This window comes from Tiliqua scincoides, chromosome 2 (genome assembly GCF_035046505.1).
Source record: "Tiliqua scincoides isolate rTilSci1 chromosome 2, rTilSci1.hap2, whole genome shotgun sequence".
In the NCBI taxonomy this organism is placed as follows: domain Eukaryota; kingdom Metazoa; phylum Chordata; class Lepidosauria; order Squamata; family Scincidae; genus Tiliqua; species Tiliqua scincoides.
Window position 1 is genome coordinate 84425940 of NC_089822.1, and position 142216 is coordinate 84568155.

General features: G+C 43.5%; 2 protein-coding genes and 1 pseudogene across 2 annotated transcripts; 2 read left to right on the forward strand and 1 right to left on the reverse strand.

The window, feature by feature from the left end:
• Positions 1 to 13795: 13795 nt before the first annotated feature.
• On the reverse strand, positions 13796 to 69903 carry MOB3B (MOB kinase activator 3B). The gene is made up of 2 exons (XM_066612601.1): positions 69486 to 69903; positions 13796 to 14052 (listed from the first exon to the last, which is right to left on the reverse strand). The coding sequence occupies exons 1-2, from the start codon at positions 69901 to 69903 to the stop codon at positions 13796 to 13798; spliced, it is 675 nt and encodes a 224-aa protein (XP_066468698.1).
• A 43373-nt stretch (positions 69904 to 113276) lies between these two features.
• On the forward strand, positions 113277 to 113870 carry IFNK (interferon kappa). Its single transcript, XM_066612603.1, has one exon. The coding sequence runs from the start codon at positions 113277 to 113279 to the stop codon at positions 113868 to 113870; it is 594 nt and encodes a 197-aa protein (XP_066468700.1).
• Positions 113871 to 116674: 2804 nt separating this feature from the next.
• LOC136642706 (5S ribosomal RNA) lies at positions 116675 to 116796 on the forward strand (annotated as a pseudogene).
• Positions 116797 to 142216: the final 25420 nt, after the last annotated feature.

The window sequence follows — 142216 nt, forward strand, 5'->3', positions numbered from 1 at the left end:
TTCCAACTCAAATTTAGTGATCACACTGTTGAATATTCCTTCACAGTAAGAAGGAAAACTCAACAAATTAAAAACTAGTAAGGAAAAGGCTGGTTTAATATCCTTCGTCCTCATGTGTTAGCTAGTGTTTAGTTTTTCAAAAGGACAGGCATTCTAATACAGAAACCTCTCACCTAAAAACCTGGGGGCACAGTCCGTTCTACCGTCTTTCTCTGCCACATACAGACTTTCCCCACCAGCAACTCCCAGTATGAGGCAGCCAACCAGTTTTCATATGCTGTGTGTATAAAGACGGATTTCTTCGTTTGTAAGAGTCAGCCACACCAGAACCTAGTTGCCAAGGAACATGTCCCAGTTTTTTTCACCTGGGCTCCAGGGAGCATTACTACAGCCAATCTATGAAGGCACAACCCACCATCCAGGGATGCCCTGTCTCTGCCCCCTTAAGCGATGGTGGCAATGCTCCTGTTTGTGACTGAGAAACTGGAAGTGGGTCGTGATCACTATTTTTAACTTTTCTGAGGTGTGAGGAACCCTGCAGAGAGGTCTGCAGAGCTCTCCGCACCCCTTTTCCAGTGGGTGGTGCTGGTATAGGTTAGTGCACCCAACCCCCTTCTGTTCCCAACAGCAGCTCAATCATGTCACTTGCGTCACCGCCATCCCTCCACTGCCCGCAAAGACTTAGAGCAGTTCCCGAACTCCCAGAGAGTTTGAGAACTGCTGTATTAAGGTCTTCATCTTTACACAACTATAATGGAGGTAGGGAAGAACACACAGCAGGATGTGTAACCAATCACCTGCCTAAGCAGGCATGCCAGTTTTAAATGGAAAAGTGGCTTGCCTGTTCCTCTGGAGGATCAGTTTCTTCCCAGCCTGTGATGTGGTGGGATTGCAGTCTCAGACATTCATCTCAGTTTCTGGTTCCAAAATGTATAGTATGTTTGCCTGTTTGGTTTTTCTTTTTTTTTGTAAAGCAAAGGCAAGGCTGATTTTCTTTCTAAGCTGGTTTAGAGGTACAGAAAGGGCAATCATAAATTCTATGGAGGCTCTTAACACTGTACTGTATCTGCAAACAATGCATGTAATATCACAACTGAGCAACTTTTGTGTCAACAATAAGTGTAGTTTCAAAAGTACACCTAGAAATCCAAATTGCAGTAAAGCTTTAAGAGTAGGAAGATGGATGGAATGGATAATGTTCAGTCCGAGGAATGTCTCAATCATTCAGGGACCGCAGAAAAGGAGTCTCTTCTTCCTTTCTCTCCAAGTAATCCACATCATTTCAAGGAGGTACCTAGCAGCATTTTTAGGGTTAAGAGCATACGGAATGGTGGGAAGTGTCTGTGAAAGCAATCTTCTGTCCCTGACTTTCCTGCTTTTTATGGATTAACAGGCAGAGGCTGTTGCCCAAGAGGCTAGAGTGTCCTCTGGTTTTTCAGTTAGCAGGAAATTCCATTTTTCATTCATTTGATGGTGGCTCTTCAGTGACACATCCTGGTTGTCATCTCTTTCTGTAAAACAAAGGAAGGAATGAGAAGTCAAAGGTCACTTGCTAAATACGCCACAAGCCTGTGCATTTGTTTCCCTCTGACACCAGGATTCACAACACACTGACATGGTAATATTCTGTGCTTGCCTATTCCTGGTCACCATCAAGAGCAATGCCAGTCATTTTCCATTTAGCATATTGGTATCAAAATCAGATTTAATGGGTTATTCATTTCCTACCTCTTCAAGTAGGAGAAGTCACACTCTATCTAAAGGGTTGGGAGAGTGAAATTACCAACACCGCTATCAATCAGGCAAACGGCATTTCAGGCTGAAATAATGGGACTCCCAATATGCCATTTAGAGGGCACCAGAGGTCAGTTCGCATGGGAGGGAAGGAGGCAGTCTCTAATACCAATGAATTGCAGTTGAGTCTCCTTTTAAGCGACTAAAAGAAAATATATATGTGCAAAACTTTGGGTATTTGTAGTATCCACTTTAAAAATTTTATATAATGTTTATAGTGCTATTGATATGCATGACAATTTACACAGAATGAGAAAGTCATATCTCTGCCCCAAGGGGCTTGCAATGTAAAATCAACAAGAAGGGGACAACTCAGGAAGGGAAGTAGAGGCAGGGATAAAATGGGGGAAGATTTGTAATTATTTCATTACTGCATCTATACTTCCTGAGGCTTCATTTCAACACCACAAAGAGGACTAGGGAGTTCTTTGGACACTGAATTCAAATGCATTTTTTCAAAGTTAGTTTCAGTTCTATTTTAAACACAACCAAACCCCAACTATTGAGTTGGACTTATTCCCTGCCAGTGGTTGGAAGGGAAGAGGCATTTCAGGATTGGTATGCACTTGATTCTTAAAGATGATTGCAGGAGGCCTATGTAACAAGGGAAACACAGCCCACCAAGGGCTCAATTAAACCTGTAATTAATGCAAAACAAAGGGGTTGTGTCAAGCACATAGGAGGCTACAGTGTTCAGCTTGGTTAAGGAGGTCTAGTTTACACTGGTTGGGTTTAGATGCAATGCTAAACCACAATTAAAATATTGTTTAGCATTATTAGTGCAAGCAGAAAAGTTAATCATTTTGAAACAACAGTGATTTATTATTTTTTCTGAACCCAGCAAATCTCGACTGGTTCTAACATAGTTTGTGAACAAGCGAGGATAACAAACAAGGATCTGTTTAAAAGTACAAACAGAACTGCAAATGTCTGTCCTCGCACACAAAGGGAAAGGGGAAGCACAGAACCTCAAGATTCATGCTGGTAATGTTAAATCATGGTTTGGCATTATGCCTGAACCAGGTTATTAACACGGAATCACTACCAATGCAATTCTGTTACAGTGCAGCAGTTACAATACCATGGCAAGCACAAAAGTCGCACATACAGATAGTTTCGTACAGATAGAACATTATTTCCATATGTTTCCCAAGTCTTTCCATATGTTCTAGTTACAATGAGCTTAGTTAATTAAAGAGAAAACTAATAATGAAACACCAAGTTCCCCATTAAATCATTTGTATGATTTGTGTTTACATCAAGACATTTATAACTCCTAATATAAAGGTCTGTGCTCTATGGATCATTCCCCCTATGAACTATTTTAGTTAGCCCCTGCAGGTAGCTTGCCATTTCCAGGTTGGAAAGTGCATTATAGTCCACTGGCCAAGTTAGGGTGGACTACCTCTTGTCTGGTGGGATTCACAGAAAGAATGCTGGATGATGTAGACTTTGGTCTGGTCCAGCAAAGTATTTCTCATGTAAATAATCAACTCACACAAGTTAGCTGCATTCTTGCACTGTACTATTAAAACACCACTAATGAACCAATGGGAGTTCATGTAATAATATTATTATTAAGTCTCCCATGCACAACCAAAGACAGTAGCCTTGAGCATCATGCAACTATTTTGAGTAACACACTCTCTCTCTTCCCCCTCCTCTCTCCCTCTCTTTTCATTTGCTTTTCCCTTCTGCATTTCCTCACCTGAGATGCCCAACTGTCTCCTCCTCCAATTCTTTCTTTTAATTTTTTGGTCTTAATGTAGTTTTTATTAGCCTGCAGCCTGACACTTGTTTCTTTTAAATATTTGCACAGGACATTGTTTTTCACCTAGGTGTTTCATAAATAATAATTGCTGTTATTGTTGGTGTTATATTGTTGACTATAACACCATCAGTAATATAATAGTTAAGACAAATGGGAATTGACCAAATGTGGGATTTCTAACAGAACAGCAGGATACAGTGATCCACAGAATCTCACTTCCCTCCAGATGCTTCAAATACGTACCAAATGGCTCAAACATCAGCTCCTGGATCCACTTGCAATGTTCACTTATAGCCACTGAGAGCGCCAAACCCATTGCCATTATTTTCAAGGGCTCTATATTTCAAAGAGTGGAGAAAATTACAAGTGGCTTTTTACTATGTAACTAATGTTGGTTTGTGTTTGATTCAAAGGTTGCAGATGCAACCAGAGGAAGAACCTAGGATTGGCAGCCTAATCCTATGTTGGCTGCTGGTGCCACGGAACATTGGTTCCCATCATTGGTATTTGCATCTGATGATCCTGGGTCCAAAAGTTATTTTGGAACATGTTCCTCAGCTGCTGACCAAATACCTCACACTTGAAAAAGGAGGAGAATTTCATACAGGTCTGGATTTGGGTTAAATAAATACTGGTGCAAAAGTGTTTGTAAGAGTTTTGGAGAGTCTCTGTCACAAACTTGACTAGAGACCATGCCAGAGAGGGAGGGAATCACCCGGGCACTCCTGGTCACACCAGTAGAGAAGCACCCTCTCTACCTGCTTTATCCTTGAAGGGGGAAAGAATTTCACCTCACAAGCTGGGAGGTACAGTCATGCCTATTTCATGAGATGATCCCATCTCCACAGACTGTCTGGTTGAATATCCCTCTGCAAGGGACATCTGTGGCCACAGGGGGAGAGGGAAATGAGAGCAGAGTGCCTGAAAGCAGGCATTAAGGCACCCAGCAATATGGCAGGACTCTAAGCTTCCTGGAGGTAATAGATAGAAGCGAGGCTCCTTTTCTAGTTCAGGCATAGAAAAGCTAGAGGGGTACCTTCTGTGCCGGTGTGGCTGTGAGTAAGCTGCTGCCACCATCTCTCAGGAAATCCTGCCTGAAGCATAGTCTTCCACTCTACTGCGGTCATCTATTACAGTGTTTCAGTGACAGGAACATAAAGAAGAGCCCTGCTGGATCAGACCCTATCCACCTATCCGGCATTCTGATTCCAAATGCCTTTCGGTGTTCCCTGATTGACCAGTCCTGTCACCCATGTGTCTAATAGCCTAATTCTGACTAGCAGTTACAACAATGGAACAGAAGTTCTGCTGTCATAAATAGCCACATGGCAGAGTGTTGCTGGCAGGCATTTTGGAGCTGCCACCACAAATGGTGGCAGTATCGGTGCTTGCTGCTGCTATCACTACCTGCAAGAATGTTGGGGGGGGGGCGGGTGGTGAGAGGCAGGGGCGGGGAAGGCAGATTGGAAAAGGGAGGAGTTTGATCCCGGCAGCACCAACATGCACCAAGATCCTATAGCTCCTCCCTCTTCCTTACTCTCCTTTGTTCTGAACCAGTAAAACTAACTGCTGGCACAGATTCGAGAAGACCCATTTGCTCCAGTGTAAGAGAACAAATGTCCCCTTATCTTGAGTAGACCTTCACAGCTGCTCCCCTACCATAGGATGCAGAGCATGTTCCATTGGCACAGTTGCATCGGTGGAGGGGTTTAGTGAGGTTTAAGCCTATTAAAAAGACATCTAAGTCAGTATCCATCCCCACCTTTGAAAAGTAATCATGCACCTGCTGAATCTCTCAAACTGTAGCTATTAAGGGCAAGGATAATTATTCACTTCTAAGCGCTGGCAGTCCTGCATTTGAAATGCTTTTAAAATAATAAAAGTTATTTAGGAAGCATTTAGGAAATAGGAAGAAGCCAGTGGACACAAAAACAGATTGTTTTTCCCTGCTATACAAGAAATGGCAATTACAAGGGCCGGAAGGAGGATAATTGTGACAAAGACTGGAGTGCTCATTGAATCAGGCATTTATCAGACAGGGGAGGGAAATTATCCTGATTTATATTTTCCCTAGAACCTATAAATCCTCTCTGCAGCATTTCTCATTCTAAAGGATCCTAAGAAAAATATTTTGTTTTGTAAGAAAAATGTTTCTTTAGAGAAGTGGCAATGAAGGAACATTAGCAGCAAGGGAGGGGGATGAGCTTCTTTTACTTTTTAAAATGTAATCTTATTAAAAGAAAGAAGAAAATAACAGCAAAAACATTTGGAACCGAAGAGACAGTGACAAAAAATAAGAATCATTTGATTCTAGTTGAATTTCACCCCTCCCTCCCTTCCCCCCCCAGAGGAAATAAGTGGTGGATTATGTTAATGTGTGATGAAAGCTTTAGTTGATTAAGCTATGTATGGACTTCTGTATGGACTTCTTGGACAGTCCTCAAGCTGCCAAGAATGTAGAGTAGATTAAGCCCATCAGCAGCCTTTTGTCTTCCTGATCTTTTGTAATTTCTCCTGGGAAGACCAGCCCCCTTTCAATCAGCAAGGAGGGAGGGAGGAGCAGCCAGCTAGGAGTACAAAACTAGCGCCTGCCACTGCCTGAGCCTCTCTGCAGGTGGCCTCTGGGGTACCCAGTGCCTTGGGAACAAAAGGCACAGCGAGTTTAGCCTCTGTGCGAGTTCAGCAGCAGGGCGAGGAGACAAGTTAGAGAGGCCGTAAAGGGCAAGGAAGCTTCCTTCCGTAAATGGAAGTCTTGCCCTAATGAGGAGACTGAAAAGGAACATACTGTGGCAAAAGAAATGTAAGAAGGTGATATGGGAAGCCAAGAGAGACTGTGAGGAACACATGGCCAGCAACATTAAGGGGAATAATAAAAGCTTCTTCAAATATGTTACAAGCAGGAAACCCACCAGAGAAGCGGTTGGCCCTCTGGATGGTGAGGGAGGGAAAGGGGAGATAAAAGGAGACTTAGAGATGGCAGAGAAATTAAATGAGTTCTTTGCATCTTTCTTAATGTCAGAAGACCTCGGGCAGAAACCACTGCCTGAACGGCCCCTCCTGACCAAGCAATTAAGTCAGATAGAGGTTAAAAGAGAAGATGCTTCAGACCTCACTGACAAATTAAAGATCAATAAGTCATCTGGCCCTGATGGCATCCACCCAAGAGTTATTAAGGAATTGAAGAATGAAGTTGCAGATCTCTTGACTAAAATATGCAACTTGTCCCTCAAAACAGCCATAGTGTCAGAGGATTGGAGGATAGCAAATGTCACACAGATCTTTAAAAAGGGAAAGAGGGGGGACCTGGGAAACTATAGGCCGGTCAGCCTAACATCTATACCAGGTAAGATGGTGGAATCTCTTATCAAAGATAGAATCAAAACACATAGACAAACAAGCCTTGCTGAGGGAGAATCAGCATGGCTTCTGTAAGGGTAAGTCTTGCCTCACGAAACTTTTAGAATTCTTTGAAAAGGTCAACAGGCATGTGGATGCGGGAGAACCCATGGACATTATATATCTGGACTTTCAGAAGGCGTTCGACATGGTCCCTCACCAAAGGCTGCTGAAAAAACTCCATAGTCAGGGAATTAGAGGGCAGGTCCTCTCCTGGATTGAGAACTGGTTGGAGGCCAGGAAGCAGAGAGTGGGTGTCAATGGGCAATTTTCACAATGGAGAGAGGTGAAAAGCAGTGTGCCCCAAGGATCTGTCCTGGGACCGGTGCTTTTCAACCTCTTCATAAATGACCTGGAGACAGGGTTGAGCAGTGAGGTGGCTACGTTTGCAGACGACACCAAACTTTTCCCAAGTGGTGAAAACCAGAAGTGATTGTGAGGAGCTCCAGAAGGATCTCTCCAGACTGGCAGAATGGGCAGCAAAATTGCAGGTGCTTTTCAATGTAAGCAAGTGTAAAGTCATGCACATTGGGGCAAAAAATCAAAACTTCACGTATAGGCTGATGGGTTCTGAGCTGTCTGTGACAGATCAGGAGAGAGATCTTGGGGTGGTGGTGGACAGGTCGATGAAAGTGTAGACCCAATGTGCGGCGGCAGTGAAGAAGGCCAATTCTATGCTTGGGATCATTAGGAAGGGTATTGAGAACAAAACAGCTAATATTATAATGCCATTGTACAAATTGATGGTAAGGCCACATCTGGAGTATTGTGTCCAGTTCTGGTCGCCACATCTCAAAAAGGACATAGTGGAAATGGAAAAGGTGCAAAAGATGATTTACTAAGATGATTACTGGGCTGGGGCACCTTCCTTATGAGGAAGGGCTACGGCATTTGAGCCTCTTCAGTCTAGAAAAGAGACGCCTGAGGGGGGACATGATTGAGACATACAAAATTATGCATGGGAAGGATAAAGTGGATAGAGAGGTGCTCTTTACCCTCTCACACAACACCAGAACTAGGGGATATCCACTAAAATTGAGTGTTGGGAGAGTTAGGACAGACAAAAGAAATTATTTCTTTACTCAGCATGTGGTCGGTCTGTGGAACTCCATGCCACAGGATGTGGTGACGGCATCTGGCCTGGATACCTTTAAAAGGGGATTGGACAAGTTTCTGGAGGAAAAATCCATTACAGGTTACAAGTCATGATGTGTATGTGCAAACTCCTGGTTTTAGAAATGGGCTGTGTCAGAATGCCAGATGCAAGGGAGGGCCCCAGGATGCAGGTCTCTTGTTATCTGGTGTGCTCCCTGGGGAATTTGGTGGGCCGCTGTGAGATACAGGAAGCTGGACTAGATGGGCCTATGGCCTGATCCAGTGGGGCTGCTCTTATGTTCTTAATGGCCATTTTGAAACTGGGTCCCAAAAGCACCCTGGATGTAAGTCTAGCCTTGACTTATCTCTGGAGACCAGCCTCAACTTTGCAGCCTTAGCTTGGCTAAGCATGACATTTCCAAATTTCTCATTTTTGCCATCAGTGTACAAAACTTCAGGGGGGAGGGGGCATTTGCAGAGGAGGAGCTGTGATTGGCTATGCTTACTTCCCCTTTCTGCCACTTTTCCTTGGCATCCCTCCCACAAACTGCTCCCCCTCCCCCCAGCTGGCAAGCCTGGAATGTTGGCCACTCATGTGCAGAAAAGGCACTGGAGAAAAGCAAAGCAGTGGGCGTGGAAAGGAATATGGACACTCCTTCTCACAATTTATCCTTTGCAAATGTCTCCCTCGCTGCATGGCAAATTGATGGCATTAAGAATTTCCAGCTGAACAAACCATTAGTGTCTTGAGTATCTGAAGGGTAAATTGACAGTGTGCGCTCTCTCTCATCTGAGGCCTGCCCAACTCACCCTGGAACTGCAACAAATATATTCCATATGGATCTTCACTGAGGCATCAGCTCAGAACGACAGAACAAGACTGCATGATGGAAAACCCGTAGGTACAACAAGATGACTCAATGTTCTTCTCAGCAAAGCATGGGCCTACACAGACCCCAAATATAAGACTGGGTGGGCTGTGAATGTTTGCTGTTTCGAAACAGAAGTTAAGCAGATTTGTTTTCCTCCTCCGGTTGCAATTATTCAGTGCCCAGAAGGCCAAGCAACAAAGGCATTCAGGTTTTAGCCACAAACACAAAGCTGTTTATTCAGAGAGTGGGAGTTTGTGACCAACACAAGCAGCTCAACAGAACACAAGTACAACAGAAAAACTGAGAATTTCAAACTCAAGCACTGCAATCCCATTTTTGGACATCTAACCAACTATAAAGGCAATGTGGACACCCAGCAAATTTTGGAACAGGGAGCCAACCTGCGTACAGACTGTTGGCAGGCAGAGAAATAAGCCATTGTCGTAGTAAACATCCATGCAGAAAAGCTAAGCGTTCCACTTCCCTTTTAACACTTGCTGCAAATCTAAGCTGGCAGATCCTTTGAAGCTGTGAGTGTCACCACTGAGGTTAAGAACTGAAAAATGTATTTCCATGGTATGAATTCTCACACAAGTATCCCCTTTCACTAGAGGAAGTGTGAGGAAGGGTCAGCTCTGGTGCTGGAGGCCCTGGGGCAGAGTTCTGTGCTTGCCAGCAGCTGCTCCCGATTCCCACTGGCCAACGACTACACCACCTAGGGACCTGCATGGCCAGAGGCCCCTGAGGAAGGTTCTTTTGTGGATTGTTTTTTTTTTCTGCCAGACAGCAACAGCAACAGTGTCGCAGCCAAATGTCACTGGCACTGGCAGTTTTAAGGGGCCAGCTCAGCCAAGTGGGCACTCTGACGGGCATAGGTCCTTGGGCCAGGGCCTGATTTCACTGCTGGCCAATTGCCACCAAGCAAACTTCATTCATCTCAGAAAATGATCACTCATCACCTGAGCAGAGTATGACACCAGCACTCTCTGTAGCTTTGCAAAGGTAATCTGAATGTATATACAGTGCCGTTTCTAACTGCTCAAAGTGCTTCACTTACAGCAGGTGTCAATTAAGTTAGGATGGAATTCATGCTCTCATGTTCCAGAATGGGGAATTGCTCACAGTTTGCTAACACAAAATGAGTTTGTGGCAAAGCTGAGGTTCGGGTTGGAGACCTTCTAGCAGGAATTTCATGCTCTTTATCTGTGATAAAGATACTCTCCTACAGAGTTTGCTAATGTTCCTGACCAAGATGATGCTCTTCCTTCCTTTGGGCAGCCTTTGCCATTGTCACCACTGTTCACACTCTGTTTGCCCATTACAATAACAAAATAATTATGTGGAGTACACTGAATCTTTAATTAAGTGGACTAAGGTTATGTTTACTACTTACCAAAAGACTGCAACAGCAAAGTCAAGCACCCTCTGTCCTCCGTCATTGGCCAAAGGGCTACTGAATTGCACATGTGGATTTGTTTGCTTTAATTTTTATTACCGAACTCCATTATAACTTGCCTTAAGGATTACTGGTTCAAAAGCCAGGGTATAAATTCTCCAAGTATGTACGTAAGTGGCAGCATCTCTAAGGCTGTAATCCAAAACACTGTTACTAGGGTCTAAAACCCCATGGAATGCAGTGAGGCTCAATTTCTTCAAAAACACATGCTGGATTGTGCTACAAATCAATCAAAAGTTGTCTTATCCATGTAACTAGAACTGGAAGATAAGAATAAACTCATATTCACACATAAACACAAATATCATCGCTTTGGAACTGTGGAACACTTGGCACCCTGTCTGCATGCAGGGGTATGGTCCCATGCAGAATGATTTGTTTTTAGTAGTTGTCTGGCACTGAAAAGACTCAAAGCTTGAAGACTTTCTCACTTACTCAATTCTGAACACAGTATAAATGCTGCTAAAAGAGGCAATAGTTGCTGGTTTGTTGTGGGTTCCCTTTTTTGCACACCCCCCCCCCCGGGGTGGCCATATGCTTCAGCACCGAGAGTGGGAGCAGATGTTACAGCCACTCTGGGAGTGCTTCCAAAACATGGAATTCCTGTGGAGAGTTCTTCTTGTTCCTGGGAACACTCATCGCATGAAACAACATTGCCATGTTGCAAGTTTCCCTAGTCCATGTCATTGGCTGGTGCCTGAGGAGTAGAAGCTCCCCACATGATGATGGTGTCACATGCCTAGTATTCCCCAACGTTATAGGTTGGGAAGGATGCTAGTGATGGTTAGAACTTGCTATGGGGCTGCTGTTTTCTGTGGTTCTCCTCTGTAAAGTTGGTCCCTAATCCAAGAAACCAGCACATACAATCCAGAAGCAGGGACAACTCGTAGTCAGCCAGCACAGAAATTCAGTGATAGAACACCCTTATTGCTTTTCTCTCTCTCTCACCTCCCTCTTTTCCTAGAAAGAGTTAGGATAGCTTCCCCAACACTCATTTAGAAATGAGGGGGAAAAATCCAGGACTGATTTGTTACAAAAGGAACTCATGTGAGAGAGCAGGAGAGAATGAGTTAATTCAGAATTAATTATTGAGCTAGACTGAGCAGCACGTAATTAAGCCCTAGAAAAAGACATCTCTGGCTACTGCCATACTAATGTAGCAATTCATTTAAACTGTGCAGCTTTTAAATGCTTGGCTTGTAGGTATATGTTTCCAATATCTGGCAACTTCACAGCACTGCTCCTGTAACATAATATTTCTCCTGAAACTGCTTGTCTTAGCACTTAGTCAGAAATTCAGAGGATCCTGGACCTATGTAGATGCCTAATAGTTCTTGGACGGAATAATTCGTTCAGGTCAGCTGAACTTTCAGTTTCAAACTGAAGGTTTCAAAGTACACTCTGGGTACACAGATTCTGTTTACATTCTCAGGCTCCTTGGAACCACACTCGGATTTCCCCAGTTAGGAAATCCAATGGCTGGTTTGACTTTTAATCTTAGTCAAACAGAAGTTAACTGCTTGGTCATCAAACAGTTTGGCAACACAGAACTGCTTTCCCAATACACCTTTAATCTTTGTAATGGTGTCGTCCCCAACACCTGAAAATGTAACCTACATCACACTAACCAACCTTAGCTAAACAATTTAATATAATCTACTAATCCAGGCAATTTAGAAATCCAACATACTGCAGTGTACTCATAGGAAGAATGCAGTCATGCTGCACTGAACAATAGGATGGGTAGGTTTATCTACATGGATACAAAGAGGAGGGAAAAGACAATGTCTGGTTTAATACAAAATCAATCTCCACCTAATCACATGAGCCTACCTGGTTCCTTTGGTCAGCCTCTCCGACTGCTCTCTGGTCCAGCAATAATGCAAATTTGGTTGACTGTGACTACAGACAGGGTCTTGTTGGTCACCGCAGTTGTGGAAGGCTTTTGCTTGACAAGATTCATCAGGCCCCCACACTGCCTACCTTTAAGCATTCCCTAAGCATTCATCTGTTCTGCCTAACTATCTAACCCAGCCATTTTCAACTGGTGTGCTGCGAGTGGTCCACAGGTGTGCCACAGGAATTTGGTGGAAGGTCATTTATTAAGAGGGCCAATGGGAGATGTGAGCCCCCACTGGCAGCATGGTGTGCCTTGTCAATTGTTAAAAACCTGGTGCTGTGCCTTGAACATTTTCAGTGCCTTGTCAGTGTGCCGTGAGATGAAAAAGGTTGAAAATCACACCCTAACAAGCCCCTCCAAAGATCAGTTGACTATATGAAACTGTCTCATAGTGAGTCCTTTGACTGACTTTGCTTTGTAGGCTTTCCCAGTCCTACTATTGGAGGAATGCTGGGGATTGTATCTGGGATCCAATGCATGGCAAGCATGTGATCTGCCACTGAGTGAAGGGCCCTCAGGTGAATGGAAAGCTAAACCAAACTATTCCATATCCCACGATTTGACTGCTGGTTCTCAGGAGTCTCCTCTTTATTATTTGCTGTACCTCAAGAGATGAAAATAGTTCTTTAATAGAGAATAGTCTGGGTCCACCTTGGATTCAGAATAATCATTATTTCTACTTTGAGTACAAACTCCATTATACAATTATATGGCACTCTGATCATTTGCTGACATTCAACTTCGAGGAACAATTTGAGATAATTTTCTGTTGTGATGCTCATTGTACAAGTCACCATACTGGAGGCAACGTAGTGCATTTCAAAAATGTCAAGCAGCCCGATCCTATCTAACTCCCCCAATGTGATGCAGTGGTGCCAATGTGACTTCCTACAGGGGAGTTTTGGCTGCTGGAGGTCTTCTCGGGATTAGTCCCAGCAGCCGCTATGGGTCAACTCGGACCTTCACACCAAATCCTGGCCCCCTTACTGGGCCTGATCTGCCTTCACAATCAGTGCAGACTTGCGCCAGTGATTGAGCACCCTCCTGCCTCTCCCCAACCACCAGTGCTGGCTTACCTCTTCTGGCGGATGTCCAGCATCTATCAGAGCGCAGGCTGGCTGCTCGCTGCTTGTGGTGGTGGCTAGTCCACATGCACTGGCCTGATTGTGTTTACAATGTCCATAAAGGAGGTTATGCTGGCAGAACATGTGTTCCACCTGCATACTCCTTTGATAGGATTGGGCTGAGGGTGTTTCACGGACTTCAGGAGGAGAGAGCGAATATAAGTGTTATAAGCTAATAAAGTATAAAAGTTGTTTCTTTGGACTGCCAGTTATAAATTTGATTTTTCTTATTGACTATATTTAGCTTCCTGAAAATGCTGTCATTAAGGGGAACAGCACTAAGAAGAAGGAGCTCTTTTGTCTAAATCTCCTCTCCCAAGGCGCATGGACTGGCTTTTTGTGTTTTGGTTTATATTAGAAGTGAACAGATATGAAAGGGGAAGGAAATCAGTCAAAAGCACGGAGAAGAAACACCACATCTGGGCCTTTCTCAGCACTTACCAAAGGCTCTAGTTCCTTGCGGTCTATGAGGTTGAGCTCTGTCCCAAAATAATAAAAGTGCTTGTAGCAAGTGTTGACATGGGCTTCGGCCCCCATAATGATGATGCGGTCAAAGTGATGAATGTAAACGTGAACAAACACTCTGAAGAGTCTGCATAGGATCTTCTTGCAGATCTGGAGGAAGTTCTTTGGGAACGGTACACCTGTGAACAGAGAAGGGGGGTGGTTTCAAATCTTTGCTCCCAATCACCATTACACCACTTCCTAGAAAGGAGAAAAAAAAGAGTACTTGCCCCATCACCATGATCCTATGATTGCACATTGTTCATTTAACCATTTTGACACACACACACAAAATCAACCTCAAAAGCCCCGAGTGATCATTTCCTCTCTTATAATGACCAACCAGTAGAGGAGTGCTTCAGCCTTGCCCTTTTTTTCCCCAGAGCTTGAGTGGATTTCTACAACTCTTTTTGACTGTAACGTCAGGAATTATTATTAACATTATTAACAGTATTTATATACTGCTTTTCAACTAAAGTTCACAAAGCGGTTTACAGAGAAAAATCAAATAACTAAATGGCTCCCTGTCCCAAAAAGGGCTCACGATCTAAAAAGATGCAAAAGAATACCAGCAGACAGCCACCAGAACAGACACTGCTGGGGTGAGATGGGCCAGTTACTCTCCCCCTGCTAAAAAAAAATTGGTACATGATTTGATTGGGTTCTTCTTCACTTCTCATCTTTCTCTCCCCCTTCCCTTTTTCCTATCATGTGTATAGATTATTAGCCTGTGGGGCAGGTTCTACATTGTTTTTTAACCTTGTACTACACATAGAACATGTAGATGAATAATAATCATTTTCATCCCCAAGTAGCATGGGCACCTATTCACACAATTCCTTGCTTAGAAATAACTGAACATAAAACATAAGGGTACCACATCAGTTGTGAGAGGCATATGCACTGTTGCCTATTTAAAAACATGTTAATGGAGGAGGACAGAATTCTAATGGGCCAAGGAGCAAATAATGCATGGACAGGTCAATTGCAACTGACGGGAAAAGTGTGTGTGTGTGTGTTGTATTCTATGCATCTAAACACAAATGCTAAATGACACAGTGCTTAAGTTCACCTTAAGTGACAGGTTCAAGTGCAACCAGGTTGTCTGAGAGTACAGAATGAGTAGGGAAATCCATAATTATTTGTGGTGTTTCAGCAAGCTTGTTTGTTCATCTTATCCAATATGGGATTATAACAGAATCCATTGCTCCCCAGTAATTTTCTGGCAGGATAGCTCTGCTCTATTCCTGAATGACTGCAAAATTTCAGAGGTTTTGGGCAGGGTTGCTTCAATTCACCCCTACCTACCATGCAATCATAAGTGAACACTACAAAATTACATTTTCAGACACTGATATAACAGGGAGAACATATAAACCAGGGATGTCAAACTCGTTTCATACAGAGGGCCGAAGTTAGCATTTATGGTCCCTGCTGAGGGCCAGAAGTGACATCATTAAGCAGGAAGTGATCATTTGGAGCAGGGGTGTCCAAACATTTTGACAAGAGGGCCACATCATCTCTCTGACACTGTGTCAGGGGCCTGGAAAGAAATGATTAATTTACTATTTAAAATTTGAATAAATTTACCTAAATGAATATAGTAGAGATGGAACTTATATGAATGAATGATCTTGCAATAGCTCAAGGCCAATAGAAGACCTTACACAAAGCAAGGCCAGCCTTTTGTTCACTGCCACTGCAGCATCACAGACGTGAAACAGTAAGTAGTGGAGGGAGCCCTCGTCCCACAGCTCAGATGAGAGGTCGAACAGTTATCCTCATGCTGAGAGCAGCTGCATTGGGCCAGCACAGGCTCCAGCAAGTCTCCAGAGGGCCAGAGGCTCATTGGAGACTGGGGGCTCCCCGATGGCCTGATTGGGAGCCTCTGAGGGCCACAAGTGGCCCCCGGGCCACGGTTTGGGCACCCCTGATTTGGAGGATAATGGCCAGAAATAAGCACTTTGTTCCCACATAAAAACTCATCAGCTGTAAATGACACGAAAAAATGTGCAAATTTTGATCATATTTTCAAGTTATGAGACAGCTCAATTATCACTCTGGGAGAGCCCAATTATAATGGGAGCCAGATCAATTGCTTCCAGGGCTGCACTCGGCCCATGGGCCTTATGTTTGAAACCCCTGACCTAAACATTGTGAATTTTAAAAAAATTGTAACCAATCCCATAAGAGTCAGGGCATGCGACAAAAATACATAAAATGTACCTGTTAAAAAAAAATTTTTTTTAAACAAAAAACATACACTTAAAACTAACCAACTTCACTGTCACAGCTTCTTGGCCAGGAAGAACCAGAAGGTAATTGCAAATGCTCGTATTCCTGTACCACATAAATCAGCATTCACAGGTACAGAATACGCAGGTCTATCGAAACAGTAAAATATAATTGCTTCTGCAGTAGGTAGCAGTCACATCACAGCAAAAGACATTGCTTCACAGCTCCACTTTACCATCTGGAACTTGCTTATCAGATTATGTCAACGAAACAGCCTCGCCTCCAAGAATGTATAAAAGATTGCCAAGAGACCCTACAATTAAATGTTTTGTACCACTGTCACATTATGATACCCAGTCTGCAAAAAAGAGAAATGAGGGCAGGGGGAATGAAACACTACCATTCTCTTCTTACTCCATTTTTCTCTCTCCCCCCCCCCCATATACCCCTCACTGCAAATCAGAAAAGTGGGAAGTAAACTGCAAACAACAATAAAATTGTTTTTCTAAAAACCTCTACATGCGGCATTAGGGGTTTCAGCTGCAGATTTAAGATTTGTATTGACAAACTGCCCCCATAAATAAAAGAACCTGGAAAATTAAACTCTCAATGGATTCAGAAAGCCAATGGCCTTTGTGATCTGCTTTCCGTGTTTTCCAAGGCAAAGTACACTGCAGAACATACTGGGTCTATCAATTAGGCAGCTAGTAAAATGGTTTAGGTTTCAGTCCCTCACTGCTTGTTGGCAGCAATGATCATGCCAGGCAAAGACTGAAAATTAAAGAAAAGGATCATGAAAAAATAAGAAGCACAAGAAATATAATAATGGGTATCTGCCACTTGGCTGAAGTGAGCTCTGATGGCAACAACTGCTATGGGAGGATTCAGAACAACCCCCAGAGTTCCTGTTCTGTGGTCTAGAAAAAGGCATACCCCACAATTGAAAGTAATTAGTTCCTCCCTTCCTGGGTCTGAGTGATATGAAGAGTGTGGCAGCCTGCAGGGAGTAATGCAAGAAGCTCCCATCCATTATTAATCAGCTGACACAACTATGATAAAGCAAACAAGGGAAGAGAGCCTTTCCTTCTCAGCCTTGCAGCCAAGGGTGACCACCTACAACTACATGAGGCGAACAGCCTTCTCTATAGTGCAGGGGGAGAGCTCTGGTTGAAGGGCCAGTCAAGATTTTCTATGAGTGGCATGCCAGTCAGTCTCTCTCTCTCTCTCTCTCTGTCCAATGAGCCTCACAATGACATTGTGAGGCTAAAATGAGATATGCTCAGATACAATGCTCAGAGCTACTGGGAGGAAGGAAAGGACACAATGTCATAAATCAACAAAAAGGAGGGTTCAGCTGTAGGGCATTTGATCTGTGCTCTCTCATTTCTGCCACTGGCTGAATATGTCTCTGAATTATTAACCCACGTCCATCATGCCAGTAAACCTGCAGGGCTGTACACAAGAAACATTATCTATAGAAACATTTATCTGCCAGATCCTGGACATCCCAATTGGCTCACAAAAGTAGAAAAGAAAAGAAAAATCTAAATTCTGGCTTGCATGTTATTTTACACTAGGCACCCAAGTCACAAACATCCTAGTTACAAACGTCAAGTTATGGATGGCTGATTCACTGTGGTGCAGCCTGTCCATTGTGGTACTTTTGCACAGGTGCCAATCCAGACTGCACCCTCATGGCTGATATTTGTCGTGGGAGGAAGGCTCACATTGGCACGAATGGTAGCTTTCCTCTTGGGGTATATACAGCAGCTAGCTAGGGGGAGAATTTGGATCATGGCTAAAAACCTGCCTCCCCCCACATTCCATTCCCAATCTAAATCACACTCCCCCAACACGACTGCAATTTACTTAGTTAAATACAAGCTTACCAACCCTAATAATGCACTTAGCTTGCATTATGTGTAAAAACTACAACATCAAACCTCGAAAATAAATATTTCCTAGTTTTTACTAAACCCTGTGAGTTATTACTGAGATTCTTGGTCTTTGGAACCTGCCGTTTGAGTCACTCTAGTGTAAACAGGCAACGCACCAGGGGGCTCATGTTAAATTTTAACAAACATCAACGTGCAGTGCCACTGGTCTGATCTAAATCCTCATAGTCCAGCAGGAACCAACAATGCTTAACACTAGGCACATACTTTATTCTCAATTACACTGCCCTAACTGCAAATAATAATCAGATTAAACTCAGTGAATTACACTTTGGTTACATAGTAAATTTCAGCCTAATGTTTGGATCACACTCTATAGTTTTCATTGTTAAAAGTAAACCAACCAGTGAACAATGACTTTCAGGAAAAACTTGTATTGATTAGACTTTGATCTCCTTTGGAGTAAACTACTTTTTCTTATTTAGTTTTGTAAGAATGCAACCCCTTTTGTCCCCACCACCACCACCAGAGTCTTGCTGGCACACATACTTAATACTCTGTTTCATGATAGTTTATAGCACATGCATGCCATGATTTTTAAAAGCAGAAATCACATATAATAGATACCAAGAGAGAAAAATCACTATTTTAACAGAAGCATAGGCAGACGCTGTGGGCAGAAGAAGGAACACAAAAGCCTGAAGTTTGATCACTGTGCTACAGTTATTAGGAGAAATTTGAAAAGAAAGGTAGATGTCAGTGGAATTTCTGAGCTAGCAGCTACTTGCTAAAATAGAAGAAAAGAATTTGGATGACTGAACTGGCTTCGGTTCAAGCAGTGCAACCAACTCAGCCAGGAGTCTGCCTGTGTACAAAGGGGAAAGACAGAAAGATTGTGCAGAGCTGAGTTTACAGACGTAGTGGTCCAGATGGTGTCACCCAAATTGCCAAGTTATTACACAAGAGATTTGCAAGCATTCCAGCCACACAGTTCACACTCCCAAAATTCCACCTTTGCAGGGGTACAAATTACAAGCAATACCAGGCAGAGGTAATGATAGGCCTGGAAGGAACCCGAAGGTGATCTAATCCACCTTTTAGCCCTAAGGCTGAAGATCTTATGCAAGCCTCAATAACTACACACTGCACAGTAACCACTGCATACTTTCTTCACACCTAATCTAATGTGTGCTAGACATGTGATTTCAGGAATCTGTTAGATTGGACACAACAATCCAGGCTGCCTTGATGGTGGTGGGGCAATAATTTTAAATGGGTCTACAATCTGGTTCAAACACTATGGAGATTGCTGATCATCACTCCACGTTGTGAACAGTTTGTGTGCAAGAAGAACAGAAACTTGCAGCACCTTGAAGATTAAATGATTTGCTTCTGCATCAACTTTCATGGACACAAGTCTGCTGCTTGTGTGGCTCTGACTGGGATGGAAAATTTTTGAAAACCTGCTCTCCCCACACAATCATTGAGATTGGTCGTTCTTGACGGTTTGACAGCAGTGGTGTGAGGAAACTACTGCACACAAATGGTTCACCATGTCCTAACAGCCACCACATGGAATCATTTAAAGTGGTTTCCACATGGCTATATCATGTGCATGCTAAAAAATTTTGAGTGTTGGTAAGTAATAATTTGATCAACTGTGCTCATATTTGCTGGAAGTATGTCACAGGAGAAGCCCAAAATAGGAGACCATGCTGCCCTAGTTCACATTATATAATGTGACTGGTACAGAGAGGAGGTGCCAACTGTTATCCATCCATTCATCTCCACTCCTGATTCCCCTTCCCTGGACTGGAAAAGGAAGAAAGGGATGTAGTGAAAGAGGGAGTATGGAGGAAAGACAATTGTGTGCTAGAATGTCTCTGATGGTCTTCTAAGCCCATCACTATCCTCTCCCACTTCTTCGCCTCTTCTTTTTCCAATCCAGGGATTGTGGGAGGGGGAGCAGAGGCTGGCATATCACCAGATAAGGGGCAAGAACATTTGGCACATGGCCTCAGGCACCAGGAGGTTCACAGTATGCAACACTCCATGCCTTGGTGTGGTTTTACTTCTAGCTTACAGACCAAGAACAACCCACCAGAAGCCCTGGAGAAACAGGCAGGAGTGCAGGCTGTAGTCTATGCCGTGGCCAGGCTCACAACCCTTCCTGGCTCTACCAAGCAGTACTGCAAACTGTCACTGCTGGTGCACCTGTAGCAACTATGCTGCAAACTGGCCACCAATGATATAAGCATTCTCACACCTATCTCTCTATCTAAAGCAAGTTCTGCGATAAGCTGACATTAAACTTTAGCCGCTTCCGTAAAGACAGTCTTGCTTGCTTCCTCATTAGTGTTTAAATCACTCCACAGTTTTACCAGTACTTATACACATCTGTTTTTCCATAAATGGTTTTTTTTGCTTCCGTACTTGGTCTAGAAAAAAAAATACACGTAGGAAAATGAAATGAGCTCTCTTTAATCAAGGGAATGAGAATGTAAAATTGCAAAAGGAACTGGAGGAGCAATGATTAATACACTCATTGAAAGCAAATCCAAACAAAAGTTGTAAATGTCTAGAACTTTGGTTAACATGTTTCCCTCTCTTCTTCTAGCCTCAGAATAGAATTCTGCTTCTGGAACCTCAGCTGCAGAGACTTGCCAAGCCAGATGTTTTTTGTTATCTCAGGGCATTATTCAAGGAAGTGCCTCTGCTGAATGCCAAGGCAAACCGTTTCAGAGATGCAGGACTTTGTCATTTCCACCTCCAATAATCCACTAGCTGCAAATGGTTAAACTGGGCTGCTTACTAGATACTCGCATCTTTCCAAATGCCATCCTCCTGCAACAGCCAGACCAGACGAGACAGCAAATGGACTACTGCTTATTCGGCAGAAAGTATACTCAAATCAATTTGTTTTACAGTTTTGTTTCCATGCTCAGGAGAATCCTGCAACTTTAAACTGACCTCCACCATGGTCTGAGTGGATTAATTTGGCCTGTCTACATCTAGTTTGATTGTATAATGTTCAAATTCACACAGCAAAGGGGTGGGCCAGAACAAATTTCATGGGTTCACAAGGTGACACAAAGCAAGCTATTTACGCCTCATTCTCAATGCCTCAGCGATTGCATGGGAGGAAAAATCAGTTTACAACATCAGTGCTAGGAAAAATGGTGGGAGGGGAGGATGGTGAAGAAAAAGGAAGTCTGTTATTTGCACCTGATCCCTGCAGGGATCTACCTGCTAGTCAACATATGATGCTTTTTACATTTTCTGTTCATCAGTTGTCAGTGGAATCCAAGACACATCCAGGCCCCACTCCTGGGGCTGGTTCACATCACTTAAGAACTCCAACTATGAATAACTCTATTGAAAAGCAAAGAATTGTGTTAGAAGAAATGTGAGATGTTAGAAGTTATCTCTCTGCTGTTTGATGGTTAATTGCGAATTTCTGTTTAAAGGCAAAGGTTCCCCCCCCCCCGGTGTTAAGCCTAGTCATGTCCGACTCTAGGGGTGCTGCTCATCTAAGCCGAAGAGCTGGTGTTTGTCCATAGACAGTTTCTCATGACAGTGGTCATGAGGCCGGCATGAATAGATGCCTAAGTGCATGGAACGCTGTTACCTTCCCACCAAGGTGGAACCTATTTATCTACTCACATTTACATGCTTTCGAACTGCTAGGTTGGCAGGAGCTGGGACAAGCCATGGGAGCTCACCCTGTCACGTGAATTTGAACTGCCAACCTTGTAGTCAACAGGCTTGTCGGCTCAGTGGTTTAACCCACCGCACCACCGTGTCCCAATTTCTGTGTACAAGTAGTCAAACTTGATGCTCAGCTATCAGTGGCCTGGTTCGGATGGTACGCTTCCAACTGAACCGGCCCCATGGGTTTACGGATGTGCATGTTCACAGCATGCACCTGTTCTGACTCTATCCTTTATGCCTGGGTCAGTTTCTGATGAACTGCCCCCCTCCCCCTACTGAACAGTTAAGGAAACTCGCCTGGGTGCAAGAGGAGTGGCCAGAATGTGCCTGCCCATGAGCACGCCCATCCTTAAATGCACACAGAATCCATTCAAGACAGAAATGTATCACTCAAACTGGTCCAATGTGCTTACCAGTTCTTGTACTTGACACTGTCAAAAGGGCAGCAAACGTTTAACAGAAAAGAAAGAGATGAAATGAAGAAGGGTGAAAGCGGACCATGCAATCTTGGGGCAAGCTCCAGTAGATTATCAAGTCAAACTGAACAGTGTTGACTAAAAACTTAATTTTCATGGAAAACCAAAGAAGCTGGGTATAGACTTTGCTAACCTTTAGATGTGCTGGATTCCACTGATAGTCTTACAGAACAGAGAATGTAAGTAAGCATCATATATTGATTATCAGATAATTTCTGCAGGATCTGAAAGGAAGCAGCTTTGGCTTCTTTTCTGTGATAACATATAGAGGGGAAAATTAGTTTCAAAATGTTTATTTTATGTCTTTGCTCCTTTCTTTTCTCATAAAAAAATTATACAAAAATGCATCTTAAAACATATTTTAAAGGCAGTCATAAATATATATGACAGATGTTTATTATCTACCCATGGAATCACATTAGGCTCTGTCACAGTGCAGCTGTCACTTTCATTGGATGGCTTTGACCCAGGAACTGATGGAAGTTAAATGTGAGCAGTGGATCTCTCGGAGGAGGGAAGGGGAAAAAGATTATCTTGAGCTCTGGCAGTGACTTCATATTGTGCTAATAGCTCTGAGATGCCACTCTGAAGAAGCCCAGATGGAGAGCCAACAAATCTCACATTGCATCTTCCTTGGTTTTGGCTATGAGAATTCAGGAAGCTATTTTTTTATCCTTGTCAGAGAGAGCTTCTGAAGAATTTATTCTCATGACAAACACAGTCTAAGACAACTGGAGCATATGAAACTCTTACAACAGATGAAGCTCTCCAGTGTACAAAAAGCTGGTTTGTTTTTTTTAAAAGAGTGAACATGTAGCTTGGTGGTGTGAATCTGTAATTTGGATAGTACTGAATTATCTGTGGAATTTGATGTCATAAACCAAATCTGGATTCTTCTGAGTCTCAGCTTTTATTTAATTGTTTTAAGGACCACAGAACATTTTTAGCTTCTGCAGTTGTGGCAGTATGCATAAAGGGCTACAGTTTTCAGGAAGAGGAACTAATCCAATGATGAGAATCACAACAGCTATACAGTATTTAATTTGAACTTTTTCCCTGACACAGGAGCAGCATGAGTGGATCTGCCACCTGAACTGGGGCAAATATATGACCTAGCTAACTCTCTCTCTCTTTTAAAGAGGGACACCCATCTTGCATGCGCTAATGCACTCATGTGCCCCAGAACTGCTGTTGTTACCATTACCTCCTCCTTGACCTTCTGGCTGCCAGGTACATGAAGCATTCTGGAGCACCTACCTTCTTAAATGCAGCTCTGGTACCACCTCTCCCCTCTTACTCCTCCTACTGGTCTTGTTTGAAACAAACAGGATAAGCGGAGCATGCTGACAGAGCTTCCAGCATGCTCCACTGACTCTCTTTGTTTCCAACAGAGCTGGGCAGAGCAAGTGGAAAGGGGTGGTGCTGGAGGTGTATGCGGGGCTGTTCCTGGCCTTCCCGCTGGGGAGATGAGAAGAAGGAGGAGCCTCGCGATCTGTTCTGAAACCTCATGAAATTGAGTTATTAAAACAGGATCCTGCTGCTGCCACAAGCACTCACAGTGGCAGTGCTGGTGGAAGCTGTGGACTGCTGATGTCCCTGTTCTCATTCCACTCTCTCAGCAAGCAAGAATCAGAGGCTGTGAATGGTGGTGCCTCATCAGTTCAATGCTCTCTCCACCCAACTTGCCACCTGAAGCAATCAGCCTCATGGGTAGGCTGGCCCTGCCTTCACTGAAGGAGTCTGACTGTGTTCCTGCCCCTCCTCCTGTTATTCTCACAACAACCTTGTAAGAGAGGTTAGGCTGGAAAGTGACTGATCCAAGGTCACCCAGTAGGCTTCACTGTTGAGTGGGGATCTGAACCCATCTTCTGTCTTCAAGTTCAAAATTACACTACACCACTACATCACACACTGACAGCACTCTTTATACTGAAAGATGTCACCAGGAACCTCGTTATGATCATCTGCTTGCATATGCAGCTTCAGAAAAATACAGCCCACTTCCCCAGATGGTCACCTTGGGCCACATCACTAGACATTACACCATAAAATCCATGATTTCACTCAACCCCATGACATCATTAGATGCTAACTTTTGAGGTTTCACTCATCAAAGCACCACTATAAAGAAGCAAAGCCCACGCAATAGGAGAAAATGCCAGGCTGATTAAGGTGGCATAAATCTAGGCTCACTTCTGAAGGCATGCTAGAATTGTCTCTTTTTTGGTCAAATTAAAGCCCTGGAATATCCAAACATTTCCTTCCAACAAAGAAGAGGTTTCTTTTTTATTTCCCCCTTTTGCTTTGTGCAGTCACAGTGTGTTAATTAAATCACTGACTGCTTCCATCCCAACTGGAAGAATTTTATATAGTGAACTGTGATGAACACCAGCTTCCCAAAGGACAGCAAAATGCATCTGTGATAGGCTTAAGGTGCACAATCCTGACCAACTAATGTAGCAATCCTTCTTTACTGTCCACATTTCTCTCTCAAAACCCCCTTTTAAAGATTTTCTCAGGGCATTTTGAACAGAATCCCTGTTAACGCAGATATATGTTATCCTTTAGGGTCAACCTTGACATCTGGAACAGAGCTTCAGCACCAGATTGACAAATGGCTTATTTCATTTTTTCCCCCAGGAGCATGAATTAACGAAGAGAGACTAGAAGGAAGAGAAAAGCCAGACCAAAAAGAATGTATACATTAAAATAAACAAACAAACAACCCTCCCATATGATGTGATGTCATCCTGGTAGGGAGGCCCATTAAAGTCTCCAAGATAGCTTCAGTAGTATTTGGCAAGCTTGCCCAAGCACCAGAGACTGATGCTCATTCCTACAGATTCTGGGCCTGACAATCTTAAGGGAAGAAGTAATACAAATTCCACTGAAATAAATTGGCTGCCCCATTATAACTCCAAAGATAAAAAATGTAGGTACTGAACATATAGGAATGGACCCAAGACCGCCTAGTGACTGTGGCTAGTCAAATGCTACCCCTCTTTGCCTAAGGATATATCAGGTTCTGCTCTTCCCATTCCCTGGATTGGAAAAGGAAGAGGAAGCAGAAGAAGAAATGAGAGAACATTTCTAGTGGTATGATAGAGTGTCTCCAGTGCTCTAGCCCACCACTCTTCTCTCATCCACACTTCCTTTTTCCCTCCACCCCCTCTTCCTTCTCTAATCTAGGAAATGGGAGGAGAAGTTGTAGGAGAGGCAAACAGGCAGACAGAAATTGGTGCATTCCTACCAGTCTACTGTTTGAAGTGACTGACTCAACCAGTTTCACGGATAGCTAGCCCTGGATACGTATTTTGATCTAGTTGAGCTACTATGTTTGGATTGCAGGGAATTGAGAGACGATTCGTTCCTTTCTGAGACTTACTTAAAGACCGTCTAGAGATGAGCTAGAATTGGTCCAAAGAGTCTTATCCGAGGCAAGACCTGGCAGGTCAGTAGAGCGTTTGCCTAATCTAAAATTGTACTGATAGGCAAAGTAGAACTACTTGCCTAAGATGTTGGCTTCTTTGGAATCTACCCCGTAAAACAAGATTTCTATTTTAAAATCTTGGGTAAGTAACAACAAAATACTATGCTGTCTTGTGAAATGCCAAGCCCTTTTGTTGAGGGCCCATCCCTAAACAAAGCATTCAGCTGGAAGTTGTTCCCCCCACAGAATCTTCAAAGCCTGACATTTTAAACAACCACCTGCAAAAAGCTGCTAGTTTCACAGTGCAAGAGACATTCTTGCTCAACAATGGCACAAGAAAAGGTCTGTCTTTACAAAGTAACCAAACAATCACTCTGCTCTGCACAAAAGATACAAAGACCCTTACACTATACATAGTCGCTTGCCAAAGAGATGACAATAAAAACAAATGCACCTCTTGGCAAAGTTTCCATGCTTAAATTACTATTAAATATTTTTAGCGCTAATTATTCCCAGTGCGCACAATGCACCAGTGTTCCCAGTGACCCGCAGAAATGTCAACTTTTTTTTCCAGTCATCCAAGCACAAGTAGTTGGGAAAGATAATAAGAACAAATGAAACACGCAGGTTTTTATCCCTATCTCATTTGCAGAGGACGAATGCTGTAACTTTTCCAGTTTAAAATGGAAGAAGACCCCAAAGTGCTTCTGATTTGGACAACATGAAAGCTTTGCTCTCTGGTAAGAAAAGATGAGCTTAGGGGTCAGCTGTGCCCTACCTTGCAGGAACTTTGAGTCCTGGCCCCAGGCCCCCTCCCTGGTGCTGGAGTCAAGCAGGACAGGAGCAGTCCCTCCCAAGATGGACAGAGGCAGAAACAATAGAGAGTAGAGCCCTTTATTCCCAATCCCAATTCCAAAACCTTTATTGGCATAAGCAAAAGATTAAATAAAACATTAAAATACAGTACAGGCAAATAATCAAAACAATGGCTGTGCTACCGAAAAAAGATCACAACAAGACAGAGATACGTCAAGGTAAAAGTTTTAACTTAGAAACTGCAGATAGGAATTCTGCTACAGCACCAGTGGTGGCTACAACTGAGTCACTCAAAAGTGCAGATAAAGTCTCTGATAAGGAACCTAAAGGGAAAGAAAGTACAGAATATAAATGAATTTCTTGTAGTAATTGGAGGGACGGGCAACAGAGAAGAATGTGGGCCACTGTGTCCAGCTCCAAAGAGCAAAAGGGACACAATCTATGCTCCAAGGGGATATTGGAAAATCTGCCAGAATGAACAGCTGAAGGGAAGATGTTAAATCTCGCCAACATAAATGCCCTCCTCTTAACAGGATTAATCAACATAGTAAAATAGTTGTGTGAATGGCCAGATGAAGGAAGAAGGCCAAAAAACCGGGGAGAGTAGGTAGGATTGGGGTTGGAAGAGAGTTGAATAGATTCAAGTTCCCATAGTTTGGTCTTGATAACTGAATGGGCTCGATGAAGACTTATGTCCGCAAGAGATTCAAGGGACAATCCTAATGATAGAAGTTTAGAATCAATTGCTTGAAACCACCTAGAAAAATGGGAATCCTTTAAAAGATCGTTTAAAAGAGATTAGGGTGGATAGTTAAATGCAGACGAAGCCAGAACCTGAATGTAAGGAACCACGCCATAGTAGAGGGAAGGTGGATCCCTAATTCGAGAATGAGAGTAGGTAATCTGATTAAATTAGGAACCCCCAAGATCCGTCTGAGGAAAGAGGCTGCAACTCGGTCAAGATCATGATTTGCAGCCTCTATCCAAATGGGGGCACCACACAATAATTGAGAAATAATTTTGGTTTTAAAAATGTGAAGGGCAGCAGGGACATGCTGATTACCACAAGAAAAATAAAAACGTGCAATCGCATTTAAGTGAGGTGCAACTGAGGAAATGGCAGATTTCCGGTGAGGTGACCAACTGTGGTGAAAATGAAAAAGAGTCCCTAGATATTTAAAGGTTGGTACTTGTTGGAAGGAAAAGGGAACAATTGGAAGGGGTACTTGTTGGAAGGAAAGGGAAAGGGGACCAATCGTCCAGGGGAACAAAATCCAAGACTTAGCGAAAACCAAAATTTTGGTTTTCTTGGAGTTAATTGTTAAGTCATTGGATAAACAATAATCCAAAAAAGCAAGAAAAGAATGATGTAGGCCAAGTCTGGTAACAGACAAGAGGACTGTGTCATTTGCATAAAGGAGGATAGGGAGGGGGGCACCAATGAGGGAAGGAGGGGAATTCTGACAACTTAATAAATGCGAGGGTAAATCTGCCAAAAAAAGATTAAAGAGGAGGGGAGCGAGAATACAGCCTTGTCAAACTCCCTTACTAATAGAAATTTTCTCAGTTGTAGAACCCAGACTATTAAAACGTACCCTACAATAGTTAGTTGAATGAAGACGACAAATTAAGAAAAGGAGGCGGGGGTAAATCCCACAACTGGCCAACTTGTTCCACAGCATAGCCCTATTAATGGAGTCAAATGCTCTGCGGAGATCGATGAAAGCCGCGAAGAGTCTGGCACCATAATGGGCAGAGTATTTCTCAACTAAGGAGGAGAGTAAAAAGGCATGTTCAACAGTAGAGGCGCCTAAGCGAAAGCCAATTTGTTCTCTACCCGGTAGGGCTTTAGAGGAAGCCCATGATGAAAGTCTAATAGATGTTTGGAATAAAGCTTCCCTATAACAGAAAGCAGGCTAATGGGCCTATAATTTTCCGGGAGAGAAGGGTCGCCCCTCTTGAAAATAGGAACAAGAATTGACGAGAGCGAGGAATCTGGAAAAAGACCAGACTGATTAACTAGAGTGAAAAGATTAGATAATGGGACCGACCACCAGGTGGGATTGGTGGTTAATATGTCACTCAAAATATCATCTGGGCCAGGAGCTTTCCCAGGCTACAAAGTGTTAATCAACTCAACAACCTCGTCAGGAGTAACAGGTAGCCATTCGGGACAATCTGAGGGAACTGGGATAAAAGGTTCACAAAAATCAGAAGCGGAAAAAATTCCCCAAAAATGAGCAACCCTAGCAGACGGAGAAATGGGAGAAAGGACAGTGTTAAAAGGAGACGAGTTAGTACGGGTAACTAAGGACCAGAAGGATTTATAATTGTTAGTTGAAATTGCATCGTAGAGTTGAAGCCATTTTTGTTGGGCAAAAGAGTGTTTTTTCCTATCCAGAAAGTTCTGACAATGTTTCCTCAAAAGAAAATAAGATCTTAAAGATTTGGGGGAGGCATTGAGGCATACTAGATGGAAAGCCTGCCTAACACACCTCTTAGCTAGCCAACACTCCGAGTCAAACCACGAACAAACACAGCTGACTGAGTGAGAGGAAAGTGATGCTCTAAGGAACTGAATTAAAGACTCAAAGAGGGAATCATAAGATGAAATAGCTGTAGAAGGTGAATCAGTCCCTGCCAGCGTGTTGGTCCTCGAGGACCATTTTAGACGGGGGGGGGGGGGGGACTGTAGTAGAGGTTTCCATGACTGGATCTCAGAAGAAGGAAGAGTAAAACATAATTGAATAGGCAAATGATCACTATCAGAATGAGGATTAACAAAAAAATCCAGAAGAAATGGAAAAAGAGCCGGAGATGCAAGAGCATAGTCAATAACACTTGACCTCCTAGATGCAAAATGAGTGAATTCACCCGGGATATCCCTCCCGGAGGAGCCATTGAGAATGGTTAAGTTAAGCTCAAGACACATGTGAATAAGAAAGGGAGCATAACTGTTAATAACAAGGTCTTTGGAAGACCTAACGCCCTGGAACCGGGGGGGGGGGGGAGGAGTTGGTCATCCAAATCCCAGTTCATAAAGTGGGCCAGGGCAAGGTTACTAGGCCCCAATCTAACATTAAGGTCGCCCAAAATTAAAAGGAAAGCTGAAGGCATAGAGGCCAAGTGTTTTCCAGCAAAGGACCTCCTCCCAGAAAGACTGGGGAGACGGGTCAGAGGGAGGGATATATAAATTAAGCAAAATAATCCTAATATCCTTGAATTGAAATAAAAAAGCTTAAAAATAATGAGAGTGAGAAGGAAGAGGAGATAGAGAGAACCAGGAGGAAGGGAGAATCAGACAACATAGTCCAACTCCAGGGCGAACCATTTGTTTACATTTAAAGGCCGGGAGATGGTGAGAAATAAAACCTGGAATGAATAACGGGGACAAGGACCAGGTCTCTTGGAGAAAAATGATATTGAAAAAAGACAAATAATTAATAAAATCTTAATCCGATTTCTTTTTCTCCCAACTTGCGATGTTCCATGAAACCAGCTTGAGGGTGGGAGTTAGAGCTGAAAAAATCTGAGAGGAGTCTGATAGTCAACGAAAATGGTCAGTAGAAGTTACACAATTGGTAGATCCAGGAGAGATTCTTCCCAACGTACACGAGTGCACATTTGCAGGAGTTTCAGCTGAAAAGGGAAACGAAGGGCTAGCAGAGCTAGATGGCTAGGTGCAGGCAGGCAACATCGAAGAGGTCTCTACAGAAGTTGAAGGTCTTCTCTCTTTAGCTCTAGAGCCAGTAAAATCATAATTCAAGGGGGAATCAGGTTGGATTGAGGCATCAACAAGGGATCCTCTTGGGGACGCCTATCCACAATACAAATAGGGGATAGAGGAATGGTCCGACAAGAAGCTGCAAGAGATGAAGGTGAAGTACTCTTAATGAGAACAGGTGGATCAGCTGTGATGTCACGTCCAGGTGGTGTCTTCAAAGGGCATCTAGAAACCCCAAGTTCAGGAGAGCAGAGATTGAGGAGAGGTCCAACTGGACAGCCTGAAACAATTGTTTTAGAAGCACTCAAAATGCCTGGATAGAAGCAGCCATCGTGTTAGATGGAGATGGAAAATCTGTAATATGGCCACGTAGGATAGTTCTAGGTGGAAGAAGACTCACGATAGCATTATTCTTAAAATATCTATGAGGGAAAATGCCTACGCACTTCAGTCTACTAGCTTGGGAAAACAACAATCTTGGAATATAATCAGAATTAAAATACAACAAAAACCGATCTAAACATGATGGGGAAAACAATCTCTCAACCCTAGAGGTTGATAATAGATGGGGTAACTCAATAAAGTGGCCAAGTGTCCCTTGGCCAAGTAGACCCGCGACCAATCAGGAATTCTTCCTTTGAAAGAAGAAACTGTGATTACTGCACATTTGGGTTGAAATGTTAGCTGGAAGGAAGTTTTGGAAGAAACAGGAACATGAAGGTCCGCTGGTAGGTGGAAGGTAGCAGTCTGGGTAACACCGGTCTTCAGATCAGTAAGTGAATCAAGATGGGCAGAGTACATCATAAAAACAGTCTGGTGGAGCCCCTTTAACAAATCAATAACGTGACCTAGTTGGGAAAATATTTGGAGCACAGTTTTGGCCGTCAATGACGAATGTTTCCTTAACAAATCAGACGATTCAAGATTTGCAGAACTCCCCCCATCAGAGAGAGCATCACCCAATGGCTGTGAGTGTTGTTGACTCCCCTGAGAAAAGCTGAAGGGAGTATGAGGCTCCGAGCAAGCAGGTTCAATAGGTGAGGGGGATGAACGCTGAGGCAAAACAGAAGACAATGAAGATTGTGACGGAGGAAAAAAAACCTCGAGTCTGGATTGCTTGGAGTTAGGGAGAACATGCCATTATCAGGGTTTCCAGGGGAAAGAGTTCTTTTCTTCCCCATTAAAACAGGAATAATAAAATCAGAAAACAGGCAGGGAACACCCACTCACAGTTCACAATATGGTGACGGGGAGCACAGTCCTATTAGTAAAAGATAATAAACTCCCTTTTTAAATCTTATAGCAGCCAAGGTTGGTCGCGCCAGGTTCAGAAATCATTCCGGCGCTTGGCAAGGCGACGAGAAAGGAAAAAATAACTGCCAAAAGCTTAGAAAACAAGAAAAGGTCACGGGGCTCCGACTCCTACTAGCTGCTCGGCTGGGACTCCCCATGTGACCGCCAGCTCTTTATTCATTATTAGTAGGAGATGAGATGAATAGGAGATGCATTTTAAAAATTAAAATTTTTATTTTTAAAATTTGGCTCCTCAAATATGGTTTGTCAGTTATATTTTTGACTATTTCTGCACTAATTACCCATCTTCTCCTACAAGAAGGAGAAAATATGAGAAGAATATCTCATAGCTAGTTTCCCTTCCTCCCAATCACCTTGGGACTTGGTGATTATAGCACTGAAGAAGAATTAGGAAGACACAGGCTTGGACCTTGGGTCAATCTTGAAAGAGAGTGACCAAGAGAGCGTGACCTAGGCTCTCACCCTCAGCCTAAGCTAACTCAAAGGAGGATAAAATGGCAGTGGGAAAGGACCCTTGTACTAGAGAAAAGGTGGGATTAAAAAGTATAGCTACTCCTAATAACCACAATAATAGTTCTGTAGGAATGACTGGGCTTTTAATCCTGGATGTACTTTGTACTTGAGTATTCATCCTTGAGTCCCAGCTGTATGCCACTGTACAACTTGTAACTTAATCACAGCCACGAAGTTTCCAATACTCATCCAACTTCCAGGAATTCATTCATAAAAGGATAACTATGAGAAATTACGCCCTGGCATGACTTAGCCATGAGATGCTCAGCCTTGCTTAGCCAGGAGGTAAGTTACCATGGCTGCACCAAGAAAAAAAAATAATGAAAGGATAATTGCTCATGCAGAAGTAACTGCAAGGTATTTATAGCTAGTCTGTAACACCTGTAAGACACAAGCTGAAGCCACAAACATTTTTTAATCACTTGAACTGCTTTCAAGTTAAAAAGTCACTTTGCCAGAGCCTGCCTTTAGTCATTTCAACATGAATGCAAGCACAAACGAAGGGAAATTGAGATCAGGAGTTGAAACTGAGATCAGCATTTGCTCTTAAAAAAAGAAGAAGAATCAAGCACATTTTGACATGGTGGGGTTTGGACTGCCAGAAAATTTGGAACACCAAGAGAACTAAAGATCAGTTCAGACAATCTGATGTGCAGTGGAACACTGAAGTTGCGTGCTCCTCCTCTATGCATACCTCACAACATCTGACTTATGAGATATGCAAGTAAAGCCAGACAGAAAAGCACAAATCCTGGGATCCTTCTTTCTTGGGGGAAAAAAAAAGTGTGGAGGGGAAGAGAAAAAACAATCTCAGGAACCAGATGTACGCCATATGTTTCTAGAGGTCACACATGATGCCATACAAGTTAAGGAGTGCTACACATACTCTCATCATACTTCAGTGAGCACAGAGAATATCTGACTGCAAACCACATTTAAAGGCTAAAGGAAAAGCAAGTGGGGAAGAAAGGGAAACCTTTTCCAGATCATTCTGCTTCCTAAGGGCCCAATCCTATCCAACTTTCTAGCACCGGTGCAGCCTCAATGCAGCCCCGAGGTAAGGGAACAAATGTTCCCATATCTTGAGGAGGTCTGCCTTCCCATTACAGGAAGTAGTGCATACCCCATTGGTACAGCAGCTCCAGCACTGGAAAACTGGATAGGATTGGGCCCTGAGTCTTTAGCTACTGCGTGTGTGTGTGATACTATCTTGACTGAGCACTTTAATTAAATGTTATTGGTTATTCTGATTTAAAATAAAAATCTCTTGTTCGCTGTAAGCAGATCGAAGAATTCAAAGTGATCTTTTCAATTGTTTTTACAGCTTCACAGACATTTCCTGAGTTTTCCCTCCCTTTTGTTCTGTCTGTCTAATCAAGACTCAGAAAAGCTGTCTGATCTAACAGACCAAGAGTACTTCCAGAATCATCACACACTTTGGAAGCACCCTCAGTGAGGCTTCTAGGAGAATAGCTCAGGAGGTATTCCTAAAGTAAATGAGCCACAACCTGAACACACTTGATTAGTCATATTAGAACTGGAATTAATACACAGTTACTTGTTTCTATTTGCAAGAAAGCTGGAAGCAGAAACAGTGATGTACAGATCACACACACGACACAAGGTAGTTTATCAAAAGAGAAATGCAAGTCCTAAGAATTTTGGGGGAGAGACAGATATTGATTAATCACCTTTCTAAACTATTAGGCAGTCTGATCTCGGTATCTGCTGGGGTTCCACAACCACTACCCCTGTGGATACCAGGGTTGCCATTTAAATGCCTTTAAAATGGAAAAATCACCAAAATCACCTTTCTTACCTTCACACGGTCACACCACATGGTTTCCAAGACACTCAGGACTAAAAAGACTTGAAAAGACTCACTTCTGGGTTGCATAAAGGTTCCTTGCTCCTCCTAGCGTGACCCCAGAATGCATCGCAATCCACACTCAATTAGCACAGTTAACAAAGGATTTCCATAATAGGCAAATTGAACTGCTTAGATTGGGTGAATATAACAATCCTATCCTTTGCAGATTCTCTAAAGCTGCAATATTCAAACTGTGTTTCTGAAACTAGACCCTTCCCCCAAACTTTTCAGGAGCTTCTCAATGGAGATGAGAAGATGAGATGAGTTTGTATCTGCAAACAATTTGCCCAAAAGACAGTTTGTCTGCCATTACTATTCCTTTTGCGCCCTACACACCTAGGGTGTATATTTCAAGGAACATTCATGTGCAAGGACACAGTTGGCCCCCAATGTGTGTCCCATAATCCTCTGCAACACATAGGGATTCCAAGGCTGACACACAAGGATAGGTCTGACTATAACTTGAGTGCTGCCTGTGGTAGCTCTACTAACACTCCACGAGGACAAGTGCATTCCTAATTGCTACAGTTGCTGCTCTCTCCTTACCTCCTCTCCCAAATCCCCTTTCCCCATGCCACAACTCCAATTGTAATAAGGTCCCTCTGCAGCTGCTCTTAGACGAAGAAAACTATTTGCAGAGAAGCCATGAGATGTTCTGGACAATGGATTTTCATTTGCTCACTGCAAGCTGATTTCCATCAAACCACTCAGGATACATTCTGGAAGTATTTCAGCATCAGAGATCATGTTCTGCTATCTGGGCGGCAAGACTACCTTCAGATGTCCATATGCCCTCTTTATCTCTCCCTGGCACACTCTCCCAGAATGTGAACCTGCAGAAGCAGCAGAAACAGCAACCTATATTTTATATAGCATCATGACTTGGTAAAAATTCCAGGGCACCTTATGGACTATACAACAACTCCTTGGTAGCGCACCGAGAATCTTTCCATATGTCAAGTCCTTATGCAATAAATGCACAGCTGTCGCACACAAATCTACACATTTCTCCTTGAACTGATGCTTTTGTAAAAGAGATATCTGCAACATAACCACCTTCTGGAAAGCTAAGCAAAGAGTGATATCAACAATCAATCTCTGCCTTATATTAAAGGGACAACATCCCTCGAGGGAAGAAGAATATCCTCTGGGACATAGAATATCCTACCCTATCATTTTCAAATGTAATTGCTCATGTCTTTTATTGCTAGATAATTACAAACCAAGGGGTTTTTAATCCTTTGCTTTTCAAAATGTTTGCCTTTTTATCTCCAAAATGCCATTATATCTTCCTAACAAGAAAGAAACCAACCTGAAGCCTATTTTCTTCAGGCAAGTTTATATTTTCTGGAAAACCAAAGACAGAAATGGATGTGGGAGATCTATAACTGGATGCCCCAGCATATTTTTCTTCAAAAGCAGCTGCAGGGGGCCTTTTTAGGACTGGGGCTGTATCATGAGGGAGGGGGATTTCCCTCCATACCAATTTCCTGGTGTAAGTCATGCAAATATATATACCCAGAGTTATACTATGTTATGCTATTTCTATCTTTAGAAGAGGAAGCATACAGGCACTATAAAGATTATTTAGCGTAACAGGTATTTGGCCTTCAGGCTATAATGTTAAGCACAATTATTAAGCACTGAAATCTATGTAACTGTGTGCTTAGGACTGGGCTGTCAGCTCAGTTTATCTCTTCTTGATAAAAGTCAGATAGAAGTTTGCCTCATCGATTCCTGCTTGGAATTTTCAATGTTCAAAGAAATAACATCACAGTCACTGGGCTGTTCCAAACATCTAGATGTTGCAGCAAATGTGATGATTTGTTTTTAAAAAACAGCACTGCAACTGAGCCACATAAAGGCCTAGTATGAATAGCGAGATACTTATGTTGAACAGTTGAAAGCTCTTTTTATGTTCTGGGAGAAAGGAATGCAAATTGAATGTAGAAATACCACTTGACTCACAGTGCCTTTATTCTTATGAGATTGCCGAGGCATCCTCCAAAGCTTTGCTATGTCTCCTCTTGGATCCTATTTTGCCTTTCATGAATCTGCACCCAAAACACACAGCCCTCTTGAAGCCATAGAGATATGCACATGATCACTGCCAGCTACATAGCTTCACTCACACCTGGGGGAGCATTTGAAAAGAAAGGTTTTGCTCCCCAGATATAAGGGAAGGATGTGCCTGGTTTGCACCACTTTCACTTCCTTCCAAGCAGGAAGTTTAAGATTAGCATGAAACCTTGCCAATTTCCGAACTGTGAAAGGTTTGTGGCACTTTGTCCATCTCACTGACCTGCCTCATTCACAGATGTTTTTTCAGGGTGAGCTGCTTGTGACGTTCTCCCAGCCAGCAGCTCAGAGAGTGCATTAGCACAATCCTCTGATCTTGGCTCTGCAGTTCTACAACTATACATACAAAGTTGTTTCACACAGGTAGTCTGGACGCAGGCAAGTTTCACGCAGGCAGGTACTATATCCTGAATTTCTAGCAAAATCCTTGGGGGATGGGCAGAAGGATGCTAAAAGCATAAATTACATAGTCTGAGAATTATCAGTAAATCAACAATTCTTTAGCAAAAGGACTTGACAAGTTCAGAGAGTATGTCCATTAAAGTGTAACACCTGAATGTTCAGCCACAATAAACCTGTCAGCATCTGGGCACTTGGTGTAGACAACAGGGGTTATGGGCTCTTAATTTCCTGTCCTGCTTATGAGTTGACAGAAATATCTGGACACCATTACTGGAAAGAGAACCAATGTAGTGTGGAGGTTAGAGCATCTGAGTAGGAGCAGGGAGAATGGGCTTCCAAGCCCCCTGGGTGATCATGAACCAGTCACCTACTCTCAGTCTGACCTACCTCACTGGGTTGTTGCAAGGATAAAATTGTTTAGAAAGAAGAGCAAAAAGTAAAACACAATGCTGGACTATACGGATATTGTTTTTCTAGGAAGGCAATTTTTATTATAACAGTTATTATATACTGTTATTATATATAATAATAACAGTATTTATATACCGCGTTTCAATTTTTAGATTTTAAAACTGTGGATCCAATGGACAAAAAATGACTTCTCTGTACCCCAAAGTACTGCATGTGCTACTCAGATTTAGCATATCACTTATAACAGTATAATACCAGCCAGGATGTAAATGCCACTTTTTGAATGAAGAGGTTGCTTGTCTGACAAGTTTTGCATCGGAGATACTCTGTGAGTAGTTAGTACCTGTCGCTCTGAAGAGCCAGGAACTACAGCAGCCAAATTCCATCCATTTTTGCAGCAAGGGACGGTCTTTGATGCTTTCAATACCCTCTGCTGAAAAAGAAGCAAATCATTCCTAAATGAGGGTCACTTTGGGGCTTCCTTCCAGCCTTCCTGTTGTACAACAAAAGGCTGAAATCAGTCCCCAGGGCCAGCACTCTGACTAAAAAGGCTCTAAAATCTATATCATTAACAAAAATGCTCAGCACAGCATCTTTTTCTTTCCCTCGCTCACCCCTCACCCACCCACCAACTTCTTCACCAACCCCACAGGTAACTGAGCAAAAGTACAATGCCTGCCCTAACTCCACGAGCTGCAGAAAGTGCACATATCTAAAACTTATACTAGTTGGGCTGAAAAGAGTAACATGACTCAAGGGCAGTTTAAACAAATCAGCAGAATCAAGTGGCAAAGCTTTTCCAGACTGCTTCTAGGTGACTGAATATCCCATCAGACAATCCTACTGATCCACGTGAAATTTAGAGGAGTGACTGCACCAATCCAATTTGGGAAAGAGGGATTTAACTACAGGTATTTCCCCTACATCTCACTTTAGAAAAGGAGATGTCCTAATTTTAATCAAAACAGATATATTTATAAAAATATTCATAACCTTCTTGCCTTTAAAAAAAACTCCTAAGGCAATCAACAAATCTCCTTCCCTCCCATATCTATTTAGTTTAAAAAAATATGCAACCAAACAACAGAAATAGAAAATGCCAGCTGGGATACAATAGGTCACTATCCCACCGTGCCCTGTAAAGTATGCACTCCTGGGCACTCTACAAATTACAGAAGCCACAATCTCTAAAGGAAGTTCCTCAGCGCTGGAACTGCTGAGGTTAAAAAGGAGGCCTCCACTGTCCTTTTTAAAAAACCATTTTGGCAAAGCACCATCTAGTTCATGGTTTCCAGCAAAGTACAGATTCCCTCAAGGGAGTGTCACTATGAAAAGTCACATCTTCCTCTATTTAGCTGCCATGTCTCCCACAGGCTGTCAGAAGAGCTTCCAGATGATAATAAACCCCATCATTCCACCACTGCTTCCAGCTTGACCATATAAATGTTTGAAAGCTGCCTTAGTGATCAGTGTAGCTCAAACAAGCTTAGATACCATAACAAAATAGTCTCCTAATACGTAGGACAAAGTGTTTTCCTTTTTACTACTTCACTGAAGAAAGAGGTTTCTAATTCTAGAGCTGAATAAACAGAAATCTGTATGTGCACATGCAAGATCAAAGCACATTTAAAAATCCACAGTGTTTTGTTCAAAACTAGGTCTGTGCTTAAAATGTGAACTTTGATCTTTTGCATTTGTGATTATTTGTGTTAGAATAACCCTACTGGCGTGAGACAATCAACACACGTCAAACCAAGTAACCAGATGGGACAGTTTATAGGTCTCTTTAAGTACCCTTAAGATGATTCTACAACCAAGCATTTGTCCCTAGTAATAGGGGAGGGAAAGTAGCCCATTACAGAATAGGTGCTAAGGAAGTAAAACCATCTGCCGCAAGTGCAACCCAAATTGTTGACTGGATGTCAGCAGCTGGAGTTTACAGCTGATAGTCTTTGCCACCTGACATCTGTCTTTGGTCACTTGAAATTACAGCACAAAGTTTCAAAGAAAGCAGCACTAAACAGAGCATTCTGGAAACCCACAGGAGTACAGCAGGCTTGATGTATCCATTAAAAAGAGACAGACTTTCAGCCAGGATCCCAATGGAGTAAGAGCATAAGCAGAAGGCACTTCTGTTCTTGCAGGGGTTGGCCCACAGTTTACAACCAGTTTTCCTGCTGGAGCTTCCAGTGTCATGTGCCCTGCAATTCCAGAGGGTAGTGCTGGCACCGGGTCACTGGCTGTACAACATGAGAACATTATTAGTCACTTTGGATGCCAGAAGAATCCAGTCTCTCTCTGATCAAATTAGTATTGTAAGTACAGTAGAAGTGAATAAGCAGCAAACTTATTGAAAAGGTGAATGCTGAAGATAGCCATTAAGTTCAGAGTCTGAACTACCATTTAAACAACTTACTGAATGTAATTCAGGAAGTGATCCAATTGCAGTTATGTGGGAGGAACCAAGCCCCTGCCAAAATCACAAACAAACCTACACATAAAATTATTATGGACGAGAACAGCATGTAATCTGTGGTTGAGTGTTACTCCCTACATAACCATATTGTGCTCTCAGTTCTTGCACTCAAGGTGATCCTTAATAACAACTTAAAAACATGTGCCTGGTGACGTGACTGCTATTCATAATCCTGAGGGAGATGAAAGGCAATTAGGGCCAAAGGCAAATTGGTTTCTAGAGAGGGTCTCACAATTGCTGCCTTGGGGAATTCAGCAGCTCTTCCATTTGGAGGGGCTCTAAGAGCAGGACATTGTCTAGCTTTAAGACACTGAGAGTATTTGCCTTCCTAATTAATGCAATCAGTCCCTATGCTTCGGTTTCAGCTACTTTAGGGCACTGAACTTTCTCAACATTGTATTTCTACCTGCAAGGCAGCTTTTGGAGGCATGGAAATTTGAGTTCTTTTTCATACATAAAATCTGGTCTAAGTAAAGATAATCTCCTCTCCTATTTTGTTAAACTATGTTCATTTTCCAAGTGCTATCTGCCCTTAACATTGTAAGTTAGCTTTACCTTGACAATAATTTGCTTGCATGCAGTGGTAGGAAGGATGACTGCTTAGAGAAAATAAAGACATTAAAATGTAAGGGTTCAGTTTACTGCTATTACTACTACAGCTACATACCTTTTCCCCAAAATGTGTAGAGTGACATGAACATAAGAACATAAGAACAGCCCCACTGGATCAGGCCATAGGCCCATCTAGTCCAGCTTCCTGTATCTCACAGCGGCCCACCAAATGCCCCAGGGAGCACACCAGATAACAACAGACCTCATCCTGGTGCCCTCCCTTGCATCTGGCATTCTGACATAACCCATTTCTAAAATCAGGAGGTTGCGCATACACATCATGGCTTGTACCCCATAATGGATTTTTCCTCCAGAAACTTGTCCAATCCCCTTTTAAAGGCGTCTAGGCTAGACGCCAGCACCACATCCTGTGGCAAGGAGTTCCACAGACCGACCACTCACTGAGTAAAGAAATATTTTCTTTTGTCTGTCCTAACCCGCCCAACACTCAATTTTAGTGGATGTCCCCTGGTTGTGATGGTCTTCACACTTATGCCCTTGGAAGTGCAGCCAAACACCTTCTACACTACACTGGTTAAAAAGGGAAGTGGGGTGCAGTAGGGCAGTGCCAGCCCATCCATTAGCTCAATTTAAGTGATTGCCTCAAGCAACAGATTCGGGGGGGGGGCAGTGCCCTCCATTCACCCACTCATTTCTGTTGAATAGGAAGAGGAGGTGTAGAGGAGTGGAGAATAGAGGGCTAGAGTGTCCAACTCCCCACTCCTTCACACTTCCTGTTCTGCTCTGCTCCCTCTTCCTTTTCCTATCCAAGGAATGGGAGGAGCAAGGTAGGTGCATTGCCAGGTAAGGATGGGCAGCATGTGGCACCCTGCCTCAGGCACGGGAACGCATGGGCTGGCCCTAGGCAGAGGTAGACAAGTGTCTTTTTTACAAGACTTTGAAAAAGCACAACACCTCAGAAAATAAACCTAATGTTATCTAACATTAATTCCTTCTAAGTGTTTTCCTTTGGGATAGAAATATTTAGTAACTGCTGCAGCATTCTGAGAATGTTTTATAAAAAGAGGAGCTAAGGTGATTTTGGGGTTTCTCCCCACACCTCCAGACAGCAATTCTAAAAACTTGGCCAGTGAATTACATATGACAGAACTTTTTAAAACGATCTGATACTGTCTGGTTAGACAATACTGGCCTAACCTAGACTGGCCTGTCATGTGGAATGACACACCTCCCCCCCCAACCATCCTGATTTTTTTTTTAAATGTAAATCAGCTACAAAATCTTGGCCAACACACACAGGATTTTTCATGCATTGGCCATCATTCAGACAGGTTGTCCCTACATGGATGACCAAGGTATGAATCATCCACCAGATGAGTAGTGGTGGTAGTGCATGATTAATCCTTCAGCCCATGCAACATCTAGATTAGTACTGTCAAAACTGGACCTTCTGGTCTCCCAACCCAGAAGTAACTGGCAATGATGTCATTGCCAGTTACTTCTGGTGGTACTTCAAATAGTCAAACCACTGTTCTAGCTAGCTCAATACAGCTTATCCAGATTGCCAGCAGAACCCCAAGGTCTCACACAGGTATTTTCCAGTCCTGCCAACACAGATTCTTTGAAATGTGTAGGAACATAAGAACAGCCCCACTGGATCAGGCCATAGGCCCATCTAGTCCAGCTTCCTGTATCTCACAGTGGCCCACCAAATGCCCCAGGGAGCACACCAGATAACAAGAGACCTGCATCCTGGTGCCCTCCCTTGCATCTGACATTGCCATTTCTAAAATCAGGAGGTTGCACATACACATTATGGCTTGTAACCTGTAATGTATTTTTCCTCCAGAAACTTGTCCAATCCTCTTTTAAAGGCATCTAAGCCAGATGCCGTCACCACATCCTGCGGCAAGGAGTTCCACAGACCAACCACACGCTTAGTAAAGAAATATTTTCTTTTGTCTGCCCTACCCCTCCCAACACTCAAGTTTAGTGGATGTCCCCTGGTTCTGGTGTTATGTGAGAGTGTAAAGAGCATCTCTCTATCCACTCTATCCTTCCTGTGCATAATTTTGTATGTCTCAATCATGTCTCCCCTCAGGCGCCTCTTTTCTAGGCTGAAGAGGCCTAAACGCCATAGCCTTTCCTCATAAGGAAAGTGCCCTAGCCAGCAATCATCTTAGTCACTCTCTTTTGCACCTTTTCCATCTCCACTATATCCTTTTGTTTGCAGTTTCACTCTGCTGCACACCAGGGAGTGGTCAGTGTCGCAGGCAGCACCATGATAACTGCGTGTGATCTTGATGCTGGGAAGGCTGGAGCGTCTGGTGAGGATCAGGTCGAGCTGGTGCCAGTGCTTTGATCTTGGATGTCTCCAAGAGACTCTATGTTTGGATATCTCCAAGAGACTCTATGCCGACGCAAATGCATCCAACAGATGGGAACATTTCAAGAATACCGTTTACAACACCGCCTTGTCCATATTCGGCAAGAAGACCAACAAGGCGGCAGACTGGTTTGAAGCCCACTCTGAGGAGTTGACACCAGTCATTGAGGAAAAGAGGAGAGCTCAAGCAGCATACAAGGCCTGTCCCAGTGAGCGCAACCTGCAGGTCCTCCGAACTGCTCGCAGCAAAGTCCAGCAGACTGCCAGGAGATGTGCTAACGACTACTGGCTCCAGCTCTGTTCCGAGATACAGATAGCAGCTGACACAGGCAACATCAAGGGGATGTATGATGGTATCAAGCAGGCCCTAGGTCCAACACAGAAGAAAATTGCCCCTCTGAAGTCTGCAACAGGCGAGGTCATCCAGGATCGGGCGCAGCAGATGGAACGCTGGGTGCAGCACTACTCTGAGCTATATTCCAGAGAAAATGTAGTCACCGAAGAAGCACTGAACAACATTGAGTGCCTGCCTGTGCTGGAAGAGCTTGACAGTGAACCAACCCTAGAAGAACTTCACGTGGCCCTGGACTCCCTTGCCTTTGGCAAGGCACCTGGAAAAGACAGCATCCCTGCTGAAGTCCTAAAATGCTGCAAAGAGATCATCGTCACTGAGCTGCATGAAATCCTCTGTCTCTGCTGGAGAGAAGGTGGAGTACCTCAAGACATGAGGGATGCAAACATCATCACGCTGTACAAGAACAAAGGTGACAGGGGTGACTGCAACAACTACCGCGGCATCTCTCTCCTTAGCGTTGTAGGAAAGCTGTTTGCCCGAGTTGTACTAAAGAGGCTCCAGGTACTTGCAGAGAGCGTCTATCCAGAATCGCAGTGTGGATTCCGAGCCAACAGGTCCACCACTGATATGGTATTCTCCCTTAGACAACTGCAGGAGAAATGCAGGGAACAACAACAGCCACTCTTTATAGCCTTCATAGATCTCACAAAGGCTTTCGACCTGGTCAGCAGAGACGGCCTCTTCAAGATTCTCCCCAAGATTGGATGTCCACCCAGGCTCCTCAGCATCATCAGATCTTTCCACAAGGACATGAAGGGCACTGTTGTCTTCGATGGCTCCACATCAGACCCTTTTGACATCCGAAGCGGAGTGAAGCAGGGCTGTGTTCTTGCACCAACCTTGTTTGGGATTTTCTTCGCTGTCCTGCTGAAGCAGGCCTTTGGAACTGCAACAGAAGGCATCTATCTCCGGACCAGATCAGACGGAAAGCTCTTCAACCTCTCCAGACTGAGAGCAAAATCCAAAGTCCAGCTGAAATGTCTGCGTGACTTCCTCTTTGCCGACGATGCAGCTGTCACTACCCACTCTGCCAAAGATCTCCAGCAGCTCATGGATCGTTTTAGCAAGGCCTGCCAAGATTTTGGACTGACAATCAGCCTGAAGAAAACACAGGTCATGGTTCAGGATGTGGACTCACCTCCCTGCATTACAATCTCTGAGCATGAACTGGAGGTTGTCCATGACTTTGTGTACCTTGGCTCAACGATCTCCGACACTCTTTCTCTCGATACCGAGCTAAACAAGCGCATCGGTAAAGCAGCTACCACGTTTTCCAGACTCACAAAGAGAGTCTGGTCCAACAAGAAGCTGACGGAACATACCAAGATCCAGGTCTACAGAGCTTGCGTCCTGAGTACACTTCTGTACTGCAGCGAGTCATGGACTCTTCGCTCACAACAGGAGAGGAAACTGAGCGCTTTCCACATGCGCTGCCTCCGACGCATCCTCGGCATCACCTGGCAGGACAAAGTTCCAAACAACACAGTCCTGGAACGTGCTGGAATCCCTAGCATGTATTCACTGCTGAAACAGAGACGCCTGCGTTGGCTTGGTCATGTCGTGAGAATGGATGATGGCCAGATCCCAAAGGATCTCCTCTATGGAGAACTTGTGCAAGGAAAGCGCCCTACAGGTAGACCACAGCTGCGACACAAGGACATCTGCAAAAGGGATCTGAAGGCCTTAGAGATGGACCTCAACAAGTGGGAAACCCTGGCCTCTGAGCGGCCCGCTTGGAGGCAGGCTGTGCAGCATGGCCTTTCCCAGTTTGAAGAGACACTTTGCCAACAGTCTGAGGCTAAGAGGCAAAGAAGGAAGGCCCATAGCCAGGGAGACAGACCAGGGACAGACTGCACTTGCTCCCGGTGTGGAAGGGATTGTCACTCCCGGATTGGCCTTTTCAGCCACACTAGACTCTGTGCCAGAACCACCTTTCAGAGCGCGATACCATAGTCTTTCGAGACTGAAGGTTGCCAATACAATATATCCTTTTTGAGATGTGACCAGAACTGGACACAATACTCCAGGTGTGGCCTTACCATCGATTTGTACAACGGCATTATAATATTAGCCGTTTTGTTCTCAATACCTTTTCTAATGATCCCAAGCATAGAATTGGCCTTCTTCACTGCTGCTGCTCATCGGGTTGACACTTACATCGAGCTGTCCACCACCACCCCAAGATCTCTCTCCTGATCTGTCACAGACAACTCAGAACCCATTAGCCTATATGTGAAGTTTTGATTTTTTGCCCCAATGCGCATGACTTTACACTTGAGTGTAAAGGGACTCAATCTGCAGCTTTAGCAAACAAGGCATGCGCTTTAGCACTGAGCTAAGGGCTACTCCACAAACGGAATATTTAGCCTTCATAATGCCCTTAAAAGTACTGCCTAGCGCAGTGTTTCTCAACCAGTGGAACAGGTACCACCAGTGGTACTTGAGGTGGTGTCTAGTGGTACTCGCCTGCTGCCTGGCCCTGGCAGCAAGACCAAGATAATGGCACAACAAATTGTGGTAGGAGGCTCCAAAACATGCTTCCCCACACCGAAAAAGCCCTCCCACCCCACCCTAAGCCTCTTACTGGTATTTGTCATGTTGCATCTGGCCTCCCAACCCAGAAGTAACTGGCAATGATGTCATTGCCAGTTACTTCTGGTGGTACTTCAACTAGGTGGACCATGTGAAGTGGTACAGCAGAGGACAAATGTTGAGAAACACCGGTCTAGCAAGCTCTTTTTTGTGCCATCTGCCCCTGACAAGAACACAAGGAAGAGATGCATTCCATATGTCAGCTGATGAACAGTCACTAATTGCCTTTGACTAGCACTCTGTTTCTCAAGCCTTTTGTACTAAGCGTTAATATCTCATTACAGAGGTACACACAGGCCAGATATGTCCTCTGGATGCCAGTCTTCCTGGCTATCATCCCACTTTTCCCTTGTTAATTGCAGCCCTTTCCCAATTTTAATTTGTTCACATTCCACCCATCTCCTCAAAGACATTGGCACGTGGCATAATTACACACATTTACATATTCAATGGCAGAGTGTGCTTCCTACATGTCAGGGATTGAATCTGGGACCTTATACATGCAAAGAAGATGCTGTACCACTGAGCTACGAGTCCTGAGTTCAAAGTACTGGGCACAAGAAGCATAGATATGCAAGATGACAGACTCAACAAAATGCAATGGAGTGATGAACACTGACACAGACCCACCAAAATTGGGTGTCCAGCAGCAAGATGGACTGGGTAGACAAGAAGAACCAGGTCAGCAAATCAAAGGTCTTTAGATTGTCCTACTCCTACAAAGTACTAGGGTAATCATCAAATTGATGATTCTTGGCTCATCTACACATAATATACTCTTTATTTATTTATACATCCAATCCAAGTCTCTGAACATTTTTAAAGAATTCATTCAAATTATCATATATTTCCTTATAACAGTGGAAACTCTACCTGTTCCCAATGGAATTGCTCTGCCCCTGCAAAGGTTGTTTCTAGACCGGGTTTGCCACCGGATGCAAACTTCATAAGGAGCAACAGCTTAACCTGGCAAATGTATAAGGGCCCAATCCTACCCAACTTTCCAGAGCTGGTACAGCTGCAGTGCAGCCCTAAGGTAAGGGAACCAATGTTCCCTTACCCAGGGCTTTTTTTCTAATGGAATGCAGGGGGACGGAGTTCCGGCACCTTTTTGCAGGGGCCCCTCCCCTTTGGAGGCATTCCAGGGGGGGGAGCAAAATAGAGGCATTAGCTGGATGGGTGCTGGGGGGTGCAGGGTGGGCGGGCACCTGGCCCCTGCCTGACGGCACAGCGACCCCCTCCTGCCCCCATCTCCAAGCTCTCACCTGAGCCCAGCCCGCCTCCCCTTCCTCCGTGCTCTGCTTCCCAGCGCAGCTTCCAGTGGAGGGCGCGGGGTGGGGACGGGCTGCGGCACCCACGGAACGCCCAGGAACTGGCTTGGCGGAGGAGGAGGGGAAGGAAACTGGCTGGTGCAGCCCCGTGCCAATCTGCAGCACGAGCCTAGGCATGTCTACTCAGAAGTATGACTCATTGTGCTCAATGGGGCTTGCTCCTGGGAAAGGGTGCATAGCCTTGCAGCCTGAGAGCCCAAGCATGTCTACTCAGAAGTAAGTTCCACTGTGTTCAATGGGGCTTACTCCTGGGAAAGTGTCATAGCCTTGCAGCCTGAGTAGACAGGCAGAGGAAGGGCTCTGTGGCTGCAGTCCTCTCCACACTTTCCTGGGAGGAAGCCCCACTGCCTCTAGTGGGACTGACTTCTGAGTAGACAGGCACAGGATTGGGCTCTAAGGCTGCCATCCTATCCACAGTAAGCCCCATTCACTAAAGTGGACTTCTAAGTAGACATGCATAGGATTGGGCTCTTAGGCTGCAATCCTAGGCACTTTCCTGGGAGTAAGCTCCATTGACTAGAACAAGACTTACTTCAGAGTAGACATACCTAGGATTGGGCTCTTAATCCTGGCAGAGGTATATATTTGCACCCATTTTCACATGCTAAGGGCAGGTGAAAAGGGATTCTCCGTGTGTACAACGTGCTGCCCAGCCTTGCCAGAGATCCTCCTCATCCTTCCCCCACAAGCATGCCCTCCGCCAGCCAGCGTTTGCAGCTCCTCTCCAGCAATGCAAAGCAGCTGCTCAGGGCAGCAGAGAACATACAATTGCATGCCAAGCGCCTTCCCAAAGACACAGAATATTCTGATACCTGAATTAAACCACATTTAATGGCTTGTTTGCAAACGTAGCTGTTTCTATGTGCACCTCAGGACCCCTCTCCTGTAAGAATTCCATTTTTGTTCTTACTCCCACAGTTGCTTAGAGTAATTTTACTACATGGAACTCATGTAAGCCATTTTCCGGAATCCATTCACCGCTTCCTCTCCTCGAAGTAGTGCCACACTACATACTACACGCTACAAGTGCACCTGTACAGTATTTTTCCCCTTGTGTAGAAAAAATAGCTAGGGGGAAGGGGATGTGGAGATTGACAGCCCAATCCTATGCATGTCTACTCAGAAGTAAGTTCATCTTTAGGGGGGAAGCACATAAAAATATTTTATTTCTCTAATTAAAAATGGTTTAAAAATAAATAAATAAATAAATAAATAAATAAATAAATAAATAAAAGATTAACAAGTTGTGAGTTCCTGCACCTTTTTATTTACAAAAAAAGCACTGCCCTTACCTTATGAAGGCCTCCATAACTACCATCCCACCACAAGATGCAATGCACACCCCATTGGCAAGGCTACACCTGGGCTGGAAAGTTGGATAGGATTTGGCCCTAAGTGTTTCAAACACACATTTTCCACATTCACAGTTCACATTTTTAGTAAACTTTAAAAAAAAAAAATTAGGTATACAATTAAAAACTTATTCTGTGGCCAACACTTTAGTGTTAATGTAGATATAGATCTAGCTGTTGCAATAAAAATCAGGCAATACATCAGATCATACAAAGGGAATCAGGACAAGTGGGAATAAAGATATTTTGCATGCAAAACAACTGCCTCTGTGACTGCTGCCCTACCACAAGATGCAGTGCATGCCCCACTGGCACACCTGCACTGGCACTGGAAAACTGGATAGGATTGGGCCCAGAGTGCTGTTTTCGAAGTGCATTTTTCATAGTCACTTATTCAGTGAAAACCAGTAAAAACACACCATTTTTATAAAATCTTAAGAGTCAATTTTCAGAAACATCAAACCAAGTGGAAAATATGCAGAGAATTGGGTATATTGGACACCGTAGAAGGGAAGCAATAAGCTTTGAATTGACTCAAGCATTGCAGGGTGATGTGACTCAAGGCAGCTCAAAACACATCTGGTGTGCTTCACTGTATGAAAATGAAAATCCAAAATGTATTTAAATCAGAAGAAATATTCTATCCTGACTTGAGCGAAACTGACAGCCAGTGGAATTTGCATTTTCCCTTTTGGTACCTCCCCCCATCAATATTTATGCCAATTTGTAAAAGTTTTAGTGATGTAAGGTACCATAAAATGTAAAAGATCAGCTAGACACTCCTTTTAGATTTTATAAGACTAGATTTCTCTCTCTCCTTCTCCATATAATGAACGGACACAGTCTTTGCATGTGTGTCCACATGTGCATTCATTAACATGCAAGTTCATCTAATCACCACAGCAAGTTGGAACCACCTCTGGCAAACAGAAGAACAAACAAATCCTTCATGTCTGCTGAAGGCTACATTTACAGGAATATTTCTTTTTTAGCATTTGCATATATGCCACCACATTTATTTTATTATAAGGCTTTCCAGCTCACATACAGACAGCAGTAGCAGCTGCTGCTTCAAAGTGAGCAACCAGATTGCTATCTGAGCATGCTTATCACAACAAGACTATAACAAATTTGGAGTTTACCCAAATAAGTGATTGCTGGTTGTCAAACCTCCTTTGTCTGCCAGACGCAGAGAGAATAACAGTAATACATCACCACCCGTTTCTCCAGGTTCAAAAGATTTTAGACAAGTGGGAACTTGCAAAACACATGCTCAACACACAACTCAAAGCCTTGTGGCTCTCCAGTTATACACCATGGCGTCTCTGGACCTCAAATTGAGTCTTAGCATAAAAAAAACAAACTCTCTGAAATTGAACACCAGAATAATTTGCCAGGACAGGAGCGAACACACATGCAGAGCACTGGAGACCCCTGCAGCAAGTTTGAGATTTGAGATGTCCAGTAATCTTTTAACTGACTGGAAACAGAAAGAATAATTGGTTTTACAATTCTCAGCTGTAAATCCTCTGCATGGGTCCTTGCTAAGCACTTCATAGGGCCTTTGGGTTACTGATAAGCTTATGCGATGGTCTCAGAAGGCTAGACCCTTCCCCCAAGCTGGAGGATTTAATACAACCGCACTTGCAGTGAAGGAGCATGTAGTGTTCCATAGGTGGGAACAGCAGAAAAGTCACGCATTTGTTTGGTCAACATATCTTGAAGCTTGCAATGAAAATTTTGACAGGCCAGATGTTTTAAAGCCGATCCTTCTTGCCGCCTATTCCTTGGTTCACTATTTAGTTTGTGATGGTTGTTTTAGTTTTTGACTTATGTTTTTTGTTTTAATTTTGTTTCTGTTGATGGATTCATTGTAAGTCACTTGGGGTTTGTGAGGCCCCTTGCTGGTCTGTGCCACTGTGCAGTTTGTGTGGGGCTATTTCAGCCATCTGGTTGGCTGCGAGGCACCCAAAAGTGACATCATTGCCCATCATTGCCTAGGTGCTGTGAAGCCATTGGAGAATGCTGCTGCCTGGGGCAGCTGATTGTGGCAGAAGGGTGAGGCAGTGAGATAAGAGGAAGATGACAGGAAGAGACAGCAGAAGGAAAGGAGATAGGGAAAAAATGAGATACAGAAGGAGAGGAGTGACAGGCGAGTGTAGCAGAAGTGGGAGAACAGGGCCATGGCCACAGAAAAGGAATGGGAAGGAAAGAGAGAGGTACTGACAGCAAATGAGGGGAAGAGAAGAGGGAAGCCAACCAGGAGGTGACACAGGAGCATGGGAGTTGGAAGAAGAGGGGTGTCTTGGGGAGAAGAAAGGGCAGGAGGGCCAAGGAAAGGCAGCCAGAGAGGCAGGATAAGTGGAAAGCAGGAGGAAAGGCTTAGCTCTGCTGCCTACAAACCCTGATCCCAGAGCCCACCAGGGGTCACAGGACCCAGGATCCAACCACCAGCCATAAGAATTCCCAGGCTCCTCAGCAGTAGCCTACAAGGTGTGCCCCTCTGGGCCCACCCATTCCTTCCAGGTAATTCCTACCCCATGAGCCAAAGGAATTCCCTGTGACCAATCCCTTGGGGGAAGATCGTAGTAACGGATTAGGGGACCATGTGCCCAGGTTGGAGGTCAACTGTGGATGTTGTGTGAGTGAATCAACTGGTCATAAACAACCCAAGCAGGCTTAGTGCATTTTATTGGGCAAAGATGGAACCAAATTTGCTGTACTCCTCTCCCTTGGACATGGAACTCCCTCCTTGGGAGGAGGCTGAGGGAGCTGGGATATGTACAGGGTTGCAGACTGCAAAAAGGGGTGGTGGATTTTAAACAAGAAAACAAACAAGCAAATATAAGCAGGTTAGCCACCACCTGAATGTCTGAGTAGCCCAGGCCAGAGCCAAAAGCATTATTTGCTCAGGTGGAACCTGACCATCTCTTTGTATCACCAGATCCCTGTTGAACTAGAAGCTGCAGTACCATCTCCAGGGTGGCACTGCAGCTCAGAAGAGAGTGGCATATGAGAGTGGCACTAATAGGCTAAAAACCAAGAAGTTGCAAGCAATTACAGGCAAGTCTATAAAGCCCAGAGCTCTGACAATGCATTGTTATTAACAACTCAGCAGAACTGCCAAATCCCATGTCTTGATGAGGTCAAACCTCTCAAAACCTGCTAGCAACATACTTGGGCTTTAGAACAATGAAGCAGCCAGTTTCAAGACTTTTTATAAAACATAAATAAATTGTTTTCATACCAAGACTGATTTTGTAGGAACAAATGCAGCTTCTGTTGCTGCTTCTTGTAAAATTGTGGTAGCTTTTAAAAGTGTTTCACAGGAGAAAAACAGCACTATGTGGAACAGAACTCCATGTATGTATACTCAGAAATGAGCCCCACTTTATTCAATGGTGCTTATTCCAAGGTAAGTGCAGATAGGCTTGCACCCTTCATTTCATTTTAGTCAGGAAAGGTGACACATCAATTGAGACAAATCCCAATAACAATTCATGAATAAAGGGTTGATGGTGTGGATGTGGTATGAGTAAATCACTACCAAGTCTTCTTGCCAGTTATATGGGTTTAGATTCTTAACAGCAACCTGAAAATCTTGGGTGTTCTTTAAGTTACTATTTACCCCTCATGACTGGTGAAGATGGAAACTAAAACAACTGCACGTAAGGAAACCAAGGAACACAAGTAAAGCCATCTCAAAATATATGCTCTCAAATCTCATGTTCCCAATCTTGATCACAATCTTGATGAGCTCTTTTGTGTTTCTGAAATATCAGGGAAAAGCAACCAAAGGCCACTTGAGGGTGGATGGAAAAGTAAGCCTTTTAACACACATCAGGACATGCCTCCTTTCCCCAAACTGAAAAGCCACCCAGGTGCTTTCAGTCTTGGAACTTGCAGGACTCTGGGGTATTTCTGTAATTAGATGTCCAAGCCACTATTTCTCTTACTTGACTGGCAGTTGATTCATTGCTATCTGTAGGACAGGCTGCAGATTTTAAACAATGTACTATGAATTCACATGAAGACACCAACACTTGACAGGCACTCCTACTAGGTCCAATTTGTATAACCACTTCTGCAAATAGTAGCAAAAAAGGATGAAACTGTCAGAGAGGCTACACTTTCTCATGTGGCACTCATAGCCATGTTCTTCTGGTGTAATAAGGATTCTCACTTCCCATCTACCACAATGACCTGTCTGCGGAAAGGGTAATGGCAGCTATCAACCATGTTGTCCACAATGCACCATGAGATAATTTTGTCATAGGTACAAAGCTACATGGAGCATACTGTAGCCCACATGCACCAGGATGGTCGCTATAACAACTATTGGGGCACTCACTAAAGCCTCTAATAGCTAAAGCCTCTCTGGATTGGTTTCGGCATGCCATTTGACCAAGCCACATTTCAATGGGATGGCCAGTTACCAGGTCTGCTTTGTATGGCCCAATTAGGGCCAGCCCAGAACCTCCTGGTCCCTGAGGCAGCATGCCTCTGTACAGCCTCAATTCTCCCAGTGCCACTTCCCTACATGTGTGTATTCCCCCCCTGGAAGTTTACTTACCTTATCCGATATCTTTACTTACTAGGAACACAACCTGCAACTTGCCTTGTCCACACTGCTTCTGCTTGAAATGGTTCGGTCTGGGTTCCCGGCCAGATTGAGTTCCCAGCCTTGATTGCCTCTGTTCATATCAAACAGAAGAGGTATGGACCAGGCAAACTGCAGATCTCACCCTGGTAAATAAACTAAAGGGAAGTGAGACAGGCTCCAAATTGCCTGGTCATACCTACCTGGTGCTTTATAAAACAAGTAGGAGAGGTGATCTAGAGCACAGCAGTCTCCTTCCCCCTTCTTTCAGCAGTGCTGGAAGGAGAATGGAAAGAAGCTCTTTATCTTCTCACTGTTCTCTGTCCTCATCTGGAGTTTAATGTTAAAAGGGAACACTTTAAACTTTAAATGATGCAAGAGTATGGGGGGTAGCAAAGTGCTTATTCTTCACATGACATTAAAAGTTCAAAAGGGATGTGTTTCAACTTCAAACCCTATGTGACGGAGCATAAATTAAGAAAGGAGATGGTCTAATTTCTGTTCCCATTTACAGAGCAGTTCAATGTGGTTTGTATCTGTGGTGGGCTGGAGGGAAGTCGGCAGACTTGAGGTGAAGAGCACCCTGAATCTGCCGCTCCTTCCACCAGCCACCCTGATGCAAGTTGTATCATGTAGCTCCATGGTTGGGCTGGCCATGGGCCCAAATCTCACGTTGATCCATGAGACTTCCACAGACAGGTTTATACGGGAAACCCCCAGATATTGTTCTTTTCTACATTGGCACTGCTGATCTGCAGGGAGATATGCTACTTGGAAGGGAAAGAAGCACATAAGTCACCTAAACTGTGCAATCTCCCTCTACAGATGTTACTAGAACAATTTGGGAGCCAGACCACAGGAAAACAGCTCTTGTGCTGTTTGGGAAAAATATATGAATCAGGCATAATCCAGGCAGAATTCCAGTTTCTGTGTATTTCTGATTACTCGCTGTGACATGTGAAGTTGACCTTGGTTTGTGAGCTGGAAAAAGGGAAAGTCGCACATCACCTGTGAGGTGTACCTGACTCACTTCACCCATTAAAGTATGCAAAGTATTTCTTTTAAACCGACACTATTTTGCTCCTTTAAGTTTCTAGATCACTTACAATAGTCATCATAGAGTCACCTCAACCATTCATAGCCTCATGAATCCAGAGATTAATTTTACCAGGATGTTCCCTAAGCCTTATACCAGGGCAGGTTAAACTGTGGCCTGAGAGCCAGATCCAGGACATGTGCTTACCCTTCCGCTGTGTAACCAAGGTGAACCATTCTGCGGGGGAGCCACTAATCTTACATGCTAATCTCCCCCAAACTGCATGCCAGCTAGCTGCTTCTGTGTTGCATTGCCCCAGCCGGCTGTGTCAAGCCTTGTTATACACGGATTTTTCATACACAGATTTGACTCAACACGAATGGCCCCTGCAAAAGAGAAGGAATGTGCTGATCCCTGGTGAAGGGGAAAATGCATCCTTTAAAATTAGTTTAAAAAAATAGTCCTTTAACAATAGCCTCCTTAATGAGAGAGAGAGAGAGAGGGCAGCTGGCTGACAATCTATCAATCCTTCTCTCTCCAGCGGACCCCTCCCTTCCCCCTGAGCACTTGAAAGAAAGGTGCTCACTTTGCATTGGTGAAGGTGTGTAAGTTCTCAGCTCTTCGTAAGCTCTTGGAGGAAGAATAATTGATGGATTGTCTTCTTAAGGACTCTTATCTTACATCACAAAGGTCAGCAAGGCTGTTTTTAAATCACTGGAGCAAAGAAAACTTTGTTTTTTAAATGGATTTGCTATAGTGAGTTTTTTGCCATCCACATGAGTGCTTGGAAGGGAACCCATGAGAATAATGAGGCTCAACCTGTACTTTTATCCACACAGATGCATTTTCAGAAGTTCCAATTGTTGTTTCAGAGCCTGGAGAAGGAGACTTTTTGACTGAGGATAGCGCCTTCAGTATCAAAGACTTTCTTCGGGGTTTGCTGGTGTGACAGCTTACTTTAAACAGTTGCTTTTCTGTTTATATTTATGTAACACAACTGTAGAGCATGCAGGATGATGTGAATGAACATGTTGTTTTAAAACAGGACTGTTCTTGGGCAACTGGGCCCTAAAACTGACATAAGAAGATAAGAAACAGCCATACTAGATCAGACTAACGGTCCATCTAAGTCCGGCATTCTGTTTCTATAACAGCTGCAAGAAAGCTGCTCCTGGACAGCTCACAAGCAGGGCATAAGAGGATGTACCAGTTCTGATGCCATGGAGCTGTTATGCTAACAGAAAACCAGCACATCAGAGTGCTTCTAGATCACCCTCTTTCTGCTGTGTGTGTTTCTACTTACCAAGAGATTTTTACAATGGGAAACACTGAAAACAGGCGAGCTCCAGCCTGTCACCTCTGCCTGGTATATCTGATACAGTGCAAGCAACATGTGGAGCAGAAGTCAGCCAGACCAGGCACAGGCTGAGGGCTCATCTGGTCAGGCCAACCCTTCAACTCTCAAGTACTGGTGGCCATGATAGTGCCGAAGTGCCATCAGGAGGCAGCTCAAGGGCCTCAAGGAGGGTCTGGGCAGGATTTTACCCAAGGACCCCTGTGCAGGTAGCAAGTCTCAGGCAAAGGGAGCTCACCCACCAGTGTATATTAGTCAACAGTGAGGGGATAGAGATTTTAACTAACAGGATTTTCTACAAGTTCTACAGTTGTTCCAAATGTCCAGATGGTATTTACCTCTCACCTGCAAACTGCACTGTTGAGCTAAAGGAGGCTAAGCCCTTATGTAAGGAGTACAAGAATGAGTAAAGAGCTTAACCAGAGCTCAAATTACAGTACAGAGGGGCATTTTCGGCTAAACAATGAGAGGGAATCAAGGGGCGGGTTTGTGGATTTCATGAAGAATTCTCTCAGTTTTCTTCCCACAATCTGAGCACTAGTCTTTAGTTTTGACTCTCAACTGCAACTATGCCCAAGTATGTACAACTGAATTTGCACACAGACCTCTGCTGTTACCTTTCTTGTCTCTTCAGTCCCTTCCCCTCCCTTTGTAGCCTCCTCTGCTGAAACTCAGATTGTGAGCCACCTGGGGCAGGGTCCTGTATGGTTGCTTAAGGCCCAAATCCTGTCCCACTTTCCAGCACTGGCATAGCTGTGCCAATGGGAAATGTGCTGCATCCTGCAGCTGGGGGGCACTCACGGAGGCCACCGCAAAGTAAGGGAATGTTTGTTTCCTTTCTTTGGAGCTGCATTGCCCTTATGTTGGTGCTGGAAAGGGGGTTAGGATTGCACCCTAAGTTACTAAAATACCATATACATTAATTGTGTTGAACTAACAGTGGCCACACAAAATGGAACATTACATTAAAGCTGGTTTTCAAAAAGTCTCTTAGTCACCCACGGCAACTAAGAATCACCTCCAGGCAAACAGGCAGGGAAGTTTCATCTAAAAAAATGCTCTTTTTTCTTTTATGCCACAAATGGCCAATATAGGAATGTCTGGGAATGCAGGCTATTAAAACTGCTGTGGGCTAGTAATTTTTGTGGATTTCTTTGCATTTAAGCAGAGTTTAGTGTGTAAGAAAGTCTGGTGCTGAATCTAGGATATCCTAGAAAGTTTGTGCTCGCTGAAATAATATTGAAGAAAGACAAAGACAAAATAGTACGATAACTGGCTCCACACCAAGGAAAGCTCTTCTCAAAGAGTTTCATAGGCAGGGAAAATTTCACCAGGGGCAGGTTTCTCTTCTCCACACAGTAACATGATAGTGAAAGGGGCCCCTTGGTGAAATCTACCTTGCTACGTACATCTAATAGGTAAATTTCTAGTGCCTGGATCTAAGAAGTGTATAAAGCAGAGCCTTTTGTACCTAGGACTTTGTACAGCAGAAGAGAGCTGCACATCTTTTTCTTTCCCTTTCAGGCTGTCGATGTGGCAAACGTGACTAAGAGATAAGTGCTGGCAAGCAAACTTTTTTGTGGGCTTCAAACTTTTGTGATCCAATTTTACAAGGCTAGACTAGGTACAATTGCCATATCCCAAGTTCCTCATGTTCCTCAGCCTAAACTGTATATTAAGCAAATTGCCCATTAATTATGCAAATAATACATGTGACTTTGTGCACTTCCTGCCAATTGCTTTGTGTTGGCTCTTGGCAAAAGTTAATACCACAAGAGTCGGGAAAGAACTGGTGGAAAGATGCTCAGTTTTTTGCTCATATAGGAAAGAATGGACTCCCTTATAAATTCTGCCTGTCTTCTCTGAAACTCAAAGCAGAGCAAAACGTACTGGGGATGGATGTGGATCCTCCTGTTATTGCTTCTAGAGTCTGTAAAAGTGTTAAGTGTTCAGATCTTCCGTGGAATTGTAACTTTCATGTAACAAAATGCTGGGCATTGTGAAGAGAGAGACCCTGCTTTTTCATTTGTTATTACACATCTATCACATCAATAGTATCACCTTATGGACTAGAATACTGGAAGGCAGGAGCAGGTTAGCTTTTTACTGAATAATCAGACAGAATATTGCTTGCACATTTTTTCCAATATTTCAGTACTCAAGTGCGAGTGTGGTGCTCTGATGGTTCCTGACCCAGGACCCTGAGACACTAATGTCAAACCATGTAGTCATTCTTCCCACGCCATCAGTCCCTCTGATTGAGGGAGTAGGGATGCTTCCCATTTGGGTTCTCAAATTCTGAGTCTGACTCACCCTTCAGTAACCTGGTGCTCTGCCAAAACTTAAGGTAGGAATGAAAGCAGACTCAAAGGAGCTCTTTAAAAAAAAAAACTGGGTATATTTATAAGGAAATTCGGTAACAATATTCCTCTTGATCAGTTCAACAATATGCTCCAGCAGTGATACAGTTCAGTGATTTAGCTCTTAAACACAGAATGACTAAGAGCCGGCTCATATATAACATTTAGATCTAGTTTAACCACCCCCACCTTTCAGTTAATCTTTTTGGAGGGAATTTTAAACAAAGTTGGCATCCCCACCTTTTCAAACTTAAATGGTTTTAGACAAAAACTACATTTTGAATTCTGACTTCCCACAGAAGAAGGGGTAAAAAAAAAAAACAACACAATTTGTGCAGTCTTTGATCATGACAGTAAAATAAGCAGCTTGTTTTAAGCAAAAGCTAGAATTGCAATTCCACCAAAATCCTAGCTGGATTTTGACTCAGTATACCTTCCCTGCTTTTCCAGCTGTCTCCCATTAATGTGTGAAACATCTAAGCAGTATAATGGAATACAATTATACTGACTGTTTATTTTAAAAATTTATACCCTGCCTTTCCTATGGTGAAGCAAATGCCCAAGGCAGCTTACGAATACCACATTAAAATGTACAGTATGTAAAACAATAAATTAAGTCGTAATAAGAATAGTAAAACCATTGGGTGGAGGCAACTATTTTGAGGTGTCATTTGCTTCCCAAAGCAGAGATTTGCAAGAGCAAGCACACAGGTGTTCATAACATCATGCATTTTCTTCATCATCAGCTCTTTTCCCCCTTCCTAATTATAAAGCTAATACTTTACAGAGCTCTCAACAGATATGACATAAAGAATAATGCTTTCTGAGGTGTGACAGCAAACACACACACACACACACACACACACACACACACACACACACACACACACATACACACAGTGCACCAAGGTTAACAAATTGATTATTCTAGGCGTTTCAATTTGTCCTTGAAAAAGATCCTGCTCCATTACACCTTTCAATTTTTATCTTTGTTGAAACACAGAAAACAAATATATATACATATGCCTTTTATTCAGTATCTAAGTGTCTGCCACTTTAGGTGGAGAACTCTTTCACCAGTTTCCTTTGTTTGACAACCAGTATATGAATAAAAACTGCTGACTTGGTGGGACTTTACAGGCAATAAATATCAGACTTTGACCTTCTGCATCTACATGCTGCTCTGTTTCTTATTGGAATCTCAATGGTATCTTGGCTCCAAACACAAATCTGTTTCCCCTCCCACATTCAGAGATTATGTGCACACAAGGCTGGAATATCTGCGAATGCAAGAGACTAACACTCTAAACACGAAGGGGTTCTGCCTCCTTATTTTGGCATTTGCCAGATGTGGTATGTGGAACAAAAGCAGAATGAGGAAACTTAAAGGTTGCTGACATTAACTCGTCTGCTGCAATTCCCTCACTTGTGTTTTAACCTCTGCTGCCCATCCACCTGTGCTATCTTGTTCCCCTTCCAGCACGTTCTCTATTGTCAGTTGAGACAAGTGCCCATTAAATTTACATAGGTCCAGGTAAAACTGATCCCAAGACACCAGGGGACAGCAGGCAAATTGGTTCAGCAACATTGAACAGGTTTCTTTGAATCCCCCATTTCACATATGGCATTTCTGGTTCTCCCAAAGCCTTGTTTTTTTCCTTCTTTACAGAGTTAATTATTAGGGCACCCCCCCAATGCCAGGAGTTCAGTACCAGACCTTAAATAATTCTTTTTGCATTCAAGAAGCATGTGAAATTCTTGGCTCAAATGATTTGACAGCTTAAGTGCCTCCTTTTGTTAAAGCAGACGGGCTCCTGTTCCCCTAAGGCCATGTTTTGCCCTATTCCTCATCCAAGCTTCACCTAGAGAACCTAAGCCCACTTTAAGTTTCCCTTTTTCCCCCCAACCATGGCCCTAGTTCTGCACTGCAGCACTGCTGGATCCCACCACCAGAGTAGCTTGCCTGTTCAACCTGCAGAGATCCTCCTTCCTCCCCCTCCTGCCAGCAGCTTCCCCAGCCACCGCAGCAACACCTTGGTTCTCAGCAGGTCTTGGGTATGGCAGCCATACGCCATACAGCAGTCTCCAGCAGTCCCTGTCCCAGCAAGCCTCAGAAGTCCGTTCAGCCACTCATCCATCAACCAGTCAGCGAGATAGTCCGCTGGTCAGTCACCAGGTTCTGCTTTCTGTCAGCCAGTCCATTTAGTCCCTCAGTTCATTAATCAGTCTGCCAGACAGCAAGTCCATCCATCAGACCTCTCTCCTCCAAGTTCCCTCCTTCTGCTTTGTCTCTCCAACCCCCTTCCTTCTGCACCCACCCCCTTTTCCTTCCTCCAGGTGCTGTGGGGAGCCCTGCAGAGCACTCTATGTGGTTCCCCGCACTCCCCGGACCCCCGCAAAAGGTATGATGTGTGGAAAAAAGTCCCCTGCCTCCGCAGTAGCGTGATCCTGGAGACTGTGTCACTGCCTTCCCTTGCCCCTTAAGGTGGCAGAGGCCAGGGCTTGTGACACCCCAGTTTGAGAACCACTTCTCAAGAGAAAAAGATTTGGACAGGAAACCCAGTAAGCTAGAGAGCGAGATGAAATAAGGCACTTCCTTAGAGCATTCTGTGTGTGATGCGTTCCTTTGTTTTTCTTACTTGGTTTGTGTCTGCATGAAGCACAGTCGCTTATAATGAGTGTGCTACTCCAATTGATGTCAAAGTCCCCAGCCAATTCGTCTTCCTTCCCATGGTCCCATCTGCACATGATTCCATCCTTGCACTTCCTGTTGCAGTGAGCCTGTGGGCTGTTCCCAGTACAGGTCACATTTTATTGCCTCCACCTATAAATGTCATATACTTCCACAGCATGGCAGACAGAATGCATAAAGATTGTATTGCTGATGGCAAATATCCTTCACAGAGCAATCATTCAAGTGGAATTGGAGAACTGGGGTTGGGGACACAACATTCTGTAATAATTTAAAGTGTCTGGATATAGATCAATTTTTTAAATTCAAAACTTATGGAATCACATATTTTTATCATCAGAGGTGGTATGTGTTCATTTTTTTTTAATGCATGCTTGAGTTCAACTGTTAGGAAGCCTGTAACAGCACAAGGATTGCAAGGCAATCCAAAAATGGATTGAAAATGTGACCGTTTATGAACTGAGTAATTTTTTTCCTATTTCCAGACTCAATATAATTTGATAGAATTTCTCTTACAGCCAACAACCATTCACATTCTCAATAGCCATGATCTTGAACTTCATGTAATATGAGGCAACCTGGCACATCAGAGTTAAGGATGTGTGAATGATAATACCCTGCTCCATTCCAGAGTCCTATAAGACCTTGAGGTGCACATAGGCTACACTAGCCATTTAAATAGGAACAGCAATTCGTGCGTTCAAGGAAGTATGAGAATCAGCTTCTTCCGAAAACACTAGGTCTGCATTTTCAGAGAAACTTTATGGCTCTTGCACCCACAACAAACAGCTAGAATAGGGATCACATTTACCCCTTACATATACCAAGTGTGACAGACTGAAAAACAAAGGTTGTTGGAAGCTCAGAAGATAACGTGCACTGTTGCAAAATAATGTTCATGTTAAGTTGATCAGTATTTAGATGACAAGTAAATGATAATCATCAGGCAAAATTCACTCAGTGGTTCTCAAACTTTTCATACTAGGACCCACTTTTTAGGAGAATCCTTCAGGACCCACCAGAAGTGATGTCATGACCAGAAGCAACATCATCAAGGAGGAAAATTTTAACAATCCTAGTGGGCCCACAGTATGAGAAACACTGTATTAACTTATATTTAAAATCTTGTTTAAAAACTCTGTATTAACTTAAAAATCTTGTCCCATAAGTGCATTTTCTGACCTCATTTGTTAGTTGCAACCTGGATTCTTTGATAAAATGCCCAGGAAACACATGGAGAGGGAAAAGCATTTTCATTTTGACCTAACCTAAGTTGATCCTGCATTACTTATGTAAGATGTTAAAACTGTTTTCAGGAGTAACTAGTCCCTATTAAGTGAACTTGATTTCATATCCTAGAAGTCTATGAATATTTAAAGCCTCAAGACCACCCACCTTGTTGTTTTAATTAGACCAGTTCTGTATTCAGCACACATACATGCAAACCAGCATCTCAGCCAACAATAAAGTGTACTGTCCTTGGATTAAAACAGCATGACAAAGCATTAGATGGGAAATGGAGACCAAGTATGGGATCCCTACCAGTTTCCATGGTTGTTCACCAAGTAATTAATAGTAATTGACCTTCAAGCATGTCTAGACTACTTCTAAGGCTTTCCGGCTATTCACAGGGAGACATGGGACACGGGGGAGAGAGAGAATGGTGGAGCAGGGTTGCAATTAAAATCTAGTGTACACCCCCCCCTTTATAAATGCCACTGTGTGTAATCAGCTAAACAAGAAAAGCAACAGACCAAAAATTGTTCCTGGATTCTAACGGTTCTAATAAAGAACACTGTTCATTTTCAGACAGTTGGACAAATCTAAGATTATTTAATTATCCCTGCAAGAAAGAGGCTGCAATTGTGAGGCTGTTGCTGTTGATCTTGTGGGGTATCTCATCAAAGAGCCCACTTTACGCAGAGGCAAAGGTTAATGCTTGAACAAGAGGAGCAGAATATGAGGGTGGATAAAAACAGCATTGTTTCAACACGTGGGCTAGGTACAATAGCAGTACAGCACCTGCCAATCAAGTCAATACTTTCCTGCTGAACTGAAGAGATCTGGGGCTGTAACTTTGCCACATATCATCACTCTTCCCCACAGAGATACTATTTAAAACAAACTAAGATGCTCAGGTGGCCACCATGTAAGTCTGGGACAGTAAAAACAGTCCTGAGGTATTCAAAAGAACTTGTTTATTATGACATACGTTTTTGTGGACCAGAGCTAAAGCTGTTTGGGAACTGTGCTGGTTTGCCAGACAGAAGAGTGGACTTGCGCTTACATCCCTCATCAGAAAATTACTGACAATGGGTAACCATGCATCTATATCTGTAGATTATAGAAGGGGACAAGCTGGATTATGCAAGGTTAAAAAAAATCTAGCAGTTTTCTACAGCTAGGGTTTTATTTTACACACACAGAGAGAGAAAGAGAGAGAGAGAGAAGGAGGGAAAAGTGGGTATTTCTGGTTTCGTTTCAAAAACTGGATGTACCCCTTTCTCCCTTTTTTTTATTTTTAGCTTTGATGGAAGAGGGAGTCCTGCAGAGAGCTCTCTGTACCCCCTCCCCCGACTTCTCCAGACTGCAGTGCTGGCTGCAAGTAAGTAGAAACCCCCCCTACCATTCCTGGGGATCACCTACCTGCCTCCCCCCTCCAGCCCCTTAAAGGGGCATTGGCGAGTGCTTCCCAGGTTGGTTTCAGTTTCTCTGAAATTATGTTCCACCTGTTTACAACTAGTTCTTTAATGAAAGCCCAGCTAAACTGCATTTCTTGAAATCCTTCTCTAAATACTCCGCATGAATGCATATAAAATTAAAGAGAGTGGATTTAATAAGATTAACCTAGAAAACATCTACCGTTTCCACAGACAGTCAATGAAAAATTCCACCCAAGCTTTTCTTTCATTTCATTTTTCTTTCATTTCATTTGGAAACCGCAGCATAAATCACAAAATGCAAACAAAACGCAATTCAACAGCAGGAGATGCTGTACTAACAAGATACAGTCCAATAAATAGCAGGCACTGTTAATAACTAGACACCCCAGAAGGGCTAAAGGCCACCATTATGATCCAGCTGTGATGTACAGTCTGAGGGAAAGATGCAAGGATTGGGTTGGTCCTCAGTTGTTCACTTCCTTGCCTGATACATCACTGTCTGTGGTGAAAGCAAATGCACCTCTTCAAAGACAAGTCTGCCAGCACTATTCAAGGAGGAACAGAAACAGATGAAGCCAAGTCTGGTGCTGTCCCTGCCCACCATAAAGGTCTTTCACCAAAGGAGCCTGCCCAGAGTGGCCAGGCTTGGGCTTGCATCACTCTCTTTGCATATCCAATTTGTCAAATTCAACCAATTGGAGAAGTTGAATCCTTACCGCCTCCTGGGCCTTATTGTTTCCCTCTGGAGAGTCCTTGTACTTTTAAGAGTTTTGCTGAAGGGAGTTTCACCAGCTGCCACTTTTCCATAGTCCTTAGTGCTGCAGTGAACTCTTAAGGAATTAGCCTTCTCAAGCCCACATTTGGCTTACACTGAGTATTCTAGAAGTGGTTTGGGGAGATTCATGCAGAGGGGTTGAAAAACCCCTCTTTCCCACTCTTCAGAATATAATAATAATAATAATAATAATAATAATAATAATAATAATAATAATAATATACAGTATTTATATGCCGCCTTTCTTGGTCTTTATTCAAGACTTTATTCAAGGCGGTTTACATAGGCAGGCTTATTAAATCCACGCAGGGATTTTTACAAATTGAAAGAAGGTTCTCTCTTTCAAGAACCACCACATTCGAGCTGTTACACTCCGATCTGGTTTAACATTCTGGCCTCCATCCTCCCACGCTCCGAGCAGATGGAACAGCTCAGCTGCAGCTTGTCAGCTGCTTCAAGGTCGCACGGTGCCGGTGGCCTCGAACTGGCGACCTTGTGGATGTTAATCTTCAGGCAAATGGAGGCTCTACCCTCTAGACCAGACCTCCTGCCCACTCCCTTCTTTATCCAGCTATAAAATAGCCCACACCTAACTCTTCAAGATTATACAGCAGGGTATTTGCCCCTTCTCCAAAACACTCCCCCCCCCCCAGACAGCATAAATGCCACTAGAAGAATCCTGTTCCAGGCAGAACAACAAGAACAACAACAACAGGTATTTATATGCCGCCTTTCTTGGTCTTTATTCAAGACTTTATTCAAGGCGGTTTACATAGGCAGGCTTATTAAATCCACGCAGGGATTTTTACAAATTGAAAGAAGGTTCTCTCTTTCAAGAACCACCACATTCGAGCTGTTACACTCCGATCTGGTTTCACATTCTGGCCTCCATCCTCCCACGCTCAGAGCAGATGGAAATAGCTCGGCTTCAGCTTGTCAGCTGCTCCAAGGTCGCATGGTGCCGGTGGCCTCGAACTGGCGACCTTGTGGATGTTATCCTCAGGCAGACGGAGGCTCTACCCTCTAGACCAGACCTCCTGCCCCTTAGTGCTTCTAAGAACGGAACAGAAGCACTCCTCCTCAAGCCTGGAGATGCACTATTACATTTTGTTGCAGATCCCACTTGTTGAATCTCCAAAGTATTCTCACTCTGCACTCTCTTGCCAGCCAAGAGTTCTCAGTCAGACCTGTCCTTAGGTCGTAATGCTCTCATTTCTCTCTTTGTTCTCCTTCCTGTCACCAAAATACTTTTTCCCAATTTCAGGGTGAGTGTATTCAACATTTTCATTGGATCATCTTTTCCTCCTTAAGCTGATTTGGACAACATTTTCAGCCTCCAACTGACCCCACACAGGAAAGGACATGGGCATTCCCACATCTACATCCTAGCCCCTCCCCTCCCCTCCTCATCTGAGTTAATTCCTTTATCCTTAAAAGTAAGTTTAAGGGCGCAATCCTAACCCGCTTTCCAGCACTGGCATAAGGGCGATGCAACTCCGAGGTAAGGGAACAAACATTGCCTTACCTTGATGGGGCCTCCATGACCGCTCCCCAACTGCAGGATGCAGCACATGCCCTACTGGTACAGCTATGTCAGTGCTGGAAAGTTGGTTAGGATTGTGCCCTAAGAGTCCATGTAGAGGGTGGTTTTGACTAACTCTTCCCCAAACACACAAACAAAGGCACTCACACCAAAGCCATGGGAGGGGATAGGGGATGCAAGCACTGGGAGCGCATGGCCTTTACCACATGAGGCCAGTTTGGAGTTAAAAGGATTGTCCAAACCAGACCTCTGTTTCCTTTGCCCTTTTCCACAGACCTCTTAATTCCACCCAGTCTTCTTTCAGTTCCTGTTGCCCCAGGGGAAGCTAATCAATGAACTGGAAAAGAGTTAACTACACATTATGTGTGCAGCCTACAGATTACTCCCAGAACCACTGAGGATACATAATAACAAGCTGTGTTCTCCGAAAATTCACAAGATGGCAAAGAGCCATACCTTTATTTTCTAATGGTGCAAGGACGAGATTCTGCACCAGATGTTTTCAAGGGAGGTTCTGGACTGCCCAAAATAAAGTGAAGTGAAGGGCTAACTCCAGCATCCAAATTATGGTGGCCTGTCAGGTTTAGGTCAAATATTTCCTTGCCAAACCCACTCCTTCCGCATAGAGCACACCCTGTTGAAAGAGGACTACTTCCTGCCAGCACCTTCTCTGTCCTAACCATCACTGCCTTCAGCTCAGTGCCTTGCATGTGGCTGCAGTAGAAACACAGTTACATGTCTGAAAACCTCAGCAGCCTTTGGCTCTTTGATCTTGAAACAGCGGGCTGTGCTTGAGAAAGGAATACGCTAACCACCTGCAGTATTCCCATGTCGCCCACAAAATGAGTAGAATTTAGTTTACCCACGGAAAGATTAACAAATGACTTGATCACAGCCTGTAAATACAGAAAGGAAATTCCTGACTGCTGAGATCCCTTAATCTAGCACAGCGATTCTCAACAGCATGAGGCTGGATTCCCTAAGGACTGAGGTATTCAATCTGTGCTTCCCGCCTCCCTAGTGAGGCGTGGCTAGCCTCCAGGGGTGTTGCCAGGCATCTGGGGAGAAAAGCTGCTCTGCTCAGCTGCATGTGCTGCCTGCTGACTTGCTGCTTTTCTGCAGCTGTGGTGGGTGGGGCAGCGTGAGGCTGGGAAGGCATGTGAAACATGGTGGAGGAGGTGGGAGAGAAGGCTGGCAGGGCAGGCAGGCAGGGGTGCTGCATCTCATCATGGAGCTCTCTCCATGTGCAACCTCGCCCCAAGGACTACATATCCCAGTGTGCCCCTCACCCTGGGCATCCTGGGATTGCTCAAGGCTGGAGCAGAGAAGAGTGCAGAGGTGCTGCATCTCATCAGCACAGGGAGCGCTCCTGGCAGGCTTCAAAGTAAGTACAGGCAGTGCAGCTCTTTCCTCTGCTTGGGAAGGAAGGAGCCAGCCTGCTCCTAGTGGGGGGAGGGTGTGCAAATGCCCCAGCCTGCATCCCTCTGTCTTGCCTGGGGGGAACAGGGGTGGCATCTGCATGTTGGGTGTATGTGTGTGAGCATACCCCATCTACTTTGGGGTGAGTTGTAATCTTGCTGGGTGTGGTTGCAATCCTTTCCACACTTTCCTGGGAGCAAACCCCACTGACTCAAATGGGGCTTACTTCTGAGTAGACCTACATAGGCTTGGGGTCTGTGTCAGCTTAACCAAGGATCCTCACCTTTCTCTTTTTCCTCCCCCTTCAAAAAAGAAGAAAAGCCACTCTTGATGGCTTTGTCTCCAAAAATTGATTAAAAATAAAAAATCCCCATTCCTTTTCAGCCATTCCCCTTTTTCCTCCTGCCTCCTTTTTTTTTTTTTTGGGGGGGGGGGTGGTACTCTGTTGGCTACTATTGTAAGACAAAAGGCACAATCCTAGCTAGGTCTACTCAGAAATAAGTCCTATTGTGTTCAATGGAACTTACTCCCAGGAAAGTGGGGTTAGGATTCCAGCCAAACTGTCTCTAGGTCTCAGTTTGCATCCATTTGCAATTAGCAGATACACACAAAACAAAGTCTTCCCCTCCTGCAAATTCATCACTTCCTCCCTCCCTTTCCAAAACCCTCCAGGTGTGCTGTTAACAAACTCAGGGCACAAGCCTAACCAGGTCTACTCAGAAGTAAGTCCTATTCTGTTCAATGGGGCTTACTCTCAGGTAAGTGTGGTTAGGATTGCAGTCTCAGAGTGCTGGCAGCCTTGTTTCTAGTGTATAATTATAACAACTTCTTCCCCATTTTGGGGGTAACTGAGGTGAGGTGTTGTAATGGGGGGCCGTGGCCAATGGCTACAAGGATCAGGGGAGGCGCGAGCCCGAAAAGTTCGAGAACCACTGCCTAAGGACATGCAGTTTGCACAAGTGTGGCTCTGAGGCCTGTTCAGGGTTCCCCAGTGCATGCACACGGATGCATAAGGATGCATCACATCAGTCACACTTTATGTGTTTTTTTGCCAGTGTTACACTGGTGTTCTGAAGGGGAACACAACAGTTGTACAATTCACAAAGCGGCTCTCAAACCCTTTGCAAGCCCAGAGTTTTTGTACGCATGCATGATTGTGCTCTGTCTAACTATGAGTGGAGTGATCCTCACCACTGCTTCCAAACACATTTAGTGTCTGTTTCCCTTATCCTCTTTGTTTGCATTACCTGGTGCTGCAGGGATACAGTAGGACATACTCGTATCTTTCAAAAACAATTTGTTTTTCTGAGGCCTCTTCCTGGGGTTTTGTGCAGGCACAAACCCTTCACTTTTTCTTTCAAGTAAGAATGGGTGCTACCAGGCAGGCAGGCTTTAGCAGGATCAGGAACTGTAGGCGGGAGAGGTCACCTTTAACAAGCAGGCCTGAAAAAATAGGCATGTCTTTTAGATGGAGACCCTCTTGTCTAATCAGTTACAATCATGCTTCTGTCCCAAGCAGATACCAGTCCACATGCCCCAAACTATTAATGCTGTCTAGCAAGATGAAATAGCCTCCAGAGAAGAAGAAGCTGGCAGAGTATCATGTATTGATGCTTTGTTCTTAGGCTTCATTTTTGTCCTGGAACAGGCACAGAACATGCCCTTTTAAAGCTACTGGAAGAGGAAAGATTGCTATCTCATGAAGACACTATGGGGATTTAACAGGGCAAACCAGGCAGCTGCTTATTATTCATACTACAAATAATTTATAACGTACAATCTTTCAGCACATAAATAGTTCCTCTGGAACCTCTTGCAAAACATGAACCAACTTAGAGTGAACAACTCAAACATTATAAATGACTAGCAAAATTATCCACCAAACATTTGGAATGCATATAGAGTGACTTTGTTGGTTGTTGCTTCCCTTTATATGCCCATATTCAGAGCGCATGGAGTTTTATGTATGCCCACGAAGCAGGCTTTGAACCTTTCAGTAGTGGAAAGTTTCTTGGTCTCTATATATGCAAATAGATTTGAGAAGATTTGTGTTTAAAACTGTGGAACAGAGTCATGCCCCCTTCTGCAGGATGCAGCAGTAGCCTTTCTGGTGTGGCTACATCGCGGAAGGGAGGTGAGAAAAGGATTGGGTTCAAACACACTTACAGTTCTCTAAAACAGGGCAAGCGATAACGATACCCAGAGAGAAAGAGACATTTGAGATACTCTCTTCCATTTGAAAAGTTACAGATTCCCCAAACTCATTGTTACCTTTCCCTCTCTCTTACATTTCTAGGAGTACCACTGAAAGTAGCAAAATGGTTTAAGAAGAGGTGACAAACAGACCGGATCACAATATAGGAAGATTTCATTAAAAATTGTTGATGTTTCATTCTGGTTCAGACTGGTCAAGTCTAGAGACCAAATGATAAAGCCAAGTCAAATATCAGTGTCAGTAAAAAGCTTACACAAAAAAGAACTTGAAAAGCAGACTGGATTTTTCCATCACGGCACAAGATAAAAACAGGCCTCTCTTTAAATCAGTGCAGATGGACACTGAAGGCATGGAGATGGTTATCATACTAATCAATACAAAACAAGAAGAAAGAGGCATCAACAACTTCCTTCCAGTTACTAACTCCACAACTACAGCCACGGATATACTAACAGTACTTATTTTACTTATACTATAATTGCCAGAAATAGTCTCCTAACAAATCCATCCATGAATAAACCAAAAAAGCATAAACATTTCATATACCAGTTGTTCTGGACATCAGTCTTTCTCCTGCTCATACCACGATTCATGATGACTAAAAAGATATATGGCTTCTTGAGACCCTATTCAACTGAGTTGGTGTTGTTTAGTGAATTTAGCTACTTTCTGTGAACCCAGAAAAATTGTTGGATCTTAAAGTGTCGAAACACAATAGCTGCCATGTTGTAGCATAGAAACACCACAGGCCACTTAAATACACCACAGCTACACGCATTCCTTATTTCTGTAGTTGCGGTCCAACTCTTGAAGACATAGGCCAATGTGATTATAACAGTAAACTCTGACACAACTCCACACAGGTTAAAAAAGACAGTAATCAAAATTTTAGAACTTTTGCAGATGCAACATTCAGCAAGTTCTAAGAGGAACCTGTGCCTAGTATGGGATTCTTAGACACAAGTGTAAACTTACCTACACTGGTAGGGAATATGTCCTCATTGTTGATTTGCACCTCAATCCAGTCCATCAAAAGATTCATATACTGGGGTGCTGGCAGTGCCGTAGGTTTCTTGTACTTCAGATCATCCTGCCACCTGTACTCATATTTTGGACCACCTGACATCACGGGGCAGGTTCTCTCTGTGCAGAACTCACAGATAGTTCCATAGATCAGATTGATCCTATTGAAAAAGTCAACCACGTGAACAGCTACCCAGTCATTTAGATCTTCTCCACTGGGCAACTGCACAGCTGCTTTTAGATCCACCCCAGAGTTGAGAGAGGCTTGTGCTCGTTTGTGGAGCTCAAACCTCTGAGTTCCAGGTTCAAATTTCCTCTTGGGGCGGAATGTCTTGTCTTTATTAAAAACTTGCTTTAGTGCAATGGACATTTCTTGTAGCTTGCACTTTTCCAACAACAAAGAGGCACTAGAATGATAGGATATATCCAAGGTAAGATTTCCAAAGCTGAAGTCCTTTGTCCACTAGCTCTTCATGCTGAAAGCTCTTCTAGGAAAGTTTATGTTCCTGAAGGTTCAAAGAAGAAAAAATGTATGTTAGTGCTAAACACCTGCTAATCTGCAGAGTTTGTTTTACATTTAACATCAGCTCTAAAAGCAGCTCATGTGCTGTTACTTAATAGGTGGTGCTGGAGACATACCAGCCAAAGAGCTTCTACAATTATCCTACCAAATTTTGACCTCTTTCCCTTTCCTCTTCCCCCTCAGCGGCCATCAGGGCTACTAGCACCTCATGCTACCTTTCCACAATTAAAGGGAAAGGGCACACATGTAAAAAAAGAAGGAAACCCATTTTAAAACATTATACCTACAATATCTTTAAAAGACTAAGAGCCCAATCCTATCCAATTTTCCAGTGCTGGTGCAGTTGTGCCAGTAGGGTGTGCTCTGCATCCTGTGGTGGAGGGGCAGTCACTGGGGCTTTCTTAAGGTTTAGGTATATGTGTTCCCTTACCACAGGGCTGCATTGTGGCTATACCGGAGCTGGAAAGTTGGATAAGATTGGGCCCTAAAACGTCAGCAGGAGAGTTAAAGAAACAGAGCAGAAACAGAAAAATAGGACAGAAATGGTGCCAATTCCGATCACAATTCTCCAGAATAAGAGCTACTTAGGCCTAATTTTGAGAATATAATCCTGCTGTGTCTAGGCTGGTGAGCAGTCTCACTCCAGATGGGAGGTAGGAGTCCACATGACTGAATTGACCTCTATATGCAAACTCCCTCCATACAGAAGAAAATGTTTCTAGCCTTCTCCCTGACATGTAGCTTTCTTTGTACAGTGAGGATTTGTTTTGGTATAAAAGCATTCAATCATGTGAACTCCCACCTGCAGTCTGAAATAGTATAATCCAGACGCTGGTTTGCATTTTCAGTGAGAAATAGGCCTTACTGTCTGAAAGAGTTAGTGGCAGATACCTTGGGAAGCCCAAAGTAAAGGTGCCAACCAAAAAGGCCTTGACCCTTATAGCCTTTAACCTAGTCTTAAAAAGCAGAGGTTCAAAATGAAGGTCTCATCAGAGACACTCAGGATACAGATAGGTTCATATGGCATCAGGGATTTCCTCAAATACCCTTTATAACACATCAATACACTATATAGATTTGCTATATGATTTGTGTATCCTGAGTCCCGGCAATATTGTAAGTTCACTGCCAACTTGGTTGGCAGACACTGGCAGCTACCAGGAGGAACAGACGTGACTGCCCCAGATCACCAGTTTAAACTGAGCCCTACAGATCCAAGGTGTTCTAAAGGATTGTTGTAAGCCACGTAATTCTGATGTCTCATCTTTTTCTTTGACAAGATGCTCCAGGAACAAACATGAGTGGTACTGAGTAAGACTTTGTTTCGTTTTGGGAGGCTTCCAACAGTTTGTTTGAGAATACCATTCAAGAATGCCTGGCCTAAGTCAACAGAAACTCTCCTTGAATAAAATATATAGGGTCAGTTATTACTACATAGAAACTCTGCCACCTGATTTTTATTTCCTTGAGTAAGAAACACTTGTAAGGTTGGACCACTTGCTATTCCCATTTTTATATTCTGCTGTTCCCATTGTGACATATTTAACTAAACAATCATAAACCAGCACTGATTTCTTTAAGCCGTTCCTTCCAATTTTGAACAAACACTGCTTTTAAAAAAAAATCCTGCTGTTCAATTGTTTTAAAATAAATCATTACGGTATGCAAATTTTAGTAAAGAATCAGGCAAACAATGAAAGCAAAATTCTTCAGATATCTTTTGCTTCCAATCTGACAAAAGGAGGTGGAATGGGGGAAAGGGGAGAGTGGAAGGAGGGAGTCAGGTGTCGCTGGTTTTCAGACAAGATAAGAAATGAATATACAGCTTAAGAAACAAGAGGCCAGGTGTGTTATGCTGTCTATATACAGATGGACTGTGGCTATAAAAATATAAAAGATAAAAATAAGCTAGGAATTTTCCCTTTACTGCTGCATACTGATGAGTTACATTCAGTAGGTCTAGCACCCAACATCACTTTCTGAAACCAGAATACTTCTGTACCGATTGATAGTGTGGGCCCACCAGCTGCCACCAACTCTTCTTTTTCCTTTACAAGTTAGATGGTGCTATAGGTTAACATTTTGACAACATCAATTTTTCAGAGTCATGACACTTTTGTTTCTGAACTCAAAAATGTTTGGTGAACTCACCTATGTATGGGACTAATTGAATTTACACAGACTGAGGATCAACGTATTTCCATTGATCCTGCTGCACTCATGGCTCTCAAAAATAGCTTTCCCAGAAGATACAACTCATAGCCAGGTAAGTAACAGGGCTAATTCCAGATTTGGGGGACTCTTGGTCACATGCCCTAAGGCAGAAGTGGCCAACTTTTCAACTTTAGAGCTTTAGGACCTTTAATCATTGTTAAATGACAAGTTCTACCAGCTGAAATTCCTTCTTCTACACAACTGCTAAAGGCCCAGGAGCCCCAAAGTTGAAAGATTGGTCACCCATTCCCTAAATGCACATCCTCCTTATTCTTCAGTGCCAGCAACAGAAGTGACGGAGCTTGCCGATAAATGGTGCTAAAACAAGTTCAATTGGTTAAAACCAAAGTAGATTTTAAGAGCTCTAAAAGGATCTCTCCAGACTAGTGAACGGGCAACCAAATAGCAAATGCAGTTTAATGTCCACAAGTGTAAAGTGATGCACCTGGGGCAAAAAATACACCAGTGAGGTCCGAGCTGTCTGTGACAAACCAGGAAAATGAGCTTGGGGTTGTGGTAGGTAGCTCAATGGAAGCGTCAACTCAATGCAATGATGGACTAGAAAAGTGCCTGGCGTGATCCAGCAGGACTTTTCTAATGCCATTAAGAGCCCTCCTTTGTATCAGCTACAAATCTCATCCTGATCATCCCCAGACAAGCTATTTACTAAGAAAAAAAGAAACAGTGGATGAATTATGGAAGAATGAAATCCAAATGCCCCAATCCTCCCAGTTTAACCATATCGTGCTTCCTGTAGACTTCTGAGAACAAATAGCTCAGGTTCCCAAAGCTACCCTCCATGCAAACTCCTTGAAACTCTCATTCCACAGTCCAGAGGAGAGAACCTGACAACTCTTTCCAAGAAAATTAATGCATTCCCAAGCTTTGTGTGGCATTTAATGTCACACAAAATTTGACAGTTCATGTACGATCCTGGCCAGGGCTGTCTGGCCTCATGGTTACTCTGCAAACATGGAATGAACACACTGCCAGCCATTATGTGTTTTAGGGATAGGTGTCAACAGCAGGCAAAGTTGTTCTTCAAGGAAAGTTGCTCCAATCAAAAGGTTGAAAAAATCCTGGATTAGAAATATCTTAATGTCTTTTAACAATGTATGCAACAAAAAGCACAATCCTATGCATGTCTATTCAGAAGTCAATGAGGTTTACTTCCAGGTAAGCGTGGATAGGATTGCAGCCTCAATTCCAGTATGGTGAAAATGGTGAATGAGAAATCCTCCAATGAGAAAACACAGTCTCACCATTTCTCTCTCATTCCCCTGCACAGAAAAGGATTTCTATGAAAGGAAAACCAAAGAAACAACAAAATCCCTACAACAACAAAAACCACTATCATCTGACTTTCATGGGATTCTGTGGTAAACCAAACCCTCTGAGATCATTCCCAAACTTTCTGCTATGATCTAGCAGTTTCTCAACTCCAGAAGCACAGAGAGAACTTTTCTTCCGAAATGCCATGTTTATCGCCACCCCTTCTGTTGCCTATACTTAGGGTTCAACCATTCTTTTGATCTCACCCTGTAATTCATGGAACAAAAGGAGCACTTGAGAAAGTCATTGTACTCCAAGCCAAATTCCAGATATCCTGCATTAAGTTATCAGATAAAGATCAACACACACATCAAATCTGATTTCTGACCCAAACCATTTCACCATCAGTAGAATTAGCTACATCCATGCCAGATTAACCATGCTCCCCTAAAAATGAAAAGGGGAATAAAGATACAAAAATCACCCTCAGTTTTTTTTTTGGGGGGGGGGGCACAGTTATACTTGCAGAGCCACATGTCTGGAGTCAAGCAGGTACACATCATTTCCTAGACAAACAGAGTGCCCCCAAGAGCTATTCAAACTACTTCCACCACTTTTGACGGCACTGCCCAGGTCAGACATGCAACTTCCCGAGGAAGTCAGAGACACAGTACCCCTTACACAGTTCAGTCATGGATCAGAAGTAACAACTGAGGAAAACAAGCCACCTATCAGTCCAGAAGTGGCACCCACTGAAACTAAGAGGTGCATCAGTCCTACTGAAATTAAAGGGACTTGAGCACAAGTTAACAGGACATGCATGGATTATAATGTAGTAACCCAAGTCAAATCTCCCATACAAAGGGAATTCTGGGTCTGATCATTAGGACGTTTTTTCTCTTCAATAGGCTGGCTGTACATAAGCAAAACTATCTCAGGTTTTAATCTAATCTTCTCTTACAAAAATTAGCCATTATGTGCTCCTTTATTTTGTACCGTTGCCCATTTGTACACTAGGTACAATGGGAAACCAAATCCCTTTAGTGGGCTGCATGAAGCAAAAACTTATTATAGCTTACCAGTGTAAATAATCCTGCATGTTTTTCTGTTACCATTACTACACATTGTGCTGCTGACCGAACACTGGCATTTTCGTTGTGTCTCTAAGTTCATCCAAGATCAGAAAACACTCACTGTTGTAGTGAATATACTAGCAAAAGCAGCAATTATGCCAAGCTGAGGCGGCTATGAAACAATCTGTGCCATTATCCAAACAAAGCCTGCACGACCTGGCATCGCCTTCCACCAGTAATAAAATACTACCATTGTGATGACACGTGCATCCTTTGTGGAGCCGCTTATGTCAATTTTCAGAAGGATAAATTAATCCATTTGTACTGGATTTGGTTCGTAGCCTTGTTCCTGTTCCAATTACTGAAGCTGGAACAGATCTGCTGCTGGAAAATTCAGCCAACAACCCCCTTTTGTCTCCAGAAATCTATTTCATACAAATGTTTCATTCTTGAGGCATGCTGAGTTCACATTTCTGCCATTTAAAACGAGGCAAGACTGCTGATATTTCTCAGCCCTTCAAACTTGAAAGAATACGGATAGCAGATGAAAAGAGAGGAATGTACCACACTAGCACAGACATCTCTTAACACATAGTATAAAGATGTCTAGGATACATGATGCTTACACATATATATTCAACAGAGACATATATCAACCCTAAAAAAGAGGAAGGTTAGGAAGTTCAATCTAAGCCAGTGTTTCTCAACCAGTGGTACAGGTACCACCAGTGGTACTTGAGGTGGTGACTGGTGGTACTCGTAGGACCCGTGAAACCTACTGCTTGGCAGTAAGACCAGGAACATGATACAACAAACAGTGGTAGGAGACTCCAAAGCATGCTTTTCCGCACTCGAAAAAACCCTTCCATCCACCCGGAGCCTCTTACTGCTATCTGTCGTGTTGCATCTGGTCTCCCAATCCAGAAGTAACTAGTAATGATGTCAGTGTCGGTTATTTCCAGAGGGATTTTGAAAAGGTGGACCATGTGAAGCGATACAGTGGAGGACAAACGTTGAGAAACACTAATCTAAGCAACTTCCAGACACAACAGCCTGGAAGCCTTAATCTGCAACAGCCTTAATCTGCAACAGCCAAGAATAACAAGGAGTTTTGTAGCAATGTAAAAGACTAACCCAGGGGTGTCAAACATAAGGCGTGGGGGCCGGATGCGGCCCGCTGAAGCTTTTTATCTGGCCCTTGAGCTCTCAGCAGAGGTAGCATGGCTGAAAGGATGGCCAGCGCGATAATTGGGCTTTCCCATATCTTGAAATATGACCAAAATTTGCATATTTTCTCTTCTGTTATTTGCAGCTAATGAGTTCCTAAGTGAGAAAAAAGTGCTTATTTCAGTTATGACCTGTTTAATGACATCTCTTCCCGCCTAATGACATCATCTCCAGCCCTCAGCAGGCATCATGAATGCTACTCAGCCCGCTGTATGAAATGAGTTTGACACCCCTGGACTAGCCCATTTATTTCAGCAAAAGCTGTAGTGGAGAGCTTCAGTTGCTGGAGAACCTTCTGTATGAGGAAAAACTACAATGTTTGGAGGATTTTAGCTCAGAAAAATGACAACTGGAGTGGGTAGAGAGAAATGACTGAGGGCCCAATCCTCTCCAACTTTCCAGTGCCAATGTAGCCACAGTGCAGTCCTGAGGTAAGAGAACAAATGTTCCCTTACCTTGAGGAGGCCTCTGTGACTGCCTCCCTACCCCAGGATGCAGGGTATGCCCCATACCCCTGGCTGCATCGGCACTGGAAAGCTGCATAGGATTTGAGTATCTGAGGAATATTCAGTGCAAGCAAAAAGAAGTACTCCCTCAAACAGCACATAAATATAATCTGTGGAATTCATTGGCAGAGATGTGGTGATAGTCACTACTCTGGATGGATTACTGGGTTACTGTGAGGGACTGAATCTGCCACCATCGCCCTCCCCCGAAATTTGCAGCAGATGCAACCTGTATCCCTCTCCCCTGACAGGTTGGGCTAGGTTTCATTCTGGGCTTTTCAACATGCAGACACAAATTTAACTTCATGTTGAATTTTGCATACGCCTTTGTTATTCAAAACCTTCCACCTTAGCTGAAAAAAATACATGAAATTGAAGAGGAACTTGAACACTGTGGTCATGCCTGAAACACTCATTAAGGCAAACTGAAGAGAACAGTATGCAGACATCAACTCTCCACCCGTTCAATATTCCCTCTGATAGCTCTTGTCAAAGACAAGCTGCATCTTCAAGTTCAAAAGGAACCCTAAGCCAGGATTAAGAGCAGTGCCAGTTCCCTAAGGGGGGGGTGAATCTTAAAATACATTCCGACCTACTCGTCTGGGTTACTGTGAGGGACTGTGGTGTCATAATTGGCACGAGGTATCAGCTGTGGTAATGTTGCGCTTTGCAGAAACCAGCCTCCTAGCAGTTCCCACAGGGATGGATGGGGCAGTTGAAAACCTTAACAACCATTTCAGTTAGAAAACGGGTCACAAGTGTTGACGGATCCCATGATTTGCAACTTCAAAGGAAAACACTGAGACAAAGCAGGAAAGACTCTGCGCAAATATCTTATTTTGGAACCCCATCTCCATTACAGTTCACTCAGCGTTCCCTTCCCAGTGAAATTCTCCAAAACCCACTCTGCTTGCCACCCTGCAATTTGGTTGTGTAAAGACCTGACATTTTGTTGAAGGAACCTATCATTATGTAAAGAGAGAATAATCTAAATATATCCACTTCCCACAACAAGGATATAATACACAGCATCAGATGCCGAACTCGCCTTGAGACTACACCTTTTTACAGTTTTCTGTGGATACATCTAGAGGCAGAACAACACGGTTAATACAAATGAATTGAATGAATCTTGAATAGGCCTTATTTTAAAGAAAAGCAGCTTCACTGCAAAGGTAATTTGGAGTGGAGAAGTGGTAGAAGGAGTGCTTAATCCACTTGCCCTGTCTACTGCTCCTACCCTCTCTCCACGTACCTTTTTCCCCCTAAGTTCCAGAAAGGTATTGTAAGGATAAATACACATTATAAGCCTATTAAGAGAGGCTTGGAAGTAGAAATTTTGCAGTCATAAAATCAGTAGGCAAGGAAGCAATCTTTCTCCATTTGAAAACAGCCCTTTCCAGAGCGGCCTTCTCACAAGAAGAGGCTGTTGAAGTTTTGTTACATGCAAGTATCATGCAATTTAGCTATTATGCACCATTGAGGGGAACTGCAACAGTAATATTTCACAAGCACCTGGAAACCATCATCATTCCCACCCCACCCAATGCTGAGAATTTATATCACACATATACAGTAGTCAGGATTTTTTACATACGCTCGGCAGGTAGAGCTCCAAAGCATGCTTTTCCATGTTCGAAAAAGCCCTCCCATCCACCCTGGTGTTTGTTGTATAGTATCTGCCCTTCCTACCCAGAAGTAACTGGCTTACTTATGGGCGGTAAGCCTCCTTACAGCACGTTTGCAACAGTGTGCTCCGGTGGAAAGCTGGAGTGCTGAGCTCAGGATTGGGCTCTAAATCAGTACAATGGCTTTCCAGAAGTTTCCCCACCCTACTGAGAAAAGCCAGAGACTGAACCTAGAACCTTCCGCATGCAAAACATGCACTCTGCATTTGACTTATGGCTCCTCCTTAGCCTTCTCTGTAATCCTTACAACAACTCTGTTAGGTAGGTCAAATTCCATATTACAAATGGAAGGCTGAGAGAATGGTGACTTAACCAAGTCACTTAAGAACACTCAGCTGTTCACTTCTCAATTTATGTGCACTCTTAGCCACTAAGGAACACTAACTGTGGACTCCACAAACAGAGAATAACTTCTGAATTAGCTCCTACAAACTTTCTAGCAAGATATTTCAGTCTCAATCTATGAAGCATAATTATCTTTCACATTACTAATAATTTTATTTGGTTGAACATCTAAATAAGGGGTAGGTGGTCACCTGGGGGCAGCCAACTAAAAATGTAAGGGGCAGGTGACCACCTTAAGAGACAAAACAATGAAAATAAGGGTTCCTCCCTAAATTAAGGAGCAGATGGTTACCATATTTTATTGGCCATTTACGACCAGATGCAAGGTATGCTATAATTAATGGGAATCCAGCAGTCCCCTGTTGTTTGTTCTAGCGTTTCCAAGAACTATTCACATACATCACATTATTAACCTAAAGTGGTTTCTGTCTGAGCGTGAAAGAGTTCATTGTCTACATTCGTTGGCACGCAGGTGTCATCACTACTCTGTGTGTGTATAAACCTCTCTAAAAGCAGAGAAAGACACACAATCACATTGCTGTTGCTTGTGGAATCCACACGTACGCTATTTATTCTTCCTCCAGACCTCTCCCCCCCACCCCGTCCAAATCAAGGTTTGATTTAATCTGGATTGTAAGACACTTAGTAGCAGAGACCTATCTCGTTTTGCTAATGAAACTCTATAAAGCAGTGGTTCTCAACCGGTGGTATGCATACCACCAGTGGTAAGCTGGGCAGAGTTGGGTGGTACACACAGCACCCACCATCCAGCAGTGAGATCGCAACAGAAGCTTCCAACAGCTGGTGGGCAGAGCTCTAGCATGAAGTTTTCAAATCTCTCCCGCCCACCATGAGCCTCTTACTGACCTTGGAAGCTCCTGTCACAGTCTCTGAAACCAGAAGTTACTGGCGATGACATCACTGCCAGTTACTTCCGGAGGTACCTCCAAGGACAGTGCAATGATAAGTGGTACATTGGCGGAGCAGCACTGAGAAATGCTGCTATAAAGTATTGTGTGCATTAATGGTGATGTAATACTACTACTAACCACTACTAACTATACAGATGGCGACAAATTAAAGAATATTTATTGGATTTGTAATCCGCCTTTCTCCTTGAAGGGCACCCAAGGCGGCTAACAACATTTATAGGTCATAAAATATATAAAATAAAACAACTATAAAATAGGTAATAAAACAGCAGCGATAAATACAGCAGTAAAACAATTGTTAAAAAGCAGCCATCATGTCCTCCATCAGGCAAAGGAAATAAATAAGTCTTCTGAAATAAAAAAGTCTTGAGGCCTCGCCAGAAGGTTAATAAAGAGGAAGCTGTTCACAACACAAAGGGGAGGGAATTCCAGAATACAGGTGCCTCCACTGAGAAGGCCCTAGTTCTGGCTGCCATCCCCCTAACCCTGAGGTATTCAATCTGTGCTTCCCGCCTCCCTAGTGAAGCGTGGCTAGCCTCCAGGGGCGTCACCAAGCATCTCGGAGAGAGAGGCCGCTCTGCTCGGCTGCACCTGCTGCCTGCTGACTTGTTGGTTTTCTGCAGCTGTGAACAAAGTGTGTGGGGCAGCATGAGGCTGGGAGGGCATGTGAAACATGGTGGGGCAAGGTGGGAGAGAAGGCTGGCAGGGCAGGCAGGCAGGGGTGCTGCATCTCATCATGGAGCTCTCTCCATGTGCAACCTCGCCCCAAGGACTACATTTCCCAGTGTGCCCCTCACCCTGGGCATCCTGGGATTGCTCAAGGCTGGAGCAGAGAAGAGTGCAGAGGTGCTGCATCTCATCAGCACAGGGAGCGCTCCTGGCAGGCTTCAAAGTAAGTACAGGCAGTGCAGCTCTTTCCTCTGCTTGGGAAGGAAGGAACCAGCCTGCTCCTAGTGGGGTGTGTGTGTCCAAATGCCCCAGCCTGCATCCCTCTGTCTTGCCTGGGGGGAACAGGGGTGGCATCTGCATATTGGGTGTATGTGTGTGAGCATACCCCATCTACTTTGGGGTGAGTTGTAATCTTGCTGGGTGTGGCTGCAATCCTTTCCACACTTTCCTGGGAGCAAACCCCACTGACTCAAATGGGGCTTACTTCTGAGTAGACCTACATAGGCTTGGGGTCTGTGTCAGCTTAACCAAGGATCCTCACCTTTCTCTTTTTCCTCCCCCTTCAAAAAAGAAGAAAAGCCACTCTTGATGGCTTTGTCTCCAAAAATTGATTAAAAATAAAAAATCCCCATTCCTTTTCAGCCATCCCTTTTTTCTCCTGCCTCCTTTTGGGGTGGGGTGGGGTACTCTGTTGGCTACTATTGTAAGACAAAAGGCACAATCCTAGCTAGGTCTACTCAGAAGTAAGTCCTATTATGTTCAATGGGACTTGCTCCCAGGAAAGTGAGGTTAGGATTCCAGCCAAACTGTCTCTAGGTCTCAGTTTGCATCCATTTGCAATTAGCAGATACACACAAAACAAAGTCTTCCCCTCCTGCAAATTCATCACTTCCCCCCTCCCTTTCCAAAACCCATGGCCAACCTATACAGAAGAAGGCAGTATCTATTTTAATGTATCTATCATCTGGTTGGTCTGAATGGTTTAAATTTGCATATTACCAAAATTTTGGTACAGATCCTGATTTGAAATTCAGAACAAAGTATAAGATACTTGTTACATTATAATGTATCACTGATGATTGCTAGAAGGTAATTCTCTCTTTTTCAGTTGTACACCAGAACAGCTTCCAAAAAGAGATACGTGCCCTTATCTTGCAACCAATGATTAAAAGTTGCTATCACTGATTGCAATTAACCCCCCCTCAATTAACTATCTACAACTTCAATTTAATCAATCAATGGTAGTAATCTGTACTCCTAATAAGCTTATAAAGGTCATTCATGTCTTAGGATTCATGCAATCTTGAATTCACCAGACCGTCAGCAGAATTACTCAGCACTCAAGTTCTGCATTCAAGCATGGACAAAGACTACCCTTGGTAATTTCCTTTCTGCTGAGCAATGTGTACATTTCATGGAATCCTTTCATATCAGTAAAATAAAAAGAGCATTTCAACTATCTTGTGCTTTTGAGAAAAAGAAAAGATAACTTATGTTCCACTACCACCACCACCTCCCACCCACCAGACTTTGAACACTGGTACTCACATTAATTGATTTCTTTCAACCTAGTGTTATCACCACATTCCAGAATACCAGACTAATGACTAGCAGGATGATTCAGTGATAGCGTATTCTTAAGTACCATTGCTCTTTACTTCTTCCACAATCAGCACTTGGTCAGGTCGTTAAATTTATCCCACTTATCTTTGGGCTGTTCCAGGTCTCCTTTTCACAAACACACTTTTCTCCATGACTCTCTCCCTCCCTGACCTAAACTGCTCAGCACCATGTTGCTCATGTTCCTCATATCTTTTCACAATCAGGGAAAGCCTCCTGTCGGGGTTGGTCTTAAGGCAATTTGGCCAAATTGGGCTTCTTGCACTGTGGCGGTGAGTAGAGTGCCCGAAACCACAGGTAGCATCTTGCTCTATAGCCAACGTTCTGACATGGAATCTTCTATGTCAAGGCATCGTGAGGAGAATATGACAAGCAAAACATTGCTGCTGGACAGCCTTCCTACCCACATTATTACCTTGGGTCTGATTGGCTTGAAATTGTCCCTATGAAAACAGTTGGCAGTGATGCTGCTGCTGGGTGCCCCGCTACCGCTGCTCATCCTGGTGAGTGATTGGCTTAGGGGAGGGGACTTATTGGCTAGGGGAGGGGCACAAAATGTTTTGCATTAGGCCTTGCGGCTACTAAGGTTGAGCCTCCCTCCTGTCTTCCAAGGAAGGAAACTTCAGCACACAGATTGGCACCTAGGACTCCTGCTTCATATTCCCCCCGACACAGTTACTTTTAAGGCACCCATTCCTCCATGATTGGCTTCATCAGTAGCTCCCCAATGGAAGGAGGTCACTAGCTAGGATGCACCCACACAATATACAGGTTCCTATATTCTCCCTTATACAAACCACACACACCCTTTGAGGCTGGTTGATGAGGCCATCCTTGACAGCAGTGTTCTTCAACCATTGGGGTTGCAAAGCCTCGGTTGTGGGATTGAGACAACTTATGGGAATGAAAAAGGCTGAAGACCACTAGAGCACCACCAGATAAAGGGGGAGGCATGTGGTGTACCCCCTCAGGTACCAGGAGATTGTATCCCAATTCTGCAGGTTCTTAGCAGTTGTGCCAAAGTAGTTTTCACTAGTGCCAGGATTCATGGTAAATGTTTCAGCTTTCTCTAATATTTGGTTACAGTGAGCAGTGCTGGGAGGGCTTTACATGGGTATGGTCAACTGTGGGTCCCTAGTCTCTTTCTTTCTTAGTTTGTGGCATAAAAAATGTTGAAGATCACAGCTCTACAATTTCTACAGTCCCTTTGTCACTAATTGCAAGGTGAGCTTGACCGGGGCTCAGAGGGTTATGTTTGCTGCAATATCCAATTTTATGGAGTTGTTCAAAGTAAATATCCTATACTCATTTAGGCGAGCAATTCACAGAATTGTTTGTTTGTAAATGTCACATTTCTTTTTTTATTCTGAATCATACTACGCTGATTACAAAAAAGATCCAAGTAAAACTTACTCATTCATTTAAATTCCATTCACTTACAAAACTGATGGGGGGCTCATGAAAATGTGCAAAATACACAAAGTGGCCCTTGTACTGAAAAGTTTGGAGACCCTTGATCTAAACCAATAACGTACTCATCTACAATGCATCTTGAAGACAGCAAGACTATCTGCAGAGGTGCACTGGCTAGAGACCACTTTACAGGGGGCTTCATGAAGCAGTCAGTCAGCATCTTCAAAGACTGAGAAGTTGGTAGTTGGATCCTCTGCCTCTTACTTCATCTGTGTGATTTCCTGATTCTGGGCTGTTGTAAACCTGCACACCACATCCTTTGAGCAGCCCACAACAAAAAGGAGCGAAGGACCTTTCAACACGAGGTCACTGGCAATAATAAGTAATTCTATCTGCTTGGTCTTGATCCATCAATCCTTCTGCCACCAAATACATCGGCTTCCCTACACTTATTGGCTATTAATGGAAAGATAAAATGAAGCAGCTTCACACCACAGGGGCATGAAAAATGCCGTTTGAAGCATTTAAGTTGTCATCTTCCTAAACTGTAACATGGATTTGGTTTCCGAAATGCTATCAGGTGTTGACACCGATACCCAGCAAAAGCGTTGCATACTCCAGATAGAGCTTATAAACTGACCTCATCACAAACAATGACACTCAGTTCAGAAATTGAGCTGCTGCAACTTGCATGGTGGAGGACACAGTGGTGGTGATCAGCTTGCCAGTCATCTGGTCTCTAATGAAACATGTGAAATAGGTGCTTTAAATAGAGGCCCATGAACTGACCTTTAGAATTCCTGCCTCTTTTTTCTTTTTTTTTTACTTTTGAGAGGTGTGATTGTGCAGCAACGACAGGTGAGGAAGAAAAGCACACAGCCCATGCACCTGACCAGAGATACATCCCTGGATATCTCATGGCGTGCTCCCAGACCCAGAGAGTTCCACAAGGAGTATATTGCTACCACCAGAAAGAAAACCCACTGAAGGGTAGCCTCCCATACCCTGTCTGGAGAGAGCCCAATGACTGAAGTTTTCTCAGCATGGAAGCCAGTTGCTAAAGATGCATCCAGGGAGCCAACTGACTTGGCCAACCTCAATTCTTCTGTATCTATACAGATAATCATCTCTATTATTAACAGTATTAAGATATCTCTATCATTTTACAGGGCTTGGGGGACTCAGATTCTCCTTTTCTTATTAGTGATTCCCAAACAGTGAGCTATAGCTACCCAGGGAGCCATGGAAACCAGCCAGGTGAGCCACAGAATCCTTGTGAAAGACTAGTGCAGACCAATTAGAGCAGTCATTCCCAAACTGGTGGGTCGAAACCCACCATCCATGGAAGCACTTGTCCTTGCCCCTTTAAGGGGTGGGGAGTGGGGAAGGCAGCAACGTGATCCTCAGGATCACACTGCTGCTGGGAAGCAGTGTGAAAATCACTTCCAGATCTTGAAAGAAAGCCAAAAGTGGTTTTTGATTGTACTCCTACCCCCTTTTAGGAGTTTGGGAAGCACCAACTTAGAAGGAATAGTTTGTGATCTTGCAAGACAAAGGACTCAAGAGACTTTCAGTTTGTGCCTCTATGTGGAGTATGTGTCTTTTTATCTTGATTATTTTTGAACTGCCATCTGGTAAAACTTGGAATTTGGAAGCTCCTCAATGGGAAGATCAACAGTGGCAGATTAGCATCCCTGCGGGATAGCCTATCCACCACAACAAACCTTTCTCTACATTACAACATACAGACACAGAAGAGGGTTAGACTGTGTTACAGTTTGCAGCTTCACTTGGTTCACACAGTCCCAACATGCCCAACTGCAACATTATGAATTAGAACAGTGTTTCTCAAACGGTGGGTCAGGACCCACTAGGTGAGTCACAAGCCAACTGCAAGTGAATCCCCATTCAATATTTTATTTTTAATAGATTAGACTTGATGCTACCAAGGTATGTGATTGCTTTTGGGGAAATGTTACAGACCTGTACTTTTAACAAGCTAATGTGTAGATTCTTTTAACAATGATAGTCAATGGGACTTACTCTTGGGTAAGTGTGGGTAGGATCATAGCCTAGGATTGTGAAAAATTTTCCTGCTTGATGATGTCACTTCTGGTCATGTCAGTACTTCTGGTGGGTCCTGACAGATTCTCATTCTAAAAAGTGGGTCCTGGTGCTAAATATGTGAGAATCACTGAATTAGAGCATATGGCCTGGAACATTATGGCCTGGAACATTATGGCCTGGAATATGGCCAGAATCCTGAGTAACAGGTAAATCTCCCACAGGAAAGGTACAGAGATTGCTTGGCAGATGGGCAGAGGAGTAAAAGATTCCCTAGTAGCAAGAAGTTTGAAAATCATGGCTCCTATTTTATTACTGTAGGGATTCTGAACCGAGACAAAATTTTCTTTGAAAAGGCTGAGGGGCCATCATTCTAAAATCCAGGAAAAGCAGCTTTCAGCATCTGTATTCAGCCACAAACAATTGCTTATTCCGGCTGTTACAGACAGTAATCTAACAATCCTGGCATGTCTTAAATAGAAGCTTATCTTGGATCATTAAAAGCTGCCTGCTGCCTGGTGGCTTTAACAACTCCTCCCCAAAGCATGGTTGACACAATACAAAACATTGTGATCAAATCAGAACTGTGCATTGGAGTTCTGTCATGGACTCTATCACCCCACAGTGAATTCCAAACAGATCAACTAACAAAGCCAAATGCTGCAATCCCCAAACTGCAGCAGTTGGTGCAGCTATTCCCATAAATCCAAAAATTAGCTTGTGCCAATCCCAAACTAAGCACTTCTAGTGAAAATGTGAGCTTCTCTGGCAGGTTCTGACCAAATGTGAAACAAAAAATGCACGATAAAACAAGTAAAAGCTCAGCATCATCAGCACGCATGTACATTTTACACTGCACCCACTTTTCAGATGTTGCTGTGTTAGCAACAGATGGAATAGGGTCTGTCTCCCTGGATTTATAATGACCATAACACTGGTTAGCATTTGCTTTAAGGCAATGTTTCCAAAACCGGTGGGTCGCAACCCACCAAGGAAACCAGAAGCAGGGCATTCCCCCTTAAGGGGAGTGGCCCTGCTCCAACAGCAAGGACAGTGCTGCAGAGAGCACAGCACTGCCAAGGGGCTTTTGTACTTTCTTGGGGGGCGGCACTCTGATCTCCTCTGCACTTGCTGTAAAAAGCCCTATTCGGCTATTTGGACAATTAGATCGGAGATGAGGGCTGTTTACAAAAGTCGCAGAGGGGATCAGAGGGATGTGCAAGTCTACAGGACCCCCTGCAGGAGGCCAGCGCTTCCCCCAGGTAAGAAAAAAGCCCCTTGGCGGCAGCAGCGCTGCTATTCTGCAGAACTGTCACTGGCCCCCTTCCTGGGCCCCTCCTCACCCACCTACCCATGCAAACACTTACCTGGTTCCCAGCTCCCCTGTAGAAGTTTGGGAACCACTGTTTTTAAGGCTATTCAGACAATTCTTCGTTGTTCAGTCATACAGCCTGGTATCCACATAAAAATCCACTTTTGAAAGATTAGCCCCATTTCTCATCTCCAAAACCTGAACTCGTAATTGGGTTTAAGCTAAATTTCTAGCCTTTGTGGTGCTAAAGTTTATTTGCTTGTTTGTTTACTTATTTATAATCACCACTTTTCATCCAGGACCTGCTCCCAGAAAGGCATGCAATTTAAATCAACAAAAAAGCACAATGTATTAGGGACCAGTTATTATGGAGAGACACTTATTGGAGCCTCTTCCAGTCCGTGGCAGTTGATGTCATAGGCCAGGTTCTAGGTTCTCCTCACAGAGGGAGGGGACAGAAGAGGCTGTGGATAGGCTTAGGGACTGGCTGGTGGTAAATGCATAGGATCCATGCCTGGTGACATCTATGAATGCCAGGGCAACCAAGCAGGATTTTCCATAATCACGCACTGCTTCTAGTCTTCCAATGATAAGCAGAAGAATTATGTAAACCACCTTATAGCACAGCAGTCAAAAGATTACAAATCAAGACACTCTTGCTTCAGATCTCACCTCTGCCATGAATTCATTTAATGGCCTTCAGCAAATCACTCCCTCTCCATTTCAATTCCCAGCTGCAATATAGGGATAATACTTATCAAGCGTGATTGTAAGCATTATACATGAATACACCCAAAGTGCTTTGAACACCAAAAGTGCCACACAAACACAAAGCATTATCATTAGTACAGATTGCAGAATACTGGGGCAGAATTTTGACTGTGGACAATCCTGCATGTAACATCAGTCTGATGTATCATAGGATTGTTATCTAGGTCGTAGCCCAGCATATAACCAACATCTGCATCTCTCTCTCTCTCTCTCTCTCTCTCTCTTCTTGAATTATTAAATTCAAGTTAACAGTAACTTTTGGCACAAGATAACTCCCTTGCCTACCACGTAGTGTTCCTGCCAGAATTTAGATCATTGACAAGAAAGAAAAATGTCTTTAGTACGTGGATATCATCCTTGATATCCATTCATGAATATTGGCATCACTGTAATTGATCGTACATCAAGTGCAGACTTGCTGCCCACTGAAATGACAATGGTGCATTTTCAGATAATCTTCCTAGATAGCCATGTTAGTGGAGCTCGTCTTTTACACGGTAATCTCATCAGTAGACGTAAAATACATTTTGCCACTTTGGGGCACTTTTCAAAGTCCTACTAACTCCACTAAGAATTTGTGGATACTGTACTCATAATGCAGCAAAGCCAATCTGTCTAAAGGAGGTGCATTTTTGCAAGTGAGATGACCCGTATGCTGCACATGATTCTACTAGTGTAGAATCTACTACATGATCCTACTATGCTCTTAGCCAGCTGGAGACCAAGCAATGGTATTATATACATACATAAATACATCTGGGGCAAGCTAAGAATTGGCACTTAATGTCTTTTATCTAAGACCATATGGCCAGCACTCTGTTTCCCACCATTGTGCTGAGAGCTATTTTCTGATAATGTTGCTTTAGGATGTGTTTTTTAAGGATGAGCTTCAACCAGTGGAAGTACATTTCACAGTATTTCAGTATAATAAGCCACCACAGAAATCTTCCTCAGGGCTCCAGATGGAAATAATAACAATCAAATTAAAGCTTAAAAAAAAACAAGAAAGAAGCATTGTGATTATGTGACACAATCATGGAATCTGGATACTGAATTGCAGAATTCAGCATCCTGAGAGTCATATGTTTAAAAAAGAAAAAAAAATAAGCATGGACTTTTTTAGATGAGCTTGCATCTGAAAACCATGTGAGAAATGCCTGTTGAAATCTCAAAAACTGTGGGAGGTGGGAAAGAAACTGAACAGGTCTTCCAATGGTCAGGAAGCAAAGGGCTTCTCTCCTTTATAAGAGCAAAACATTATGCAAAGTAAGAATATGCAAGAAAACACATATATGTGCATATTTTATAAACTCTGCAGAATTCAATTTCACAGAATCTGGTACCTTTGGTGCAAAATGTTAGGAATGTAGGAAGTTGCTTTGATCTTTAGTCTACTTAGCTCAGTAAGGTCAACCTAGACTGACCAGTGGTTCTCCAAGGTTTCAGAGCCCAATCCTATCCAACTTTCCAGCACCAGCGCGCAGCACATTGGCACTGCTGCACTAGCCCTGGAAAACTGAATAGGACTGGGCCCTCAGACAGGAATTTTGCTTTGCCCTACCTGAAAAGAGCAGGATTGAACCTGGGACCTTCTGCATGCAAAGCAGATGCTCTTCTACTGAGCTACAGACCCTTCTTCATTTTTTAGAATGACTACATGATGACACTATCTACGGGGTCAAAAACAGTATCTACAACTACCACTTTTGTCTTGAAAAGCAACACCGATTTCCTGGATGCACAGTGAAGAGAAATGCTGATGGGAATATTAAGCATTTTTCATATGCTGCTACTGCCCAACAGACATACAATCTGGGGATTGTAGCTGTGGAATTCTTGACACTGTTGTAGGATTCCGAGGCTTTACCTGACTTACAAATCTTTCTGTTCCTTTGGGGAAAAGCCATAACAGCCACACTGGTTTGATTTTGTTATGCAGGCATGTCCATATACTGAAGGGCTTCCAAGGGAAGAATGCGATTGTTACAGAAAAAGGAGTCCATTCCTGTTCTCTGTTGATAACATTAACTGCTTTGAGGCATCATAACTTCTTATGGACTAGAACGGTGGTTCCAAATGTCTTGGCCGCCAAGACCCACTTTTTAAAACAATATTTTTAACAGGAACCATTTAGGTCTATCAGGCTTTTAAAAAACGAGATATAGGAAGATAATTTTATTTATAAGTAATAATAACCAGAAAAGAGACCCTCAAACATTTATCTCCCTATATTTACAGTAACTACAAGAACTCAGCTCCCTGAAGGGCAGTTAGCAGCTATCTTGCAAACTGCAGGAGCTGAGCTCTTTACAGGGTAATTACCAGTGACAGTATCTGATTTTTTAATAGCCTCTGGCCTTGAGGCAATTAGTTACCTGATCTTTCCATCATCCTTTGGCAACCCACCAAAAATCAGGCCGCAACCCACCAGTGGATCCTGACCCACAGTTTGGGAACCACTGGACTAGAACAATTCTCATTTCTGGTTCACACCACAGCAGGTATGTCTAAATACAGCTTCCAGGCACTGTGTCCAAGGACACATGTGTGAACAAAGATCGGCTTTTCATAAGATTTATCCAAAACAGGGGGAAAAAAGGGAATTGTAGCCTAGGCCAAATTTTCCAAAACACTGAGTGTCCAATTCTTTCTCTGCCCCCCTAGAGCGCTGAAGATCAGCTGAGGTAAAATTGCTGATGTTTGATCTTTCTGCAACCCTTAAAACCTGCCTTGAAATAAAAGCACAAAAGCCAGAAGGCCGGGATCCAAGGGCAGGTTTATACTTGACATTCGTGCATTCCTTCATTTTATTACACTTAAATCCCGCTCTTCCTCCAAAAAGCTCAGGATGGTTTACACCAACAGCCCCCTTCGGAGCAGCTTACAGGATCATATTCACTTAGCTCTGCCAGCAGAACAATCAGTTAAATTCTATGCATGTTTACTTCACTGTAGGTCCCACTGAGCTCAATGTCACTTACTCCCAAGAAAGCATGCACAGCACTGCAGCCTGCATCACACACTTTCAGGCTGTTCTTTGGAAAACTGATCACATAGTAGCTATCGTGATTCCTTGAATGTAGCAGCCACATGGAGAGGAGATGAAAAGCTAATAGTGGAGCCTAACTATGTTTTCCAAACACACTGCAGTCAGGAAGGACGTGTTCCAGGTCAGGAAGGGAGAACTTCTGGAAGGAGCCTTGGCAAAAGGAGAATTGTACCAAACTCTATATCCAAATAAGATTTTGCAGTCTTGGTGCCCCACATTCTTCAACTACTTATTGCTACTTGGGGGGGGGGGGGGAGTACCATATGGTTTTCTTCCTGAACTATGGACAAAATCCAGCTAAAAGTTTAATAGCTGCCCTTTACACAGCTAAAATGGCGGTATTGAAAAAAAGGTTATTGCTTTTCATCCTGGTAAAAAGAATGCATTTTAATTGGCTTTTGTACAGCGCCGAAGCGTGTAGTTGAGTGACCCTCTAATTGGATATTTTTTCCAAAGCTAGGCCTCTGAATGTGAACTTAAAAGACACCGCCTTGAAGTTATATCAGCCTCCTAAGGGGAAAAGGAGTCTCAACTTGCTAAAAGCATGCAATGACACAGTGGGCCACTTGAATGCAAGCCAAAAGCATCAACTGAAAAGCAAAACGAGGGGGGGAAGGGTCATTCACATTGATGTTACTAATTAAGCTAAGTTGTTTTTCTGCAAAAAAAAAAAATGTTTCATTGATTTTGCTGACAAAATCAGATCTTAGAGAAATGGAGAAGCCTTCCAAACAGATCAGCAGTCTGTCAGAAGAAGATAATGCAGGTGAAGCAACATAGGCATTTGAAGAATATCTATTCAAATTGACATAGGACCGTTTAATAAACTTTGGATCCAATCCAATCCAATCTTCCAGCACTAATGCAGCTGTAATGCAGCACTGAGGTAAGGGAACAAATATTCCCTTACCTCGAAGAGGCCTCCATGACTGCCTCACCATCACAGGATGCAGCACATGCCCTGTTGGCATGGCTGCATCAGTGCTAGAAAGAATTGGGCCATTTGATCGGTAGCTTGCTCATTTATGAAGTGACAATTCCAAGCCACAATGGCAGCTTGATGTACAGTAACAAAGACATGGATAGTACACCAGAACTCAGTAATACAGCATGAGGGCATCATCTTAAGTGTATGCTCTAAATGAAGTTTATTCTTGAGTCAAGGGCTGAAATTGACAGGTAAGACACAAGGATAACCACTGCACCTCAGATCATCAGTAACTCAGAACTATAGTTCTCCATCTACAATAAACCTGTTCAGGTATTTTAACCAGTGCATACAGGAATGCAAGGGGGAGCTGCACAAATGCTCCAGCAAGCCTTACTCTGCCCTCGACTCTTTCCATGGAAGCATTTGCCTGTGCAGAAAATGCTGTTCATGGAAAGAGCGGGGAGAGGGCTACAGCACCCCAAGGGGTTTGCCAGCATGCTCACACTGCCCCCCATTCCTATAAACAAATGATGCATCACTCCCGAATACAACGCAGTAAATTCTAATGTGTCAAATTTAAGATTCACATATACAGACTAGAAGCATATCCTACAATTTGCCTAAACCTGCACACTCTCTTAAAAACATGACAAGTTTGTTGGAAAGCTGGATCATATGGCAGTTTCCTTGGAAGTAATTATTGCCAAGTTCAATCAGACTTACTACCAATAAGATGCGCTTAGTACTATGAACCAGATCACATTTTTCCACCAGACCTGTGACACATTGTCTCAACAGTGAAGTATCAAGGGTGCAATCCTAACCCCTTATGTCAGTGCTTTCCAGCACTGGCTTAGCGATGCCAATGGGATGTGTGCTGCATCCTGCAGTTGGGTGTCACTCATGGAGCCCTCAAAGTAAGGGAATGTTTGTTCCCTCACCTCAGAGCTGCACTGCCCTTAAATCAGTGCTGGAAAGCACTGAGATAAGGGGTTAGGATTGCCCCCCAAGCTAACCAAAGGGAAAATCAGTATGAACACGCAGTTTCAAACGTGCTGGTCACTGTTTGCAACTAAATCTGCAGTGGAAACTTGTCTCTGAAAATCGAGCAGTGTAGTTATAATGTTTCCTGCACAGGAAGCTTCCCTTGCTCTAAGATGAGCTTAACCAGAAGCATAAGAAACTCCCAGAGAAAAGCAGCACTGATGAACTCCACAGTGGCAGCATCATCCCTTGGGCCACTTGGATGCTGGTGTCCTACTTAGTCCCAAAGCAAACAAGATCAAACACAAGTTGTACTCAGTGCGTGTATTCACAGAACTGTACACGGGGGTGATCCTTCCGAGTACACAAAGCATAGGTACATCATGCAGCTTTTTCAAGAGTGTAATGCAAGTACGAATGCAGCCAAGTGATGTACGAAAATAAGACACATCCTACAGGTACACCCAGAGAGCCAACATTGGCTGCAGCCCCCTGTTGAAGGTACACCTGACAGTAAACCCAGGACTGTTGCTGGGTGAAATATGAAACAGCTCTCCAAAGCCCTTTGATCAGAGTTGTGTGTGTGTTTGCTATCTCAATTCTGGGCAAGCACCAGGAAAGGAGTCAGTGTCAGAGGAGAGAGGACTCGGTTCCACAGAGTGAGGATTCGTTTTTCTGCTATCCTCTTCCTCCCCATGGAGAACAGCAGACATGGAACCAATCATTTCACGCAGGCACATTTGTTTCACATGCATAACATTCAAATTTGCTCTGTTTACACGGCACATAACGTAGGTGTTCTTCGAAGCACATAATTTATACAACTCACAAAGTTCACAGTAAGAACTCAACAACAGCTGGTACATCAACAACACACCTGTTGTCGTTTCATTACTCAAACCACAAACTGTACCCAACAGATTATTGATTTAACACAAAAAGAAATGAAAAGAATTTTGCAATTCCATCTGCCTCCCTGGAAACGCAGACTTTGTCCATAACAGTTAACTTCTTCTGTTTGTCCTTAAAAAAAACTCTCCAGAAGCATGTTCACTCTGGTTAGATGAATTGTGATAGGATTACACAGCCGTATGTCCCTCCCAGGATATGACTAACCCTTTTATTGCTTCATTTTGCTTTTAGAGGTTTAAGGATAGCTTAGTTTCATAAGCCAACTGCTGCATTATTCTGCATGGCAGTTAATAGCCTGAGGAGGAGAACCGTGTGCTCCTTTTTAGTGGACATTACTTAAAAGCAGTGGTTCCCAACCTTCACAAGCCTGCGGACCGCTGAGGCAAAAATATGAATTGTCATGGACCACACGCAGCTGTGGGGGGGGGTCTGCCCTCTCTGGGGGTTCATCTCCCAAGCACTCGCCCATGGAATGTCAGAGTGGATGGAGAATGGACTGCCCACAACTGCAGCTGACACTTTAGTGGCTGTGGGTGGTTCGTTCTCTGCCCTCTTCAGTGGTCCATGGGAGATTGCTTGCTTGGTGAGACACTGAAAGTGATCAAAGGCTTTTTTCCCCCAGAGACTATGAGGACCACTTCTCAGGGCCTTGCAGACCTCCTGTGGTCCACAGACCACAGGTTGGGAACCAGTGCTGTAAAGGAACCTGCAAACAGTTCACTCAGCAAATGTCAAGATACCCAGTTTTCTCTGATCAAAAATAGTTAAATCAACACACTAGACCCTTCCTGAGAGCTGGTGTAATATAAGAGACTGAAGGCATAATCCTAACTAACATTCCAGCACTGACATAGCTGTGCCAATGTGGTGTGCACTGCATCTTGCAGTGGGAGGCATTCAAGGGGGGGCCTCCTCAAGGTCAGGGCATGTTTGTTACCTTACCTTGGGCCTGCATTGTGGCGAGGTCAGTGACGGGATATTGGTTAGGATTGTATCCTGAGTTGCTAATCAGGACTCCTTGGTTTGAATCTCACCTCTGCCATGAACTCATTTGAAGGCCTTAGGCAAGCCAGTCTCTCTCATCCCCCAGCCCAGAGCTCTCTAATGAATTGGTTCTCAAACCTTTTTATAAAGACAATCTCTCAAGACCCACCAGAAGTTATGTCATTATCCCGGAGGAAAACTTTTAAACACCCTCCATATGACAAAATCAAAACAATCAATCAATTAAGGTAAATTCAAAGGTTACAATAAGTATAAGCTTAAAAATTTATTTAAAATAAAGAACGCTTCTAACCCTCTGAAGCAGTTGCTGATGTGTTTAAGTAAAATTCCCCAAACATCCCAAAGGCTGCAATCCTATCCATATTCACCCAGGGAGTGATCTGTAACATTTCCTCAAATGCAGTCTCATACCATGGTAGCATCAAGTCCAATAAATTAAAAATAAAATGAATGGGGACCCACGCAAAATTGGCTTGTGACCCACCTAGTGGGCCCTGACTTATAGTCTGAGAAACACTGCACTAATGTGTCTGGCAGCAGCTCTCAAGAATCCTATCCTGACTATCTCAAATCTCTTTTAACTGGAAATGCTGGGACTCAACATGTGCTCTGCCACTTAGCCATGGCCCCTCCAACAAAACAGCAAAGCAGCACTATATCCCCCCAAAAGTATCAATCAGTCTCTATCCATAAAAGACAGCAAAGAAAGGAGAGAGATTGCTGCAGAGAGGCTGCAACTGATAATAGCATGAAGGACATACAATTAAACATCATAAAACATGATTTTACAGTTCCTCCTTTTAACAAGGAGTGGATCCACTTATCTTGAAGTGCTACAACTCAAGATATAAAAAGGAGAGTACCTGTACTTCTGAAGTTTTGGCCTGGCAAAGGAAATCTGACACTTCTGGACTTCAACATAGAAGGATACTCAAGATCAAATGCCAGTGGTAACGATACGCGCACAGAGTTGAGATAAACATGTGGCCAAGACTGCATATGTGTAGCCAATACTACAAAGTGGACGAGCAGTATTAACCTTCCTGTTCTTTGCTTACATTATAGATAGTGCATTTCTGTCTGCCTGCCTGCTTCCCATGTGCTTCTCTTTTCTTCTCCTCAAATTCCTCCCATTGTATACCTCATTTTTAGCATTACCATTAGCATTCTGTCTGCACTGAAATGACTAAAAAAAACATAGCTAGCATTAAGCAAGAGTAAATGATCTCTACTCATGGTATCAAGCGGTGGTTCAAGTAAACTGTTAGCATGTGAATCAGGGCAAGTGATCAGGGATTAATAGGGACTGGGAGGGGGCAATTCAAGCAGGGGAGATTAAACAGCATGAAAGCCTGAGAATGTTCTTGATCTATTAACCATGATCAGGAAAGTGGACAGTACAACTGGTGCACCTAGCCTTAGTTTGTGCAAGTAGAGAATCGGGAGACAGTTACTGTCAAAGCTGAATCAAAGTACGGGACATCCCACATGAGGCTGAAGACTTTCCAGTTACTAGTAATTAAATACAAAATCAGCTGTGGACCACAAAGCTGGTCACAAATAACCTCAATACTTAAGCAGTCTTTGTACCTAAAAGGTTACCACCACCACCCCACCACCCCATGGAAACATATATTAACAGCCTCATCCTCATTCAGTAATTTGTTACCACTAATAATAATATAATATAATAATAATATACAGTATTTATATACCGCCTTTCTTGGTCTTTATTCAAGACTTTATTCAAGGCGGTTTACATAGGCAGGCTTATTAAATCCACGCAGGGATTTTTACAAATTGAAAGAAGGTTCTTTCTTTCAAGAACCACTACATTCAAGGTGTTACACTCCGATCTGGTTTAACATTCTGGCCTCCATCCTCCCACGCTTCGAGCAGATGGAACAGCTCAGCTGCAGCTTGCCAGCTGCTTTAAGGTCGCACGGTGCCAGTGGCCTCGAACTGGCGACCTTGTGGATGTTAATCTTCAGGCAAATGGAGGCTCTACCCTCTAGACCAGACCTCCTGCCCCCAGACCTCCTGCCTGGGGGGGTAGGGTTGTAATGGGGAGGGTTGTAATTTCTTTTAAATGAAGCCCTACTGCAGCTCTTTCTGACAATCTGCAAAAGCTCAAGACAGATACAAGGCAGGGAAAACATGGCTGCTACAAAAGGGATGCAAACTTTCAACTTCTTTCAAACACAGCTTTGCGGAGCAAATACAGTGACAACAATCAAAAGCAGCCTAACAGATACAAATCTGATCAACAGTAATTTCACACTTATAAAATGCTAGTGCAAGCCAAACACTCAGCATAGTGTCCTCTCAGGGTCTTTTGTTTTCAGTGAACTGAAAGTATCAACAAAGTGGTTTTCAGAATGAATGCAAAAGGACCTAGTTGGTGCCAAATCTCAAATCTGATCTGTACTTGACAGAGGACAAAAAATTCTTACTTGTGTAAGCTCTCCATGGGTTCCCTGTAATGCTTAAAATGTATTTCTGTAGTGAACCTCCTCCCATAGGGGCAACTCTGGTCCCCAGCTGGCGCTCTCTCTCTCTCCCCGACCCCTCTTCAGACTTCCCCCTCCTGTTCTACTCTTTACCTTATTCTTCCCTTTTCTATTGTCCTGGTATGGTCCTCTTCTGTCTCCTAGTCCCTGTATCTCCTGCTCTCCCTGCCTCTTTCCTTGCCTTCCTTTGTGACCCCTTCCATCCTCTCTCCTCTTGCTTTATGCCTCTCCATCCACTCTACCCCCTTGCTTTCAGCTTTGCTGTCCTTTATCACTTCACCTTCTGCTTCCTTGTCTTCAGTCTCCTTACCCTCCTCTTCCCCTCCCCACCCTACATTATACCTTCCATCCTGCTGTTCCATCTATCCTCTTCTACTGCAGCTGGCCAGGCTCAGCCAGTCAAGCCTGTGTTTTTCTGCACTCAGTGGCAACATCATCATCAGGTCACCACAGCTGGAAGATGTGCAGCCTCATGGCACCTCAAGCCACACTGGGCCACCGCAGCAGTGGAGGGCTCCACAACTTCCCACATGCATTAGTATATTTGCATGTGGCATTAGCGTGACCATGCAGATTCACAATTGGGAGAATAATGCTGTGTATATAAATAGATTGATCTACGTGAAATGGGTATTTAAATATGACAGGATACATGCCAAATAACAGGTAACAGTTTTAACCCTGGCAAATGAGGCTCAGTGTCAAAAGGTGTGAGCCGATGCAATGATTCCAAAATTCCAACTTCACATACGCAGTGATCTATTATAGAATGTATACTGTAAGGATATTGTAGAGCTGGAAAAGGTGCAAAGAAGGGCAACCCAAATGGTCAGAGAGCTGAGTGCCTTCCCTATGAGGAAAGACTAGGGATTTGAAGTTGGAAAGAAGGTCTAAAGGTTAAAGGACAGACAATGATTGAGGCTTATAAAATTACGGATGGCAGGGAGATGGGAAAGAAAGAGATCTTCTCCCCCTCTCACCCTACTAGAACCAGGGGACATCCAATGAAACTGACTGGTGGGAGATTTCAAACAGACCAAGAGGTAGTTCTTCACACAGCGCATAATTTGTGGAATTCATTGCACAACATATTCATAGTACTCAGAGCCTGCCGTCACAAGTGAGCTGTTAAACATCCTAGCATATCTCCAATCTTCACCCCAAGGTTGCAGTGACCTACAGACAGTGTACGAGATGTGATTCATCAACGTGAGTATGTTGGTACAAGTCGGGTACACCTGAATCCCTTGCAGCAGTTTACTAGTTGTTTGAAACAAACAACAGCTTTTCTTAGGGATGAGTCAAGTCTTTTGGTGAGGAACATTTGGGTTTTTATATCAGAGGGTCAAATACACAGATTGCAATTGTTCAGGTTTAATTCACTCTAAAAATTCACACCCACAGAAGTAGAAACACTGTGTTAATTTCAAGACATTCTTTCAAGAGACCCATTGGAGCAGTAGGAAAAGACCTCTTATAAACATATCAAATCAAAGGTGACCAAAAATGTAGTATGTTTATACTGGTAATGCTCCTATGTTATTTATGCAATTAATAATCTGCCTATCAGCTCATGGCTCCCAGAGAAGAAGACTGTTTCCTGTACAATTCTTTTATTTCCTTTATATGAACGTGTGAAGTGTAGACATGCATGTGTACATGGGTACATGGGTACATGGTGTTAGGTGCCTGCCAGGAGAGCACAACTCTTCTATTGCAACTTTGAAACTGGACTGGTAGCGAGACACCACAGATCTCACCATCAAGCCAAATTTTTAGTAACTGTCATCAGCGCAATTTTCCACCTCCACTTTAGCTAGCGTGGAGGAAGACTGGCATGACGTTCCATGGGCAACCACACCTTGCTTGCACAACACAACTGACCATGAGAACAAAAGCCACATCCTGGAAGCTTCCTGACTTGGAGTAAACAAAGACATCAGCAACACAAAGAAGGGTCTCCAGACCTAGCTTTGCTTAACAACTCCATGGCCAAATTCAGTTAGGGTGTCCATTCTGTTGAAAGAACTAGTCTCCAGAGCAGTGGTTCTCACACATGTAGCACCGGGACCCACTTTTTAGAATGAGACTCAAGACCCACTGGAAGTGATGTCATGACCGGAAGTGACATCATCCAGCAGAAATTTTTTTTATCAATCTTAGGCTGCAATCTTACCCACACTTACGCAGGAGTAAGTCCCATTGACTATCATTGTTAAAAGAATATCCATAGTAGCTTGTTAAAAGTACAGAGTTGTAACTTTCCCCAAAAGTAGTCACATACCATAGTAGCATCAAGTCTAATAGATTAAAAACAAAATATTGAAATGAATGGGGACCCACCTGTAATTGGCTTGCGACCCACCCAGTGTGTCCTGACCCTGAGTTTGAGAAATACTGCTCTAGAGCTTGTCAGGAATGCTTTTGTTGCACCCTTGGTAAAGCACAAAAGAAAAGCAGCACCCATTTAGGGTCAGGGATGAGGAGTCAATGGTCATCATCAAGCCTCAAAAAGAAAGTTCCTTAATCCGCTCACCCCACAAGAGATCCCATAGTATCCTATGGAAACAGTATAAAAAGCTGGGTCACCCAACCTCATGTCTTTGTGTCAGGAAGTAACCTCCCCCAGAGCCTCTGACTTACCTCTGAAGGGGAGCAGCCCCCAGTCCCAAAACCCACTTGCCTCCTGGGATGGGTGGGGAACCCTTCCCACCTTCTACAGCGCTGGCCCTGGCACGCCGGAGGAGGGATGGCTGGGCAAGCCTGCGCCTGGCTTGCGCCTTGGGTGGGATGCGCAGACGGGCGACCCTCCCCTTGGGTTTCACCGCGAAACCCCTTTCCGTGCCCCAAGCCTGGGGCCAGGCACTGGCCCTTTTAGTCCTACCAAGACAGGAAAAGGTGAGGTTAGGTGGAGCCCAGGGGCTCCTTAAGGTCAGGCTGGCCCATGATGACAGGAAGTATGGAGAGAGCAGGCTGAGAAGAGGTAGGAGGCTGGAGCTCCAGCCTGCCTACCAGTGACGTGAGAGGCCTGCCTTGAGCCTGAGTAGGGGACCAGGGTGTTGTCAACCCCCTTCTCATGACAGTCTGAGGCCAGCCCAACCGACAGCGCCAGATGCTCCAGTGGGAGAGGGGCAGAATCGGAAGCTTGGTCATCTGCCCCAGGGAACCTTGCAACGCACCCTACGCCCCAGCCCAATCCAGGCACCAGGATCCCTACACTTTCGTTCCTCAGTTGTTTGTTTGCCTTGCTACTGCTTCATTTGTTCATTTGGTCAGCCAGTGCCATGCGAAGCACCCTCAATCCAGCCATTAACCATTGTGCGAAGCCAGGACCCAGGACTGATATTCAAACACTCCCACTTTCCTTTCCAACCTTCTTTCCTTCCTTCCCTTAAGTGCAACTGAAAGCCACTGTGGCAACACAGGCTGGACAGCCATTATTTGTGGGCCAACCTGCAACGAAACCTTTTCTCCCAGGAAGGCAGTTCTGGCTCTCTTGCCCTGTTTCTTTACTTGAGTCAGCTACAGCCTAGCCCTTTGAAGCCCTTCCAGCTTTTATAGCCTGCTCTTGAACAGGAGGATTACTTGGTCTCAGCACTCTAGCCCTGAGACTGCTGCAAGGCAGCACACACAAATCAGCTGAGAAAGGAAAGGTAACCTTGGTCTTTGGTGTGGCCTTTCCATTGACTCACAAAGGAATGTGGGGGGAGGGTGCACTTCTATGAGCCCAATGGTAGCAGAGAAGGGTCAGTCTGGGAAGAAAGGGCATCCTCCTCTGTCCTGAGTGAACTAAACCCAGGCAGGTGGAAGACTGGAGCATCAAAAGATACCATCCTAGTATTATCTATGTAAAACAAGACTGGAAATAGGATTTGGTGCTTGTTCTCTCCATTAAAATCACCAGGCCTTTTTGGACAACAGATAAAGGTCCAAAACACCCCTGTTTAATGCTTATTATTGGAGGTTTCCCTCCTTTGTTCTTGGTTATCTGCAGTCTACCTTCCCAAGTCAGGCCTAACTTCCATTCCTATAAGAAAAACCGACCCAACTAAGTTTCAACTTGGACATTTGACAAGATTTATTTGTCTTCTGCTCTCTCATTCAGCTTGAAAGCACTCATAATATAACAAGGCATCTTGTTGGGGGCCTGCATGCACCCAGAGATGTCTGACATGCACACAGGGCATGTAATGTGCCTCTTTCCACTGCCTTCCCTGCCGGGTGGTTTTAAAAAACAGCCTACAAGTTCAGAGACTGCTAATTCATGCAAACAGGAGAGAGCCTAGAATCTCACCCAGATGTCTGAATCTCATCCAGCTATGCTAAACTCCACTGAGCACTAATTTTATTGGCTTCCAAGATGACCACTTAACAGATACAGCAACAAATGTGAGACCAGCTCTTTAGTAACAATTGATTTATGAAGTGCTTGAACAGATGGCAAGAAAACTCAAGCCAAGGATGGTGCAATATACAATGCACACCTGCAAGAAAGAATCTGGGATTCTGCCCAGTTCCCCCCCACACACACCCCAGCAGAATGTCCCAAGTTTCTAGTTTTATTAGCAAGGCTTGTTTTAAGAGTTGGTATTTATTTAGTGAATGGAACACTCATAAAGTTTTTTCTTAAATTTTTAAAAGACCCTCATCCATGTAAAAGTCACTTTCCAGCATTTCATCGCACTCTAGCAAGATCAAGAAACAATCCAAGATGGGGCTATACAGATAGAAGCAGAACTGATATTTAGTAGCTGGAGACACTTAGGGCAAAGGTTACCCCTAGAGAGATTACTTGCTAGGAAGGGGGAGGGGAATGAAACACCCTAGTTCAAAACATTTGTTCATTACACTTATATTCCATCTTTCTTCAACAGAAGGGGTCATACACAGAATTCTCACCAAGTAGTCTTCGATCCAAACACTGACCTGCTTAGTTAGAAGGATGTTGTTTTCATGTATCCTCAGACCATCGCCCTGGCCCAACTCAATCAGGGTAAACGAGTAAAGGAGGGCTTCCTTACTTTGCTTTTTATAGCCTCTTTATGTGACATTATTGGCTGGATTGGTTACTTGGGGTCACCTGAACCTTTTCCACTCTGGGGAATCAAGTGGGTTTCAAGGTCAGTGGTAGCAACAACAAATGTCTGCAAAATGATTCACCAGCCCTTCGGGGACACTAATCCTATAAGAGAGCCTCCTCGTGGGTAAAGCAGAAATTTTCAACAAAATGTTATACTACATTACTAGGGCTGCACAATGACCTCATCAGGTAATCACAGACAGCAGAAAACAGGCTCACGTTTCCCATTACACATATACACACCTACTTAAACAAGGTTTAAACATGGCTAAACTTCACAGAATCTTCCTTGTCAAGCCAGAAAAGGCAGATTAGTTCTGAAATGACTGTCCATTATGTCTTTATCATCGAGGTGCACCTCCTCATCCGGATAAGTAGATGAGGCAACCGGAAGCCACAGAGGTACTAGTCTGTGGTACAGTACCAAGTACCAAGTACTGTACCTTGCTTGGGAAGAAGGGGCAATAAAATGCTGAGGGTGCGTTTCTACACTGGTTCTGGGATGGTGCTAACTAAGCATCAAACTGGTGCAAGAGAAACTGAGGAAATAAAAAATAATTCAGTAATGCTCCAATTTTTAGCTTTTCACATGACAAAAGTCAAAGCAGGGGAGGCAAAAAGAAATTAGGAATAAACATGGCATACTTATCTGTGAAAAGTGTACATAATGGTGCCTCTAGATTCAATAGTTTCTTAAGTTAACAGCCTTGGCATGCTTCTGGATCTGCAGCTGTATCCAGAAGCCCAGAATGCAACCGTAGCCAATAGTGGTGGCCACCGACCCAGCTGCTAAGAAGGCTGCAACCCTTCTATGTGATGAGGAGCTGACTGCTGTAATTTGTGTCTCTCACACACCAAGCTCAGACTATTGTCATGCACTTTATGAGAATATGACTTTCCAAAGAGCTTGAAAGTCTCCTGAAAGATACACCAGAAGCAAATTAAATGCCCTGCAGTGGATCCCTGTTCTCTTTCAAGCTCAAAGTGCTGGCTATAACCAACAAAGCCCTAAATAGTTCATGTACAGCAAACCAATGGGCCAACCTGCTTCTCCTGTCCTGAGTCCTACAATGCTCTCCAAGATCTACTATGGACATCCTCTTAACAATACCACCTGAGAGACAAAGGGTGCAATCCTAACCCCTTATGTCAGTGCTATCCAGCACTGACATAAGGGCAATGCAGCTCTGAGGTAAGGGAACAAACATCCCCTTGCTTTGAGGAGGCCTCTGTGAGTGACACCCAACTGCAGGATGCAGCACATGCCCCACTGGTATAGCTATGCCAGTGCTGAAAGCACTGACATAAGGGGTTAGGATTGTACCCAAAGTCCATCAGCAAGAACACAGAAAGGCATTCTTGGGGGTTGCCACACAACCATGGAACTCTCTAGCCTTGTTCACAGCTCTCTCTAAAGCATATTTGTCAGGGAAAGGGGGTCCCAAGAAAAAGACAGGCTGGCTAAAGGGACAGGCTGTCTAAAGGGCTGTCTAAGCCTGCACTGACTCCCCCCCCCCCGCTTCCCCTTTACTAGACCAGCTGAATGGGGGGAAAGCTTGGCAGTTTATATTCATTGTTGCCATTCTAGGCAGAGGGGGAACTATCTGAGGTAACAATCCCTCCCATGAGACCACTGAACCCCAGGAGCTCTTATTAAAAATCAAACCCACAGAAGCATCTGCAGGACAATGACATATCAAACACTGAATTACCAGTGAACATGGGCCAGGCAGACAAAGGGTCAAAATGTAACAAGTTCATTAAAAGTCCAAAACAAAACATAATGGGAAAAGGAAGGTGGGTAGTAAAAGCACAACCAGGCTGATGGAAAATGCCTGTGCTTGGCTGGAAAGCACAAAAGAAAAAATTTTCATCAAATAGATGTTGTAAGCATTAACCTCTAGCAGATGGAGCTGGAATGCTACTCCTAACTCTCAACCTACAACCCCAAGCAGCAGCTGCTTTAAAGGGGTGGGGGAGTTTGCACACTGGCTGAATTTAGTTAGTAGATAAAGCAACACAATCTTACTGAATGGTCTCTAGCTTAAGTACTTACATTGATCAAGGACTCCCCAGTCCATGCACTTCTCAGGTGAGCAACTGGATGCTATTCTGTGAGCTCCCAACAAATGGGTTGATTGGCAAAGAACCACCAACACTTCCTGTGGGCTGAGAAATATATACAGTAATTTTGCTCTAATTATCAAGTTATCTGATTGGAGGAGTGGAACCCATCTGGTCACTCCATTCCAGCTCCTCGACCTAGGTGGACAGGTTTGGCTGTTCAGTCAATACATGCATGCCAATCCTGGAAGGCAAAAACCACTCCAGACAGGAAGAGAAGCCAATTCCACAAACAGCACGTGTCTGGGGAATAATGTAGTTTACAAACAAAGGACAAATGCTGCTTGCAAGGGGCGACGCAGCAGCTTTTTAGACTACTGAACCTGCAAAAGAGCTTCTGGAGAGTTACAACTGTCCAAAATTAAGAAAAATAGGTGAAAAATGGGGGGGGGGAGAACAGAGCATTCATCAAAATGTTATATAAGCCCCACCCCCTTCAGTAATGTGCCCAATAAGCCCCACCCCTACTCCCCCATGTTCCTCATTTCCCATCATGGAACATTCCAGGGTGGCATTCAACATTTACCCGTGGGAGGGCAGAGCTAAGTAAGCATGCACTGGAGAACCCCCCCCCCAAAGAAATGCCTGAACAAGGTTTCTCTCATTGGAAAATCTGCAAAGTTCTAGCCTGAGCACCTTTTTAAAACATTGCAAGATCACCTGTTTGTGGCCTAGAATTGAAAAAGAGTGGTGAAATTTCAGTGAATTAGAAATTCTGTTTACACATATTTCCTTTGATTACCGTCTGGGGAGGGAGGGATAAAAATCTAAATCTATAGATAACTCATTTCTCAAACATAGTTTTAGAACATTAACCCATGATTCTGGGTACCAGCCACAATCCTATTTCTGGATGGATTTATTTTTAAAAAGTCCTAAGGCGGCCAGTTTCAAGGTTGTATCATTTGCCATTTCTTTATCTGACTGAGAAACAGAACCCACAACTGGACTGTAGAGAGGGCTGAAACCAGTCTAAGTGGTTCTCCATTGATCTCTATGGAATAGCAGCACATGGGCTGCCACTCATGTTTTTATCTTCTTCCTAGAAACTGAAACTGTAGGGGGTGTATCAGTTTATTTGTGAAGGGAGTTCCACTACTGCAGGACCAGTCACTGAAAAGACCATCTTTTGTGCTCAGAAGCTTGATCTCTGTCCATAGCAGGTAAGACAACAGGGTCTCCGATGCTGATGTCAAGGTCTAGAGAGGTGGCTATGGGAAAATAAGAACCTGCACGTTATTTGTGCTTTCCTTTCTGTCCTTTTGGAAAATTTTGTAACGGGGGGGAAAAAATATGTTGACCATCCCTGATACTAGATGGCTAAAGCAACACCCTCCCAGAGTCCCTGCAACAGATGGATTCCTTCCTCTCCCACCCCTCCACCCCCTGCTGTCATAATGATTTAGCTGCTGAGTGTAACTGCTTCTTCTGATGCAAGGATTGGTGGGAAATTCTAAGAAATATCATATACCTTATTGTATCCCCAGCTACAAAAAGAACTTTGCTGGAAATATTCAGGCTCTAAATCTTTACATTGTGATCTGACCCATTTTGCATCCTTTTAATGTCTGGAATGATTTGATATGGCCCAGCAGGAGCACACTTAAGTAATCCTCTTTCACCATATGGCCGTAGCCAGGCGTAAAGACTTAATTCAGCTGGCCACTCAGTTTGCCCTAGTTATCACTCTGAAACAATGGAGGATGAGATTTGTCAAAGAAAGGCCTGCCACTATTTTTGTTTAAATAAAGAGAGCCTTCCTGTAACTGCGTATGCTACTCCGTTTGTACCAGGACCCACACGTCATTACCAGACTAAAAACTATTTGGATTCTTTATTATAATTTACAAAAGGCACTGCACACACATACATACACAAAGGAAACAATACATATTCCCAATACACAGTACAAACTCAGCACACAGCAGGCAAGTCCTCAGTACAAGATGTCCATACACCTACTTTCTGTTACATCAAAGCATTGCCAGTACCAGAGACTGTACCTCTTCAAAAGGCTTGGTTTTATTCCAGTATGCCAGACAGCACAACTTGTGATCCACCAGCCCTGTAGTACTGCCAGGTGCTTGGCAATTTTGGCAGGCTTAGGCAGGCAACAAAAAGCGGACATTATCAAGGTAGGAACTCTTAATGGATGTCCATTTGAGGGAGCATGGGAAGGAGTCTTGTACTTGACTTGGTGAAACACAAGTTATGCAGGTGTGCAATGAAGTGTTGTTTGCTTGACAGTTCCTAAATTAGCAAACAACCCTCTCTTTCTCTCTCTCCCTCCCCCTCACACAAATGTTCCTTAATAGCTACCCCAAGAGAAGAAACCGATTAAGTATTTTATAGTTACAATTCTACTGTTCTCTGAAAAATCAATTTGTAGGTCCTCTTCCAATTTCATTTTACATTTATCCCTGCAGCATAAGCCTTCCATTAGGACACTGCAGTGTTGGATGCATGAATTCACATGATTCCAACATAGGGAAAAACACAGTAATAAACTAGAGCAGTGGTTCTCACACATTTAGCACTGGGACCCACTTTTTAGAATGAGAATCTGTCAGGACCCACTGCAAGGGATGTCATGGCTGGAAGTAACATCATCAAGCAGGAAAATTTTTAACGATCCTAAGCTGCAATCCTACCCACACTTACCCAGAAGTAAGTCCCATTTACTATCATTGTTAAAAGAATATACATAGTAGCTTGTTCAAAGTACAGGTCTGTCACGTTTCCCCAAATGCAGTCACAGACCATGGTAGCATCAAGTCTAATACATTAAAAATAAAATATTGAAATTAATGAGGACCCACCTGAAATTAGCTTGCGACCTACCTAGTGGGTCCCGTCCCACAGTTTGAGAAACACTGAACTAGATGCATATGTAACAAAAAGCACACAATTCAACTTTAATTACTGTACTGCAAAAGTCCTAAGTGATTATTTCAGAACCTGCTCTAGATCTAATGTTTCAAATTATGCACTGTACGTTTTCTGCTCAACTCAGTAAGTTGAGTTGCTTACTGAAACCATTTCTTCTGCTCAGCTCTTTGGAATTCTTCGTGTGTGTGCTTTTCCCTCTAGGGCAGGGATCTCCAAACTTTTTGGCCAGAGGGCCGCATCAAATATCTGATGTGGTGTTGAGGGCCAGAAAAAAAAAATTCACATATTAAATTTAAATAAATAAATTAGAGATGAAACTTAGATGAGTGAATAAATGAATGAATGGGCTCATTCATTCAACCTCTCTGGCCCTTAGAATACCCTCCAGACAGAACCAGAGCACAGTTCTGGTCATGTACAGTTGAGTTTTCAGGGGACAAGAGGCTGGCTGTGGGCCGGATAGAGGCTTGTCGCGGGCCACATCTGGCACCTGGGCCGGGGTTTGGAGACCCCTGCTCTAGGGTTACAAATCACTTACCCAAGTATGTGTGGGCAGGCAAGCTAGTAAGAGTTCGTAAGGTTGTAAGTCATGCTTGCCACCAGGGCCAAGGAGTGGGCGGGGTTGCCAGATATCATCCCCCACAATTCCCACAATAAATGGGTCTGCAAGCAGGGTTGCCACCCAGATTTCAATGGAGTCCAGGAGCAAACATACTCTACAGGAACCAAGTGAAAACAACTCACATGGTTCCCAAAGGCCCTGAAGCATGACTCGGTTTCTTCAGCAACCAGGATGCTTCATTCAGGAGTGGAGAGGACAGAGGAGGATCAGATGCACAGGTACCAAAGGAACCCTGTAAAAAAAAAACTTTCCTGGGGGCTACCTAATCTGTCTGCAGCGCTGCATGCCCATTCTTTGAAGTCCACACATTGGACATTAGTGTGAAGCCACTCCACATGCATATAGCTGAATGCACATCATGGCCCTCTATGCATTCAGGTACCTGGCCACTCTAGGGTTCCAGAACTTGTGGAAGTTCTTATGCACATTCAGCAGTACATGCCTCTTCAAACAAATGTTCAATGCATGCACAGGACGGTATGCGACTATCATGTTCTTCAACACATAGGCATGGCCAGCACGCAGGGTTTATTTCCCCCTTGTGCGTTCTCTGAAGCAGGGGTATGCGACACAAGTGAATGGTCCTTTTATCTTCACCCAAAGGATCACTGGTAGTAAGGCTGGCAAAGACCCTAGAGCAGGGGTCTCCAAACTTTTTGGCACGAGGACGGCATCATATATTTGACAAGGTGGCAAGGGATGGAAAATAAATAATAATATACGGAGGACTGATGTGCTGTGAGTTTGATTGAATACAATAAGTGGGTGGGGGTGGAAGAAAGAGGGGAGCAGAGGTAAAACTGATTTGCACAGGAAGAGGGGGAATGAATTTTGAAAAAGCATCAACCAACATACAGCGCAAATCAAACTTCTTTTTGTCTCAGTTTCTGCTCTGAATAAGTTTAATGTAGACAACAACTTTATATTTATATTCCAGTTCTCCCAGCAGCGATATAAATCTCATCCAGCCACTGGAGGAGCTGAATGTAATGGAATAATTTCATTTCATTCCTATAGTAGCTGAAGGAAGAATTGACCAGGTATATACGGCATTCAGCCACTAGAGGTGCCGAATATAATGTAGTGTAATGGCATAATTTATTTCCACTATATTGCATTACATTCAGCACCTCTACTGGCTGAACGCAGTATATACTGATGCTGGGAAACCTGGTAGTGCATCTTTTGAGCTATTTTTTGCTCTGCTGGGAAACTTCGCAGACTGGATAAAATCCTATTGATGGCTGGATGTGGCCTTAGGGCCGGGGTTTGGAGACCCCTGCTCTAAAGAGACACTGCCTATTGAATAGGCAACTAATTACACAGGCCAACACACATTTTTCTTCCTTAAACATTACACCAATTCTTGGGTATATTTGGCGTGCTGATTCCAAAAGCCTACACCATGGCTTCCTCATGAGGAAGCTGCTTGAACCATTCACTAAAGAGGCTATTCTATATCTCCAAAACTAGATGTGATAAGGCAAAACAAATGCCATTTTTGGAACCCCAAATCCATATCAAACTACCATAGTTTGGGAAAACTTTTCTGACCCTCAATTTTGTAGGCCAGTGTTATAGCTGTTTATTGTAAATTCCTATGGTTTTATTTCCCCAAAAGAAAGATGACTTTGAGTAATACAAATTTTTGTTTACTTAGTCATACTTGAAGAAGCAAAGCACTCTCACTCAAACCATCATTATTCTTGCCAAAGGGAGGACACTGTTGAATTTAAGAGTGTACTGTCTTAATCATCAAGTCTAGTCGATATCTTTGCTATCTAATAATGCTTAGACTGCTGTTAATCATTTGAGCCCTATAGTCATGCAGTGTAATGACAAAAATTAAAAAAAAAAGATTATGTAACACTGGGCTAGCATCCAGTCACTGCAGGTATAGTGTGAGCCTGAGATGGAGATAGCATACCTGTAAGTGATAATTTGTCCAATATGGAATATGTGCTGTCTATCATAATTTGCAGTTAGGCTTGGGAGAAGGATGGATTCTCCTTAGTTAAAAATTTCTTTAAGTCATATCTGTACTATGAAATCACACATGCAGAAGTCTGGTTTAATCAGACACAATATTAAACTTCACAAATCACTTTGACTTAGATTTGTTACATACTATTCAAGAGCTACTAAGGACAACACTAATATTCTTTTCTCCTGTACAGGAAAGCATTTTGGGGAGTAATCACTCTTGAGTACAACTGCAACAGGCTGATGAGTTGAACGAGTTTATCTAATATTCACACACAGTTGTCAAAGAAGTCTGCAGTCAACAGAACTACATCAATGAAATTGTTGCTTCTGTTAAATTTATCAATGCAAGCTTTGAAAACCTGTGTGAGGCAGCAGATGGAAAATGGGCAAAGATTTATAAAGCTAAAAAGATGAGAACTTCTTTCCAGGTTCCCAGGACTCTCCCTGTAGCTTGCACGTTTCACACTAGAGTCCACAGCTTCTCACAATTTCAGCACATTCAGAAATTACAATCAAGCAGGCCACAGGATGGAAGAGCACCTTGGGTTCTCTTATCACCCTTACTGCAATTCCTTGTACCTTTTCAGTATTTTTTTAAAAATAAGGATAAACAGAAAGAGTTCTATCAGGTTGTCACCAAATTATTTCTGCAAATACACCTAGTAGGAATTTTGTTTTTAAGATGCATAAGATGAAAAGAGGTAAATTTTTTAAAAATGAAACAATGTGGTATGTTACTTTTTGCCGCACTAACTACTTAACTTGTATTTTTATTTAAAAGCGGAGATTTTAACATGGTTTCAAGAAAGCCATGAAGCAGCAAACGCAATCAACCCAGCTTCTCACTAAGTATTATGAAGAACTAAGTGGCAAATTGATCTTACCTGCAATACCAGATTCAAAACCTTCATTTACAAAAATCGAAGAACAACAATTGCAATTGTTAAGAACTGGACCTAAAAGATAACTGAAAGGAATATTACAAAGTGGGTGTATCAACACCATGTCCTTATTTTTGGAAGTCATCCTCTCCCTCCAGGGAAACCCAGACATTGTTGCTCTATGAAAGAGGTTGGAGATCTCCAACACAGAATTCTCAGCACCTTCACTAAAATATAATTCTCAGGATTCAGTGTAAAGGAATCCACAGCACTTAAAAAAAGTATAAATCCAAAACAGGTTCGTAGTTTATCTCTATCCTTAAAGCAGTTACGAAAAATTTGGAGTTAGCGATGAATATTCCCACTATAATGTTGCATTACTGATCTTGGTAGAGACAAGCAAACTGTTTAATCTTCAGCGTATTCTCAGGTCACTGGATGACCTTAACAGTTGTTAAGAACAGGGAAGGGCAGGATGACCATATACAATGGAGGACAGAGTGCTTATACCTTTAACCAATGTACAGAAGAGGAATCTGGGCAGGTGCAGCTTTTTAAACCCTTCCATGTTGAGCTAGAGCTGCCAAAATTTCCCCTTCCTTACAATGGTTACAGGTATACACATCATATCCAGTCACCCTGGGGAAGGGGAGATGTACTGTCTCACACTATGGACAAAAGTTTACACATAGTACGTTTACCACTCCAACAGTGCTAGATCAAGCAACTGTTTTCATGAAAACACACATCACAGATAGAACTTTTATATCCCCTCCAACACAATACATAACCCTCCCTCAGTGGCTTCCCCAGCCCTCATAATGCATTTTAAAGGCATAAAATGTCATTTCCAGTTTTTCCTAAAAACCAGAAGTCACATTTTTTTGCTTCTTTCTGAGCCCCACAGAGGCCACGGGCAGATGCAAGAAGAGCACAGCTCCCTTTGCCTCCAAAGGGTCCAGGCAAGAATCTGCAGCCACGTGGTTAAGTCTTTAACTAATTAACTAATAGATATGTGTGTGGGGGGGGGGGGTGCACCAGAACCATGGATAAATGAAACCACAGATACGGGATCCACGGATACAGGGGCCCCCTATATAAAAATCCCGGTAGTTGGGAGAGGTTGATGTCCTCTTTGACATTCCATTAGTGATGGTTGCTCGTTTTAGCCGTTGTACCACAGGTACAGGAGCTACCCTTTGCTTATGCTGAGAGGTTGGAAAGTCCCAGGTGAGCATTAGGAAGAAGTAAGCCTAGGATCTTAGCTTTCTGGTTTTAGCATTGTATGTACCGTATTTATTCTCTGAAATACCTAAACGCTTTTCAAAGTAATACGTAACCATAATTCTATTCTTTAAATAAATTGTTCTCTTACAGATTTGTGTCTGTGTGAATACAAAGGAACTGGGGATTCCTTTAAGTCCAGCCCATGCTACTCAGTTTTGCTACTGGAACAAACCAGAGCCTTGAATCCCAAATCCTATCCAACTTTCCAGTCCTAAACCAGCCACAATCCAATCAAGGTTCCCTTACCTTGAGAAGGCCTTCATTGCTATCTCCCCAGCTAAGGAAGTAGTACACACACTGTTGGCACAGTTGCGCTGGCGCTGGAAAGTCGGACAGGATTGGGCCCTCAGTTCCTGGCGTTTGGGGGAGGTCTGAGCTTATAATTGCTGGGGAGTTAGCCCATAAAACAAGGGCATCCCTTTGGCTGAAGGACTGGCTGTTTAGAAGGGGTGGTGGCAGTTATCAGAGAGAAGTTGCCCTGAGGACTAGTATGCCCACCTGTTTCACGTGTTTGGCCAGTCAGGTGAACATAAGCACGAACTTGCACAATACTTGACGTTTTGCTTTTTTGCCTGGGAACTGTGCCCTGAGCTCTGTGTGTTCAGGCCCTGAAAGGTAGGATACATAAGAACGAATTGGGAACATGCATTTCTGACTCACTGGGAGTGTTAAGGAAGACAGCCAGGAGCATGTAAGATCAGAATGACCCAGGACTGTGACATTAATCAACAACCTAAGGTTATAACTTAAAGAAAGGATTTCCTTCAATACATTTTAATACAGTCTCCTGCAATTGAATATACAGGAAGCCCCTGTATCCGAGGATCCTGTATCCACAGATTTACTTATTCATGGATTGAGCCCCCCGGCGGCACTCTCCTGCCCACACCCCTTCCAGAGGCGATGGGAGCCTCTGTGCCTCTCAGCTCTAGAGGGTTATCTGAACCCAGCAGAGGCTGTGCACGTCTGTCCATGGCCTCTGCTGGTCTCAAACCAAACCTTAAAGCAGAAAAAGTGACTTCCTTTTTTTTTGAACTGGAAGTGACAATTTTTCTGCTCTAAGGCTCAGTCTGAACCCAGCATTGGCCATGGATGGATGTGTGCAGCCTCACCTCTGGAGGATGGCGGGGGCATTCCCTGGCATCTGCTGTTTCAGATAACCACACGGGGTTCCAGAAAAAATTCCCTGCAGATACCAAAGCACACCTGTATGTGAGATAACTGATTTATTCAAAAATTTATATCCCGACTTTTCCATGCCAAAAGAAATGCCAAACACATGCTTATATAAAGGCATTTAAAGTTCCAGGCTTCATGGTAACTCTTTCTGCTCTCACTTATAAAAATATCTGGTTACAGTGAATAGTGCTGGGAGGGTTTTACAGGGGTGGTGAGTGGGCAGGGGTGAGCAGACAGCCTCCCTGAAGAGGGCAGGATTGATGGTGGGTTCCCAGCCTCATATTTTATTTATTGGATTCGTAGCATGAAAAAAGTTGACCACTCATTTAGATTAGTGCACATGCAACGATGAATGGGAAAGCAGCTGGAGTCATGGCCTGATGAGACACAATAGTACACCAAAGGTCTCAAGTTCTATTTTAATATTCAAGTTTGTACGAACAAGTAGTAAAAAAAGTCCTGCAGGTTAATTACAACTCAATAGAAACTGAAAGGAACCAAGAAAGTACCTCAAAGGCATTTGGTGTCAGGAAAAGATAAATAAATCACATTATGATTAATACAAGTGTCTCATACAAAATAAATTCAGAAGGATGACAGATTTCTACAGGAGTCAGCAAAGCATATTTAAAGGGGACTTCGGGAAATGTAAAAGCAATTAACAACTTGATCGTTATGGCTACTGCCAGGCATGGCTACAAATTAGAAGTCTGCCTGACTCTGATGCTCTTCGGTAAATTTGCACTTCCCAGACAACTCTCACTCTCCTTCTGTCCCACCTTTCACAACCAGTGGAACCAACTGATCCAGGACAACTTACAACATCTCTGTAGGATGAGTGGGCAATTTCCTCCACATTGTGTATCTGAAATGGTAGACTTGATGTTTCCTCGGTTAGTTCTTACAGCTAGGAACAGCGACGGCATAACAATTATCTACGAGATCCTCCAGCACCTCTTCTACTTTCTAAGCAAAGACCATCCTCAAGACATCTGGAACTCAACATGCATCCAGAAGTTACAGAATGATCTCTACCAGCAAATGAAGGTATTTAATATGTGTTTGGATGAAGCAGAGATGAACAAGGGACTAACGAACTGTGAAACCCCTGCATCCTATTCCACCACTCTGAAGGTCAAAAGATACTTTCAACAAATAAACAGTTTCCTAACAGACGAGCAACACAGTCAGTGCGCCTGGGAGATGGTTCACTTAGAAATGAAAAGATGCTTTCTGTACATAACCCAGCTTCTCCAAAAGCTTACATAAGGTAATTTTTAAGGTAATATTTTCAATACAAAGAGCGAACAGTGTTTTGTTTTTTTTTAAACTATGAAAGTTATACTCCATCTTTCTTCCACCATGGAACTTAAGGGAGCATACATGGAGGATTCAGGCGGTGACCTATCCAGCCACTGAGTGGATTGAGACTGCTCCACTTCTGCAAGGTGTCTGTATTATGTGCCTTACCCTACCTCATTGCTACTGAGTAGAAGACTAGTTTTATTATTATTATTATTCTTAAGAATATGTATATACCACTTTCAAAAACAAAGTTCAAAAAGTGATTTACAGAGAAAATCAAATAACTAAATGGTTCCTTGTCCCAAAAGGACTCATAATCTAAAACAATGCAGAGAAGGACACCAGCAACAGACATGAAAAGATACTATGCTGGGGTTAATAGAGACAGTTCCCCTGCTAAATATAAGAGGAGCACCACTTGAAAAAGGGCCTCTTTGCCCAGTGCTCCAGATTTTTCTGAAGTCTACGAGATGATAATGACTAGAAAGCTCTGTACAACTCCTTGAAAAGAATCGAAACCACTCAGCAGAGCAAATGAGTACAGTTTCCACTACTTCTAGACGAACTAGCACAGTAGAAATTCCTGGAGGCTTGTGTTCTAGTATTGAGACCCAAAGGCTCAACTATGTACCACAGAAACAATGAAGAATTGGAGTAGTTTCCAGAAAACTGACCATTTATTTGACTACTGTAGAAAAGTCTAAAAAAAAAAATCAATAAAGAAGTCTCACTTAAAGCAATGAGAATTATGCTGAGCACTGCTTTGAAGGTTACAGAGAATGTCAGATGTTGTAGCATGAAGGTTTAGTGAAATACAGCTTTGAAATATAAGTAGATATATGGTTTTAGTAAGATGTAGTCTCATTCTGCAAACCAAACAAGAATTATTGTTCATGTTACACTCTATGTACTAATCTGATGGTGTGTTTCTGTATAACAGATAACGCATAGGATTTTAACAAATGAGTTTGGGATACAGTAAAGTGAGAGTGGAAAAAATAATTTTGTTAATTATTTACGATCAGAGTTGTTACATTTACATTGGCTTCTAAAATAAATTATATTACTTGTTTTTAAAAACAGCCAGGTCTAAGAGGAAATCTGAATTTATTCCAGATTAACATTTTAAAGTCTATACTTAACCTCATATAAACTGAGTCATGACTATCAACTATGTTGAGATCAAGTTGCTTTTTACAAGGCTGAGATCAAGCTGCTTTGCTCCCTGTAAAAGGGAGAACCATAGAAGAAAATATTTGTTGTCTGAGGTTAAGTATTATAAATGACTGGGGCTGAAATCCTATCCACACTTACCTGGAAGTAAGCCCCACTGACTATAATGGGAATTACTTCTGAGTAGACATGCATAGGATTGGGCTCACAGTCAGTCAACTGATTATTAGTGCAGGTTTCTGGCTGGATTCAGAGGCTAACAGGGGATGGCATGGTGTCCATACGAGGAGACCCGTGTCCACCATAAAAACTTCGGAATGTCCATGGAATAAGGAAGAGGAGAGCTCCAGTTCCTTCTGCTTCCCAGTCACCTCCCCAGAAATGCCCCTACTTTTGAAGAGCACCGGCTGGTCCCAGACCAAACCAGAGAGCAGATTTGATGGATGCTGTAAGTCGCCACTCCAGTCTCTCTGGCTCTCGCCAGTTGCACCCATGCCTGTCTTGCCTTTCCAAAAGACATAGCATGCAGGAAGGAAAAGAAGCCAGACCAAAGAGCAGTGGTTGCAGCTACTGCCCAAAGAAGAAGCCAGCCCTGAAGGGGAAGAAAGAGTCATCCATTCATCCCCAAAAGTAAGGTGCCTGAGAGAGGGAATGAAAGACAGTCTTGGGGGGGGGGAACCAGAGGGGGAGGAAGGAAGGGGTGATAATATCAGAGGAAGAAAGGACAGCTATGGGGGGGGGACAGAAAAGGAGAAACAGTTGTATGTCTCTATCTAGCAGCAAAATTCTATACAGTACTTGTTTATTTGGAAGCATGTTTTACTATGTTCAGTGGGGCTTACTCCCAAGTAAGCATGCACAGGATTGCAATCTTAAGCCTATTCATACAAATGATCTTGGTTAACTTCCTTGCATGTGAACAGAGAGCCTCTTGCCTTTAAGAAGACCTAATTCTGCAATGCACAAGGCATCTGAGCTGTATGACTAAAGGGCTGGGATTATACTTCTTGGTTGAACAAGGTTCCACTTAGTTGCAAATCAATTGTTTTAATATTACAGCAACCAGTTAAGCAAGCATGCTTGCTTAGGAAATATAAATATCTAATAGACGTATTAATAATTTTTTCTTATCAATTTAAGTTTTTATTTGTTTATACATACATACTCTGCCATAACTTTGAAAAACACCCAAGGCAGCTTCCAGAGAATTTAAAATACAATGCCATCCAAACAACCACCAAGACAATGTAAAAGATTAAAGGGCAGAAGATATTTCATGGAAAACATTCAAATCTGGAAGTGAGAATTTTAAGACCAAATGCCTGTCAGAACAGTAAGGTCTTACACAGTGGTGGAAAACCATGAGAGGAAGCACGACAAGACTCCCTGGGCAGAGAGTTCCAAAGGCTGGCCTTAGCCAGAAGATTCCTTTGTATGTCTCAGCCAACCACACCCTAGATACTGACAGGATAGCTTCACCAGTTGACCTCACAGGAAGGACTGGTTCATATAAAACAGGGGTGTCCAAACGTTTTGGCTGGAGGGCCACATAATCTCTCAGTCACTGTGTTGGGGGCCGGGGAAAAAAAGAATTAATTTACATTTCAACTGTTACCCTGCACATGCCTGATCTCATCTGATCTCAGAAGCTAAGCAGGGTCAGGCCTGGTTAGTACTTGGATGGGAGACCGCCTGGGAATACCGGGTGCTGTAGGCTTATACCATAGTCTTTCGAGACTGAAGGTTGCCAACCAACATAAATGAATATATTAGAGATAGAACTTATATGAATGAATGAAGGTTTTGCAATAGCTCAAGGCCTTGCACAAAGTAGGCCAGTCTTTCCTTTGCTGCATCACAGATGTGAAACAGCAAGCAGTGGAGGAAGCCGTCATCCCACAGCTCATGCGAGAGGTTGAACAGTTGGCCGTCACGCTGAGAGCAGTTGCATCAGGCCAGCTTGGACTCCAGCAAGTCTCCACAGGGCCAGAGGCTCACTGGAGACTGGGAGCTCCCTGAGGGCCGGATTGGGAGTCCTTGAGGGCCACAAGTGGCCCCAGGGCCTGGGTTTGGGCACCACTGATATAAGATATCATTTTTACACAGGATTTAAACTGTTTCAAAAACCCCTTCATTTAAATCAATTCCCTACTTTGCATGCACTACAACTTTTCAAAGAATTCTGTTCTTTCAAAGTGTGTGTTATATTTATACCTACTATATCTGAAAATAAGTTAAAAAAATAAAATGATAAAGTTAAATGATAAAACATTATTTATAAATGTAATAACTGCTTAGCATTTATACAGCACAAGTATTCACTAGATTTCACACACCTTATCTGAATAATTCTTACAACTACTCTGTCCAAGAATGTTATTCTTGAAGATATGGTTGGTGGGGAGCCAAGGCTGGCAGAGAGACTGGCTTGCCTGAGTTCTTATGAAGTCACAGATGACAGGCACAATTTGAATGGGAACTTCTCAGCTCATACTCACAATTACTAAATTAAAGGTGCACAAAACTATGCCTGCTATACCTTTATTGCTATAGGGGGGGGACTAAACTCACACAGAGTGGAAGAGATTCACGCATCCCAAATCATAGGGAGAGCACACCTCCAAGGCTTTAAGACTCACAGGCTGTTGATCTCCTTTGGATTGGAAAACAAAGGACTTGACTTTGAGCTCAGAAATACAACCTATCTGATTTCCAAGAGCAGAACACACAAACATTCAGGTAATACCCCCTTCCCGAGTATGCAATCCCACAAATAAAGTTTGGTCATGTGGAGTCATGGTTAAAAGTGGGGTCATGCACCACCACCCCCTTTGTGCATTTGCCTCTTCAGAGATGGAAAGGTGGCATATAAATACATTTGCCCTGGTCCAATCTTCTGACTGGAAGCATCTAATCCTCCACAGGGGCTCACTTGGAAAAGCAGCCAGGTGTGGGTGCAAGGACTATGAATGTGTACTAGTACAGATATGTAGGCTAGGGAAAGCATCCAAAAGAGTCAAATTAGTGATTGGTTTGATTTCCAGCTCATATTTTAATCTATGTGCCATCCTTTGATCAATTCAACCACCTAGCCCCCTTTTTGGTCTTTCCATGATTCCTCAAGAGCTTTATTTTTGCCATTTTTGCTTTACCCCTTTTGTTCTTATTCTTTTGGCGCTCTTATTCTTTAATAAACTTCTTTTATGTTTTACCCGACTGATCCAGGTTCACATAGGAGGAAGCAAGTTGCCTGCCTTCTCAGACTACCATCCTTTGGTACTGTCCAGCTTTCAAGGGGATTTCCAGGGATTTGGGGGCTTTCAACTCTTCTGGGAAGGGAGATTTCCCCATAGCAGCCTCCTTCTATCTGGTCTGCCCTAGCCTTGGTTAGTAGCAGCAATCTACTATCTCAGTTAAAACCCATTTTGGAACAAAACGAGCCGGAAGTATGTGTCTGATGCCAAGTACTGCATCTATCCATTCTAACTGCCACAATTTTCATGATACTGTCCACTTTGCTGCTCAACTCTTATATTCTCCAAATACATCTGTACGCAACCTTCACCTCCCCCCCATCTCCATGTCCTACCACAATTAACTGTGCAGCCCTATGCATGTTTACTCGGAAGTTCAATGAGACTTACTCCCAGGTAAGTGTGTGCAGGATTGCAACCCAAGTTTAAACAAAAGCCACATTCTTCTGGTTATCCTGCCTCCATTCCCTTTCTCTGTAGTCGCTACCTGCCACGGAGTTACACAATGCAAGTCCCTTGAGCAGCCATCTATCTTGTACTTTGGTAAGCACCATGCAGAAGGATGGTGCTACAGAGATAAACAGCTAATGGTGATGAGAATCCACCCTACAGTGTCCTGCAAATAACTTAACAGCATGCTAAACCAAACCTCTATGTTCAGTGGGAGTTTACCATTGAATACCAGATGCTGGGTCAAGTGACTGGAGGAAATCATCATTTACATGCTATGCTTATATGAACAACCAGAGTTATCTGGCTAACCACAATGAGAAACTGAATGCTGGTCTAGACAAATCTTGCTGTGATACAGGCAGAAAATTCTGGTGCCCTTAAATCTTAACTAATTGGAATAATAGCACTAATGCAATAATTCTCTTTTTCCTTCCTTCCCATACCCTAATCTCCTCTTCTAGGAACAGGTGAAAGCAGTTCGTTCACGTCAGTTCATTCAGAACTCAAGTGACCTTCATGGGACACAGACATCAGGACTCTTCCTCAAGACTTACAGAATGAAAACTGTATTTAGCTCTACATTTTGCAACCAGTGATTTCGCAGGCCTTGCATTTTACAGCTGAACCTCAGAAGAACAAAGCCCAGACAGAGCAGCTGGTAAACCAAATATCCTCCTTTCATCACCTGCAGAATTCATGCTTAATTACGTGTTATCATTAAGTATTTATATAGCACTTTTAATATACGAAGCGCTTTAGAACCCTTGGCAAGTTTAACTTTATGAACAATCAAAGGAGACCAGCCCTCGTTTTCCTCTCTCGCTTCACTGCAATAATAATGCGGAGTTTATGAAGGTCTCCAACTAGGGAAATCTGTGTGTGTGTTTTTGTGTGCACATGACAGTGTAATGGGTGGGAAATCTCACTATGCACACTTCAGGGAATGACAAGCAACCTCCATTAAAAAAATTATCTTCATTTTAAGATCTCTTGTGCATTTAGCTAAATCATTCTTTTGTTACTAAAAGTATCCTCAAAGATATAATAAGCAGTTTTCTCACAAAGGTTAGGGAGCATTAATTGTTCTGTAACCATACCGTGCCTGGGAAATCAAAACTGATTTTGTAGTCAGGTTACGCATTTATTCTATTACATCACATCTGTATGATGTAGCCCAAGAATGATCTGAAAACAGTTCTGCTGGTGAAGCCCAGAATGTCCGGCTATGAGCACTGACTGGATAGGAGCCCTCCTGGAAAACATACAGCAGCCACTCTGAAAGCTTTGAAAGATTCGCAGGGTGCAAGCGTCATAAATAAATCTAAACAAAAAACAAGCAGAAGGTTTATAAAATGGTGGGACCGTACTGGTATTCATCTTTGCACTTTTCTTTTAAAGCGAGCAGAGGAGCTCTCAGTCTGTACTATAATTTCAAAAGTATAATAAATAAAACTGAAAAAGTCACCAAATGGTACAGAGCTGAGGGGGAGATGTGGTTATGCTCATCATTATCTACTGTATGTCGCAAGTGATATCTGACAGTATTCTTCTTGCCTTCCATTTGCAATAACTTGCAATAATTAATAGGGCACTTGGTACTACAGTACATAAACGACCCCTCAGTAGTATGCTTTAACATCACTATTTTGCTTCCTACAATTGGAGAGGAGAGACAACTGCAGACAAGAAGGAACACTGTTACCATTTTGAACGCAAGATGGCATAAACTCTGGGATTTGCAGGGCAAGGAATGATATAACTCACTTAAATAAAATATAAATATAGGACATATTTTGAGCCCTCCTGCCAAACCCAGCACACCATAAGCCTCCTGCCTGTGACTGCAAAAAAATGAGGAAAGAGACCAAAGCTTCTTATCAATCATAATGCATGTTTGTTGAGCCACATTGTTTTGTGGGTTACAAATTTTGAAGGCCTAGTTTACAACAGAGGTCAAACCTAGATTGATCTGGGAAAGAAAATCCCTGATGTATTTATGCCACATATATGATGATATAAAACTGTAACATAATCCCTTATTGCCCGTCTCTGTCTCCAGTCCAAACCTGTTCCTCCTCGGCTGCTGGACCATCACCAGCTCTCCTTACATTAAAACTTGCCTCATGTTTAAAAAGCCTCTGTACAGCAACAGGGAACTGCATCAGTAGGCTACAAGTGTTTCCCTCAGTTGAACCAGACACCACCTGCCTTTCCCCAACAACACCCAATCACCCCTGAGCATGTCAGCATGATAGAATTACGGTGTTCTTCAAATTACCTCTGCAAAGTTTCAGTTAACATTTACCCTTCCCTTTCATTACTTTTATGAAAGCACATGGGCAATGCAGGGCAAAATCCTGGAAACCCATGAAAGGGGGAAGAGCAGGATTGATAAAGGTTGGACTAAGAAAGGGTAGCATTTTATGCCCTTTTCTAACTATTTTCCTTTCCCAAAGCCAAAGCAGAATTATGCAAAATAAGTTAGCCTATCAATCTTTGCATAATATTCTAGGTTCTAATCTTTGCAATAAATTCTAGAGCCCTGGGCGCTGGGCGCTGGGGATTAGAATAGGCCCTCGGTTTGGCTGTACTTGTCGTAAGAGGCGACTAAACAGCCACCGGGTAGATGGGACTCGTCAGCCTGGGAAGGCAGCTCATCTGAGAGAAGGAAAACTCTGATCCCAAACCTCCACTGCCTTGTGGCTACATCCAGTTATGGAAAAGGCTTCAGGAGTCAACCTCGAGGCAAAATCCGGAGCCGGAGTCCCTGAGGCAGTTCGTGGCTGAACACAGTCACGTTCTGGCAACTCCTGCGACGCCGCTGGAACCAACCGTATTGGCCTCTGCCTTTCCATTGGACCATTTCAGCGACATGGAGAGGGGGGATTTGCTGCATGGGTAACAGCCTATCCTCCATACCTACTTTACCCAGGCTTCACGCACTGGAGAGGACACTCTGTTCCAGAACCACCATTCAGAGCGTGACACCATAGTCTTCCGAGACTGAAGGATGCCAACAAGACATTCTAGGTCAGTGGTTCTTAGACATTTAACACCAGGACCCACTTTTTAGAATAACAATCTGTCAGGACTCACCAGAATTGATGTCATGATCAGAAGTGACATTATCAAGCAGGAACATTTTTAACAATCCTAGGCTGCAATCCTACCCACATTTACCCAGGAGTAAGTCCCATTTACTTTCATTGTTAAAAGAATAGACATAGTAGCTTGTTAAAAGTAAAGGTCTGTAACATTTCCCCACATGCAGTCACATACCATGGTAGTATCAAGTCTAATATATTAAAAATAAAATATTGAAATGAATGGGGACCCACCTAGTAAAACTGGTTCGCAACCCACCTAGTGGGTCCCAACCCACAGTTTGCGAAATACTATTCTAGGTTGTATAACTGAGCTTTGCTTGGCACAGAATTCTTATTTTTCTAATGCTTACATTAAGAGTATACAAAGCCCTTCCTATGTCTCCAGCTCTGAATCAAAACTATTGTATCTTCTGATTTAATTCTCATCTATTCAGCAGTGACTGACATTGTTCTGGTTCAGGTTAATAAAGGTTCAGATACTGGTTTGGCACACCTGAAGAGGTTCAGGTCTGGTTCACATGGTGAAAGGTTAATCTTCAGCCTTAAAGCAGTACACCTCTACCTTACTTACTGCTTCCCAACCTTGTGAGTACTGGTGCCTGAAAAAGCCAAAAATCTATTCAGATCTTTCAAGGTGTTTATTTTGTGTGCTCATGCGTCATTCTGCCTGGGGTTAGCAAGTGCCCCACTATATCTGTTTTGCTTTTCCAATCTCCTCCCTTTATTCTGAGACAGTAATCTGATTTATTGAAAGCTCTGTTCTAATCTGTGTTCAAGAGAGATTTTGAAATAGTGGCTCACTTTCTGTTCTAGTTCAGAAGAACTAAAAGCTCAATCCAGTTTTCTGTTTAACTGGTCTCTTTGAACACTTGGAACAATTGTACAAGGTTTGTAAGTGTTCTATTTCCATTCCAAACACTGGTTGTTCAGCTAAAAACAAAATGCTTAGACAGTGGTTTTAGACAGCAACTTCTCAACCTTTTTCAAAATGCCAAGTTCTATTCAACTACAATGCAACAGAAAAGTGCAAAGTACTGTATAATTTCCAGGAGCAGGTGATTTCCTGACACGTCACTCAGAAGAAGGTTTGTAGTGGATGAATCCAAGCAACAGTGTACAGTAGTCAAGTTCCAATAACAGCTCTGACACTATTGGTGAGTCCAAGGGTTGGCTACACTACATCAATACATCCCTATAAGATCCCCTTTGTAAATAATAGCAACCTATTTGTAAATATGCAGTTGTTCTATCTATGTACCTGGTCTTTCCTAGTTGTTGGTGAATATGGAATAGTAGTGATTGATAAGATTGACAAGAGCAAGAATAGAGAACTATGCGGGGAAAGCTTACTGCAACATCCAAGATACTTGATATGCCCTGAAAGAGAGTGGAATTCTCATGCACCAGGTCTTCCAAAACTATCTACAAGGAAGTTAAGCAGAGGCACTGAGATGATACCGTTGAGTGCCAAATAAGTTTTCTAGGGCAGAGTGCAGCAACAGGCAGGAATATTGAAAACATGAACTTTCAGTTGCCTTTTTATTTTCTACAGAAAAGAACATATCTTGACACTGCAGAGATGCCTGAAATTTCTGAAAGTGTGCCATTTTTGAATAGATTTAGATTCATTGTAAATCCTTAGGGAAGAAATCTGACTTGTTGCCTGTGTTAGTAGAAACAGATAGCACTATGAAAATAATAAAAAATGTATCATTTCCAAAAGTTATAGAGCCATACATTTTCACACAGCAGAAGCGAAAGTTCATTTTTTTTCTTGAGAGAGCTTCTGAGCCTGTATGAGATATCTGACATACAATAATTTAGCAAGTGAAGGTTCTCTAATCCTTTCCTTCAAAGAAAATGTTAAGCGCTAATAAGATCATGTTTAGGTTTATACAGTTTAAAGAGCCAATTGCTTAATGATGCCAAGCTTTAAAAAACCAGAAAACTAGTCAGACTGGTTACAAATGGACAAGCAACAACCCTACGCACAGAACTGTGAATGGATAACCTATTATGAAGAAACATGGTACGTGAAGCCCCGTGGTTTCCTCACTGTTTTAAACCTATCAGATCCCAAGCTGTGATGCCTGAAAATGTTTACAAATGATATCAATAGCACAAATAAGGTTTCAAATAAATTACAGTATCCTCCTATGTAGTAGGGTTGGATTTAAATACTGCTAGAGCTTTCAGGCCAAGTTTGCCATATTTAAAACTAGAGTTAGGATGAAATCCTGTGCAGTTACTATGAAGCGAACACAGTAAGCTTCTGAGTAAATATTCATAGGACTGCACTGCTAATTCCAGTTTTTTATTGTGAATGTAACTGAGTTAAATTTTAAAAGACTGATAGACCACCATCCATGTACATGACACTTCACAAAGAACAAGAGGGCAAGTCTGTGCCCTGAGAAGCTTATAATCTAGATCAGTGGTTCTCAAATTGTGGGTCAGGGCCCACTGGTGGGTCACAACCTGATATTTCATGGGTCCCCTAGCAGCTGAACAGAGCGTCCAATGAAAACACAGGTGATGGAGGGATCAGATAACTTAATTGCCTCGAGGCTTTTCAAAAATCAGAATTGCCCTGCAAAGAGCTCCCGCAGTTTGCAAGCAACGAGATAAATGTTAGAGCGTCCTTTTTCTAGTTATTATTATGTGTAAATAAGTAAAAATATTATTTCTTTCTAGATTATTTTTAAGTCTTGTAAACCCAAGTGAATCCCCATAGAGCAGTGGCTCCCAACCTTTAGGAGCCTGCGGACCAAATTGTCATGGACCACGTGCAACCCCTTCCATCCCCACCACACACAAAAATACAATTCAATTTGATAGTCCACAGGGGAGCGCTCGGCAAGACACTGGAAATGCCAGCTGTGGGGGGCCCATTCTCTGCCGTCTGTGATGGTCCATGGGGAAGCATCTTGCCAAGTGAGTGCTCCTCCACAGACTACCAGAAAGGGTGGAGAATGGACTCTCCCACAGCTGGCACTACAGCAAGCACTGGACCACCAGAGAGGGCAGAGTATGTACTACCTACAGCCACAGCTGACACTTCAGTGATCTGTGAGGGAGCTCTCACTGGAAGTGATCAGTGGTGATCATGTTTTTTTCCTGAGGCCTCTGGGACCACTTCTCAGGGACCACAGGTTGAGAACCACTGCTATTGAGTATAACTTTAAAAAGTGGTTTCCAGTTCTAAGAAATTTGGGAACTACTGATCTAGATTTTAAGACAACAGAGCAAGGGAGAGAAAGCTGAAATAAAACAGGGAAAAATACGATTGTTTCAGGCTGCAATCCTAGAAACACCTACCTGGAAGTAAACCCCACTGAACATAGTGGAACTTATTTCTGAGTAAATATGAATAGGATTACTGTAAATTACACAAATTCAGGATTAGTTACAGTTAGGAATGGGGACAGAAGACTTGCGCCCAATACTTTCTTTTTCTTTTTAAATGAAAGCAAATTTTGTCTGCAATATCTTCAGTCAGTTCTGGCTCCTGATTCAAAAACTGCATGAAGGAAAAGAAAAAAATTCTGAAGGTAGAAATAATATTTTCGAAAGAACTACTATGGATTAGATCAGGGGTTTTCAAAGTACGGGTCGTGTCTCACAGGAGGGTCGCAAACAGTGTGGAAGGGGACTGGAGAGCTGAGAAGAACTACGTTCACTCTCTGGAATCTCCAGGTAGTACTGGGAAAGACCCCTGACACCAGCCCTACTGACAATGTGGACCCATTGTCTTATTTCCACAATTGTTCTCAAAGTGTGGATTGTAACTAGGTGTAATACAGATGGAGTCACATAAATGTGGCAAAATCACAGGAGCCTCGACGCAAAATCAGGAGCCGGAGTCCCTGAGGCAGTTCATGGCTGAACACAGTCACGTTCTGGCAACTCCTGCAACGCCGCTGGAACCAACCGTATTGGCCTCTGCCTTTCCATTGGACCATTTCAGCGACGTGGAGAGGGGGGATTTGCTGCATGGGAAACAGCCTATCCTCCATACCTGCTTTACCCAGGCTTCACGCACTGGAGAGGACACTCTGTTCCAGAACCACCATTCAGAGCGTGACACCATAGTCTTCCAAGACTGAAGGATGCCAACAAATAAATGTATATTTTTGGTGGGGAGCTGAACAAAACACTTGATAACCTCTTGGTTAAATCACATTGTAGAAATAATGCCCAGTATGACACACCTCTGCTTGTTGCATCTGTTCTGGAAACGGAAATAAGCTAATAATAAGGACACTACAACTGTTAACTGTTTTTCCACAAGTAAAAGGATCAACACTATGTTGTTTGATACCCTTAATTCCAGAATGGTCCTTTTCGTTTTGACGCAACAAAGCAAAAACTAAGGGGTCTATCCATTGTTGGCCAAGTGTTTTGTTCTGAAAGGCAAGCCATTCTGTTGCTACATGTTTCAAAATTTGCCTGAAAGCCCCCCAGAGCTGTGCTGAGCCCTCAACTAATTTCACTACAGGTGAACGCACAGTAAGACAGAGCTCGCTGCAACCCCTAGCCTCTGCCCTCCATTTCTATAATTGTGTGGCATTTCCTTTTGTAATGAGCTTTGCCGGAGAGGTGACAAACAGGTCAGGGAGGTTGATCTCGAAATTTGGCACCAGGCCACCACATCTTCCCCCTCAGCGCTCAGCAACAGTTACAATGGCTGCTCACTGAAGAAAGGAGCTCGGTTTTGAGATTCCCGCCTTGTGGCTGCAGAGAGGCAGCTGGTCAGCGTTGTAAGAGACCCCTGTATTCTTCCCTCCTTTCCCAAGAAGGCCTTCTCTCCCTCTCCCAGAAAGCCGCTGCCGCCTCCTCCTCCTCCTCCTCCTCCCCCCCTCCCCACTTTTATCAGATAAGACACACTTGTTGACACTCCATTTTATTTCAGGCTTCACCTCCCTTGCAGACAACACAAATCAAACCCACTCCAAGGAAGGAAACCCACAATCACCAGGCGGCAACCCCCTGAAGACACTAAAATCATAGCTCCCTCAACAGAAGCCAGGCTAATCCTTTAAGCAAAGACTCAAAGGCCAGTCTGGCCACAGCATGGAATGACACACACCTCCCCCCAGTTTCTGCCAACTGCAATTCCCTGTCCAGATATCATCACTCCTTCTCCCTGTTAACAGCAAGGAAGGCCAGGGAAGAGGGCTCTCCAATGACATGACTCTCCAATGACGGCAGCTTCTCTTGCTCTGGAAGGCTCCCAATGTCATAATAATTCCATGCAGAATTAGGAAGGAAAACAAAAGAGAAGGAAGGATCAAGGCAGTGTTTAAAAGAAGTCACAGAAGCTATGGGATAACCCCCTCCTTGCCACCTGGGATGTGAAAAAGGCAGCTCTCCAGCCCCCTAACACCCTCTTCCTTGCCCTTGTGTCTCTGTAAGTGCCCTAGCCTCATTGCCTCAGCAGGAGTTAACCTTGCTGGTTCCAAAGCCTTCCCACCCTGTTCTGTGCACCTCCAGATATTTGGGTTTCAAACAATGGGCAAACAAAAGCTCTTTCACTGTTTTGTTTCAGTGGGGATTGTTTCACTCCTCCGAGGAATGCCAGGCACTTTGGAAAGGGCGCACTACTGACACACCAAAGAAAACCAGGCGCACACCCTGCCCCGCCTCCCCTTGCCTGCCTCTGAAAAGGGCTGTTCTCTCATCCCTACTGAAGAGGAATTTTAAAAGAAAATAAAAAAGGAGAGAGAGAGAGAGTGAAGAGCTGCTTCCTAAAAAACAAATCCCCCCTCCACTTTTGCACTGCACTAAAGGGAGGGGCTCAGAATCCAGATGTTTGACAGAAGATCCAGAATGGCAGCCAACTCCCTCAAAATCTTCAGCTTCCCAAAGATGTGGGGAGGGGAACCCAAGACCTTAAGAGCCCAATCCTAGGCATTTCTACTCAGAAGTAAATCCCATTAGAGTCAATGGGGCTTACTCCCAAGTAATTGTGGCTAAGATTGCAGCCTAAGGCTGATTTGTGGCAAGGGGTTTTGTGGCACTGAACTGCAATTGGGCTTTCCAAAGGGAAATAAACCATCATTACTTTTGGAGTGGGAGCAGCTCTTACTGGCCCCCCCATACACTCCTGGGGTTGAAACTCCCCCCACACTCCCGCCCCCCAATTTCTGCACATCATAACTCCTTGTCTGGATCTCATTGCATCCTCTCCCTGTGAACAGCAAGGGAGCCCAGAGAAGAGGCGAGCACATGACTCCAATGAGGCCAGCTTTGGAAGGAGGCTCTCCATGTCTTCATTCCATGCAGCAATTAAGAGAGAAAACCAAAGAGAAGGCAGGAACAAGGCAATGTTTAAAAGAAGTCTCAGGAGCGATTGCTGCAGCATTTTAAAATTAAATGCATATTATTTGTACCCATTTAAAAAAAGTCAGCCTTACTCAATAGTAACTCCCATTAAACGTTCAAGGGGACCGACTTCTGAGTAAACGTGCGCAGGATCAGGGTGGAAAGAGGGGGAAAAGGCAGCGATCCTGAGCTTACTCGGGAGTAAAAGCCCACTGAAGCCCTGCAGCATTGACTTCCGAATGGACGCGTGGGCGGGAGCGGCTGGCTGCAGAGATCCCAAGGGGGAGAAGAGAGGAGGGCAGAGGAAAGGGGTGCTGCCAACTTTTATTACAGCACACGCTGTTGCACAATTCAAGATGCGCACTTGCCCCCCTCCTCCTCCGAGGTGAACACACAGACACACACTACAACTACCACTCCTCCTCTAAAGTGGGATCTCTTAAGAGAGATCCTCCCAGGCTAGGGATGTTGGTAAGAGAAAAACAAGCAAGAGGGATGCAGCGGAGGAGGAGGAGGGAGATCAAGCAGCAGCCAGCACCATCCACTGTCGCTCTTTACCTTCTTCCACCCCAGCACAGGCTGCATCTTCTCCCACTTCTTCTCCAAAGGTCACTTCTTCTGGAAGGAACAATCCGGAGCAAGCAGCCAAGTCGGTCCCAAAATGAAGATCCCCCACAAACAGCCAGAAGAGGGACTGCTTGCAATCAGCAAGGGAGACGTACATCCAAGCTGATGCCCTTTCCTCGTGGCGCAGGCAGAGCGAGTTAATTCAAACGGGAGTCAAACACCCAACCCCGTGCGCGCTCGTGCAAACAGCAGCAGCGCTGCGACATCAACAAACGCCCTGCACTCCGGCGGGACTTGCAGCGTTCGATCCGGGACGGAATCCAGGCAACGGCCCGCCTGGTGGACGCTGCTGGGCACTGCAAGCCCTCTGCAAACTGGCTCAGCCGGCCAGAGGACCAGGGAGCGTGGGGAAAGTTTGCAACTTGAGCAAAAAGGAAAGGGGGAGGAGCTGGTCCTTTTTCAAAACAGCAACTCCAGGGGGCGATGGGGGGAAGTACTTTCCTCTCCTTTTTAGCTGTGCAGGCAGCTCCCCCACCATCCTAAAGAGATCAGTAACAAATCCCACTTATTGCTTAAGGGTCTTCCAGCCCAGTCCTGTGCATGTCTATTCAGAAGTAAGTTCCATTAAAACCAATGGGGCTTACTCCCAGGTAAGTGTGGATAGGATTGCATCCTTATTTCCTAGGTTTGCAGTCCTACAGATCAATCCTATGCATGTCCTCTCAGAAGTAAGTCCCATTAAAGTCAATGGGGCTTACCCCCAGGGAAGTGTGGCTAGGATTGCAGCCTTCCTTATTCCCCAGGTACAGCAGGTACTTACTACTTACAGCAGGTACTTCTATCTATCCATCCAGCAGGTACTCAGAATTAAGTCCCATTAAAGCCAATGGGGTAACTCCCAGGTAAGTGTGGATAGGACTGGAGTCCTAGAGAGCAGATGGGGGGAGGAGCACTTTGGTAGCTTGCAGCATGAACGACGTCGTGCAAGCTTCGAGTTGTACGAAAGGGGGAGCATTTTTGAAGTCGAATACATGCATAGCGTCTCAGAGGCATTCCCCACCACACTCGCATCTGTGCCTCCTGGGGAGGGCGCTTCAATAAGCGACGCTTCTGTTTCTCAGCTACAGCTTTTTTCATGCATTGCTGCATGCGGTCCTTGGAAAAATTAGAAGAGGGAGGGTGGGCGGAATTGCTGGCTTTAAAACCTATTTGAGGGATCTGAGAGCCCAATCCTACGCATGTCTACTTAGAGGTAAGCCCCGTTATAGTCAATGGGGCTTACTCCCAGGAAAGTGTGGATGGGTCTGTAGTCTGAGGCTGAGGCTACAATCCTATCCACACTTTTCTGGGAGCAAGCCCCATTGACTATAATGGGGTTTACTTCTGAGTAGACATTTATAGGCTTGGGCTCTGAGTCTGGAGAAATACTGGCGGGTTGATCCCACGTTTCAGACAACTAATTGGTTAATCAGCCCATTTGCCTTTGCAGACATGGATAAAATCAAGAATACGACACAAAAAAGGCATACATTCCTTGTTTAAAGTGGATACGTGAGGGGGTCGTTTTTGTAAGTGCTTAGGCTTACAATATTTCATCTGCTTAATAGGGGGCATCTTTTTTAGATCATTAATGCTTTTAAGTCAATTAGCCTGATAACTCAATTAAATGTTGGAGGCACAGAAAAGACCACAGCATTCCACATCTGCTGACTGCTTAAGGAGGAGGAGAATACTGTTGGTTTTTTAAATAGGAAGTATGAGCTCTTTAATTTGTAGAGAAATAAGGCACAGTGCACAAGCAGCAGGCAACTAAGTTGATGCTTGGAAGCCTCCTCACCTCTAGAAAGATACACCCACCTGAGTTTAGGAAAGGGGGGGGTTTCCTCAAGTTAAACAGAGAGGGCCAGATGGAGTGCTGACAGTTTAGCTAATTGAATTGGAAGCATTGTATCATGAGGCACTTGTTCTTGTTGCCCTTTGCCAATCTGTTGCAGGATTAGTGGTTTCGTGACATGTGTTAAGAGTCTGCTTGTGTATTTGTAAATACAGGGCAAGGTAGCCTATCCAAGTAGCAACTGGGGGAAGTTGCAAATTGGACCGGGTGACCTCACCCATTTGCCACTTGCCTGGCTACTCTGCCTGACTGATGTTCCTCTTGCATGCTGTCTTTGGAGAATGGGTGAAAAGGCGAAGAGACTTTCCACCTCCTTTAGCTCAAATCCTTTTCCTGAGTGTCACTGCTCCAATAAGCCAAGACAGCTGAGGAGGTGGTGGGCAAGGAAGATGAAGAGGCTGGTGTGCATGCCGATGGGTGGGCGGGCAATGGAATTTGCTACTGTTTCAGATGGCACGTTGGCTTCAGATTGGTGGATCAGCCCCATATCAAGGAAAACACACTTAATACTTGGCCCATACAAGAAAACTCCTCCTATTGAAGTTGATTAGGGGACAGGGTTTCAGACCCTGTAAACAAGTGATTCCTAGAACTTCCTAAAACTTGGAGAATAGACATGAGTAGCCTTTTCATGAAACACTATTTTAAAAAGATACGATCAGCAAAATTTCTCCATATCACCACAACAGATATTGTGGCAGCTGAGTGGAGGTAGAAAAGAAGCAGTGCAGGTTTTTGTTCTTGCTATTAAGGTGTTTGCATGTGAGAGATCTGGGTCAAGCTTTGTCAGAAGTGGATAGATTGGCCTTCAGGTGGAGCAAGGAGATGAGCTGTTCTATAGCTGTAGATGTCTTTTCAATAGGTGCTTTGCCACAGGATTGAGGACAGGAAGCGTCCTGCTTTCTTTCTTTTGGAAATGGATGAACCGACTTGTCAGGCTGTACTGTAACAAGGTATAGAAGGGAAGGCTGGCTGTTCTCCTCCTCTTAGTTGCCAAGACACACCTCTACCCCTCACCCTTGGTTGGTGTCACTGCTCATGTGAGCACATGGAAGGGCTCTGGGAACAAACAGATTATCGACTGCACGGCTGTCAGTGCCTCATACGGACGATGATGCCTCCTGTGTGTGTGTCTGTGTCCCAGGCTTGAATCATCATCAGAATCTGTACTTTGGTAGCATATCTTCTGCTTTTTCATGGTGCTTGATGCAGGCTTTCAGGCTGTGCAGGTCTCTAGGGAGTCTTTTGCGGCTGGCTGTGAGGTTTCACCCTGCCCAGCTCTCCAGCTACTCCTTCCCAGAGGTCTACAGTGTCAGAAGGAGCCTCCAATCAGACATACTTTGGGACATCCCTTCCCACCACTCCACTGCTTTGGTCCTTTGAGGAGAGTTGTTACTCACAAACCCCTTCTGGACCCTGAGCTTCTGCTCATTCACTTTTAGAAGGGGGGCTCCAGATAGTCAGAGATAAGAGTGTTTGACAAGAAGTATATCTATATACTACTCTAATGTCTGAACTGAAAGACATATGTAACCACATGAAAGGCCAGTTGCCAGCCTCTATAAGACAGGGACTAACAGCTGGAACTGAAATGTCAGTAGCAGGCAAGTGTTGCAGATGTCTTGGAAGGACATCTGGAGGATGGGGCACCAGCTGGCTACTGCTTTAGGAACAAGTGCAACCTATTTACCCACAGATTTTTTTTATCTGTGGGTTTGTCTCAATGCCAATCAGGTGGGGGAAACTGAAAGTCACACACACCTTTGCCCTTCACTGGCATTTCCAGGCAGCCCAAAACACTGCAAAAAGGTTTTGCCTGGCACAGGCAGGGAAATAGCCCTGGAGCCATGGAAGACGTTCCCCTTGTGAAGGAACAGTAACACTCCTGGAGCCCCTGAGCCAGCAGAGAGGCTGAAGCGGGAGGGGGAACTGTAGCCAGAACATGTGCAGCAAGGTGGAGCTCTCTCTCACTCACTCAGACACACACAGAGGCAGGTGTGGTAGCAACAGAGAGGATTGCTTAAAAAATCCCAGAGAGTGTTTGCTGCATTCTCCACCCTTCAGACTGAGATGCTGCAGGCTCTCCATGCTCCAGCCTATGGAAACAAAACAGCCCAGCAAGCAAGTCTTCCCAACAAGCCAAAGCACGAGATTTAGGCTACAATCTTCTCCACACTTTCCTGGGAGTAAGCCCCATTGACTAGAATGGGACTTCTGAGTAGGCAGGCATAGGACTGGGCTTTCAGGTTACATTCTGATCCATACTTTCGTGTGAGTAAGCCTCATTGACACAGCTGGCAAAGGGGAGGGCTGAGTACTGAGGGAGAGGCAATTGAGAACCTCTGCCTTAGTTTCCTTCCATCCCCAAGTGTCAAGCTGCAGTGCATTTGCTTAACTATGCAATTTAGCATAACATGTTTTTCTTAATCCTGAGGGGTCATGGAATGGAACTCACATAAATAGGCTCCATATAGCATAAATAGGCTCCATCTGTAGTGGCCTTTGAGTGAGACCGTTGGTCCATCTAGCTAAGTCAGTTGACACTGATTGGCAGTGTTTGCCACCAGTGATTTTTTTTAAACCTCTGCTGGAGCTAGGATGTGGGACTTCCTGCATGCAAAGCATATGCTCTCCCACTTTGGAGATTAGATTGGTCTGCCTATCTGCTTCCCCCATGCTCCATGTGTACATTTTAATTATTGAAATGCTGGAATCCAAAAACAGATAAAGCAAACCAAAAGATAAGGAAGGAAGGCCCTAGATGGTTCATATTGCAGTGTTAACATTTGTCACATATATAGCCAACCCAAGATAACATTCAGAGCAATGAAATTATATGGTAGAAATTAGGTGTAATGAATATTTTCACTGGTGAAGGCTATAAGTTTTAAAAGGGGAGATCAAATATCATGGAAGCCAAACATTTGTTTTGAGTTTTTCTGAATTTGTCATGTCTGTTTTGACATGATAGCTACTTCTCAGATATTGGTTAGCCTGCTTCGATATGCTGGAGGAGTCAGTTGCTTCCAGCCACTACCAGATACAATTTTTGCTGCTAGCATCAAGTTTAGCAAGAGAATCCCTGCTATGAGGTCATCTTTTACAATATGGAAGCATGTGTATTTATAAACAGACATCACAAAAACAGTGTCCTTCAGTTTCATAAAAATATAGCAGTCCACCTGCAGTTCCTTCTGGAGGAAAAGCCTAGAACCTTGACTACAACATCAGATAGCAGAAGAAAGATGAGAAGAAACTGCCAATCACTTCCATATGTCCAGATCTTTTGTCACTTTTGGTGGATTTTAATTGAAAACTACTTAGTGACCAATTTTGACTGAAAACTGGGTCATAAATAAAATAGTGCTGGCTCTGAAACTTATTTTGCAAAATGAGGAGAATCTCACAACTCACAAATTTATAAAGTGGAAAAGGAACTCAGTGTCCTAGAGAACAAACCACAGGAGGGACTTTGGTATTGCTAGAGAGATGTGATATATAAAATAGGATAACATGATGGGTTTTGTTAATTCTTTTTGTTCTTCATAAATATAATGGAAACGAAAAGGTAAGTAGCAGATCCTGGTAATGGGCACCAACACGTACTGAGTAAGATGCCCAACTATCAGAGGTGCCAACTGTTTCTTTAACCATCTCCTGGCACGTACAAATGAAGTAGGTGAAGCTTTGCTATGATGTTATCTGCACACCAGGAAAAGCTTCTCTACTTAATCTGTACAGGAGACTGTTAGAAGAGCACAGTTGGAGTATTCATTGCTGTACATAACAGGCTCTATCAGGCTGTCACTTTATTACTGCAGTAAAATATAGTTTCATTTATGAAACTGGAAAGGTAGAACTGGGTTCATCGGGATAGTTCTTTTTCTTTGAAAACGGTATAAGAGTCATGGTGCTAAAATACCAAGGACTCAAGATTTTGGCTGCAATATATGAGTTGTAAGGCCATTTGACAAGAAAAGGGCTCAGTGCAATCCTATGCATGTCTAGCCAGACACAAGTACCATTAAATTCAATGGGCTTTCTCCCAAGTAGGTAATCTGCAGGCCAACTGAAGTGGCTCAGGTCACTAAGGGCCCAATCCTGTCCGACTTTGCAGCACTGATGCAGCTGCAATCTAGCTCTTCGGCTAGGTTCCCTTACCTTGAGAAAGCCTCCATGACTACTCCCCACACCACAGGATACAGTGCACACCGTGTTGGCATGGCTGCATCAGTGCTGGAAAATTAGATAGGATTGGGTCCTAAGAAACTAGTAAGCTATTGAATATCTCTCAACTTTCCAGAATACCAAGGCTTAAAAGATAGTTCTGGTAATGGCAGCACGACTTGGTCTTTACCAGATGTAGAAATTGAGTGGAACTTCCCCCCACTTATCTCCTGTGCTAGCAAAAAAGCTTCAGCTGCTATATTTCTGAAGAGCAGTGACCATTCAAGTCAAAAGATCAGGACCAGTTACCAATTTTTGATTACTCATAATTAAAATACAACTGGCCTGTTTTTGTTTTTTTTTAAATTGAAGCATGGAGGGTGGAAGTGAAAAGCATGCTCTAATAACTGATGTCTAATCTGTGATGGCCCTCTTACATATGCAGGTCATCAAGTGATAAACATGGATGTGTTAACTCAGTCTTGGTCCTGATAAAGTTTTAGTCCAGATTCTTGAATACTAATATTTGTTTTAAGTTCAGAGCTGCAGGTTTTCACCTTCTGCTTCCTGTAATTATAAATTCAGCCTTGTTTCTAACTTGTATATGAAGGCAGAAAACTGTTGTGCCTATTCTGGATTTCATGCTGCTAAACTAACTCCTACACTCAGCAGCTGGCTTTGGACCGAAACGCAGTCAACGCAATGCTAAATAACTGGAGTTGTTTATGCTCAAGAAGTGCTGAAACAAACATTGGATCAGGCTGTTTGAATTAACAGAGCTACTTTATTGAAATTAAAAGCAGAAATGGGCATGCCTCAAAATTGCTGTTCAGCCAACATTATACACAGTTATCAGCAATACTAAAAGTGAAAAAACATAGAGCCTTTCTTTCAGTGGGAAAAATAATATCCTTAGATACGTGTACGTTTTGATGACCGGATATATGAGTGACACCCTGAACTGTCTTTCAGAGGGAGGTCTTCCCCCAGGTCTGAATGGACGTGCCAGACTTTCTGCATACAAAGCAGGTGCTACACTGAGCTACAGCCCCTTAACTTATTCATTATGACAAATAAGACATTGTGCAGGCTGCTTCCAGTGGCATAGCCTGAACCATGCATCCCCACCACCACTGCAAACACTTCACCCACAGCTTCCTCACCACAATAGAACAATTGTGCCCAAGAGCTGTGGAAGGGCTGGTACCTTCAAAACAATTAATTGGCATGACCCCCCATCTTCTGGCAAGGCAGATACACTGAATCAGAACTCAGCAGACATAAAGCTCCGTGCTCTGTGCATCAAACATAAGATACTGGAACTTGATAGAATGAGACAACACTATGAAGCCCAGCTCCAAAAACTCAGAAGTGACAGACATTGGTGCAGGAAAGGGAAAGAGGCTCCCCTTTTTTGAAATCCTGTTTTTCTTCTTTCCTAACAAGACCCTCATTAGAGGCCCAGGGAGCCACCAGGCACAACCAAAGCCCACACTGCCTGAGCTATGGCTCCACAAATAGGCCCTATAGAGTCCCTGACTCTACAGGAGCACTTTTGCTACAGAACCAAGTGCTTTTGTTAGTGAACTGACTCATGCTTTCTCCTACAAGCATGTAACAAGGTAGTTGAAGACTGAGAAGATGCATCACTTGGCACAACATCCAACATGAGAAAAGGCCCGCTAGACTAGTCCAGCATCCTATTTCCTACAGTGGCCCACCAGCTGCCTCTGCGAAGCTCATGAGTCTACTTCTTCCCCACCATTGCTCCACTGCTACTGGTCTTCAGAGGCATAATGCCTCTGAATCTGGAGGTAGTGGATAGCCATCACCGCTAGTAGTTTGGGTACACTATTCTCTAGGAATTTGTCCAATCCCCTTTTAAAGCCATTCAAGCTTGTGGCCATCACCATATCTAGCGAAAGTGAATTCCACAGGTTAGTTATGTGCTCTGTTAACAGGAGGATGGCATGTTTACCAGAACATATGTATTGAACAGTCACATTTCCAGATATTAAATTGAAAGTGGTCTTTTTCACCTGCATTATACATCATTTTGACTATATTTACAGTTTTTTAAAATGCTGAACTTAGAAAACTTAGGCCACAGTTCTAACCAATTTTTCAGCACTAACATATGGGCAATGCATTTCCAAGATAAGCGAACAAACATTGCCTTACGGAGGCCTTCATGACTGCTCCCCAACTGCAGGATGCAGTACATGCCCCACTGGCACAGCTATGCCAGTGCTGGAAAGTTGGTTAGGATTTCGCACTTAGTGTCATTTGTAAAATTGGCCTCTGAAGGTCAACATCTGCCCCCACTTCACACATTTTAACCCCTGCTAAATGGGCAAAGAAGAAGCATCATTTAAAATGATGATTCCAGTATACTTAGCAGGGAGAATGATTGCATTTATGCATCCCAGCATAGCATCACTCCTTTAGCTATGATACTAAAGATGCTCAAGTTGTCACATCAAAACTATTTTACTTCAATTAGGACAGCTTGCTATGGAGTAAGCATTTTAAGTGTTTAATGGCATTTAGGGATGTTACCTAAAATGTCCATCACACACATACACAAACTCTTTTCACTGGTGTCCCTCTCTATGCAAGACAGGAAAATGTTTCAGTCAAAATCCAAAGCAGAAAGTGCCAACTCAGGACTAACCTGCGAATCTGAAACCCATAGGCATACGGAACCACTTTCTACTGAGTAGGGCCATCTAGCTCAGCATTATCTTCCCTTACAGCCAATAGTTTTCCAAGGTTTTCAGCTGGGGTCTTTCCCAGCACTACCTGGAAATGCCAGGGATTGTACCAGAGACCTTGTGTATTCTTCCTTTCCCCTCAAAGTGGCACTTCTTGCACATTTATTTATTAGATTTCTATACTGCTTTTCTAAAAATCTAAAGCGGTGTACAGAGAAACAAACACATAAACATAAAACATTGAAATCAAATATTAAAATAAAAACCATGGAAACCATTAAAACAGTTTAAAATAAAAGAGCAGATTAAATTGTCAGCAGCATAAAAGTTAAAAAGGGGTCCCTAAGGAGTGCCTCCCTCCCCAAAGGCCAGGCAAAACAGTCTTCAAACCCTGCCAGAAACCATATACTGCAAGGCAGCTGCTTCCAGATGCGTGGTGCCACAACCAAGAAGGTCCTACACTTCACTGCCATGCTCCTGGCTTCAGGTGGTGGAGGTATCCTAAGAAAGGCCTTCTCAGATGACCACAGGAGACATGCAGAAATATATGGGGGAAGGCGGTCCTTGAGGTATCCCAGTCCCATGTCATATAAAGCTTTAAAGGTCATCACCAACACCTTGAATTGGGCTCAGAAAGCAATGGGCAGCCAGTTTGAAACCACCAGAGCAATGGTATAGCTGCGGATTCTGCATGCCAAGCCCCAGTGACCAACTGAACTGCCACATTCTGCACTAAACTCTTTAAGAGCAGTAATACTGAGAGAACAAACAAAACATGAATGGTACCTTTGCACACTGTGTTACCAACCTGAGCCATATCTATTCACAGTTCAGAGTTCAAAGAGTTCACACTAAGCAGTGCCTTCCTAGTTTTTTTCCCCTCAGCGGCTCTCTCAAGGTCCAGTGTGGGCAGGCCCCACTCAAAGCCTGTTCAGCTCAACATCACCTTCTTTCGGCCTTTTACAATACCACCCCATGAGATTTGGGGTGCAGCATTTAACTACAAACATACATGTACACCACAATTCAATAATGGTTTCATTTTTCTTCATGTGAGTTTTAATTCAAAGTAGCCAGTAATCCATAAACCTTGCCCACAAAGTTATGACACAAACGCCCCTACTTCCTCAGCTTGTTTGCATTACAACAATATATTTTCTAATGAAAACCAAACTTCCCATAAGCAAGGGAATATACAACCAGATGCATGATTCTAATGGGAAAATCCTCTGAACCTGAACAGGAAGGAAACCACAAGAGCTGCATGAACACTGCATTGCATAAAGGGTCTAAGACCATCACCTCAAAAGGCAGTCAACCTTCATTAGAGGATAAGCCCAAATAGCCCTATTCTACCACCCTGTAGACTTGGAGAGAGCGAGTATTTACTGTTCACATACCGTAAAGTCTGAGAAACAATTCTGTGGAAAAGTCATTCATGTGTGTAATTTGACTGCTCTAGAGCAGACTGCTCTAACCATTCAGGCATAAGTAAGCTACGTGAAATAGTGCCAAGTGGGCATCCTAAATTAAGAACATTAGTGTCTTGCTGGAATAGATCAAGGTCTGCCTAATTGAGCATCCTTTGGAAGAATTCAAGTGACCAACATGTTATAGAATCTAGATAGTCCAACTAGAGCAGTGATTTTCAGCCTATCTCCTCACAGGACACTGACAAAGTACTAAAATTATCAAGGCACACCATCAGTCTTGACAATTTACAAGACGCACTGTACCATCACAGCAGGGGGCTCGCATTCCCCCAAATGGCCCTACTAATAAATGACCCTCCTCCAAACTCCCACAGCATACCTGCAGACCATTTGTGGCACACCAGTGCAACTAGTGGATGTGGCAACTAGAGGATGACCTTCTGCCCATCATTGTTCTTCCTGTTGCAGACTTCTGACCTAGAACACCTTATTCACATTAGGGTAGCTAAGAAGTTTCTGTTAGTTTTCTTGCTGAAACAGATTCAGTTGATGAATGCTACCTTCTTGAAATATGCTATGCATGTGTGCTAGGCTTAAGCACACACATATCTACAAAAGATGCAAGGTGGCTATGACCATGCTAAATATAGAAGCCCAAACATGGCAGTTTTTGTGGGGTGGGGTCCAGCCAATTGAGGTATTTTTCCCTTAACACTGAAGAACTGAGGTCCAACCTATGACATTCTCTGTAAAATTTTGTTTATATAAAAGCAGTGGCTTTTCAGAACCTCCGATTTCCAAGAAAAGCTAGACTTTCAAGTTTAGTCCTTCATTGGCTTGAGCAGATCAAGCGATCTCTTAAGGGCCCAATCCTAGCCAACTTTCCAGTGCCAATGCAGTTGCAATGCAGTCCTGAAGTAAGAGAACAAACATTCCCTTACCTTGAGGAGGACTCTGTGATTGCCTCCCTCTGCAGGATGCAGTGCACACCCTGATGGCATGGCTGCATCATCACTAGAAAGTTGGAAAGGATTGGGCCCGTTATACATCAATAACAGTTTCTGTCATTGCAGCCAAACATTTTGGTCATGCGTTCTCAGGGGAGCACTTCATAATTTCTTTAGCACTAACTATTGCACCTCAACAGCCATTTCATGGGTTACCTTAGCACAGTAGTCTCCAAAGTCCTGCTGCATGCTGGGAGAATGTTCCTTGCAAGTCCAGAGCTTACCATTCTGTTGAGGAGCTTGCTATCATTGCCTCTAATCTCCCCCAAAGTTAGCGCTGCCCAGCATCATCCACCTGGAAATCTGGGTGCAGGGCCTGCTGGTGTGGCAGAACACAAAAGCGGCTAGGTGGCACTTAATGGTAAGCTCTGTTCACATGAGGGAGGGGTTTGCACGTACACTGGATCCAGCCTGTGGGCCAGGGTTAGGAACCCTTTGCCTTAGCTCAATGCATTCACTGAATTGCAGAAAAACACAACACTGGGGAAAACAATACCTTCCTATTTCAACCTAGTAGAAGAGTGTATGGGGTAAGATCAAATATGGTACTCAAAACTCAGCTGTGACAAATTATTCAATTGCCTTTGTTTGCAGATGTCAAAAACCATTTTTCAAACCCCCCCCCCATCAGTTTTTAATCACTACAAATTCACTATTTTGAAATGCACTTCAAACTACAGTACTGTATTAGGTCATCTTAAGGCCCCCTATTATAACAGAGCTGTGTGGTTGCTTCCATTCCATTGTTGCCTCAATATAGCTGCTATCATCAGTACTTTCAGCCATATGGGTACATCATCACACCTCACACTAGTGAAACACCTGCAGATGTAAGTGCTGCTGGTGTAGTACTTACACAATTCACTCTAATCAACCAAGCAGCAGTGTATACTGGGAATGGAATGAGGAGCCACTGAGCAGCAATTATAACACAGTAGGAATGTACTAATAGGATCCAATTCTGTTCAAACAGCTATAAGGTACATAAAGAATTCTATCAGGACTAGTACCTTTACTACTACTCCACCTGTAACTCCTGTAAAATGCCAAAAGGAACAGTACCATGATTGCTTTAAGACGTAGCTCCTGCAATGTTCTTGCCTTTCCCTTCCACAATCCTACAGTGTCAGCAGCTTCAGTGCACAGTTAACCACACATTTCCATTGCTCTGTAGAATCTAGATTATATAGGGTCTAATGCTGAAAAATTGCACTGTGCTTATGGTATGGGGCTTCAACCCTTGACTAAAGAGGATCCACAGAGCTGGTGCGTCAAAAGAAGATGCATTGAGCATTCTATGAATTATCACTTGAACAACTGCACATCATGTGTGTTGCAACATCCCAAAGGCTGCAATTCTATCCACAGTTACCCAGGAGTAAGCCCTATTGATTATTATTAAAGGCATATACATAGCAGCCTATTAAAAGTACAGATCTGTAACATTTCCCCAATTATAGTCACATACCATGGTAGCATCAAGTCTAATACATTAAAAATAAAATACACATTGAAATGAATGGAGACCCACCTGAAATTGGCTTGTGACCCACCTGGTGGGTCCCGACCCACAGTTTGAGAAACACTGTGCTATTGTGTCATATGTACTGATCTCACAGAAGGGATAATAGGATAGGTTAAATAAGCATGTTGTTTTCTAAATATGTTTAAGAATTTTCAATCCCTGTAAGGATCTTGCTCATGCGCAGGAGTTCAGTACAAAATAAAATATGAACATTCTTAAATGCTTCTGCATGACTGCTGGTTTCTTAGATGCTCTATCAAATGCAGGTTGTGATGTTGGCAAGTCTATGTATCCTGTTCTGTTCTGTAGGATCACAATGCAATTTGTTGCAATATCCTAGCCCTGTGTTTTTCAGCCTTTGTCCCCGAATGTACCACTTCTCATGATCTAATTACCTTAAGTACCACCAGAAGTAACTGGCAATGGTGATCATTGTCAGTTATTTTCGGGTTGGGAGGCCAGACATGACAAACAGTGCTAAGAGGCTCAGGGTGATCGGGTGGGCTTTCTCAAGCACACAAAAACCATGCACTAGAGCTCTGCCCACTGAGTTGAGCCTCCTGTTAGTAGCATCACAGTCTCGCTGCCAAGCAGCAGGTGTCCCCTGGACGCTGAGTGTACCACTGGAGAACACTTCAACATGGTCTTAGTTCCTACAGTATCGAACAGCCATTTTCAACCACTGTGCCGTG

What these genes read in the sequence shown, in the direction of transcription:
- MOB3B (XM_066612601.1), bottom strand. Translation starts at nt 69,903, where the DNA reads ATGTCCATTGCACTAAAGCAAGTTTTTAATAAAGACAAGACATTCCGC. An exon ending in CATATTCCCTACCAGTGTAG is followed by an intron (nt 14,053 to 69,485) that starts GTAAGTTTACAC and finishes CTCTGTTCACAG; the next exon opens with GTGTACCGTTCCCAAAGAAC.
- IFNK (XM_066612603.1), top strand. Translation starts at nt 113,277, where the DNA reads ATGGCTACTGCCAGGCATGGCTACAAATTAGAAGTCTGCCTGACTCTG.